Source organism: Melopsittacus undulatus, chromosome 4 (genome assembly GCF_012275295.1).
Source record: "Melopsittacus undulatus isolate bMelUnd1 chromosome 4, bMelUnd1.mat.Z, whole genome shotgun sequence".
Taxonomy (NCBI): domain Eukaryota; kingdom Metazoa; phylum Chordata; class Aves; order Psittaciformes; family Psittaculidae; genus Melopsittacus; species Melopsittacus undulatus.
In genome coordinates this window covers 66,747,505-66,872,888 of record NC_047530.1, presented here as the reverse complement: position 1 = coordinate 66,872,888, position 125,384 = coordinate 66,747,505, and the positions used below count along the sequence as shown (strand labels likewise).

The following is a 125,384-nucleotide window of genomic DNA, read 5'->3' as shown; positions in this document are numbered from 1 at the left end:
CTGCTGCATACAAGAGAGCAGCACTGTCCACATCCACTCTATGAAGATGTTTTAAATGCCAGTGTTTTGATATTTTAATTAACATGAGGGAAAGGAGAAGCAGTGGCACAGAGCTGCAGAGTTTGTTACTGTTACAGCTCAGTGCCAGTGGGGAGGTAGTCCATCACCAACCTGTATGTCCTCCATCCTCTTCTCCCCTTTATTTCCTTTCAGTGAAAAAGGAATACACTCCAAGAGATCTTAGTCAAGCTCATAGACACTTTAGATGCAACAAGGTGAAACCAACAACTCATACATCTTAATTTTGAACATTGGCCTGCTCAGCTCTCAGTGCCAGGTAATTTTAGCAATGTACGAGTTCTCATTGCTGAGTGTAACCATACCATCTTCTCCTCAGTCTGACACTTCGCTGAAAAAACTGCTTCTCTAGGGGGCTAGTGATCAACACTTCTGTCATTCCAAAGCCCTGCCCCGCTAAAAGTAACACAAGCTATTTTTATAAGATAAAGCAATAGATTATTTGAGAAGTAAAAGAACAGTTGCTCTCAAAGTGCTGCAAACAGCAAAATTGAGTAGTAGATGGTAATAATTTAAGAGTTGTGGACTTGAACCAAATGCAGAGTGAGAAATCAGTAACTTGAAGGAAAACAACAAGAAAGGAGGGCTAGGCCTTGATGAGAATAAGCAGCTTAACTGGAGCAGCCAAACACAAACGTGCAATCACAGCTCCCTTAAAAACATGCTAAAAGCTAGGAAACAAACAAGAACTAACAATTGTTCATTTTCACAGCCACAGACATATAAGCTCATGGTCTTTTTCAACATTAAAATACCCTAGCAAGCGAGTAAGCACCAGGTGAGTCTTTCCTGGCAACACTAAGACACTCAGCCTACCAACACAAGGTGATGCTAAAGGCTTGGAGAAAGATCCCACAGTAATGACTAGCTGGGCAACAAAATGGTGGGTTAAATCCTTTCAAAGTGAGGTACATAGTGGGAGAAACATGGAAATCACAGGCTTTGAATTAGCCACTACCATTCAAAATAGAGATCCTAGTACTGTGACAGATAGCTTCTGTGAAACTGTTCTGCATGCTTGAGTGTTTGGAAACATTACAAAAGAAGGGGAGAACAGAACAGGAAACATCACTATATCATCGTTATTTAGTCCAGCTCTATTATCTGCTTGCATCTTGATTATAACATGCAGTTCTGGTAAGCTTAAAAGCTGGAACTTAAAAAAGCACAGAGAAATGTGGCAAGGGTGGCCGAAAGCACAAGGAACAGCTAAATACACCAGTATTTTTCACCAGAAAGAAGGCAATCTGGGCAAAATGCCAACTATATATTATAAAAGCAAGAGCAGCCTGGAAAGCCTTATCAGAGAGTGAACAGTCACTGTTTTTCTGAAGTAGAGGGTAACAAACCAATTTAGGAAATAGATGCATTGTAACAGAAGACAGCTACTTCTTCATGAAGAGTGTTGTCAAACCATGGAAGTCACTGCTACAGCACATTGTAGATTTTTTTAATCTTTACAGGTTAGATTTTTTAAAAGCAAAATTAATAGAAGTTTAATCAAAAGCTATTTAAGACAAATATTATTTTAGCTGTATATCATACTTGAAGATGGAAGAGTAGAAACAGCCCTGTAAACTACTCAAGCCTTCTTTCTTGTGTATGTACTACCAGTTACTGTCAGAGATAAAGTTTGAAACTAGTGGAACTTCAGTCCAACACAGTGCTACCATCCCTGGGTTCTTATCCAGAAGAGTATGCAAATTGGTACATACCTGCAAAATTAATAAAACCAGACAACACAGTACCAAGGAATACAGTGAAATACCCCATAAAGTTGTTCTGCACTGCAGGCAGGTTTGGCAAAATTTGAGTCTGTGGTATCAGAGAGCTGTGAGGGGTAGCTGCTCTCTGAGAGACAGGGAGCCCTACATAACAACCAACAGGGCAAAGACCTCACTAGCCACACAAGGCAAACAGGACAGGCCTACGGTGGTATTCACATGAGGCAAGGAGTCCAGACAATAAATCAGCTTCCAGAAAATGAAGCCAGTCTGAGGCTGAACTAAGTCAACCTGCAGGTTCAAAGCAGATCTAGTGACCCAGTGGGTAAACAAAATTAGACACAATACAAGAAGCTACCAAGCAGGGTGTATAGTGACAAAAGAGAACCAAAACTAGGCTCTAACTCATCAGGAAATTTACCTTACTCAGGGCTGGGCTTAAATAAAGCTCCTGGACCTATGGGTAGAGGATGTAGGCAGAAGCCTCAAGTGCAGCTGGTCAGGTCCACTAAGACCTATTAGTGCCCTCAGAACCCTGACCCTGGAAACAGAACTATTCAGGTACACTGTCATGAAATCAATCCGGCAGAGTCATCTGGATCAGACCTCTGCAACAGGTGTGGCATCAGTTCAGGCTAGGGAAGGTTAGACATGTCACTGATGATGAACCTAAGTAAAGCTCTTCACAAACCAAAAGCTCCAGGAATTACACTGCAAAGACACTTACGCTGCTTTATAAGGGAAAGATTGGATCTAACCAGGCCTATCTTGGCTAGCCCTGCCTTCTTCATAGTGGAAATGTGATGCTGAGACATTAAAGTTCACTCCTTGTGTGATTATACATCATGGATTAAAGCATCTACCTTGCAAAGCCTCCTTCATATTTATTAGCTCAGACTCCAGTGTGACAAAGTGACCAGCCTGCTCCCAGACCAGATATGACCTAGGAACCTATATGTTGCACTGATGTGGTGCTATGCCTGTGAACCCAGCTGAACACAGTCCAACCACTGTCAGTGCCTCTGTGTTTGTAATGCAGATGATCAGATAAATCATTCACAACATTGTTAGCTGGCAGTATCTCAAAGAGAAAAGTCTTGAATGCCATGAGTTTAATGCAGAAACTCTTGAATTCTAATTGTACTTTTGACAATTACTTCCTCATTTAGTCTTTCCTGGCCTTGGTTCTGTAGATAGTATCTACATGCCTGATTGGCAGTGAAAACAAGTTAACATTTGTAAGCATGCTTAACACAGATAGTTTAAGCATTAATACCATTTTACATGAAGTATGACCAAAAGCGACTATGACTTAATCTTATGATGCCCATTATATAAGTCCATTTAATTTATTCTAAACATTTCTTATCAGATATACCTGAGCTGTGGTCAGCAGCATTTTGCCCCCAGTTTCTTCCTATTGGAAATCTTGGCCCTTACTTCACTGCATTATTGTGGGTAAGCAACATAAAGCATGAGTACAGAATGACTGTGTTGTGCCTGGGTAGTAAACACTACATCTGGGAAGACATGGCTAATTCTGAATGCACCAACCTGGCATTTTTGGGTGCTTCAAATCTACTGCACTTTTTCAGCAAGCCATGTGATACCTGAGGGTATGAAACGCACACCTCTTCCCTGCACCTGAAAGAAAGGAAGAGAATTGGTTATCTAAAGAAATTTGACATCACTGCATTTGCAGACCAAATGACTTGAGAGTGATGTATTTCTGTTTCTCAAAGACCTTAGTGATATACTGTGGGTAAGGACTGCTGGGATCCTGAGGGTGCCAATAGGTGTTAGTGGCCCTGGCCAGCCTCACCTGGGGCCTCCAGCCACACATGTGGTCCATGGGCCCAGGAGCTCCATTTAAGCTCAGACCTGGGCAGGCAATTATTCCTTGGCTCAGCTATAAGTGTGCTGTTTTGGGTTCTGTTGCTGACCTTGTTTCTTGTCTGGACCTGGCTACTAGATGACCTTCAGACTTGTCGCCAGTATTGTTTTGGGCTTTATCTGCTGCTATTCCTATGGACATACTTTAGACCTGCTTTGTGCCCTTGCTGTGACTGTTGATGGAGCCTCTTCCCTGCACCTGGTTCTGCCTGCTACAGGATTATGCTGGTTAGTAAACACACTACCTGTGCTGTGGTCATCCTTGGCTCCTAGCTCACGTCACTGCAGGAAGCAGTGCTGTTTTGTCTGCTTGGTGGCGGAGATAAAGAGAGCTTGAGATGCAGCATTAGTAAGGAATTGAGATTTGTTTGAGTGTTTCCAATCTTCAAGCCTGTTGCAGAAGAAGGAAAGAATTTCTCAAAGAAGAAATCCTCAAATACCTGAGTTTCATGTAGGAAAAGTTCTGTACTCCTAGTGGGTTTGGATAAGGTTTGGGGCAAAAGAACAGACAACTAAGCAGATATCACTTCAAATTGCAAACTAGTAAAGACCAGAAGCAAGTATAAAGTGGGGGAAAAATTATTTCTGATGCCTATAGAACAGAGGCATAATTCTTGAAGATAATTTGTACAACTGCCACAAAACAGAGCTTGATATAAATCAGCATTGTTAAAAGCACTGAAAATAATCTTGTTGGCAACAACTGTCATGTAAATAGCTTATCTAACTTGATAATTTATTTAAATTGATAAATATTTGAAATATCTTTATGAAAATAAGCCTCTTCAACAACAAAAAATTCAGACACAAATTACAGCTATTTATAAAACTATCTACCTGCTTGAATTATTCCTTGAGTTAGCAGCTCTGCTCTTGAGCATCTTGACTTTAATGTCTTTCCCTGTTTACCATCACTCTGCTAGGGAAGGATGATGTAGTGTCAGGCATAAGTGTAACCTGAGTGGCATTAAAAACACTGATGACTTCTAAGAATGGATCATAAAAAAGAAGTCACCAGAGAAATCCTGCAAAGGGCAGAAATGTTTCAAGGTAAAAAGATGAAGTAATAGCAGCAAGAATGCATAAAGCTCACTGCTGAATTCTTTTATGTGTTAGTATATTTCTATGAAATGTTCTAATTTTGCAATACAGGTTTCTTATTGCTTTCCTAAGCAGTATGCATTCACACCACATACTTCCCTAAATTACAAGAGTTGACATAGAACCCTCCTGAAATACCTTGCCTGTATCCAAAGCAAGTAATAGCCCATTTATGCAGTTACCGGATTTTTCCAGTCATTGGTGAAACTCTAGAAACCAGATGACTTTCAGCTGTTAGTGTAGTTGCAACACTTTTCTGTGGGAAAGCAGTAAATAAATTAAGTTTCTATAGCTGGAGCTGCTAAAGCAGTATGATTGCTGTGGTGGTGGTATGCTTTTCCTGAGCAGAATCCCAAAAGAACACAAACTGGTTGGGGAAAACCATATCAACAGTGACTACAAAGCTTGCTTCCATCACACACAGAACAATTGCTTTTCTATTAAAGACTTAACTATCAGAGTGGCTTCAACAAAAATTACGAATTTCCTGGGTATATTAAAAATGTAAAAGGCTTGAGAGTTTTCTGCCATAAAGGACTAAATCCATATGTTCTCAAAGAAATCTGTCCATCTTTGCTGTGCATTTTTTTATTATTATTATTATTGGAAAAAATGTATACTGTAACAGTCATTTCCCAAATATCTAAATGACATAATGATCAAACAGCAAAATAAAGTTTTGCCAATGCAGAAATACATTAATTTTAGAGAATGTAACCTATTAAGGGAAAAAAATAGTATTTCCTCTTGAAGGCAGTTTGACACAAGCAGGAAGAAAAACGTTCCAACAAAATTGTTTGGAAATGGGTCCATTTTACTTCTGCAAGCATTGAGAACCGACTTTTCACGTTAAAAGACTGACTTTTAAAGGGGAGATTTTGGTATCTGAAATACTGGAAACTCTGGTCAAGATGATGGGGCAAAATACACCCGAAAAATAGATGAGTAACACCGGAAAGCTGAAAGATAACAGCACTGACTTTCCCACCAGTATCTGGCATCAGGTATGCTTACCTTCCTTATACCATGCACCAGCACTCAGACCATCTGAGGGTGTTTTCCAAGAGTTAAGGATAAAAGTTTGACTAAATGCCTCCTGGAAAGCCCCATGTACTGTATTCATAAGAGACCTTGAACAAAACCTAAACAATTGCAAAAAATGTTGGCAGTTGCAGAGACGGCCCTGGCCTTGACCCTTCTGATTCTAGAAACGCTGTTTGTTGGTTGTTTTTTTCAGTATTTACTTCCTTTTCCAATGCAGTTTGAAACTTGAATAGGAATAAAAACTTGGTATTTTTTTGCTATAAACCATAATTGTAGACAAAATGCCTATGTTCTAGTATGAGGTTTAAGTAACCATTTAAACGCTTAATAAAATTTATGTATTTTACTGGATAGCCTAATTAACACTATTTATGCTTTGGCTGCACGCACATACAGGTCTACAAATACGTATGCGCTGCAACAGTAGGGCATGGATGACGTTTTTCAACCAGCAACACGCGGCTCCCGTGGTTACTGCTAATCCACACAGCTGGCTGAGGATGAGGAGCTAGCTCCCCGTTCCGCCATCCTCCGCGCTGCACCGGACCGAGTACGCGATGAGCAGCGGCCACAGCGGCGGCTCCGAGCGCTGCGGCTCCAGCCGGTCACCCAAGGCCTCCCCAAGCCCGCCTCCCCGCGTCTGACGCCATAAACAGGCGCCTCGGCGCGGCCTGCCGGCCCCGGCCATGGCTCATCGCGGGCCGCCCCGAGCTCCGCCCCTGCGCAGCGGCAGGGGCGCCGCTGCCCCATGCGCTGCCCGCTCGCCGCCTGAGGGTGCCGCCGCCGCCCGCGCCCGCGCCCGCGCCTGGCCTGGCCCTGCCCCATGGCTTCCCCTGCGGCGGCGGGGCCTGGTGCCGCGCTGCCCCCGGGCGCGGCACACCGCGACTTCTACTGGCTGCGCTCCTTCATCGCTGGAGGTGGGTGTCCCGGGTGGGCCCTTGCCCGGCGGCGTGCGGTGCCTGGGCTGTGGTGGCCTTCCACGGGCTGCCAGGAGTGGGATAGCCGGCTTCGGCGGAGGAGAGCAGGGCGGGCGGGCCGGGGTGCGGAGCTGGGGGAGAGCAGAGGTCACTTCCGTGTCAATATCCCCTGTAAAGCTGCTGTCGAGAGGATTGTCACTAGGGGAAGTGGGGGTTTCCTCCCCCGTCACGATCTGCTAATGCGCGGTGGCTCGCGTCTCGCATGTGTATCAGCATCAGTGAGGAGTCCCGGGCAGTCGCAACTAGAGTCCGAGAGCTCTAGCCCTAGCCAGGGTACGGGGAAAGGTTGGTTGTCCCCCTCCGGAAGCAGTTGCGGCTGCGGCTGAGAAGATTCAGAGATTGTGAAGCTGACGGAAAAAGCCTCTTTGTTCTTCCCACGGGGTGTCGTCGCATATGCGTGGTTTGCAAGGGGACAGAAAGACGTTTCGTTTATTTAAATCTTTCATGTCAGTGTGTGCTCGCTGTTGCATCTCTGGCTCTGAAGCAGCGCAGGATACACGGTGGACACGTACCTCACTCCTCTGGGAGAACAGCCAGGGCAGTTTTCCGCCGAAGGGGAGGAGGGAACCAGGTGGGAAAGTGCGTAACTTTCTCTGAAAGGTTCTGCTGTGACTTCGGCAGCTGAGAGCAGTGGAGTCCTGGGTTTTTGTAATCTGGAAAAGTAGTTCATATGTTTCATTAAGGTCTTAATAGTTTTGTAGCTTATTTCTAATAGAGGCTGTTTATTCATCATAAGGGCTTTTTTCAGTCCATGAGTTTCTCCTCCCTTATTCCATTTATTTTTTTTTTAAAGAAATACCTGATTTGTCTCTGATGTAAAGAACTTTTACAACCCATCACTTTTCTGTTTTCCCTCTTGGAAAGGTGTTGCAGGATGTTGTGCCAAAACAACTACTGCACCACTGGATCGAGTAAAGATTTTGCTGCAAGCTCATAACCACCATTACAAACACCTAGGTAAGATGGTTGCTGTCTCATTTTTTGTTTTAAATTCAATGTGTATGGCTTGGGCATGCTGATGTATATGATGTGGCTGATAAAAAAGAAGGCATTGACTGGACAGAAGGTTGCATCAGTCTGGTCAGTTTCTGTGCCATGTTTTGTTAGTGCTTAAGAAGAAAAGCAAAGCTCTGTGCAAGTAAGTTGTGGCATTGGTTGGTGTGTTACAGATTGAGATGTCAGAATAATCCTCAATAAGGCATGTAAGAGCTCAGCTTGATCTTCCCCTCACTGAAGCCTGCAGGAGATTGGTAATCACAGGTTCAAAGCTTGGATCATTTATGTAAGAAACGTCACTGCTGCTGGTAGCAGTCTGGTACAGTGATTGCCAGTTCTCAGGGCTCAGCAGCCCTTGTTAATGGGTGCTGGTAATTACAAGATAGTGATTACTGAATCCTGCAAAATTCATACGTGCTTGCTTACAGACAGCAGCATGGTGGTTGTGAATTGAAGGTAAAAGTGGATTTGTGCAGCCGATCTGTCTTCTGCATCTGTGTTGCATCATGGTGAGAAAAGAAACCTAGTTAGCATGTTCAAAACCATTCTCTGTGGGGCTGTAACAGTGCCCTCTTGTGCATAGCATTTGAGGTATTTTATGTCATACGTTTTTGAAGTATGTCATAATTTAGGTTCTGAATACAAGTGTGTTACATTGTCAAGAAAACAAATGGAATAGGTTAATTTTACATGTAACAACACTTTGGAATTTTTCCCCTCAGACACTAAACAGAAACAGTGGAGTTTTTGTGAAGATATTCACTTGACTGTCCCAAAAAGGGAAACACAAATAGGGTAGTGTTTTGGTAACGTAAGTAGACACTCAGATCTGCAGTCTAAGAATTGAAGTCTGAAATAATTGGTTTGACTGATATATTCAATTTTTATTTTCTGTTTGCTTTGTACTGTGCCATAATTAGCAAAATCTTCTTCCCTATTTAGGGTGTTAGATATGATGCTGATTATTTGAAATGTGTCTGACTTGACTGCATATCCTTGTTACATGCAGGCAAAGAAGAAAATTATGTGGGTGAGATACCTATAAGTGCAGAGACATGATAGATTGATTAGTTAACCAAAGCCCTCACTAAATGTTTTTGCTGCCCTTGGTCTGGCATTGGTGCCACACGGCTCTTGGAGCATGTGTTTTAAGAAATAAGAACAGTAACTCCTCATGACAGAATAGAGAGAAATTTTAATCATGGCATAAGTATTTGCATGACCTTAGAAATACATTTAATATTGTATTCTTGGAATTCCAGAAACTAAATAATATTTGTTTTGGTGAAACTTCCATTTGAAGTTTTTCAACTACGCTTTTTTTTTTTTTAACTGGCTGAAAGTAAGATAAATGTGTGAGCCTTTTTCTTGTTCAGCTCTTATATAATTAAATAGTTGCATATGAATGAAAACTGTTTAATTGTTAGTTTGTTCCTTTAAAAATAATTTGAAACTCTATTTGATAGCAATTGTGCACAACTGATAATATGTTTATAATAAAACTGTAGGTTTTTCTCAGACTTTGTGTGATCTTGTGTTGTTTCTTATCTATTAAGGGAATAGGGTTGCTTCACATTGCAACAATTCTGGGACAGGAAGTGTGAAATGTTTAAGGTGGAAGTAGTGACAGTCTTAAACTCGTTTACTTCCTGTCCTTCATGATGGCATGTAGCAATATCAGATTGTTTTCCCATGGTTTTAGATTTTTAAGTATTTTAAATTGGCTGAATTGCAAGTCAACCAGTTTCTTTCCTTCTGTTGCTAGTATTAGCTTCTGTGGGTGGATAGCATCATCTGCAGTAGGATTACTTGCAGTCCAGGAAGTCATGGGGCCTGAATGTGTGATTTGGAAAGAGGTTCATTGAGTCTGGGAGGTGAGAAAACTGATAAGACTTAACCTTAAATCTCCTGCTTCTGGCAGTGTTTGGGCACTGAAGTGGATTTTCCACTCTCACAGTTAATAGGCAACACTATCCAGCCTCAATTCTATGCATACTTTCTTACTGTTGTTAATATTTGCTTGATTTATTTTTTCCCCTCCCCACAAAAAATATTTTTTTTTGTATTGCTGGCAGGAGTGTTTTCTGCATTGTGTGCTGTCCCCAGAAAGGAAGGTTACCTTGGGCTGTATAAAGGAAACGGGGCAATGATGATTAGAATCTTTCCATATGGCGCAATTCAGTTTATGGCATTTGACCAATATAAAAAGGTAGTTGTATTTATTTTGCTTTCTTTTTCATTTTCTTTGTTCCCTGCCTACAATGAATACATATTCTTTAAGTGGTCAAAACTAACACTGACACTTTTACAATATTAATTAGCTGCATGTCTTTTCTAAGTTTGCTTATTAAGTTTATCTGAATCTACCTGTTAAAAATGTCAGGACACCAGTGAAACTTTTTGTAGTATTGCTTAAGGAGAAAAAAAACCCCACTGATTCTTGTACCTTTGTATTGTGAGAATACTTTTTCTCTTTTTAATGAAAAAAAAAGTCTCAAGTCTGCTGCTGTTTATATTGCTATAAAGTAGCCCTTTGTGAACAATGTAGCAACAAAATGTGAAATGGAACCTATTGTGTTGGGATTCTTAGTACTTGATGGATGGAATAACTTAAATTTGAAAATTTGTCTGGATATGACTGTTATATTTGACCTGACAAATGGCTATGTTAGGATCTAGATAGAAATGACCTGGAAGAGAAAATGCTTATTTCAGGGTTGTACAAAAGTGGTGGAATCCTTTCTGCTCTTGTGTATTTAATACATTAATACATAATAAATCCATGTAACTCCTTTTGGAGGTCAGGTGTTAACATGAACATGTTTTAAATGTTCCTTATATGTGGCGAAGAATACCATTTTACTGTTAGGGATAAGGAATTCTGTGTTGGGAAGGTCAGACTGAATACCCAGTGAAGTAAATCGCATGATCTTGACTGAAGACAGTGAGACTGAAATTGTGGTTCCCTTCTCTAAAGAGCAAATTCCAGAAGGCTGATACAAAGAAGTAATTGTTACAAGTTTTAGAGTTTCTTTTTTTGTGGTACAATCATAAATGCTATAGATTTGGTTTTGTTTTATGTTGTGTTGAATGAAAGACTGCATGCCATGCTTTATAATGATTTACAAATTTGCAAATTTTGAGAAACCTTTTGGCATCAGAGCAGTCTTATTTATTAATTGAAAACAACATTTAAGATGTTTTGCAGAAATGTGTAGAATGGGAAAAATATAAAGGAAGATACAAAATTATTTTCTTGATAGCAGAAATTGCTTTTAAAGTAGTCTGATAAAAGCTTGATTTTTTAAAAAATCCATTTAAAGTCTTAAAAACAGCCTTATAGGAGTATGTTTCATATGCTGTGTGTAGAAGAAAAATTTACTCGTCTCAAATGTCCCACTTTTCAGCTTTTCTCAGTATCCTTTTCATTCTCTCACGCAAGGATAGTATTCAGTTTACCTTGTATAACATATTAAAGATAACTAATCAGTCTAGTTTCTGAAGTAAAAAGTACAAATACTTTCAACTAATTCTGCCTTGTTAGTAGAATTTTGGCACTTTCATGTTTTTAATAAGAACTTGGTAATGGCAACAATGCTCAGAAAATTCCTTTAACAGTAATTAAGTGATTTGGTTTGCATTTGTAGTGTTGTAAACTTTTTGGAAACAGCTGCAGAGGTTACATGAATGTGCCAATAAACTGTGTGCTGTACTTCCCTGTGTTTTCTGATGTACGATTATTGTAAATGTGCTGTATTTTGTAGGTAATAAAGAAGCAACTTGGGATTTCAGGGCATGTGCATCGATTAATGGCTGGATCCATGGCAGGTATAGTTCTGTACTTGTATTTCAGACATCCCTTTTGCTGGAAAGTTAATATTTGTTTAGAGGATGATTTGATGTGTTCTCAGGTCAAACTGTTGCAGATTTGTATTAAGCAAAAGTACTAGTAAATGGTTAATGGAACAAATAGTTGCCCAATTGAAAACTGTTTGTCTGAGTTTTCTTTAAAATATATTTGTTCAAGCATTGAATTCTGTGCTGTGTTGTAAAGCACATTTTTACTGTGTTCATTATGGCTTAAAAAAAAGAAAAATCCAGCCTCATCAAGATCAAGTATAAAGATGCAGGTTTCAATAGAATTGGCTCATCAGCCTGACTGCTGTTTCTGCTATGTGGAAAGTAAGTCCATAGACTTAGAGAGAATGGTAAGAATCTGCCCTTAAACACGTCGATTTTTTGGATTTGCCAGGAATGTCTGTACTTTTCAGCATGCAATGGAGGATTTTCATGATACTTTTCAGATCATACATGTGAATGTTAAAAAGCATAATTTATCAGTTAGTGCAGTATCAGTAGAAAAATCCCATTTTAAACTGCCAGTATATAGTATGATTATACATTTCTGTTTTCCTTTTGCTAGTCATTCAGCCATAATTGGCTAAGAAAAAACAGAGAAAGCTAAGTGATAGTGGACTGTTTTTCAGTTGAGGTGGTTCTTTGTGTGCTTTTAGCTTGTAGTTTTTAGGCTTAATACTGTTTTATAAGTAGTTATGACATGAATATTAATATTTAGCTTCTTTTTGGAATAAAAATAATGGGATTTGTTAGCACTAGCTTTAGTTAAACTAGAAAGATCTTATTAAAGTATTTTGTTTTGCATGCCATCAGAACAAAACGAAAGAGATGAAATAAAAAAATCAAAGATCCTAAAACTCAGCAAAACACATTTGGCAAGATATGTTCCAGAACTTGGTTGGCTTTGTATCTGAAAGAAGTGGAAAAAATACCTAGGTGGTTTTTTGTTGACTGTGTTTTTTGTTGTTGTTCTGTTTGGGGTTTTTTTTCTTCTTAAAAAATTTCATTCTTTCCCTCCAGTTTTAATTGTATTAAAGAACACACTCTTCCTCTCCTCTTCCGCCTTCCCCAAAGAAAAAGCTTATTAGCTATTTTGGGACCCTTCTCAGAGACCTGGAATCTGACTTGAGGCACTGTGAAAACATAGACTAATCAGCGTAACTCTGGCAGTGTTGGACATGCTGGAATTCTTTGTGTAGATAAATTAATAGCATCTGGCATTGTTTGAGGCATCTTACTGGTTAAATGTGGTTTGTGTGCTTAAGTAATAGAATTAAAATTAATATACAGTACTACCTGGAAACCATGATCAAATGAAATGTTTCATGGGGTGCATTTAAGTACAATATACTCAACGATATGGTATGGAGAACACCAAAGCTGCATACATGAGTTAGACTTGGGCATGTAGTGAAATCAATACAGCAGCCAGGTAATACTAACACGTATCAGTGTCCTACTTTCTATATTGAGTATGCCAAGAAAATATGAGGAGAAAGGAGACACTAAGAAGAGCTTAGAGTTTGAAATCTGATACAGAAGTTATCTAGGTTTGCAAACAAAATAAGAACAAACTTTTAAAAGCAACTGTTAATATTTCTTGCTTTAAATCCTGTGGCTTAGTTTCTTGCTATCTCCAATAAGGGATAGTACTCTGTTTCTTCCAAGTTTAACTGACTAAAGGAGATAGCACACAGCATGCACCTCAGCATTGGTAGAGAGGGGTCTTCACAGTTTCCTGGAGCCTAACATTACAGTTGAAAATGGATAACCCTTGTTTCTCTTTCCTTTTTGTCCTCTTTACACCAAGTACCCACACAGCTGTCTGCTTTCACTTCCGTCTACACTACTGATACTTAAGTGTTGCTTATGTCAGTGTTTCCAACATTACTAGCAGTCAACAGAAATCGTTTCAAAGGGGTGGGAAACTTCTGAGTATCTTTTGTAACTGATAGGATCAAAAGCATATTCACAGGGAAAACAGGGCAATGAGAATGGAGGCAGTGGGGTAAGACAAAAGAAAAACCTATTGTAATGCATATATTTAAGGAGGCCAAGTTAAAGTTACTGTGGAAACTTTAACTCTGGATTTCCTGAGTCTTGTGTGATTCAAATTTCAGTTGTAACACCTCATTAGCAAATAGATGGTGTATAGCTTCTAAAGAAAGACAGTTGGAGAGAAGATAGAGAAATCATAGAGGTCAGTGGGGTTTAGGAAACAAAATGATGAAATAACACCTATATCACAGGGTGATATTGCAAATCTAAGTATTTCTGTATTTTCTAATTGAAAAATCTGAACTAAAGCACAGACATGTGTATTTCCTACCCTGCACTTGATGAAGTTAAAGATCAAAAAAGCTAAAAAATACCAGATGTTATCTAGAATCAACTCAAATTACATGAAACCTTTACAGAAAACATGTTTTTAGTTTTTTACTTTTAGTAAATGCGATTAGGAAATGGTATGGATCTGGGAGGATACTGACTGTCTCAATCCAGACACTGGGAGTTGCAGTATGTATCTCTTAAGTGTTGAGATACTTCCAATTCTGTCCTGTTTAACTGAACATGGGAGACATTTTTATCTCAACTCTCATTATCTGGGATAGACTTTGCTTCCTCAGGACAGGGAATCAGCCTTGAGATGCTGTGATTTGATTTCTGACAACTCATAATTAGGGAATAGAGATGAGTAATTTTGTTGATTTCATCAGAATATCTTTGTGTCCCAAAACTGATCACCATTCTTCTCAGAAAGGATAGTGTCTCTTCTGAGTCCTAAAGGAAACCTTGATCCCTTGTATATATATTTTGCTTATATGAACAGTAAGCAGTAACATGCCTCTCGCAGTTGCTTCCAGAAAGCATATTTTGTGGCTGATATTAAAAATCCCATTTTTCTTCCCAGAATATATGGCTAGAGGATTTTAACAGAAAAAAAAAAAGGAATGACTTTCTGTGAAGAGTTTGTTTGCTGGTAGAGTTGTGTTTGAGTTATGATGGTTTTATTTTTTTATCCCTTCCCTGTTACGGTTTTCTTTTGACCTTGTGGAAAGGAGGAGAAATTACACACCTACGAAAAGAAGTCTTAATCAGACACTATTAAAACTTAAAGAGGAGGTGGTAATTTCTTGCCAGCATAAAAAGTGTGCTTATCTTCTAGGACTAATTTTTAAAGGTAATGTTTAACTAATTCAGAGTCTGCTAGGAAACACGAAGGTTTTTACTTTCTTTTTCTCCTTCTCCTATTTTTTTTTGTTTGCTTTTTTTTGTTTGGTTCCTTGGTTGGGTTTTTTTTAAGTGCTGGTGCTATGACATCAGAAATGACCTCTGTTTTTAGTAAACAGTTTTAAATGTTCCTGTCAAATCATTTGTCAGCAGTTGAGTGGTTTATCTCAAAACCTAGTAGTAGGAAGTAATTTATTACTCAGGTAACCGTTGGAGGAGTTGTTCTATGTACTGAAGTTCTGTTTCCAAAAGTACAAGGTGGTCAGCATTAATCAATTTTGAAGCAGTTCATAGCTGGATAAATATCAAGATTTGGTTGGGTTTTTTTTTTTTTTTTGCATCTTAAGTTCAGAACTAGGTTGTTTTGGTCAGAGTTTTAAAGCAGGTGTTAACATGAACTATTAAAATGCAGTAATGCAATGCAGTGAAGTACTTTTCATCACTACCACTCTGACTTTCCTTTAAATGCCATTAGAATATATTTAGTATTTTCAGAGGCAGTAGATACATGTGTCTATATCCAGTAATCTATATATCTATATCCAGTACTCACATCAAATTCTGACACAACCTTTTTGAAATTAAACATGTAAATTTGGTGGTTTGCTTTTTTATTTATTTATTGTTTTTTCCCCAAGCTGTGGTTGGATTAAGTTTCATGGTTGCAATCCAGAAAAGCTGATGCAGTTGGCTAGCCTGATGCTTATGAACCATGGACTTAAGTAAGATTGTTCATTTGAATACAGTTAGGCCTGTAAGTCTTTGGAAAATCAAAGCCTAGGTGTGCCGCTCCAGTGAACACAAAGTATAAACATAAATCTTTCATGTGTTCCTGAAGTTAGTGTTCCTATTTGCTGATTATAAGTGACTTTAAGTGTTTTGTTAACCAAATAATTTGTATATGCTATTATATTCACTGCCACAAAAGGAAATTTGAGTTTTCATTATAATCCTAGAATTAGATAAGGTGTAGGTGAGTTTTTTTCGCTTGTTTTGTTTTTGTTTTTAATAAAGGTATTACAGCAGTGATTTGTACTTACCCTCTTGATATGGTTAGAGTTCGTCTGGCATTCCAAGTAAAAGGGGAACACAAGTACATGGGAATTATCCATGCATTCAAGATGATTTACACAAAGGTATTTTTTCTTTTAATCTTCAGTCCTGTCCAAAGCCAAGTATGCTCTTTAAAGAATGTTGCGCTGCATTGAAAATAGTGGCTTGGTGGAAAATAACATGACTTCATTGCGTGCATATTGAATCATTTTAATGTAAAAAATTATCTAGATGCTTCTACTTAGGCTGCTAAGACTACATAAGTAGGAGTTCAAAAACAGCAGAGAGGAGTTGCTTTTCAAGAGCTAGTAGTAATGATACAGAAAAAAAAACTGGGGAGAAGGGGTATGTATAATACACAGATGTCTCTATTGGATGTAGATTTTTCTCCTTCATTTTCACTTCTGTATATCCTGTGGCAGCAGTTCCCTCAATTCTTCAGGCTGAAGAAATGGAACTTGATTTTAGCTCCTTTGTGCTAGATGATGCAAATCAGATTGCTGTCATGTGAATTTGTATGAACAGTCATACAACTTCTTAAGATATCTATTGTATTTCTTGCCAAAAATTTACCTGTATTTTTCTTTCAAAGGAAGGTGGTTTTAGTGGATTCTACAAAGGGCTGATGCCAACTATTGTAGGAATGGCACCATACGCGGGTAAGTCAAAAACAGAACATGGCAATCCTTCAGCAGTTATGTGCACTACTAAATTTACATAATGCATTTGTACACCTAGTTACTTAGCTTCTGTTAAAATAGAAAGATTCTGGTTTTTACTGGATGGAGAGGGGAGGCCAGTAGAAGCACTTGCAACTCTTCAGTCTTAATCTAGAATTGATCAATGTGTCATAAATCAACCTCAATAGGCAAAGCTTACCTTTTCTGAAATTTGGAGGTGAGAGGGAGAGAGGTAAAGTAGTGGTTCTTTCTCTTCTGCTTCCCAGTTTTCCCACAAGAAAGCACTTGAGATATTTTTTCTCAAACAAGTAGATCCCCGAGAGCAGAGAGCTTTATGGATTGAGATCCACAGCCTCTGTATTGGCTCCATCTCCTGGTGACTTTCATATAACTACTTAGACAACTTAAAGCCATGTGGAATGGGGGAACCCCAGAAGTGCACAGCTAAAATATACCCATAATTAAAAGATGAGATTTTCTTCAGCTAAAAAAGATCTTAGGAGTTACTCTTAACTCCTGAGCAATCCAATAATTTAAAACCCTCAGTCTGTCTTATTTAAAGAATTCTTTCAATGTTAATTATAAACACTGATTCATTTGGACAGAAGTTAGCGTAGAAGTTCAAAATATTAGTCTTATTTCTTTCTGCTGAAGAAAAACTTCTAAAAGAACTGGAAAATAGTTTAATTTTTTAAGTGCAGCTTTTTGTTTATTATGATGATGCATTGACAAAGTTTGTTTTTTTATGAAAGTACATTAAATTTTCTTTTAGGTTTTTCATTTTTTACTTTTGGTACCTTAAAGAGCATTGGACTTTCTCAAGCACCTAACTTGCTTGGACGGCCTTCATTAGATAATCCTGATGTCTTAGTTTTGAAAACACACATAAATCTGCTGTGTGGTGGCATAGCTGGAGCAATAGCTCAGACGATATCGTAAGTGTGGGTATTGTTTGTGGGGTTGTTTGTTTGCCTATACAGCCATTTATTCTAAAGCAACTTGTATCTGCGAATATGATTTTACATAAGTCTCATTGTTATTAGTGAAATTTTTAAATCAGGTCAGTCAGACACGGGAATTCATTTATTTCCTTCTGTTTAATTTACTAAACATCTGTTTAATCTTCAGGGTCTTTAAAGATACATGCATTGAGTCAATTAAATTCAGACAGATCTCCTAAAATCAGTTGGAATCTTGTTTGGTAAGCTATGGAATTCTGACCATAAATATAACTTGCAGATATTCATTACTGGAATTTATTTTCAAAACAATGCAACTTGGGAAGCCATAGAACAAACAAAACAAAATAACAATAAACAAAAAAAAGCAAAAAAAAAAAAAAGAAGACCCAAGTCTTAGATATTGTATTTGGCATTTTTTAAATTACTTTGCTTGCTTTCTCCATTTTCATGCTGTCCTGGTCATGTTTTATTTTGTCCATAAAATTAATTTAATAGGCTTTTATGGCATCAACTTTTCACTAAAGCACTACATTACAAATTAATTTTCTGTTAATTCTTAAACTGTTAATTTTGTTTTTGATTCACTCTCCAGTGTTTTACAGACTGTTTTACAGTCTCATCTGATCTTCGTGTATCTTCCTTACTCATGCCAAATGGAATATATTAAGAGATCTGATTTGCTCATTTTGATTGTATAGGGGAAGTCTTCCTTTTTAGGAGAACTTTCAGCTGTGTTGAGAATCTGAGCCACATTCCTGACTCCCTGAAAAGGGAGCTTGGGGGTTGTTCGTGAACTTCTTTATTCTTTTTTTTAAACAATATTCATATAGTCATCACACATCTGGTTGAACTGCTGTTCAAATATCTTTTCTATAGATATCCCCTTGATGTAACTCGTAGGCGGATGCAGTTAGGAGCAGTTCTCCCAGACTCTGAAAAGTGCCTGTAAGTATCTTCTTTTCATCCATAATAATGGAATTTTTAGATGTCTGAGCAAAGTTAAATTCTTAGTTTTAAAAGTAACAAAATAAACCCCCCAAACTATTGTGTTGTTGATTTCTTAATTTTTTTTAATGAGTAAGTTTCCACACAGGCAAAAGTTGCCATTATCATTCTGGGGTTAGGAAAAAAAACCTGAAATCTCAACAACACTTTTGTTAATAATACTGCGTTTGTATTAGTAACACTTCTTTTGCATTAACTCAACTTGCAATGTCTTCCTTTAATAATGGCAGGATTGCTGAGACTGCATGCTTTTACTGAAACAATGTTTCAAAGTGATTTTTAACGGTGCAGAGTCTGTTCGATAAGATGATTTTACACAATATTTGACTTTTCTTGCACTGGTGGTAATATCCCACACGCCACACATTGGGGTTTTCCAACAGAAGTATAAGTACCATATCCGTAAAATCATATTATTAAATCAGTTTTCATCTTGAAAAACTTCCTACATTTTAAATTGCCTCAATAAAATGAAATTGCAGGGCAGTTTTATCTTTGTTACTTTCAATTTTGTGGAACTGCATGTCTAAATCCAGCATGATTAACTGTTAATCTCCTCTATGATGAGTTGGATCTTAGTAACAGTAGTCTCTCTTGGTGACCTTTCATAAGCAAATGTGTATATGTTGCTTACTGTGAAAGCTGACATTCTGTTTTCCTTAGCAGCCTTAAATCCCTTCCCCCCCTTGCCTGTTTTCCACTCCAGATACTTTAAAAATATATGTTAATTTTTATTGGGGGCCTACTTTCTACATTTGCGTCGCCTGCTTCTACAGACACTAGCCTTCCCAGTTTAACAGTATTGTTGCAACTGTGTTTGGAGAGAGCTGTGCCTTGAAGGAGAGTAAGCATATATACCTTCAGAGAAGGAGATCATAAAACAACTAGGAAACCTTAAAGCTTTGAGGCATATGGAAGCTGTTCTTAAACAGCAGCGTCTTTAATAGCTTGGAAATATTGAGCACCTTGCAGATTTTCACATAATTTTGCATTCAACACTCATTTGCTCAGTTTCAGTGTAAGCATGTGAGAAAAACTGTTCTTCTTGCATATATAAAGCAAATTCTGCTTCCAATAAGGTTGAATATATCCATAACAAATTTTAGCACTTCTCTTCTGAGAGAAAATACTAGCTTTTTGTCATTGTGGACAAAGCTACACAGAGAGCTAAACAGAAACTTTCTATGCAGAACTTTAGAAGGATGGGTAGTATGATCAAGTGCTCAAAGAAAGAATAGGATGCAAGCCTACATACTGATCTGTAATGCAAGAAGTGTGTGCTACATTGAGCAAATTATGTTTCTGTTACTCTGTATTATATTTGTACGAGAATTGGTGCTTCTCAACTTCCTGTCAGACAGAGAATAGAAGTATAGCCATTCTGATGTAACATGTCTTAGTGTATCTATTAGGGCATGTGTTTTCTGACTTAAACTTCTTTAGATGGGATTGCACTGTCCTCTTTCCAATTCCCAGCTCTTATGGCCCAGTTTCTTCCAGAAGCTCAGGCTGTGTTCTAAGTCCTGGGCAGTCTATAATGCTTTACAAAGTCCCATAGGTTTTTCTCCATAGATCTCTTAAGAACCAAGTGTAACAAGTGTTTTGCAGTGATTTTGACTACTGAATATGTGTATCCAATAATGATTTGAGTTCTTTGTTTTCCAGTACAATGGTGCAGACACTGAAATATGTGTATCAACAACATGGAATACGAAGAGGATTATACCGTGGCTTATCTCTAAATTACATTCGTTGCATTCCTTCCCAGGCTGTGGCTTTTACCACATATGAACTTATGAAACAATTCTTGCATCTCAACTAATTTTTATTTTAGAAGACTTTACCATAAAACTACATTATCAGTCCTTAAAATATATTGGTGAGCAAGTTGCTTGAAGATTAAAAAAAAAAAAAAGTTACTTGTTGCTGTGGAACTGCTGTTGTCTGACATTTTTATTTGCCAAAATGTGGTTAATTTCATGGAGTCAAACCAGGGGACAGATCAAAATAAACATTAGTTATCTATAAACACTTTTATGCACTTGATCTTCTAGGCTTCATTAGATCAATGTTAAGAATTGCACAGCTTTAATATTACACCCACATTTTATACAGGTTTCAAGCTGTTAGTTATTTAGCTTCATCACCATTCCAGGAGTTACACAGTTATATTGCTTTTTAAGATAGTAGACATCTGTTCTTCTTTAATAATTAAATAAACTGATTTGAAGAAAATGAATGGTTTTCATGTTCAAATATGTGCCAGCTCTGTAAAAGCTGAACTTAAGCGTCTTTTCATTACTTTTTTGCACAAGTTTCTGTATGCAAGAACAATGCATCTGTCTTTAGACTGGTCCATATGACAGTCTCTTCACACATATCAAGAAAAAATGCTCAGTTGTATTTAACATTATTAGAGATCTTGTAATTTGGAAGCTGGTCACTTGGTGTATGTTCTGTTCTGAAAAATGCTACACAAATAAAAGCAGGGGGAACTTTTACAGTGACAAGTGCTAGAAAAGATCTCCTTAAGGCAGGTAGTATGGGCCTACTCTTAAAAGGCATTTCTGTACCTCTTCAGTGGAGTTGAATGTTCTTGATTCAGCTTATTGATGGCTGAGTATTTTACATACTTTCCTGTCCTAGCTTGTGTAAACAGGTTTGTCCCTACCTTAAAACATGGTGACAAACATGACTGCATGCTGCTGCTTTTACTTATTTAAGCATATGGACCACATTCAACCTCTTGTGCAAGAAAAGAAAATGAAGATTGTATTGAAGGCTGTAGATGTGTATATGTACCGTTTCTAAAGTATGGTATGCAATAGACTGTTTTATGTTTTCCTTCTTCTACAGTTCCTTTTGTAGAGGGAATTATTTTACAGACTTGTTTATACATGATTTGTATTGGTACTTTTGATTTTACTCACTTGATTCAGGAAACTGTAAAGCATTTACTTTAAGTGATTTTAAGTTATTTATTGTAAATATTTTAGCAGTGTCTTTCAAGAATTGGCTAAGTGGTGGGTGGCTTAAGATCAATTTGCTTCATCTGGACAAATTTGACAGACTGTATTTTGAGTTATATATTGAATACCAACTTTGTGGCTCATTTTTTTTTTCCCCAGTTTTTCAGAATTATGTATTTCTTTGATACTTAACAATGGAGCTGTGGACAGAAAAAGAAATGTATTTTAATTTATTTTATTAAAAATTTTGAACTAATGTGTGTGATTTGTTTGTATTACAATAAGAAAGAATGCATGTAGGTAAATCTCTGTAACATTGTCATTCTTAATTAAGAGACAACAAATAAGAATTTTCATCTCATCATTTAGTTTCATTTAAATGAACACTAAACAATATCAGTGATTTTTTTTCTTGTCTTGTAGTCCTTGCAGTAGAGCTAAATTAACTGTATTAAAAAAGGACTGATATATTAGCTTTTTTCCCCCATCTCTCTCTTCAGTATTTTCAATGTACTGAACAAGCAAATATCTAATTTTAGACCACAAGAAGTAAAAGATTAGGGTCCAGCAAAGCTCATTTCTATACCATAATCACATACTTTCAAATTATTTTTCCTGTTTACTTTTTCAGCACATGTAAGGAGCCTAAATATCTGACTTTGTCCATATCATAATAATTAGATAGAACTAATAGTTCTATCCAGTAATTTTTTTATTTTTTTTAATCAATTAGCCTTGGTGAATATTTTTAAACCCACTCATTTCCAATACTCTTCGACATAATAGAAAAGAAATCCTCACCATTTTAGCATTCCCTTAATTGGGACAGTCTTACAGAGGCTTATCCATGATATGTGTTGACAATCTCAGTGTGGGGGGAGTTTGTGTGCAGTGATTAAACATTGTGTCTTTATAATAAACTCCATACTTCATCTCCACATTCTTAGAACTGAAAATTTTCCCTACTGATGTTCTCCAGATGTTTTTTTGTTGCTCATTTAAATGATCTGAGACCTCAAAGTTGACAAATTCTAACTCTTCAAATTCCTTCCCTCTTTTCTTAAATAAAGGAGTGCTGAAGGTTATAAGACTTCTTTTACATTTGCACCTCAAAACGACTATGTTTGTTCAAGAGAAACAGGTATAAACCAAAAGATCTCTGTCCTGTCTGCTTGGTCCTTAACTGTGTTTTTATTCTGTGCAATTAGTGTGAGTATGTTCAATTGAGATCTCTGCTTCAGTGATATGAGTGAGGGACTGCCCCTCCGCGCATCCTTGGAGTGGATCTTGGGATGCTTCAGACTGGTCTGAGTTAGGATTCCTGTGCTCTACTCATTTCCACTCCTATTGGCAGAATCTGACATGTTCTCTTACCATATTGCTAGCACAGCTGCATAGTAAAACAGTTCAGGAAGTTGATGGCGTTACTTGCCATTTATACTGTTTTGTTCTGCTATTTAACCTTTGGGTGCTGTTTGACATTTTGCCTCCTCCAGAGCAGATTGACAACATAGTACCTTTACTGTTCTGATGAGACATTAACCCACAAAAAGAAAATAATGGATTTTATTGGTGTTGCCTTACTGAACCAGGTCACACTGTGACTACATACTTGCTAAATCTGCTGCATGGTAAATTTAATCTCAGTTTACCTTTTAAGAATAAACTTGCTACTTAGGGTGGCAGCAGGCAAATATATATTGAATAAGGTGCTGGGGAAGACACAGCTTTAGGTTCCCCTCATAGATTTCCATGATTCAATGTATGGCCTAAAAAACAAAGGCATATAAAGCATGCTAACTGTTCATAAGTATAGATAGCTCACTCTGTCATAGGATTGGAAGGAAAAAAATAATTGTGATAACGCTTCTTTTTTTTTTTACAATAAATTTCATAATTTATACAGTTCAGGCTTGGAGAATGCTTCTGCATCTTCAAATTGTAGGCATATTTTTCTCAACTAGTGATGCCAGAAAGAATTTAAAAAGTCATAGCCTGAACACTTCAGAGCAACTTTTGGTACTAAAGTATCATTTGGTATTTTTCTGGATTTCAGACTCTTTGTACAAATTCCCCAGACTGCCTGGAATGTACCTAACTTAAAATATATATATATTTAAAGCATATTTTAAACTTCTATAACCATACTCTGTTTAAAAAATTCTTTTTTAGTGTATAAGAAGCAAAATTTCTTTTTTAGTATATAAGAGCAGCATAGGCAACAAAGAGACTGCAGAACACAAGGTTGTCGAGTGATCTAAGTATTTATGTAATCTCTTAATACCATACCAAATGATCTAACTGTGCATTTGATAGTATTACTGAATAATATGCCAGGCATGCTCCACGCGTATTAAGTAAGTAAGCTCGTATTAGAGGTTCTGCAATGAAAAGCAACATGAGCATAAATTACTACATGTAATTTACATGTAATTTACAGCACTATCCCAAAGAAAACTAAAGGGGGTAATTTAAGTATATTCTCACCTTTTAAAATCCATGCTTGCTCTTTCTGTTGGGATGTCCAGCCACTGTCCAAAACTGTTGTCTTTGCAGGACTGGAGCCTCCACGCTGTTCCCCAGTGTTTGGCCGCATTAAATAGATACAAGACCAAATTCTTCATATATAATTTTCATTTGAACTACAGAAAAGAAATACTGCTCTACTAAAAAGATATATAATACTAGAGTCCTTCAATCTTTGCTAAAAGTGATGGTCTCAGATCCACAATCCTTTGCTGAAGAAGTGGAAAAAATAAAAAAATCCGTGTATCTGAAGCTTCTGTATGGCCTCAGAAAGCCTCTGTCTGTCAGGGAGTACCAGAACATAACGATTTCTTATCAGAGGAAAAATTTGCTCCCATAAGCATTTGGGAGCAAAAAGCGTATGTAATTTTACATCATACTACTGCAATGGGATCAGAAGAGGGGCCCCAGCTGTTAACAGGAATTGACGCTATGGAAATAACGACAGGTAGGGCTGAGATCTACCCTGTTCCGCGCAGCCGTACCCGCCGCGGGCCGAAGGGCACCCTCGAGCTCCCTCACGGCGCCGGCCCCACCCCTGCAGCAACGGCTCTGGGAGCCACGCGTCACTTCGCGCCTTCAACCCCGCTTGCCACCCCGGCGAAGCCCCGCCCTCCAGGCAGCCTCCCCATTGGCTGCGCTTGCGCGTCCCTGGCCAGTGGCCGAGCTGGGACGGGCGAGGGGTGTGGCTTCCCCAGAGGCGGGCGGGAATGTGGCTGTACTGCGCCTGCGCTCTGGTGGGGTGTGGGGTTTTGTGAGGGGTTTAGGGGGTCGTACGTTTACCTTCCTCTTCGTGTCGGGGCTGGATTGCGCTGCGCGCCCCGAGCTGGGCTGTGGAGCTGAGGCAGGACTCGCGGTGCTTGTCTGAGGACCCGCTCATGGCACAGAGGTAACAGCCGAGTGGCACTGCGGGAGCGCGGGAGCTTTGAAATGTAAAGCGTGGCTCGCGGAGCGTGCCTGGCAGCCTTCTCTGCCGTTCCGGGCGCTGGAGGGTCTGAGGGCCCCGGGGCGGCGTGGGCTTTAGTTAGGAAGAGGTCGGGAATGCCCGGAGTAGTCGGTGAGAGGAACCTGCTGCTCTCAGAGCTGCATTCAGGGCTCTGGCAGACAGCGGTTTGTGGTGGGAGACTGTCTTGTCTCTCTCTCTGAGATTTTGGCTATTGGCCAGAGGGGAGCTAAACCTTGAATACTAATTTTCTAATTAACTTCAGGTTAAGGAGAGAAAAAGCTGGTTGGCTCTGTTTGAGGTACTTGGATGTCTGTGAAAATTCTCATGTGCTTTACAGTGTTCAGGGATATAAAAGCTTTCTTGCAAGAACTGGGTTTGCAGTATGGTTATAATTGATCTATAAATGAATATGGGTATATGGGCACGAAAAGGAAGCACTAGCTGCAGTAAATAGCAACTTTATGTTTATGTCTCCTTCCTTGTTTTTCTTATGCTCAAATGCTTGTTTTTCATTCCTCTCATCGAAGAGACAATGTGATGCTTTACCCGTTTAGAACTAAAAAGCCACACTAAATAGATATAAAAATTGCAGAGGGTTAAAGTTGAGTTTATGCTTGAAGCTTTCCCATTTCTTGTGTATAGGTTGCCTGTTTTCAGATCATGTTATGTTGTTGTAATGAATTGTTATTTCAGTTTTCAGAAGAAAGCAACCAGCCTCCCTGACACAATACTTAAGAATGGGTTGAACAACAGATACTGTGTGTTGGAAGTCAGCATACTACAGAGAAATGGAAGTGATGCTGAGAAGCACTTGACAGTTACGGCATCTCAGTCGCTGCAAGATACAGAACTGTGCATTCTTAGGAATGGCTGGTAATCCATACAGGAATATAAATGTCTGAAAAGAAGAAGAAATATTGGGTTATTAAGTCAATTTTCTTTGTGTTAGCTTTGAGATGAGTCCTGAAAGTGATATGAAATCTTAAAGTAACCTTTATTTAATGCACTGTTACCAGTATATTAGTGTAATAGATATTCACCTTGAGAAAACTAATGTCATGTATCTTGTGTTGAGTGGGTTTTGCTACCTTGAAGATTTAATGTGTCTTTGTACTAACAAACAAGACAATAAACATGAAGGAGGCTATCTAAGTGTTGCCTTGCAACAATTAAAGTAATCTGCTAAATGATGTACCCTTATCATATGTATAAAGGTACAAAGCTATGCTTGTAAAACATGAGGTTTTATACAGTTTGTTAAAATAGTCTTAGCTTGAGCTCTTCTGCAGAAGTTTTTTCAAGCAAGAATAGGATTTTGATTTGGGTGTTTGTGAAGTGATTGCATGGTGTGTTACAGAAGAAAAGACTAGCTTAGTCTTCTGAAACACATAGGTGTGCATGTGTTACTTAGCGACATAATGACACTGAAATGGCTTTATACATAGATCTGGAATGACCTGAAGTCAATAGGATTTCCATGCATTCTGGTTTTCCTGATGTATGATCTGGTATTCAAAATGATTGAAGTTTTGTCAATAAAAATTCCTTTATTCACTTTCAGAATTGATTTAGGTCAACTTCTTAAAAAAGAATTGCAGTAACCTTCTGTTTCTAAGTATGTTGAATCTGCTTTATTAACACATAATTCCTAATACATTGTGTCCATAGCTTGCAAATGATTGTTCAAATGTATTCATTATAGGGAGTCTGTTCCAGTTGTTCCAGGAGACATAATTCATTTAGAAGGCGAGTGTAGCTCTGGTACCTGGATCATCGATGAACAGTCTGGATACCTCATTCTTTACCCAGATTTGCTACTTTCTGGTACTACAATATCAAAGAGTATTCGATGTATGAGAAGAGCAGTGCTAAGTGAAAGGTTTAAGGTAAGCGTTAATTCTAACGCATCAAGTGTATTAATAGGTTATTGTTCCACTGAGACTGGTGGTTTAGGCCAGTATTAAAATGACCAAGATGCTGTATTGCAAAATGTTATTAATAGCTTTTTTTAATATTTGCAGTGCAGTAACTTGGAATGGAAGCTGTTTTTCATTGAACTTCTGTTTTTTTCAAGAATTGTGGCAGAAATAATCCTATATTCTTAATATAGCTAATAGAACAAAGAAAAAAAATGTGTTTCCACTTAAAATTCTGGCAACTTTTTGATAATTTCTTGCCACATTTTGGATGGATGTGAATCCCTTGTGAGTGATCTGCCTCTTGTTAACCATATGAATACATAGTCATGCTTGGCCAAGTTAGAAGCATCTGAAAAAATCAGCCAATTCATTAAGAATTGGTGTGGCTGATTTGGTAATCTGAATCCAGCTGCTAGAACTTAGAAACAGGAGAAGTTTCCTGTGGTAGTATCAGCACTGATATGTGGCCCAGAAGCCACAGCTGCCAGTTTCAGCTGAGGAAGACTTCCAGATGTGGTGGGGATATAAATCCAAATGGGCCAGGAATCGTAATGGTGAGTACATGGGCTGGCTGGGAGCCTGTGACTAAAACAAGAAGATTAATAAAGCACAGGAGAAGACTGAAATGGTGTCAGTCCTTCATTAGAGGAGTAATAGGAACAAGCTAATCATTTGGAAGGTTCAATGCGGAAAGTTCTGACTCTGGGATAACACCATCCACCAATTATGAATGCAACCCACAAGTGCCAGCTCTGTGAAAGATACCAGTAAGTACTTAAACTGCAGTAATTAGATTTCCAGTTGTTTGGTTGTGGCTTGTGCAGAGGTCATAACTGATTACCACTTTCAATTCTTATGAGTCTACAAAGCCAAATCCTTGTGATGCTTACATGGGTTTCTTAGCCATTTTGGTGATATTTGGAATAATTCTGTGCATGTTGCTAACACACAGGAAACTGCTGCATACAAAAAGATAGTATCTGTAAAGTTGTAAAGGATTTGCATTAGAAAATACTAATATTAACACTACCCACAGGCAGAACTGCTCAAAACAGATTTTAATGTGTGCTTCTCACCTTTCAGTCACATAGTGACTAGCATATCCTAGCATTATCAGGGTTTGGATAAAAATGAGAGAGGAAGAGGGAAAGACCCATTTCAAACTGTTTTCACAGTCAGGTTTGAATAGATATTAGTGAAGTGAAAGCCCTAATGGTCTTAGAATTAAATAAGTGAGGGCATTGTGCAGCAAATAAAACCAAGAAATTTTATAGATATGTTGGCACGAAGTGGGTGTGAGTCTTCACATGCATACATGTGTTATGTAACATCTGTTGCAGGGCTCAGAGTCTGGTTCACGCCAAACACTTGTTGGTACAATTCTTCATGAAATATTCCAGCAATCAGTAACAAATAACTTGGCACAAGAAAAATTAGAAGAACTTGCAAATAAAATTGTGTATGGACAGAAGTATCTCAAAGAAATGTAAGTAGCATTGCGGGTGACTTTTATGTTTGGAAGACAGGGTAGGAGTGCTTGAACTCGCACGCAGACTTATCTTAGAACCTTATTAGCAGATGTATCTTAGTTTTAATTTAAAACACATAGTGCTAATAGTCTGAAAATGTTCTGCCAAATGACCTTGCTTAATGAAACTTCTTAGTAAGATAATGTTCTGTAGTGTAATTTGTCTTCCCTGCTGAGCAACTTCTACAGATCTGAGCTATGCTTCTGGAGTAACTGTGTGGCATGTTTTTTCTTTCAGGCCAAGCAGGTTGGAGTGTTTGTGCCTGTAACATTAAATTTCCAGGCATCTCCCAAAGTTGAGTTAAATGTGATAACTAATTTTGATCCTCAGGAGATTAACTTGAAACTTGTGAATGACCAAGCACTGTCTGATATTTTCATGTTCTTTGTCAGATTACTTAATGGCTCAGTTGTTAGAGGACCTTTAACCTGTTTTCTCTGCAAAGATGGTAGAAATGTGGAGTTGATGAAAATGTAATTTAAGTAATGTAAAAAAAAAAACCAACCATATATATATATATACATATATTGTTAATAATTGTATATTGGGCAATGTCAGTATCTGTTAGTCCCAGATGAGTTGGAAGTTAAAATTAATTAAAATATTTATTACACTAGTTCTGTTATGAAGGTAGACATTTTGAATTGTGACTTCTAAGGTGACTTAAAATCTTTTGTATCACTCTGTGCGTCTCTGGAACTGATGATGTGCAATTACTCTTTTTGTGTCTAGGCTATTAATTGTTAGGATTGAAAAGTAAGTTACATATGTCTGCTGGCTCTGCTCATTTGCACTTGTATAAACATTTTTGTGCAAAACTCACTTGTATTTCCCTGTTGCTGTAGAAAAATGGCATTATATCTACTGAATTGTAGAATGCCAGCACTGAATTATCTAATGCTACTCGAGTAGGTTCAGTTTAATGAGACTTATTCTTTCATGTGTATTCCTAACTGTAGCAACTGCAGATGATCATGATTCCTTTCCAATTAAAGTTTAAGATGGTGTAAGGCCTGTCAAAATGTATGTAAAGAACAAGAAGCACATCACTATTCAGGCAAAAAGCAAATGGCTGGTTTTCAATTTTTATTTTTTTAGTGGTTTCAATTTTACGTAAAACATAGGATTAGCTATTTGAAAATGCATGAGTCTGGTACCCCCCCTTTTTTTTTTTTTTTCTCACAGTCTAGCTTTCATTTCATCACATCTACCATGCTGATGCTTTCATTGAGTTACACCTGACATTTCGAAGGCTACATCAGAAATGAACATGATGTGTTCTTTTATAGTTGTTGTTCAGTTATAGTTTTATGAACAAATCATCCAGTTGAACCTTAATGAATCTGCCATTATCTACAATTTATAGACGCTTATTAAACGTGATAGTTATTTCCATTAATTTTGTTGCTATTTCAAGAAAAATCTTTTTTGTATCAGCAGCAAATCTAATATTTCTGCCTTATCTGCATGGCTTTATTTTTAGGTATCATTTAAATCTGAGACAAACAGAAATACTGAGGGAAGTGGAAGAGTATTTGCCATCATTTTTGAAATGGGCAGAAGACTTTATGCACAATCCAGCTAACCAGAATAAAATGCAACTAAAACTGTAAGAAGCCAGAATTAAAAGTTAAAACTATTTTACGTTATATATCTTGTTTGGTTCACCTTTCATGTTTGGATCAACACTTTTTATGCAGATCTGTTTTGCATATGGAGCTAGTTTATGGCCTTACTTCCAGAATGGCTAATCTTGAGCACTGCATGTTTAGCTGCCAATATGAGCACTAGGGAAGACGTTAAACATTTTGTCAGTTCAAGGTGAACGGATTCAAAAATCATACTGGTCTTAAAATCTTTGTAAACTAGGTAGTACAAAGTAGAAATTTTAGTAATTAGAAAAGCAAACATATTTGATCTACTATATTAGAAGTTACAGGCCAGGCTTGATGGGACTTTGAGCAACCTGGCCTAGTGGAAGGCATCCTTCCCCATGGCAGGGATCTTTAAGGTGTCTTCCAACCCAAAACCAACTCATAGTAGTCTATGATCCTATTATTACTGTAGGCATGTGCAAGACTACAAATCCAAATATGAAATTATTAATGAAATGCTGTTCTTCACTAGGGTAACATTTTATCATTTAAATGTTTATTTTACTCAGCTGCTGCTAAGCTCTTTACTATGGCTTTCTGCTGTTCATAGCCATGTGTGAAAGTTCTGCTGATATGGTAGATCTGAGTAAAAGCTGTGTATGTATAAAGTCAGTGTATATCCTTAAACTGTAAGAAGCTGTGTGGTTAGCTTGATAATGCTGGAGGGAAGGAATGCCATTCAGAGGGATCTTGACACGCTTGTGAGGTGGGCTGATGCCAACCTCATGAAGTTTTAACCATGCCAAGTGTAAGGTCCTACACCTGGGTCAGAGCAATCCCAGGCATAGCTACAGACTGGGCAAAAAGGAAATTCAGTACAGCCCTGCAGATAAAATGAACATGAGTCAGCAGTGTGCGCTTACAGCCCAGAAAGCCAACCGTATTCTGGGCCGCATCAAAAGAAGTGTGACTAGCAGGTCAAAGGAGGTGATCCTGCCCCTCTTCTCTGCTCTCATGAGATCTCACTGGGAGTATTGTGTGCAGTTCTGGTGTCCTCAACATAAAAAGGACATGGAACTGTTAGAACAAGTCCAGAGGAGGGCCACAAGGATGATCATGGGACTGGAGCACCTTCTGTATGAAGACAGGTTGAGAAAGTTGGGGTTGTTCAGCCTGGAGAAGAGAAGGCTGCGTGAAGACCTCATAGCAGCCTTCCAGTATCTGAAGGGGGCCTACAGGGATGCTGGGGATGGACTCTTCATTAGGGACTGTAGTGACAGGACAAGGGGTAATGGGTTGAAACTTAAACAGCAGAGGTTTAGACTGGATCTAAGGAAGAAATTTTTTACTGTGAGGGTGGTGAGGTACTGGAATGGGTTTGCCCAGGGAGGGTGTGAATGCTCCATCCCTGGCAGTGTTCAAGACCAGGTTGGATGAAGCCTTGGGTGATATGGTCTAGTGTGAGGTGTCCCTGCCCATGGCAGGGGGGTTGTAACTGGATGATCTGAAGTTCCTTTCCAACCCTAACTATTCTATGATGTTAAGAACAAAGTATTTTAGAGTGTGGTTATTCAGAAGAGACCAAAACCTATTAAAACCAGTTAATGTGCAGTTTAAAGTAGCTTTTTGATATGATGGCTCCTCTATAAGGGGAAGAGTGTTTGAGTGAGACTCAATGCACTTAAGATAAAAAGTTAGTGCTTAAAGAGTACCTATATTGCAAAGCCATAAATATTAAATTACAGCACATTTTAATATTTCAGTAGTAAGAAATAAAGGAAACTTAACTTCCAACTTCATTTTTTTTCCTAGGTCCAATGATGGAAAAACAGAAGATTTCTCTTGTAAAGTAGAGATTGCAGATATCTTAGACATTGAAGAGAATATATGGTCTCCCAGATTTGGATTGAAGGGGAAGATTGATGTTACAGCCAGAGTGAAAATCCATCGCCAGCCTGGAGTACAGTGTAGGGTAATGCCATTAGAGGTCAAGTCTGGCAAGGAATCTAATTCCATAGAGCACAGAAGTCAGGTACAAAAAGCACGTGTCTAATTCCACTGTCAATGGCTATGTTTTTTTTTTTTTATTTTATTAGCTGATTATTTTGTCTTATGAATATGAAACATTTCGTATGTGGTATCATCTAGATTTATGGATGGCTGATCCTAGCATGCCTGAAGCTGCTGGTACAAAATGAAAATGAACTGAGCAGTGAGAAGTATATATGTTTGCCACTTTCAAATGCATTTGTAGGGTGTTGCTTGTTTGGGGCTATTTTTAATCTTGGTGTGTCTGTTCTTCAGTCTCTTCTTACTGTATGCAAGTATTAGGTTCAGGCAGACTGCTTGAAGAATTAGTGTTATACATCTTTCTGGTTAACTGGCCTGATCTAGAGGTAGTAGCCTTATGTACAAGCTTCTGTTAAGGAAGACGCCTTTTGATTGAAATCCTTGGCTAGGTGCTTACTACTTACAGCTTCTAGATTAGTTGTCATGATAGTGGCTGCTTAACCATACCAATAATGGAAAATTTAAGTATGCTGTATAAAGTATTTTGGTTTTAATACCTTGTAATAAGTTTTATATATAATGTTTGCAGGTTATTCTGTATACGATGTTGAATTTGGAACGGAGGGTAGATCCCGAAGCTGGATTTCTTCTTTATCTTAAAACTGGTACTATGTACCCTGTTTCTGGAGGTCGCATGGACCGAAGAGGTAAGGTTGTTCCCTTTTCCCACGAATCTTAATTATCTTAATTAAAATGAAACATTTCAGTAATAGTTATAAGGTTTACTCTTATAAAATTATCTGTGCTTAGGGATGTGTTGCTTGTTACAATGTTACCAATTCCAATAAGTTTATGCTAAGAACTTAATTGTTCCATTAGTATTCCTCTTAGGCTTTGCTATAGGTTTCTTAGCTGACTAAAAAGTTGATAGCTAGTTACTTTGACTTAGTATTACAGACAAACACAAAACCATACCCTTCAGCTTAGTCTGTTTTTAATTCTTTGACAGAATTAATGAAGTTAAGAAACCATGTGGCCTTCTACTTAATGCACAGTACACATGAATCTGCCATGGGAAGACAAAATTCACAGCTTGCTGCTTTGCCTCCTGTAGTAGATGACAGTCAAGCCTGTAAATATTGCTCCCAAGTCCACAATTGCTTTCTATACGGCAGGTAAAAAGAGAAAAAGTTTTGACTCATATTTTTAAATAAACTTGAATAATTGTAGATTTTGATATTGTGGTTTCATTTTTGTGGTTGACAGCCTGTTATTTCTTTGAGGATCCTTGCTCTCCAAAAGAATGCTCCACAGACCCCACTGCAGCTTTTATAGTGCAGGTCCCTACTCTCACACACACAATGTGTTTGCTCAGGTACACTTTCTGCAAGGCAAAGTCTGAGATAAGCCTCAACAAAATACTTGATGATAATAACTGATTTCTGTTGCATGTAAGTAAATAATAATAATTTTAAAAGGTATATTCTTTCACCTCTCTGAAATAGCAGTCTTTTAAGGCTGAATTATGGCTGGACAGTAGCTCTTTCACTTTGACTCTGTAGGAAACTGCTTTCCTATAGGGTATCACACAAGTGCTGATACTGTTATTTACTCAGGACAGATGCATTGATATTACTCTGCTAAAGTGTTGCATCTCCTGTTGAAGAGAAGTAATGAGCAAATACTTGACAAATTTTCACGTAAAGTTATTGAATTGTTTTAAAAACAATTAAGTTTTACTCTTGTTTATATGCTGCGCCAAAAAAAAACCAGAACCAAAAATGTATATTGAAGAGATCGAATGAGGTATGTTAAAACAGGAGAGCTTTTGGGATAATATTGTGTAAATATAATGCATGATTGTTTTTCACCTTGTAGGGGTGAAAGTGTAGGTTGAAGGAGCTAGATTAATGGCCATACATGATAGGTTTTTGTAAACTAGTTTTTTGTGAAATATTACTTCTAATATTCAGTTGTTAGAGCAAGAGGATTATTGCTAACTGGGTAGCTGTTCTGCAACAACTTTTTTTTGTTGCATTTTGTATCTCTGTTCACCTATAATGTCTATTGATACTTAGTTTCGAGATAAATTGAATTTAAGCCTGCTTGTGTATTAACTATTAAATTCCCTTTCCTTAGCTAAATCTCAATATAGTATTCATACATTACAGAAGAGGAATAAAAGATCAACTGTCTGAATGTATAAAGTACTATCTTTGAAATGTCTTTAACTGTTCCTTGATTAACTTATTGTTCTCCCTAATTCAAAATCATAGAGATGATGTAAAGTTAGTAACATGAGATTGTTCACATGAATAAAGGATATAGATTAATCTATCATCACTGAAATGAAGTTGAATCTATCTGGTATGTTATGGTATATATTTAGATCAGCATTACTTACATATAGACTTACAAGAAAAAGAAGATACAAGTTTATTCTTTCCTGTGTTTGGCTCTACTTCTAGAGCTGTAGAACAAAAGATGGACAGTGTGTCTTTTCCTCCTGCTATGGTACCCATTATTGAAAGAGAGACCCAGCACCTGAAACCCTCCCACTTAGAGTATTTCAGCCTGTGGTACCTAATGTTAACCTTGGAACTGCAAAGTGGAGAGGGTAAAAAGGGATATAAAAATATATGGATGATGCCATCTTTGGAAAGGTAAGATGTAAATTCCAACTTGGTGCAAATAATGTTCCATTCAGTAACAGGAAATGAAGCATTGTAACTCGTCTTCTCACTACAAGGAACACGAGATGTTTTCTAGTGTAGAATAGTGCTTGTAGAAATGGTCACTTGTGCTGCTTGCACAGACAGAGTTTTGGTGAGATTTTATTGGTTTTATATTTGTTCTATTTTTCTTTATTTTATTTTTTTTAAGTGACACATAGGAAGCAGCAAATGGCAGCCTCAGTCTTCAGAAGCCTAGCTCGTTGTGCCTTTTTCCTGAGGGCATACTTGGCAAACAGTGATGCATTTTGGACTGTACTCCTAGGTGTGGCTGTGAATGTGGGTAAAAGCAGACTAAAGGCTCTTGTTGGCTGAAGTAGCATGTTGTTATGCATTATCTAGTCCAGCAGCTGGGAAAAAATAATTGGCAGTTAGTAGGCCCATTTCAAGGCATCTCTAAAAGTGAAATATAGCTGAGTTGTTTTAGGTGAAACAAGCAACTCCATAAGCAAATATGGAACATTTTAGTGAAGTGGATCTGTATGTTTTGCTATTTGCTTTTTAACAGGAGATTATAGGTATATTTAGGCTAAATATTAGTCTGTTCTTGGAGCAAGTATAAGGGTTGACTACTTAATCGTCCTGGTTCTTGGTGTGCGTGGTTTGTGGGGTTTTTTTGTTTGTTTTTTTGTTTTGTAGCTTTAGGGATTTTTGTTTGTGGGGTGTTTTTGTTTGCTGGTGTTTTGGTTTTGGGGTTTATTTTTGAGGGGGAGTGTCTGTTGGGTTTGGTTGGTTTATAGGTTTTTACTTTTTTTATTTAATATTTCTCTCACTAAGAATGTCTTAATATTAAAGCATATATATTTTTCCATTATTTTCAGAGAGAAGGCTGGAGATTGTGTTGGGAACATGATCAGAGTTGAAGAAGTACAGGAAATTTCAGAGGGAGAGTACCTACATATCTTCCAACGTGGAAATGGTACCATCCCTGGAACAAACCTATTGGTTGGTGATCGAGTGGTTGTGAGTGGAGAGGAAAATGATTTACTTGGTTTGGCTACTGGCTATGTTAATGAAGTCAGTGTGACAAAGATCTCCTGTTTATTGGACAGGTAATAGAATGCAAGGCAAAATATCTGTTTGAAGACACTATGATACTGGCTTCAGGAAGGGTGCTTTTGGGTGTCCTAAAAGGTCTGATATGTTCTGACTTCTCTGGCTGGGCCTGGGGAGATAACCTTCAGAAATTCTCATACCTTGACTGAGAAGTTCAATACTTGGTCAGTGTCTATGCCTGCCTATTTAACTACGTCGTTTGAATAAAAGCATGCTTGCAAATGTCCATTTACTTGTGACTCCAATATGAGACTGTACGGATACAGCGATTACTGTACTAATAGTAATTTTTGCTATCTGGACGATACTGTCTTTGAATTGGGCTCCAATAGTGTTTTATTTAGGTCAGTTAAGTGTGTTTCTTCTAGTCATTGCTTCATCCTAGGACCCCTGGCAGATAACATTTAACACTTACTAACAAGTCTTTAATCATCAACATACTGCTTGTAAACAGAATTATTTTGTCCATCTTACTGTCACCCTTCAGGAATTTGTCAAAGCTCCCCAAGAACGTCATATTTAGGTTGGATCATGAAGAAGGCAATTTTGGCATAGGAGTCACTTTTGAAAACCTTTCTAAATTGATGAAAGATTCTCCAGTCAGGTACAAGAAATCAGATTAATTTCACACTTTGAGTATTTTCAAGTGAAGTTTCTCAACTGATTACTCTTCTTGGCTGGTTTCTTTTATCCACAGTGAAAGGCTCCGCAACTTGATAATTGACTTCCACAAACCACGTTTTATTCAGCATTTGAGCTCTGTCCTTCCTCCAGAAGCAAAGGAAACTGTTGCAAATATTTTAAAAGGTACAAAGTGACTTTCTCCAAAATCCTGTTAGGTAGTGCATCTCTATAGCCAAAATATTTATCACACTAAATATAAGGGTGTTTTCCTACTTTTGGTTCCAGTGGTAGTTTTCTGCCTAAAAGTTAAAAACAAGTTCGTACCTTGCATGTTTTCCTTTGATTAAATAAGTCTTAAACTAGTTGGAACACCTGACCAGATATTTGTGTACAGCTTTATTTTACTCCTGTTGCTGCAGCTTGTAATTTCAAACAGTGTACTGTATAATTACCTTCCTAACCTTTACGAAAGGAAGGAACAGGGAAGGATCCTGGGATAGAGGAAGCAGACAGAGGGTGGAATGAGTTAAGCTTTGGTGTAAGCATTTACTTGCATAATCACTCTTGTTGACTTGTTGGCTGTTCTGTAGTGTGTGATAATTTGTGGTGCTTTTTAGTATCTTTTTTAAAAACAAAACTTATTTAGGTATGTGGCAGTGTTTGGTATTTGGTGGTAATATTGCATTGTTTTCTGACAGAGTGTTCTGTGAAAGCAGAAATTTAACTGAATTCTCTTAGAGTAAACAGAACTTTTCACTAAAACTCAGTTTGAAGACTATTTTTTTTTAATTGAGCTTTGCCTAGCTCAAATAGCTGGAATGTACTGCTTATTTACATCAGGCTGGGGAAGCATAGCTGTGACATAATGCTGCTTCTAAGCAAAATGATGCTGTATGTGCAACTCATTTCCCTTTTCTTTGAGCTGTATGCTTGAATGTGATAGTGGGTGTGATAAAATAGAAATGCCGGTACACGATATCATATGGAAGTGCAGAAGAGAGGCACAAAAGGTCTAAGAATAAAAATATCTTCAGTGTTTTATTTCCAGTAGTACAAATGCTGTATTATGTGTTTTGTGTATTATGTTTAATATCATCATTTCACTAGAACATACAGACTTATGCTGCTCAATTTTTTTTCTTTAAGGGGTCTAGTTGAGGAGGAAACTATAGTTTTGTTTTAGTAACTTTAGCAATTATTGTAGTGTTTATGAAGTATAGGCATTTCATTTTGTTTTTTCTTCTTAAAGGTCTAAATAAGCCTCAGAAACAAGCAATGAAAAAAGTGCTCCTTTCAAAAGACTACACACTTATTGTGGGCATGCCTGGAACAGGAAAAACTACTACAATATGCGCTTTAGTAAGATTGTGTACCTTGATGTTTAAATTGTTTTATGAGATTTAGAGGGTAGCATTAGACAAATTGTGTCCAAAGCATAGTGCCCAAAATTGTTGTGACTTAGTCTACTAGTATCTGCGTAATTTCACAGAAAATGCATTTCCTTCTACTTAAGAACTTACATTTAGTATAACTAAAAATGTGTTTTGTGGAGTAGGAGTCTTTTGTGTAGGAATGTATTTGGGAGGGAGGAGATTCGAAGTGTGATACTTAATCACTTCTGTGACACTTTAATATTAAAGTGCTTTGGCCCCAGGTGTCCTCAAATCCTGAGTTACAGTTTGGAAAAGGAATTCAGTAACTTCACTGTAAATTTTATAAATCCATGGTGCTGCAGCTATGTACAGCCTGTTAGCCATCTCCTCTAGTTAGTGGTTCTCTTTCCCTAGGAGTGGACTATAGGAGCATACTGGATTCAGACTGTGGGCTGAGCAAGTTTTTCTTGAAATTGCAGTGTCATCTCATTTCCAGTTGTCATCAACTCATGGGGAAAGAGGAGGCTGGGAAGCAAGCAGCTGCTGCTATCATCAAATCAGCCTGTTCTGCTGAATCTATTGTGGATAAATTGTCATGGAGAACAGTGCTTGTGGGAACTGGCTGCATGACTTCTTCTGGCAGTGAGGATCTTTAGAGTGCAGTTCCTTTTCAGTGCAGTTTGAGTGCCTGTGGATTTTCTTAGCTCTCACTGTTTGTGACATATATAGTAGGCCTGCTGTTTATGAGAACTATCAGGTCTATTGCCCATATTGCTTTGATGATAGCTAAATGGCAGGTCTGGTGAGAAAGTGATATAAATGAAGTCACGCTGGTTATTTGCTCCTTCTAAAACTTTGTGGTTTTTACCTAGTCAAACATGGGATTGCTGATTCTTCTTTATGAACTAATACCTTTTCCTTCCCTTTGCAACTCATTAGGTGAGAATTCTTTCTGCTTGTGGCTTCAGTGTTCTTCTGACTAGTTTTACACACACTGCTGTGGACAATATCTTGCTAAAGTTAGCCAAATTCAAAGTGGGTTTCCTGCGCTTGGGACGAGCTCAGAAGGTTCATCCAGATATACGGAAATTTACAGAAGAAGAAATTTTCAGGTCTAAATCAATTAAATCTGTAGCAGATCTGGAAAAGGTCTACAACAGTCAGGTGAGTAGAGTTTTTACACTAGCCCTGACAACTATTAAGGGATAACTACATTAGTATTATGGTTCGTTGGATGCCACAGGGAAGGCACTCATCCCAAAGGTGTGTTATTGCTATATGAAATCTGAGCTGAAAAAGATTACTCCATCTCTTCAATTTCTTTATAGCAGTAATGACCAATGTTAACTATCTGAAAGTTGAAAATAATTGTTTATGTCTACTAAAGGTAACTTAGCTTTGTAATAAGTTCCAAAGAGTCCAGTGCCTTTATCTGAGATTTTCTAGGGGGGTGGGAGTAGTGAACTGCTGCAACCATCTCTATCATTATGCACCTGTTGCTGTTGTGCCTCTCTTTTTTTTTTCTCCCACTTGTGCTTGCTGGGCCATTAATACAGTGAGCAGATGGGGAAGAGGAAATGGTGTATTGTAGAGCTGACCTGGCCAAACACTAATTTTTGATTGAAAGATAAGTGCTGCCTGTGTGAATATCAATGCAAACCATAATGGGAGCTGGGTAAACAGAATCAGTGGCAGCTTTCAATTAAATTTCTTGATAAGAATGAAGCTTTGTGATAGTTCGAATAAATGCCAGCTTTGCAAAAGATGCCATTTACTTGTTGTGTTGATAGGCATTGCAGGGGAATGATTAAAGTCATAAGGAAAGTGACTTAATGTTTCATGTTCTAGTCATTTTGTATTGCAATGGAAGCACAGCACTGTAAAAAATTGTGCTGCAGTTTTATCTTTGGGATTAAAAAAAACCCAACGGAACACGTAATTTTCCACAGTACTCATTTCAGCACACTCCATAGATTGTATATGCGTAGAACCTGATATATTGAATGCATGGCAGGAATAAGTTATTTACTACAGTCTGCTATAAGGTGGTTTTGGTTTGTCCCTTGAAATCAATACAAGCATATGAGACCAGTAGGTAACTAAGGTGTACTGGTCTGATTTTGAAGATCAATAATTTGTTTTGATTTACATTTTAGTTTAGTGGAATTTTTTTATTCTTTTAATCTGGAAAATGTAGTACTAAAGGGTATAAGATGTGTCTTATCCTTAAAATGTGTCTCAATTTTCAGGCAGTGGTAGCAACATCTTGCATGGGAGTAAATCACCCTGTCTTTGTTCAGAGGCAGTTTGATTTCTGTATTGTTGATGAAGCTTCCCAGATAAGCCAGCTCATCTGTCTGGGCCCGCTGTTCTGCTCCAAGAGGTTTGTGCTGGTAGGAGACCACCAGCAGCTGCCTCCACTTGTACTGAATGCAGAAGCAAAGTAAGAGAAAATGCTACTGGACAATTATTAATAACATGAATTTTTGGAAAAGTTTTGCAGTGTTTCAAGTGACACATCTTTGGGTTTATTTTTTTGTTTTTTGACAGAGAGCTTGGCATGAGTGAAAGCTTATTTAAAAGGCTGGAACAAAACCAAAATGCTGTTGTCCAATTGACTGTGCAATACAGAATGAATAGGTATTTTAAACTTTTATCTGCTATATTGGGGTTTTTAATGTTGTGGGATTGAAAATGCAAGATTTAATACCTGTTCTTGTTTGTTTAATCGTTAGCAAAATTATGTCACTGAGTAACATGTTAATGTACGAAGGCAAACTGGAATGTGGCTCAGAGAAGGTATCAAATGCCACTGTTAACTTGCCCAACCTAATAAAATTGGAACTGGACCTTGCAGATGCCTCAAAAACATGGTTGAAAAATGTACTTGATCCAGGCACACCTGTGTGTTTTCTGAACACAGAGAAGGTAATGTTCTCTTTTCATTATATTCTCCCTTCAAAATTGTGGTTTTGATGCAAGTTCTCAATACAGTGAACATGTAAAACATGTTCCAGCAGTACCTGTATTACAATTACATCTAAGAGCAGCAGAGAAGTTTAACTTGGATATTGTAGACAAATTGAATGTGCTATAAATTTTCTTCTCGTGTACAGAGTATAACTCAAAGTGTGTGGCCATATTGGATGCCCTTGCAAGCTTAGAATGACCTCATTTCCAGTGTCCATGGTGTCTAGGACGTGTACCAATGGCAGGAATAATTGCAATTCTCCATTGAGTTTCACAGATGTTGTATACACTGAAGTGTGAGGGAGGAGTAAGTTGCTTTAGGTGTGTCCTTTAATAGATACTCAAATGTTTGCCAGAAAAATGAAACCCTATAGGGTGGTTAAGAATCGTGTAAAGAAACTGAATTCTAGATAAAATGAGCATGAGTTTAAATGCATGTGGAAAAAGACTAATAAATTAGTATATATTTTCAGTTTTTGATCTAAAAGGAAACACAGTGTTTAATTAGTGACTTAGAGACTTCTAAAAATGCTTAAACTAAACAGGGGGACCTTTTCTAGTAATGCCTCAGTAGCTGCTGTCCCATTCATAGAAAAGCAGCTGGTTGATCCTTGGGAAGAGGTTTATTCCAGCAGAGAACTGGCTGATACTGTTCATCTGTTAATCATACCAAAATTGGTAATCTGAAAGCTAGACTTCCTATTCCTTTTTTGTTTTTCCTCTTCCCTACAAAGCCCATTCTCAGTACGAGACAGCTGCTGTTTGTAGAACCAGCATGCAAGCTTCACTTTCCAAAATGCTCCTGGTTTTAAGATGTTAGGCTATAATGTCATCTGTCTCTTTTTGGGCTTCCTGTCAAAATTCCATGTGTTGTTGTAGTCGTGGGGTGGGGGAAGGAGGGAACCACCCCCTTTCCTCAAAACACAATAATAAATAAAACCAGCCTTTATTTTGTTTTCTTTGAGCTGCTTTTTGGCCCTGTCCCCTCCTCCCTCCCATATTCTGTTGTTCTTAGTGTAACCAGGAAAAAATACTAAATGACACTGAGCAAGGTAGCTTAGATTTATTCTGCTTATTTTTTGGGAAAAGACTCTTGGTTTCTGATTATTAATGTGACATGTTTGTTACAGTAAGCAAATGTGTTGGTTGCTTTTCTGCCCAATCCCATGTCAGTCTGCCCATCCTCTGACAGGTTGGGTCAGAATGTTTGAAAATTATATCCTTGACTTATTATCAGTCTTCTGAATAATTCTAGACCAAAGTTGTTTTAGTTAGGTTTTTTTGGTGTCTTATGTGAATATACTATCATAAGCATTACCTGGCTTTTAGAACTCTTGTCCCCTGAACTAGTTCTGTAGTCTTTGCTATGTCAATGCTAGTATGGATAGTAATAAGCAGTTCATTAAAACTGCTTTTCTGCTTGAAGTAAAATTAATCACATGCAAATTTGGAGGCTTCTCAAGTGTGATGTTTTCAGAATAGTGAATTTAAAAACAAAACAAAGCCTGAAGGAGCAAACAAACCCATAACAACAAAAAAACCCCAACCACCAAACTCCCAGAAAACAGCATAGCTGTAACAGTGTAGCTTAGCTCTTAATTCAGCTGTGGTGTGACAGGTCATTACAGTTGAACTGAGTGCATAATGGCAGTGTAAGAAAAGTTAACTTACAGGAAGTATTAAGCTATGTAGCTGTTGAGACACAAGCTATGGTGAAGCTGCTGTTTTGGAAAAGGCAATGGAATTTTCTAATATGAAGGAAAATATATTCTGCTTCTGTATCCAATGTAATGAAAATTAACTATGTCATGTAAAAAGCTTTGACATGTATAAGAATAGGATTCTTGCTGAAGTGTGTAGTACCCTACTTAACACAATACAGACTTTTTTTTGTATGTGGCTGTAATCCTAAAATAAATGGTGCAGTAGCCTACTATTAATATATGTATATGTGCTGCCTCAAAGACCACTATTTAGAGTTGCAGGTGTGTTGCACATGGGTTTGTCAAGCTCTATTACATTAATTTTCTGTTCAAGTGCAGTGCTTTAGCATGCTGGGTAATGAACATAGATTACACTTAGCGAGCTTCCCAGTCAGTTAAATTCCTGGATTTGTGATGTTCTTGATGCATATTGTACAGTGTAAGATTTTATACATGGTGGCAAGGAGATGCCACTTACCTTCAATGCTCTTACGAATATTAACGATGTATTACTTTACTTACATGTTAAACATTATAGTGATCTCCAAATTCAGCCATTTGGATTATATTGGGGTGGATGTTTGGAGAACTAAAACTAGTTGTAATAGGATTCTGAGAGTGTTTCTTTATGTCAGGCTATACCACATTCCACTTTAAGTGTCAAAATAATTTGGAAGGAAAACTGAACAAAGTAGCATCTAAGAAAGCAAAGTTGACCTATGTCACTAGTATCAGAGGCAAGTAGTGGAACTGGTGAAGTAGTAAATGACAGTAAATGGGAATGGTAGTAAATGGAATTTGGAGCCAAAAAGTAGTTTAGCTGCAGTTATGCTCAGTTTTGGACTGTTTGTAAAGAGGTTTGTTGCTTGACCCCAGATGTTTAGCTGTGCCTCAGTTTACTAGAAGGACAATATCAGGGACACATTTACTACTAATAATACTAGTTGAACTTTAGAGAAGGCGAGAGCTAAGCAAAGAGAATAAATTGTAAAACTGACACTGATATAACAAGAGTTTACATTGTAAGCTTGGTCCTGCCTTTATGGTCTCATTTATACATGATGCAGGGATTCAGTACTACCATTTTGGATAGTTCTTCCTGTAGTTTTAAATGTAGGCTTTGAAATGGTAAAAAAGAAAAAACTGCCATTGGAATGGGAAAAATTCACTGTAAACATTCTTGAGTGGAAAGCTTTAAAACAGAAGTCCTGTGTGAAATGCAGTTTGTTCTGTTACTTTGTCAGGCTGGGAAATGTCTGTGTTTTTTCAAATGATGCATATTGTGTGAACTGTAAAGTCTAAAGATCAAGATTTGCAGTTTATTAAAGTCACTTGCTAATACTAGGAAGTCATTTTAGTAAATTGTTTTAACTAGTGTTGTGTTGGCGCAGGAGTCACGGACAGTGCTGAGATGATCAATGTGATCAAGCGATTGCCAAACTTTATTCAGATACAGTGCTCTTCTTATACCCTTACACCCTTATGTACCTTGGATACTGAGCTCTAATTGGTTAGTCTAGAGGTTACTACCATTTACAAAGCTAATGTTTATAACTTGTTATACTTGCGATTAAATACCTTACTCTAAAAATACAGTGGGAAACTACAACCTTGGCAGAGATCCTTCTCTGCACGTTTTCAGTGGAAAATTACAGAGGCCTAACAAGACAATTGACCTTGCTTATGCCTGCCAAGAATCTTCTTACTTTACAGTAATAAGGCTCAGGGTATTGGGATCGCTCACTACGTGGCCTTGGCTCTTAAAGAATTCCCACAGTTCTGCAAATGTATTCTGAAGTTATTTTACAGTATAGGCTCTTATACTCTGTAAAATTTAACATTTAGTTGTATTTTTTAATTAAAACTGTTACTATAACCATATATGATATGGAGATCAGAACATAGTATGTCACTGTAGGTTAGCAAAAGTCATTATTTTCTGGTTTGTTTTTATAGGTTCCAGCACCAGAACATGCAGAAAAAGGTGGTGTAAGTAACATGACAGAAGCTAAACTAGTACTCTTCCTCACATCCTTATTTATTAAGGTATCTTTAATTTTATCACATTGTACAGAGGGTCAGCTTTATAATTAATCACTTTTATGCTGCTGTAGTAGTGGACACTATATGTATATATGTATATATATTTGGGGGGGGGAGGGTTGTTGGGTGGTTTTGTTTGGTTTTTGTTTGTTGGTTATTTTTTTTGTTTTCCTTCTGTTTCTTCTTTCAGGCTGGCTGTAACCCTTCAGACATTGGCATTATATCACCATACAGACATCAATTAAAAACGATCACTGATTTGATGGCAAAACTGAAGGAGAATAGAGTGGAAGTCAACACAGTAGACAAATACCAAGGAAGAGACAAAAGTATCATAATTGTATCTTTTGTTAGAAACAGCAATGAGGAAAATGTAAGTTGGTCATATTAACTTTCAGTTGGTTTTAACAGATAAACCACTAATTTTCATAATGCATCTACCTACATTAAATTCTGAAATATAAGAATAATATATAAATTTATTTAACAGCTTGGCGCTCTCCTGAAGGACTGGCGACGTCTTAATGTTGCTATCACAAGAGCCAAGCACAAACTAATCATGGTGGGCTGTGTTCCATCCCTGTCCCATTATCCGCCTTTAGAGAAACTGCTCTGCCATTTGCAGTCTGAGGCAATGATATCCTTTTTCTCTGTGCTGTTCTGTGAAAGGGGATAGGTAAGATTGGCTTATTGAAATAAGAATGGAAAGATCTTTGATTAGTTAGGTTATACTTTTAACACTTATTGGCAACACAGTCCAAAATGTGATAATCAAATATGCCAAAAATATACTTGAGATGGAGCTAATAAATGGATTTAGAACCTTCAATAGCTTCAAAAGCAGAAGCAGTTCATGCTGATTTGCAAGTCAAATGGACATTTTCTAGTTCTGAGGCCTGAATTTTTAACACTTCATGCTTTTGTGGGTGTTTTTGGTGATCTAGGCATCTAATGTCAGTGTGATTTGTTTTCCACCTAAATACCATGCATTTAAACACATAAGGTGAGAAAACTGTTCACAAGTAATGCTGCTAGAATGGAAAACAGTGTAACTTTCAGGTGACTTGCTTAATTCTTTCTTTCTCTGGCATTGTACTGAATTTGCTTTACCTACGGCTATTTCCATGGCTTGTTTAAAAAGGAAAGACCTTGTTAGCTACTTTCTTTGCAGACACCAGTACATACTCAAACAGGTTTTGTGGGTTTTTTCTCGAAGTGACGATGTCAAAGTGCTTCCTTAACTTCCTACATCTTCAATCTTCCAGCAGGGGCTCATGAAAATCTGCACATGTGTAACATTCTATGATTGTGAAGATGAAGAGTTTTACAAGTGTTTGTATATTTCCTTCTGGTGCTGCTTAATTTAAATGATTGCTTAGTGGAGTGTGAGTGCTGATGTGAGTTGTTTACTCTGAATGAAGCAAAACCAGAAACAAGATTCAGTTATTTTAAAGGTTTCCTGTTGGAAAAAGAACAACACATATTTCTGTCTTTAAGATGATCAGTTTGGTACCGATGTACTTCAGACAAATCAGAAATATGAAGTACTCTTCCTTCAGATTCTGGATAGCTACTTTTATTTTCACTTTTATCTTGATAAGCAGTTACTTGCATAAGGAAATGAGGGAACTCCAGTGCTGCATTGTGTTATAGTTTTCTGAGCTGAGTTTGGTTTTAAAGACTTTAAAATGTAGTCTACATACAGTAATTCCATCTATTAGAATTCCTAAGTAAGATGCTGTGTTGTGCTATTTGGGGAAAAAACGAAAAAATAGGAAAATTTCTCTTCCTCAAAGACTCATGATGTTTCTTAAAGGGTGCTTCTGATTTTTTAAATACCGAAGTATTTATTATATATAAATATATTTTTATATTTATATAAATAATGCAATTAATCTATTATAAGGATCCCGTGACTTTTCTAATCTCTTGATTTTTGCATACATCTGGAAGAAATGTGATGTTGATTCACTTTTATGAACTAACGTATTTAGCAGGTAAATCTAGAGCAAAATAATGCCCAGAGAAGCATCTTATGCCCATATGAAGATCATAGTAAAACGCTAGTTTCAGTTTATCTGATCTGTATTTTTTTCTTAAACAGAAAACCCCACAAACAACCAACCTCCTCAGAACCTCAGAATTAGAGATGCAGCTTTATGAATAAGTTTACATGCTCAGGTTGTATGTTTTGTGAAGATGAATGTACAATGCAAAATATTGTTTACTTAACAGATCTGTTTTTGTTTTTTTTATACTACCTCACACTCTAGATTATTACTGAGAAACTTCTTTCCAAGGTTGCTGGTGGAAACCTGAAAATGGATTTTTTTTTTTAATTTTATTTTTTTTTAATCAGTAGTATGTGCTTTCTTTTGCATCAGTGTCAAGTATTTGTGTGCATAGATAGTTGCAGACAAGCTTGTAGATTTTTTTTTAACTGCTCCCTAACTTCTGTTATGTTTGAAATAAAAGTTTGATGTTGCTTTTATTATAGTCCTTTATACTTTTCTAATACTTTGCTTCATATAATCAATATTTTGAACAGTACAAAACCAGTTTGAATAATTAACAGGATATCCTCCATTTTCAGGTGAAAATGCGCACTTTTTCAACAGTGTATGTGCTCTGGGTCTTTCAAAAGGTAGGAATAGGGTAAAATATACTCTTATTACAGAATTTATTTCAGAATAACATGCCCTTATATAAAAAGCTTTTCTTTCTGTGTGTAGGATCTATGTGTATAAAACTCCTAAGGCTTAACTTTTTTCTTAGACTAGGTTATGCTTATCCAGAAAATTATGTATGTGCTATTCAAACATTAATAAATAAAGCTGAGGTATTGCCCTCCCCCTACATATTTGCATCAGACACAGGCACAAACCAGTCCCATATTTCCTTATCTCCTTCTACAATGCATATTTTCTTCTTGTTGCATGGTAAAATTTAGACTGAGCAGAGATCTACAGTTTCAATATTTTGATCTAGTACCCTCAAACAAAATTGAGATGTGATTTGCTAAAACACTCTTACTCCTTTGATATATGTGCATTAGAATGCATCTTGTAAAAAGCATCACTTTTCCTGTTTGCCTTGGAAGGCTGCTATGAGGTCTCCATGCAGCCTTCTCTTCTCCAGGCTGAACAGCCCCAACTTTCTCAGCCTGTCTTCAGATGGGAGATGCTCCAGTCCCCTGATCATCCTTGTGGCCCTCCTCTGGACTTGTTCTAACAGTTCCATGTCCTTTTTATGTTGAGGACACCAGAACTGCACAGAATACTCCCACTGAGGTTCCATGAGAGTAGAGTAGAGGGGCAGGATCACCTCCTTTTGACCTGTTAGTCACGCTTCTTTTGATGCAGCCCAGGATACAGTTGGCTTTCTGGGCTGTGAGCGCACACTGAAGCTGGCTCATGTTCATTTTCTGATTGACCAGCACCCCCAAGTCCTTCTCCGCAGGGGTGCTCTGAATCTCTTCTCTGCCCAGTCTGTAGCTGTGCCTGGGATTGCTCCGACCCAGGCGTAGGACCTTGCACTTGTCATGGTTAAACTTCTTAAGTTGGCATCAGCCCACCTCACAAGCGTGTTGAGGTCCCTCTGGATGGCATTCCTTCCCTCCAGCATTATCAAGCGAACCACACAGCTTGGTGTCATCGGCAAACTTGCTGAGGGCTCACTCGATTAACTTTTATTCCCACCATGCTACTTGAGATTCTGAACACAAGCATTTGTCTGGAGTAATAGTATTAGTTTTCTAGCACTGGAAAATATGTGCCAAAATTATTATCTGCAATAGATGTTACAGGTTGAAACTTAGTCATAAGAGAGGTAGCAAGGAGTTAAGGTTGTGCTTTTCTTGCGTGAAAGGCTTCATGTGCCTAGGCTGGGCACCCTGGCCCTCTTTCTGAAAGTACAGCTCTCCAGGGTCTCCGCTCGCTGCCACCATGCTCAGGCTGTAAGACTGCAGTGTCTGCAGCCCTCCTCGCTAAACCCCAGCTGCTGAGGGACCGCGGCCGCCGGGCGGGTCCTCCCGCCGCTGGGGGCGCCGGTGGGCGAGGGCGGAGGGGCTGGGCCGGGCTCACGCAACGGCGGGACGGGAGCGGCTGAGGTGGTGGCTCCTCCTCTCCAGCCATGGGTGAGTGGGGCCAGGCGGGGCTGGGGATGCCGCGGCCAGCGGAGGGGGAGAAAGGGACCTGCAGCGGCAGCCGTCCCTTACTCGTTGGAGGTAGCGGCTGTGAGCTGCTCTGCGACGGTGCCCGCAGAGCTGTAAAATGTCCTCTGCAGCGGGAACCGGGGCTGGGGACGGCCCGCGGCCTCAGGGATGGGCGGCGGGGCTGGTCTCCAGCCCTCCAGTCCGTCAGCCGGTACGGGCCCGAGTGTGGGGGATCTCCCTCCCTCCTCCTGTCACTGGCAGGTGTGGCGGGCGCTCATGCGAACCGGGTGATGTGCCGGGGGCAGGCTGTAAGGGGACTATGCCCGTGGGGACGCGTTAGTGGAGGAAATTGTTTTCTGCTAGCTGTTGAGTGACACGGAGACCTGTAGCTGTAGCGACTGCAGGTTTGGGTTGGTTTTTCTGCTTGTATTTTTTTGCACAAATACTGTTCGCAGCAAGGGTTTGGCTGCTCATCAAGACTGGAAAAGGAATATTGCCTCTTCAAGCCTTGCTAGTCGGTCTCCGGTGAGACAGGTGATATCAAACCACCTGCACATAGTCCCTTTCATGGGCTGGTGCTTTGGGGTGAGAAGGGCCCTTCAGAGCCTTTAAGGAGCTTATTTTGCTCCATGTATGTTTACCCTGTACAGTGCTTGAGAAGCAGTTACTAGAAAATATGTCATTTGAATTTTTAAATCTTAATATTTTTTAAGAAGCAGGTGAAAAAAAACAGACCTAAAACAGACCTAAAAGGTGTTTCTGCTTCAGATCAGGCAAAAGGGCTGGTATTTAAAAGGATAGTAGGCATGGGAGTGTGTCAGCTCCAAAAGTCAAAATGAGGTCATCTGAAAAAGGAATTTGTAAGATGGCTTCGGGGAAACAGACTGAATTATGAAAACAGACTGAGGGAGAGCTACCTACCTGAAGTCTGTTTTGAGCAAGACTTTTCCTGTAATAACACTTGTATTTAGTACTGCCAATAGCAGACCAAATAAAAAGGCAGGAAGGCTGACATCAGCTTTACCAACAGAAATGCTCCAGTTGTTGCAAGCTTCTGTCTATTCCAGACAGGGGTAACTGGGGCTGCCCTTGGTAGGGTTGGTTCAGTTCCTGGCGGCTGAGTGAGCAGGAAGTCAAGAGGCTAACTAGTGAGCTGTGACTGCTGGCTGGGTACATATTTTTGCCAGAGCATGGTTGCTAATTGTCTGCTATGTCTTCTAATATCTTCTAGTGGTTTGTTTGGGGTTTTTTTTGGTTGAAGTACTGGTAAATTGAGAGACTATAATCGTAGTTTTTAAGGTGTCATGGTTTAAGTGCAGCCAGCAACTCAACCACGCAGTTGCTCTGTCACTTCTTCCCCTTTCTGCCTCCCCCAGCTCCTGGAGGGGTGGGGAGGAGAATCAAAAGAATGTAAATCCCACGGGTTGAGATAAGAACAGTCCAGTAACTAAGGTATAACACAAACCACTACTGCTACCACCACCAATAATAATGATAAGGGAAATAACAAGGGAAGAAAATACAACTGCTTACAACCCAACAACTGATACCCAGCCTGACCCAAGCAGTGGTCAGCTTATCTTGCATACATTATCTCAGTCATTATGGTTTTTCCCAGAAAATTGTGATAGGCTATGTTATGTGGTAATAGGGTGACTTGACAGTACAGAAAATCAGAAAGTAATTTTCTAAGATTCTGATATTTAATACCTAATTGCGTGAAGCTGTGGTATGCAAGAAATGAGACAAGTAATTTAGCTGCTGTTTGAGGAACTGAGAAAGTATGTCGATTATAATGATAAGGGTTTTTAGTCTTTATGGTCTCTGATGTGCAAAGGTAAGATCATACATTAATACTCAAATTTGTAGTGGAACAGGCTCACATCTTTTCTCGGACACAAATATGTGTAGATATTTTTACATATGTGTCTTAATGTCTTAATGATTATGTGTAGCTATATGAGAAACTCAGATTTCAGCATGTAATATGTAATGCTTTCCTGAACCTGCTCCTGGTTTACTGGCTGAGACTATGTACAGCCTCAGAAGGAAAACTTGTTCATGTCACTGTGAAATTAAGATTACAGTGGAAAGTGATTATATAGAAAAAGTATGTCTGTTTCTGTAGGTAGACTATAATAGACTAAATAGATACTTAATATGATACCTTAATAACAATAACCTTAATAGCAATAATAATAATAATAATACTTAATAGATACCTTAATAGGAATGTTGCTTTGATATCATGGTAAGGGCACTGATTGCTGTTAGGCAGCAGAGCTTCTGAGAGCAACACTGATGCCTGTTTTGCAGTTACTGGCTGCTTCTGAGTTGTACTGAGATACATATGAGAACTGACGTTTCTGGCCTTGTTTCTTTCGTTCATCTATTAAAACTATGTAAGATCTGTAAAGGTGTTTTTTGGAGTGGATGCTCTTCTGTAACGTGGTTTATAACGCTTATTAAATATTCATTTGTCTACATTAAGGTAAGTTTATCTTTGAACAAGGTGACCATGAACCATTTTATTACTTTATGTCTCTTCTGAAATTTAAACCATAACCTTTTTTTTTTTCTTTTATTGTCTTAGCTGTAAAGGATCCTACAGCTGTAGAAAGAGCAAATTTATTGAACATGGCTAAATTGAGTATCAAAGGACTCATTGAATCAGCTTTGAGCTTTGGCCGAACTCTGGATTCTGACTACCCACCTTTGCAGCAGTTCTTTGTTGTCATGGAGCACTGCCTGAAGCATGGTCTTAAAGGTGTGGTAATTGCTCTAGCTGCATATTTCTCATACTAGCTATGCCATTTTTCTTCCTTTCTTTTGTGAATAAGATAAAATCCAAGTGTGTTTTGCTGCTTTAAGAAGTGGAGAAATTGCTACCTTTTATAATTGATGGTGTCATTATTAATACTTCCCAACATACATTTCCATATTTACCAATTTCTCTTTTGTATGCTATTTGTTGCAAGTGGTTCTGGAATTTCCACAACTACGTGCATCTGTGTATGTAGGTTGTATTTTTAGCTAGTCATCCCTTTTATACTATTTTGTTCTAGAACAGCAATTTTATGTTCACAGGGTTGTAATTCAGAATATGGCTTTGAATACCAGTGAATTGACCACTCTCACAGTTATCAGTTATGTGGAACTTTAGGCTCAGCAGTTAACCCTTCTGTCACACCAGCTATTGTGAAGGACCTACTCCAGTAATTTTAATTAATTCAGTTACTTAATTTTTCTTTTCCTAGTAAGAAAATCCTTTCTAAGTTACAATAAAACCATCTGGGGTCCTCTGGAACTTGTGGAGAAATTATATCCAGAAGCTGAGGAAATAGCAGCAAGTGTCAGAGATTTGCCTGGCCTTAAGTAAGTAGTATTGGTAAAATACAGCAAGAAAATAAAAGACCTGATTGAGAGTCTGCAGATGTCTCATATTTCCATTTGGTATTAATAAAGCTTTTGAACAAGCATTTTGAAATGATACTGAGGGAGAGAACAGATTAATCCTGTTAGCTTTTCATGTTCTGCACAAAACAGCTAGACAAGGTAGTATTTTTATGTTCTTTCTTCATGTTCTCTGAATGGTCAACAAAAACAGTGCAAAAAGGAACAGGTTACGTATTGAACAGCCTATAACTGTTGTATGTATCGAACAGTCTATAACTGCGCCAAGCTAGTGAGTCTAGTCAGCAAAGGCTGTATAAAAACAAAAGGTAACACATGGAAGAAGAAAATCATCTTTTCAGATTCTGGTGTGTACGGTTCTTCTCAAATCTAAATTTATGTTGTGAAGTACAGTCTCCTCCCATTCTACTGCACTCTGCTCTTGTATTTAGCTTTATACATTGAATTCCAAAACGGTTTGGTTACATTGCCATTGGTACATGGCAGTATAAGGGTTTTGTTGGTTTTGTTATTTGTTGTGTTGTTATGTCATTTACATGCTTTCCACTTTGAAACATGTAAGCACTAGAAAAGAAGGGTCTAAAGGTCCAGGTATAAATTGTTGGATATTGTTTGCCGTTTTCATACATTTTTGCCTTTTTTGAATTGTCTGAGATACCTTGAATTTGTAAAGAACTATGAGTTAAGGCTAAAGTTCAGTACATGTTGTGTAGATCCAGAGAATAGAATTAGGAAGGCTTATGTGACAGGATGTAATGGACATTTGATTACTTTTCTCACAAGTCCTCTGAAAACTATAAGGAAGTTCCAGAAGGGAATCTGAACTGTTGCAGATGTTTTACTTCAGCTAGAAACAGGACTTCCAAGATTATCATTGCAGCACTGTCAGGTTAAGAAGGTCATTAGCAACAATGCTAGCCATGTACTGTGTGAGAGCAAAGCACATTGAAATACAGCAGTGTGTAGAAAGTTGCACGTTTTCACTCTCTGAGCAGAGCAGTTAATTTTACTGTCAGGCTCTTGTGCTTTCTCTCTTGTTTTCTTTCCAGCATCTTCTCCCAAGCCCAGCTCAGTTGATGAAAATTTTTCTGGTGTAATCCCAAAGCTTGGAGTCGAAGCCTAAACATTATGGCTTCCCAGACTGCATTTCTCAACTAATAGTTTAAAGTACCCTTTCAGAAATACTAATAACTCTACCACTGGACATGTTTAAGACAGTGAATTAATTGATACATTGTTGATTTATGACTGTTTGTCTTCATGCCCTTTTTTCCAGAACACCACTGGGCCGTGCCCGGGCCTGGTTACGGTTAGCACTAATGCAGAAGAAAATGGCTGACTATCTTCGCTGTTTGATCATTCAGAGAGATCTTCTCAGGTAAACAGTCAAGTGGATTTTGTTTGTAATTTATTTTTAATCGTTTCTGGAAAAAAATTAAATTCTGTTTACTACTTTTTAATGTATCCTTAGTGTAGCAAGGTGTAACATCTGGCCTATGGGCTGATTTCTTCCAGTCCTCAGGGCAGAGGTACCACACAACACTGCCTCATCAAGATTGAAGACCAGCTGATGGTTGAAGGGATATTTCCTTCCCTTCCTGTAGGTGGGGTAATGGGGAGGGGCTCCTGCTGCATTACTCTGCCATGCAGGATATGGGTTAGAAGCCTCTGGAGAGGAGATGAATTGCATGGTTTGCTACTGAGCTACCATTGCATGGAGGACTATTGCCTTGAAATTTTATTTCACAGTTCTAAAACTGGCATTGCTCTCTTCTAGTATAACTTCTGTTTGATTGTGTAGTTGAAGCACAAAGGGAAAAAACTTTGTCATCTTAATTTCAGTCCTGTAGTCTAAATGTATTTTTAAGACTTTCTTTGCATGCGTAGATGGTGTTGGTACATCAAGATGACATTGGTGTTCAGCAGCTATGGACTTTTCCATTGAGAGCACAGTTTGGTTCACAGAGTCTAAAATGTTATTTAAAAAAGGCAAGGAGGAGGAAGTAAATGTTGGTATTATGTTCTCAAGGAAGTGTTTTTCTTATAGAAACGTTTTTAGTATTTCAGCCCTTTCTGTTCTCTTACCCATTTTACCTCTTATTTGGCTTATTTAATTTCAATCATGTGTTCATTCAAGTCCAAATCTTTTTTCACACATGGTACATTTTTTACCATTCTCTAGTATTTTTGCATTGTCTAGTATTTGTTAACAATATAAGAATTGTCTTAGTGTGGCCAAACTTCCATCTGTTGCAGTATCCTATTGAAAAGTGGCTAATAGCAAGTATATAAGGAAAAGCCTTTTTTTGTTTTGTTTTGTTCTGGGGTTTTTATGGCAAAATAAGTCCTGCCCCCAAGTTTCCCAGGCCTCCAGCAGCTTGTGGCTAACATCTCTGGAAAGTAGTATCTACACATTTCAGGTGTACTGTCTTTGTTTTTAATAGCTTCTGAGACAAACCATGCACTTGCAATTTTTAAATGTTTAGCAGGTGAAAGTGTGGGCAGACCCAGTCCATCTTTAAGGATGTTGCAGTAAGGCTTAAGTAAGAGGAACAATTCAGTTGTAGATGATGTACTTATTAATGTATTTTAATTAAATATACTGAATGTCCGATTAGATGCATTTTTCTTCATTAACAGTGAATTTTATGAGTATCATGCACTAATGATGGAGGAAGAAGGAGCAGTTATTGTTGGGCTGTTAGTTGGGTTGAATGTAATAGATGCTAACCTGTGTGTGAAAGGAGAAGACCTAGATTCACAAGTAAGTCAATACAGGTAAAGTAATAAACATGCAATCCATAAGATTATGTACAGTAAATTTTGTTACTATGGAGTTGTGACTTGCTAGAAATCTTATTAGAGACTGTTTGGGGTCTGATCCAGCTCCTGTAACTCTGCAGGCTGTTGTATTCACTTCAGTTGAGTCAGATTTTTAGATGGTGATAATTATCAGAGTGCAAGGCTTATGTTTTGTGCTCTGTTGTCAAATGGGTGCAATAGTAGCAGTGCAGAGTGCTTTCCATTTTTGTTGTGTAACTCATGCTTTTCCTTTATGGGAGAAGTATAGTTCCATGATCAGTTTATCTGTCCCATGTGGTTCATTTGTTCCTGTTCTGGAACGTAAGAAGTATGGATATTTAATCAGATGATAAAGGGGGTGTAATAAGAATGTTTCAGGGACCTGAAACAAAAACTTATTTTGTGTAGTGTAGCAGAAGACCTTGTAAGAGGGTGAGTGCTTTCAATCTGGAAAACAAGACTTAGAATTCTTCTTCATTTGTAAAGTGCTTTGACTTTGAACTCTGATCTTTTCCATGAAAAACCTGACAGATTATTTTTAAAGGCAGATACACAGGCATTTGTAAATAAGTGTAGGCTGTGTTCAGTCCTGATTGGGTTTTTTTCCAGCTTTGTGGAAAAAATGTAATAGTTTAAGTGATTATTATTGTATTTCAGCATGTATTTGCTGAAAAAACAATTTCTGTGGCAAAAGAAAAGTTATAGCTAATTTAGTATATGTGCTCTTGAATCATAGGGTTAACTTGTTTTTAACTATTCATTCTAGTTACTATCTAAAGTTTTAGGCACTAATCTTGCATACCAGAAGATGTAAAACTGAAAGGCCTGTAATTATAGGAAACTTATCAATGTGCTTTTCTTAGTTTTGAGAGTTATATGTGTGTATTAAAAATAATCATAACAAAGGGGTAGCCAGCAATATTTTTTTATCTAGGTCACTTGGTTTTGATGAATGAAGGAAGATAAAGGCTGGTTTGAGAAGGTGGTGGTGGCTGTCCAAATTGGACTTTAAGAGTAATTCTGTTTGAAGAGTAATATAAATAAGGCACTCAGTGAAGCCAGAAGCAGCAAGTTGTATTGGGCAGAACGATAAACTTCTGAAGGATGATGGAAGTCACATCCAGGAGCATAGTTTTGGTGTGCTGGAAGAATGCTATTCAGTGGTGAAACATATGAAATGGTGTAAATGCACTCATGGAGAATTGAAACAAAGTAACTTCTACAGAGATAATGCTCTCTCTATTGAAATATTTTGCTTATTAAATTGATTTTTAAAAAGCTCTTGGAGAAGACACTTTTTAGAAAAGGTAGGGAAAGAACAAGTAGAAGATTATCATAGGAAGCTGACGAGAGCAGCAGAGCATCGTATAAACAAAGGAAATGTTAGACTGAGCAAGTTACTTGTATTCAGAAGTGAAAGGAAGTTCAAGAAGGAAGCAGTAAATTGGAGAAATTGAAATACTTTTGTTAAGAGGCAGCTAGAGACCAAAAAGGAAGGATTTTGGTAAAGCAGACGTTTTTAAATACTTTTGTGAATAGAATTGGAAGCAGAACTTGTGGTAATTTTTTTTACATTATTAAATTACAGTTGAACAGAAAAGAAATTAATTTGATTCAGGTTTAGCAAGGGTTAAAAAAAATGAAAGCAGTTGGGTTGGTATACCTGGGAATCAGCAAGTTGGAGAGGTAGTATTATTTGACAAGGGAAATTATAAAAAATAAACACGGAAAAGACATCGGTTTAGGAGATGTTCTGTGGTAGGAAATCGTGTGAAACGCTAGAGATGATTTATAACAACTCTATTCAGTCACTGAGGGGGTTCAGTAGTTTCTGAAATAAAAGTAGTTTCTGAAATAAAAGGTCTTCTGGAATAAAAGTATTTCTGAAATAAAAGTCTTCCTGTGGATTCTTGGCTAAGCTCAGTCAGAGGTAAGAAATTATCTTTTCTTTGGGATTTGGTATAGAGCACATTGTTAATTTTGCTCAAAGGGAACATAGTTCTTAACAACTATGTGAGCCTATACTTAAAAAAAAGATGTTTAAAATATTACAGTTCAGTTTTTTGAGCTTCTAGCTGAAACTGGACCAATCTTTAAAAAGTTGATTTAACTCAGGTTTTATTAATTATGTAGATAGAAGACCATGAGTATCAACAGCAGTTAATTGTATTGTGTAAAACTGTATGTTTGCTTTACCCTAGGTTGGGGTGATTGATTTTTCTGTGTATTTAAAGAGTGATGATGACATTGGAGGTAAGGAAAGGTATGTGCTCACTAAATACCTCAGATTTTGCATGTTAACAAGTGATTTCTTGACTGGTGCCCTGTTCTTTGTAGAAATAAGTCAGGTTCCCAAAGATGAAGTGTTCTGATCTCACTGTCCTGAGAAAAATGGCATGGTACATGGTTCTGTATTACTAGTTAGCTGGAAAAATACTTGTACTCTGAAGCAGCATCACCTGCTTCCTTTACCTCATGGACAGTGTTGGAGGATTGCAAGATGTCAGTGAAAAGGAACCTGCTAATCTTTAGGCCCTCACCTTGGGATTTAGTCAGCGTTTAAAAAAAACTGCAGAATAATGGCTGAGTAAATGAACATCCCTTTTCTTTTGAGACTGTGTGTTCTTATGTTTCATGTAGAGAAATCGTTTGTAGTTAAAACATTGGGGTGTTTTTGTCTCTCAGTAATGTCACGATGTGTCAGTTGCTGACTTCATGATTGTGAGATGAAGTTTTTTCCTTTCTTTTTAAAAAGCACAATTAAGATGGACGTTTGCATGAGATGTATTTTCAGTACATACGTGCACATTATATTATAGTTCATGATATCATTTTGCTAGAGCTAATTTTATTATGTGCTTGCTTTAGGAATGTACAGATTGCTGCAATTTTGGACCAAAAGAATTACGTTGAAGAACTAAACAGACAACTGAAGTAAGTATTACTTTGAAGTATGCATGTCAGGCCAGGCTTAGAGGTAAAACACCTCTAATTCTTTTCATCCCACGGCTTTGTGGGAGAACTTCAGGGAAAGGTGCAAATTTTTCATATTTAAACTGTGGATGTAATGGAGTTGGAAAGGATACACTCTTCTGGAGAGACTCATAAATGCTGTTTTTATGCTTTTGCTTTATACAGTCAGATTCTTAGTTCTTTAAGGAAACAAAAATCAGCAGGTCTAACTCATCAAGGTCCTTATGATTCATATCTTAACAGGAATTAAAAGCTTCATCTGGATTTTAACTGCATTCTATTTAACAGTTTTCAAAAAGTGTTATTGGGTGTTCTGGATGAAAACATGTTTTTGTTTCTTTGACCTGTATTTTTGCCTCTCATTTTTGTTTGTAGCTTTAATGCCTAGGACCAAAACTGAGTAAGTTCATTGCTTGCTGGAAACTACGTACACACTGTAGGTTCTGGTTCCTGTAGAAAATTTTCAAGAAAGCAGCCTTTTCCCCTTACTTTGCTGGATGGATCAAACCTAGTTCACCACTGTTTATGTTACTGTACAAATAGAGGAACAGTGGTTGTACTTCTCTGAGGAGTATTGTACAAAATTAAACGGTAGTAGGAGCAAAAAAAGCAAAAATAAACAGAAAGCCCCAACTGAAATGAAATGCCACATCCACAAAGAATTTCTGTAGATCCTGTAGTATAGCTGATCTTCTTGATCTCTTTTTGAGATGTAATAATATTTTTAATTTTTAATGTTCCTAATCGTGATCATTAGTGGCTGCATGTCTGCTGCTGTGGTAAAGATATTCTGATTTGAAATTGTGTCAGTCACTGAGCAGAATAACTGTGTTCAATACAAGAAAAATGAAAGTTAAGGAGGAGAAAGGAACTATCACAATGAAGAACAGTGGTGTTTGTGTGGTGATAGCTGTTACTCACATGAGCCCCTGTGTGCTGAATATGTCTTGTACACTAGTTTATGCATTAATTTATTTGCAAACCAGGTCAGCTGTTTCTTTCCACACATCCTAAAATGCATTAATCTCCTCTACCTTGCCATTCTTAATTAACTGGTAACTCTTAATAATACCACAGTAGAAATGCATAGAATAGTAAACAGTGTTAGAGAATAGGTTTTTTTTTTTGCTTGTGAAATACAGCCTAGAAAGATATGGTTACAGCAGGAACAGGCAATCAGGAAGGGAATAAAATTCTGATGAGATTTCTAAATTAAGTCAAGAAGCATCAAGAAAGAGATAGCCTGAGGATAGATCTCAAAAAAATATGGAGAAGCAAATGATTTTATAAAAGAAGTAGGGTTTGGAGGAAGAGAACCCGGAGAATAGGTTTGTTAAATGGTGGGAAGAAGATTGTAAACTCTTTATTCCAAGACTGGAAACTCTTTTAAGGCAACTCATTAAATGTTTGGATACAATGTGGTTGTGAGGATAAAGAAAGGGAGAATACATGGAAAGCCACACCCAACCAGGAGTTTAGGTGACGGGTGATTTCAGAAGTTGGAAAGAAATGTATAAATGTTCTAGAAAGGAGACTCATTTTCTTATATTTAGGAAAACTTCAAAAATGGGAGCAGACCTTATAGCACTTAACCATTAACCATTTTACCTTGCATTAAAGCTTTTGAGCTTGGTTGGGTGAATTTTGATGTAATTCTGAATAATGTTTTTCTTTTTCTCTTTTAGTAGCACAGTTAGCAGCCTACATGCGAGAGTTGACTCACTAGAGAAATCAAACACTAAACTGATTGAAGAGGTATTATTTTCTTTTAGTATTGTGTGATACTATTTATTCTCAAAAGCTTTTTTCAAAATATGTTTACGGAACTTATGTAGATGAAAATAATGTATGATTTGTTCAGCTACCTTGAGTTTGGCTTGAATAAAAGGTGTGGTAGCTGCAGGGAACTGGAGTCAGCTTGCTTAGGTAGCCTCCAACATCAGGAAATTTATTCTGCAGAATGTTGCCGTTTCCCACTTCGGACAAAGCTAGAAGTGAAGCCTTTCTTAATGCCAGCTGTCAGTCTGATTTTGTGCAGATGACTAGTCCATAATGGATGACACCAGATGCTACAAAGAGACAAAAAGTAGTTCACCAAGCAATTTCTATTTACGTTCTCAGCTTTAGGCAAAGGATTTTCTTACTTTTTTACCATATACATATATACAAGTTTTTAGACTTCTCTAACTCTGGTTTTGTACTTATATCCTATATTTCTGGTTATCTTTGATGCTTGACTATAAAATTCCAATATTTTTAGATTTATAGAGAGAGCACAATATTTTTTTAATCCAAGCTGTTTGAGAAATAGTTAGTGAGGAATCAAAATGTCTAAATTCAGCTGTTGAAGGTTGTAGCTAGCTTGCTCTGAGTATTAATGTATCCAGAGAGAGGGAAAACGTTTTTACTGAGTGTTAATTCTCAGGGTATTCTGGTTCCTTTACAAGCCCTCAGCCCTACTATCCACCTATTTTGATCAGCTGGCTTATAATTCTGACATTAAGGTATATCCTATAGGGCCCAGTTATAATGTTTTCTCTTGTGTAAATGTTTTCATTTAGAAGAGCCTTTCTTATGTAAATTGCTCCATCTGATATATTAAGATGTCAAAAAACCTTGAACCAAACAACAAAACAGGATATTTTTCAATCCAAATGGAAAAAAAAAAAGGAAAACCCAATAAATAGGATGAGGAAGGAGGAATTGAGGGTCTTTAAGTCATAATGATGCAATTCTTTACCAGATGTAAAATAATGAAGTATCTTGAATACACTGTTGTTCTGTAATGAAAGTGAGTATTACTAAACCCAGGAGCTGTATGTTTTCTTTAAAAACAATTAAACCTCAGTTTGGTAGACTGTGAGAATAGAGCAGAGAATGTCTTGGTCTTGCATTCATCAGAACATTTTTTTATTTCCATTCACAAAAGTGGTCACCCTGCTTTTCCTTTTTTTTTTTTTTCTCTTTTCAGTTAGCGATAGCCAAAAACAATATAATTAAACTCCAGGAAGAAAACCATCAGTTAAGGAGTGAAAATACTCTTATTTTAATGAAAACACAGCATCATCTAGAGGTATGGTAGCTTTACCACATTTAATGTAGTAATGTGTGGTTCGTAGTCATTCAGATGTTCCTACATAGTAACTTGAAGTAAGCTGGAAAGCTTTGTAATGCCATAAATATATCAAAATTATAGGACATGAGATTGTTTTATAACCATATGCAATTTTTGTAGTGTTTTTTCTTGTATTGTTTCTAATTTTCTTCCCTTCCTCCTTTTTTCATTAGACTGTAAGCTATATCTAAGCGTTTAAGGCAGTATTATCTGATAACCTTGTATGTGTTTTAGTTGGCAAATGTCTATTCTGACTTGTCTCATTATATGAAATGTCATTTGGAGTAGTTGTGTCTACAATTACTGAACTGTTTTTTTAAAGCTGTTATTTGTACTTGTGTAACTTCTTGTATGTGTTTCACAGGATAATTGGTAAAAGCACAGGTTAAGCAGATGTTTCGATTGCTTAGTGCTGAAACAGTTGTGTTAGAGTGACTTACTGAAGGAGGATAGTACTGTAGTACAGATGTTTATTTTGGTTAATATACTCAAATTTTACTGTAAAACTGATGATCACATAGCAGAAACATCTTCTTCCATGTTGGTACTGTGCTTGGAGAATGTATTTTGAAGTTCCATCTTCCCCTCCCCCAAGTGTTAAATTCATGCTATTAATTGCTAAACTTGTGAAGAAGAAAGGTAGATTCTCTGTATCTTTGTAGGCAACTAAAGTGGATGTTGAAGCAGAACTTCAGACATACAAACACTCCAGGCAGGGTTTAGATGAAATGTACAGTGAAGCACGTAGACAGCTTCGAGAAGAATCACAACTTCGACAAGTAAGTGTTCTTTTCTAGGATCACACAGCACTTCTAGAAAAGATTGTGTCTGAGAAGAGTCTGTCTATAAATATTTCTAGTTTTGCTTTTGCTGAGCTTAGATGCTGTCTTTAAACAACTTCAATTGCTATTGCCTGTAATAAGAAGGGGTTTGTAACAGGGTTTTTTAAATTGCGTCCCTTTTTAAAGTGGGACAGAATTTCTGAAGGTGAAATAGGTGATGCTGCAGCACTGTTAGAGTTAGCTTTTGTCTTTTTCAAAACAGAGATAAAATGTTACATAGTTATTTAAATATTCTGTGTGGCATTGTGTTTGTGTTTTATAGGATATGGAGAATGAGCTAGTGGTTCAAGTTAGTATGAAACATGAGATAGAACTTGCCATGAAGTTGCTGGAGAAGGACATCCATGAAAAGCAGGATACCCTCATAGGCCTTCGGCAACAGCTTGATGAAGTTAAAGCAATTAACATGGAAATGTATCAAAAGCTGCAGGTAGTGAAACAATCTGCTGTTAAACTGATGGAATTACTTCGGACTGAGAGATATGCATTACAGTTTTGTTTAGTTAAATACTGCTGTTTCCTTAATTTTTCATTTCTTTCCACTTCTTACATTGGCTTGTCATTTTTGAGCATTATTGATGCAAGCTTGATTTCACCCAAAGAAGCTTTTAAGACAGTTACTTAACATTAGTGGGTTTATAGAAGAAAAGAGCATGAGAATAAATTCATGGCCTAATTACATGCAATGTGGAATAGAGGGAGTAACAGTGTATCTAGTGATAATAACACTTTTTGGCCAGTGTTGTATAAAAAACCAGGAGAGTGTAGGCAGACAGCGATGAGTTAAAGAGGACGTCTGAACTTTGAGAGTAAGGAAAGGCATTTGGAAAATAAGTTGTGTTAAATGGAAAATGCTAATTACAGTTTGGTTTCATTTTCATTTGTTAACCTGTTAACAAATAAAGAAAATATGTACCAAGACAATGCTTTTTTTTTTGGAAAATATGGATCTTAGAGACCAAATATGCAGCTAACAGATGTCCAAACACCAGGGAATCATAGAATCATAGAATATTTGGGGTCACAAACAGCTTATTTATGCAGAATATGGATTTTATTTGTGGAATAAATTATCACAAAACAGCACAAGAAACCAATCAAATCTATGGCAGAATGAGGAAGAAAACTTAGGATGCTGTAGAGAGATAATCGAGGTGACGAACAAATGATGCTAACTTTTGCATCTGCAGCTGTGACGAAACTGGACCAGATGAAATATAAATAGAACTGGAAAAACAAACAAATAATGGTTTTCAGTGTGTTTAGATCTGAAGGGTTTTGTTTTTCTTTTAAAACTACTTCTGGGGACTGGAGGTAACACTGATTTCACTTAATGACATTCAGATTCACTTCCTGGGTAGAGTGAAACAGTTTAATCATGCTCACTCTGCTGCTTAGGGACCAGATGATAAGTATTGATCTGTGCAGCAAGTATAATGCTCTACCTTTTATTTAGATCTTCAGGCCACAGTTGTAACTGCTCTGCAAGCAATCAAAATTGTGAAACATGCTAGTAAAATTCTGAAAAGATTTTTGGGTGTATATGGTAGTTTGATAAGAGTCGGAGAACTGTACTGATTTCCAGGACTACACTTCTTATTTCTTTATTGGTACAGTTCTAATGGATTTCTTTAAAAGATAAGTAGTGAATTTAGGCATAATATTTTAAGTACTGTCAACTCTGTGTTTTGGATAGGAATGTATAAAAATTCTCAAAATCTGAAGCTATATTAACATTTTCCCCTGTCAATACTGAAAAAAAAACCAAACTCTGTTAGGTAAAAGTGTAATACATACCTACTTCAGTTTTAACTTTTTTTGTAACACAGGTTTCTGAAGATGCTATGAAGGAAAAGAATGAAATAATTGGTCGATTAGAGGATAAGACTAATGAAATTAATGCAACTATGAAACAACTAGAACAAAGGTACAGGCTCATCTTTGTTTTTCTTCATTCATGTCTTCATCCCCTTATGTTTTACTGCATTCCTACACAGTTGCCACTGAAATGTAACTTTCAACCAGAATATTTAACAAGAACATTTCTGAAACTTTACCTAGTGCTTTAGTTTTTGATTTTTTTTTCTTTTTAGAAAATACACACTTATTTTTAAATAGAAACTTAATCTTTCAGTTTTCTTCCTATGCCATCTTTCTTCTTGTCCTAGGTTTTTGTGCTGATATCAAAAATTGTTCTTTCAGCTGTTTTCGAAAGTCTGTGTTGTTATTACCTCTTTCCCCTCATCCCCACCTGAATGAAATGCAATAGAAACCAAAGCATTAATCTTGCTTATACTTAAGCATGTGCTTAATATAAACATTTAATGCCTTCGTGGATCAGTGCTGTATTTGCTGAAGGTATTAAAATTGTTCTCCATTGCTTTGGAAGTACCATTATTTTCAATGGCATAATGACTTCTTTACACTGAAAGGCTGAAAAGTGAAAGACTAATATTCCAGTATATGAATTTACATTATGGTTAGACTGCATGTATTACATAATATTAAAATGTGATTCATATATTTTAATTTATAGTGGTCTATAGTCAACATTGAACTTTTTAACTGTAAAATATAACATATCCATAAGCCCTGTCATATGTTGGTGTTTGACATGTCCTTTTTTTTGTTTAAATCTGATTATGAAAAACATGGCTATGTATTAAAAAATTAGTGACATGAATATTCTTTTATTGACATCCTTTTTCCTCTTTTTTCTTTTTCTTTTTATCCTTTATCCCAATTTTTGTTTTTAATATTTTGCTGTCTTCATCTGTCTTTGATTTTTGTCCACTGCATTCATGAAGTGACAAAGATCTGTTAACTCAAACTAGGACTATTGCAATGTCATTCGTCAAATGTGCCAGCAATGAAGCTCAGCACCAGTATAAACTTGTCAAAGACATATCATTCTGAAAGCTCCTCCAGATCTGTTGTGTTTAAATAATCACTGATATAACTTAAGAATTTTAAAATTACAACTTTAAATATAAAGTGGTATTAGAAATCCTGCACTGTAACTGATCGTAGCTGGGGTCTATTTTGTTTTCTGAAAGAACATCATCTCTGATCTCACTTTACCCCTCTTAACAAAAAACAACAAAAAAAAGTAACCTACTGTACTGTTATTGAGCAAATGTAAGCTAGTTTTCTAATGCTATTTAATCACTTCTTAATTGTCAAACAAAGTTTATTTTAAAAGGTTAGCTATCTTTGACTGTACGCTTTTATGACGTTTGTTTCTGATTACTGGGTTTTCCTATTCTTTATGGTACTAATAGATTTTAAAATTAGCCATTCTGACTAATACATCCCTTCCCCCCTGCTTATTTCTTTCACAGCAAGGCTGTATTTATCCCAAAAGTATGCTCCTTGTTTTGTTTTTTTTCTTTTTTTTGCTTATGCCTAGCACTGTTTTCTTAAACAGAGTGACAGGAGTTTGGGGGAAGGGGGTTGAGCGCTATATCAGAACAATATATTTAGAAAAAGAGGGTGGTGTCAACATATATATTCATTATATACAGTGGAGAGATTACAGGATCTGGGGATAAAACAGCTAAAGATGTGGGTAAAATATTTTCATGGACTTAAAATGTGTTTGGAACCTGGACTTGGCTCCAGGCAGGAAGGGCAGTGTGCTCTAGTTCTGATTCCTGCCTCGAACAGCTGCAGCATGATAGCTACAGTAGAAGTTGTAGTAATAAATAGGGTTTACATTTAGGGCCCAGATCCTCAACTTGTCTAACTTGCTTGTCAGCTAAGGATTTTGCCCATCTGTGGCTATATTTACACTGTAATCATAGCCTGTGGTTTTGCCCAACCCCTTTTCCTTCCCTCCACCCATCATTAGGCAGTCTTCACGCTCATTTCTGCTTTGAGATGCTACCTGCCTGCACTGCAGCAATACAGTTATAGCTGCTGACTGCCTTTGATGCGCTTCCCGGTGTTTGCTCTGAAGTGTGGAAGGGAAGATGACTGGGAAAAGAGTCCTAGGGTCTTTCAGAAAGAAGGGGGTGTGTTTGCAAAAGCTGGGGCAGGGCACAGTAGTTCAGAAAGGGTTTCTACTCCATGATTATATACTGCCTCCTTCCTTGGTTTGGTAGCAGAAGGAGCCTTTAACATGGGCTGGCTACTAAAATGTAAGTATCTTCCATCCTCAAGAAAACCCAAACCAGAAACACTGAATAGAACAACAGGTAGACCACAGCAGAACTAGCAGTGCTAACCATCTCATGGTCATCTATGCAAACAATTATCTGCCTCAATATCATCTGATTCTCAAATCCTGCTGCAAGCTAGGTTCAGCTGAGCATTTGTCTGGAGTACAGTGTTGCAGTTAGCCTTGGTGCTAAGTCTAGAGGTTGGTGCTGTAGCTTGTTTTGGCTGGCATGTTTCTTGGGTAGCAAGTTCCCTTTGTACCTTTGTCATGGAAATGACACTGCAGTTTGGTTTGTGATTAAGGGACAGTTTTAAGTTACTTTTGCTTTTACAGTCTTTTATAGCTTAATTCAGCTGCTTTTGCCCAGTGAATTGACCCTGCATTTTCCCAGTAGTTTCCTTTCCATACATTTTTTGGCCTTCTGTGCACTACCATTGCAAATGTGACTGGGAACATTCCTAAAACAACTGGTACAGTTGAATGAGATAGTAGAGGCTTTATATGATAGTTTAATTCCAGCCTTTTTACACTTGTGTACTGGCATCTTTATAAACTCCTACTGGTGCAGCTTCATCTGTAGAAGCACAAATGTAGACATACTGCTGACTTAATTTCTTTTTAGCTGGCACTGGAGTTGTGAGTTACTCTACATTCAGCTAGCTGCCAGGAAGTGAGAAATCAAGCACAGAAAGAGAGTATCACAGATTTCTCCCACCACTTACCTAAGAGGCCCTTGAAACAGTTTTGTTAAACACAATGCAGTAGGTGGGGACATTAAGTGGTATTTTACACGCTCTTTCACTTTCCTGCCTTTTCATCAAGACAAGTGTAGTCATGATATAGCACAAGTTCTGTTTTAGTGCTTTTACTCTGTTACGTTACATCTGTCTTTTTTTGGACTGAAGAGTTGACCAAGCAGCGAGGAACCATGTTGAACTAATGGATTCCAAGGGAATGCTAGCTGAAGCAGAAGCAAAACCCTGGAATTCAGAAGCGAAAGATAAAAAAAAACCCAAACAATCCCCAATTTCTTGATTAATCAGTTTTATTTATTTTGTCTATAATATGGAGCTATTTTAACCAGTGTAAGAACATGTTATTTTTAATACAGATTATTTAAATTAATTGAATAGTATGATGTAGTAGAGGTAGAGGTAGTTCTATTAATGTAGTGTGACCTGTCAGCGTGTGTCTTGTTGTATTAGGCTAGTTAAGTTTTTTTGCTGTCTGATTGCAGTGCTCTGTATTCAATCTTAGCTTGAATTGTTTTGAGCTGCTATTGCACAACACATGCTCTGCCCTGTCTTAATGGGTGATTAGTACAAATCAAGCACTTTTACAGGATCTATTTGGAGGGAAGAAAAAAGCTTCCAAAAAAAAAAAAGCATCAAAGAAGGTATATGCATCAGTTCTAAAATATGTATCATCATGTTTTGGCATCTGTTATTCATGAGCATAAAATAAAACAGTGATTACTTACACTGATTTCTCTCTTAGTGTATGAAAAAACAGTAGGCATTGTATGGATTTCTCGTTTGAGTTTGTGAGTTTCCCCCAAACTTTGTTTTTATTTAGAAATATTCCTATTTCCCCATTTTTTCTTTTATTTGTCTTCTTCACCCTCTACACCCTAGTTCTAGCTTCAGTTTTACCCAAAGTTGATTTGAATTACACCAGATTGCAGCAAGCAGAGAAGGCTCAAATGGATGCTGAGGCTGAGGATGAGAAACTTAAACAGGAATATGTGAATAAATCTGAAAGTCTGCAGAAAGAATTCTCCCAGAAGGAGAAACAGCTGTAAGTACATCTTTTCCGTTTGTAAAAATATACAGCAGTAAACGTTCTACTTTTCAGTATGTCCTGAGTATATCAACTGGTTGTTGATAAATGGTTTTGAGCAGAATATAAATACTAACATTCTTCATGTTTGGTATTGGCAAGGTGAAAGAAGGTATGCCACTCCAAGGAAGTCAATCTACCTTTGGGTGCCTATAAAATGATGGGCAGCTTGAAAGGAGAGGGAAGAACAGCATTTTCTGTCTTGAAGTGCCAGCTTAATACATGAAAAAATTGTCTTAAGTGGGGCAAAATATGTAGTGTAGGAGTAATACACACTGACTAACAAAACCCACAAGTATATGGTAGTACAAACTTAAAACAGAAATAGCGTAAGAATAACTTAATTAATTAGGCTTATGCATAAGGTGGAAGTGGTTTAGCTCACCACTGTGTAGGAGTTAAAAATTCACTGGAGTCATAAACATTAAAAAGTAATACAAAAGCCAGCCCTCTAGTCTTTCTAATAGTAAATCCTTCAGTACTGATTAAAATAAATACATAGTGTAAAAAAGCTCCCTGTAAGGGCAGGTGTTGTTCGTGTTTGGAAAGGTAACAAATAAATTATTTAAGACAGTGCAAATCTGTGGTCCATCAAGGATTTGGGATCAAAAATTAGTGATTTAAAATCCAATTACTAGCCCACCCTGCCTCTCTTACAATTCTGGATGTTAATAAACTTGTTTAATTGTCGTGACAAATGTTCACTTTACTACACAGTCATCTTTGCAGATTTTGGCAAAAGAACAGTTCAGCCCCCTGCCTTAGAATTCTGCAATTCTGAAACTTCAAGGTCATGTTCACTTCTGATCTTTTCCAGCCAGATGCTGAGGTAGTGTCCCAAAATGTAAGTCTTGCCTTTAAAAATGGTTTTGGTTTTAAAACAGGAAAATTAATAAAAGTACAGGTTTTTCATCAAAAAACCCTTGCATATCTACTCTCAGATTCTTTCCTCTTTTATTCTGTTGGCACAATTTAGACCTAGAAGGCTGAGCAGTGTACTTCCATGTTTTGACTTCTCTGTAACATTGTGAACACCAACACTCCCATGAAAATGGTAGTGAAATTCTAGCTAGAGTGGATCTTTTGATAGAGTAGCCCTAATTCTTTTAACTGAACTCCAGTTAACATAATAGAAACCTCGTTGTGTTGAACTTCAGCTATGTAAAATGCTCATTAAAAATAGTCATTTAAAGTTCCTACTTTATTTTAAATTCTGTTCAAAATGCCTTAAGCCTTAGTCTAAAATAGATGATTCACATCTAAGGGTATAATATTAAATAGCTTTTATGAGCCCTAGAGATACATGCAATTGTTGTCTGCAGCACCAGTGGCAGTGTGTTGGCTTTACTTTAGAAACAAATTATGTAAAGTTAAGGGGGCTTTTCCTTATGCATGTTTCAAAAATACTTCTGAATATTGTGGTTAATCTCTTGCTGTTTTATTACAAAGATCAGCTCTTCAAAATTATGCCATATTCTTGGTCCTTTAAATACACCTCTTTTTGAAAGCGTGTTCTAAATGTCAGTTTTGGTTTGTTTATCACATCACTGTCTAAAATATGTTACTGTTACATTGTTTATGTTTTAGATGAAGTAAGAATTGATAATTTGCTTATTATCATAAAAATATATTGCACCCAGAAAAGTAAATTTTGTTTTTAAAAAATTATACTCTTGTGCACAGTGATGTTTTTGGTTGTTTTGCATATTCTAGACTTCAGCTGGAAACAGATTTGAAGATAGAAAAAGAGTGGCGGCAAACCCTAGAGGATGATCTTCAGAAGGAAAAGGAAACTGTATCTCATCTGAAAACAAAGACCCAAGAAATAATTAATCTTAAAAAAGTAAATTCTGTGGTGAAACTTGACTAGTAATTTAGAATTTGACTGCAAAGTTAATTATGGACTTAGACGTGGTACTTTTTTTAAGACTTTCTGATAGTAGATAAGACAGATTAGATTAATGCATTTTCAGAAATAGACTAAGAAAAAAGATACGTTTTTTTGCTCTCCATTTAGTCCTTAGATTAGGACTTGGTACTTGGAATAAGAAAAAATTAAATCCTCATTTTCCTTTCTCAGTTGTATTGAAGTTTCTGTCTTCTCATCATAGGCCAGAAAGTGCTTCAGCTTCTCTCTGACTTCATGTACACATACATGGCTATGTAGTGTTATTGGTCTCTGCCATCAGTCATTTTTATTTTCTTCTTGTAGAGGACTGCAGAAGCACAAAAGCTTTATTTCTTGGGGTCTAAGAGAGTTTAATCTTAACTTGTTGCTGTTTGAGTTGGATTTGGGAATCTTAATAGGGAGTGTGATAGATCATTCATTCACTTGGCTTTCTCAGTAAGATCAGTTTTGTGTAATATCAGTTTTCTTAGCAGTAGGCAAATACAGTTTTGAGAATAATTGGTATTTGTTTTGTCTGTTCTGTTTTTTGTTTTAAGGAGTTCCTTAAGCTTCAGGAAAAGAATAAGCAACTGCGAAGGATATGTCAAGACCAAGAAGCTGCTCTCCAAGAACTGGCATCCAAGCTGAGCGAGTAATTTCCTTATTCATGATGATTATTATTTTTGTCATATAAATTTGAATTAAGAAAAATAAAGGATGGTGGTCATGTGAATTAGACTGTATATGACCATATTGCCACTTTATCAAAAAGAACTGTGTCTAATTAGTTCAGGTCTGTTAATTTTTACTTTTGGCTGGTGAGCTAGCTGTGAATGTATGGGAAATTATAGCACTCAGAACAGAAGATAATAGTTTAAAAGGGCCAGGGGGCATTAGGAGTTGTTTTGCATTGAAAACAGTTGGCTAGTTTGCATGTTGTGGCATTCCAAAGAAGAAACCCAGTAGATGTTCACAGCTCTGGCTCCAGCAGGACAGTGCTTTTATCTCTTTGTGAGAATGAATGCATGTTCATGAATTGCCTTCTTTGAAGAGATGAAGATTCTCTGTGTGATAGTCATAGGGCATTGTTGACAGGTCTGTAGAGGATGTAGGTGATTGCTTTATCAAAATCCCTTCAGACTATAGTGAACAATAAGCTGTGAGCACAGGTTTTGTTATTGTTGTGTGTTGTTAAAGTTTCATTTAATGACCTCTGTCTTTTAAGTAGTTTTGCCATGACTAGTGTGGACTTCCATGCCCTAGAATAACTTAGTGTATGAACTATGAATCAAGTCAGTTCTGAGCGGGTTGGCACTGGGTGGCTGTGGTGAGGCTGGTTTCTCTATGACATAATGTGGTCTCGTACATGTCAAGAAACTCGAATTGTGGTTTTGTACCAATGCTCTGTGCTACTTTTAGGTACTTGCACAGAGCTCTGCCACTGCAAATTTCTGTCCTCCACATAACCCCAAGCAAATTTACAGCCATTCAAAAGATTCTAAACAGCCATTCAAGCTCTTTAGAGAGAGCTTGTCTTTGTGTAGTGCTTAGTAGAGCAGGGCATGATACTGATTGCATCTCCTGGATGCTGTTGTAATATAAAATGCTAACTAAAAGTCCAAAATACTTTGCTTATAAATTTTTAAGTACCTACAACTTTTGAAGTTGTCAGGCTGTAACTGACAGTCCAGAAGTTTGAAAGAGCATTATGTTGTTCTTCAGATCAAAGCTGAAAATAGAAGATATAAAAGAAGCGAATAAAGCGTTACAGGTGAGGAGTTTTGGGAGGGGGGAAAGAATTTTTTTACTGTTCCCTTCAAAATCTTTCATAAGCATGAGCAGACTTCTCTTCAACAGCAGCTATATGGGGAGACTCATTCTCTGACTTCCTCCAGCAGGAGGAAACTGCAGGTTCCCTGTAACCTCACAGGGAAAAAGAAGCTCAGTTGCTTTTGACTTCTCTTGTTTGAAGTACAGCTATGCATTTTTACACTTCTGATGGTGCACCATCTGGTATTTTACAAAGTGTATCTGGGACAGAATGTAGCCAGCTGAGCTTAAATTATGTATTACTTCTCAATGATCAATAAATATTTGATCATCTGAGGAATTAAGTAAACTTGTAGCACCGAAGCTGATAAAATATGATCTGAAATGTTAAGAGCTTTGTAACTTTTTTAAAGATAGGCAGGGAGCACCGAGAGCAGAGATTTTGTCTGCACATGTTTGATCACGTGGCATGTCAACTTGCATATTACTTCAGCCCAAGTGAAGATGTCCGAAATGGTTTTGTTGAGCAGATTCCTGGTTTTGTTGATTGGTTTAGACAGAAGGAAATTAACAGCTCTTGATACTGACCTGTTTTGTTTAGTTTTTAATTCTCTGCAACCTGGGACTGTTCCTGCATGCTGGGCAGGGAAATAGACTTTAGCTCTGAGACTTAAGATACTTTTCTGCTTTTTCCTGCTCAGCCCTTGACCAGCTTTACTACCTCAAGCACATTCACCTAGCACCTCCTTCTCTGTCTTGTCTCACGAAGTTTTGTGTTGTTTTAGAGTGGCCTTGTACTTCTTTAGAGTCTCTGTGACATTATACTAACCTAAGGGCACGAAATAATTCAGGCAGTAGATACTGCTGTTGATTTGTCTCGTCCTCTGGAACCCAAAGTTTAACTTCATCAGATACATACAGTTACGATATTTTTTCTCCAGGGCCAGGTTTGGTTGAAGGACAAAGAGGCTACACATTGCAAGTTATGTGAAAAGGAATTTTCTCTTTCCAAAAGGAAGGTAAAACTTCAATGATTTTTCTTACAACTTGTTTACATGTATTGTCAGAAAAACATTAAATGTATTAGAGATGTAGCATGAAATGTCAATGCTCAGATGAACGCATGGTTATTTCTGAGATGCCTTTCCAGTTCCTTGGTGTTAACAATGCACCTGAGCCCAGGTTTCATGAGAAACACTGCCTTTTGGTGAAGTGCCACTGTGGAACGTAAAAATCGTTCAACCTATTTTGTGGAATCATCATCTCAAATGCTTGTCAGCTCTGGAACTGTCACAGTTTGACACATGTGGAATTCTTTTTGTGGCATTTTTTATACAATAGGCTAAGAAAGTACAATGTCATTTTAAAATAAAATGTGATGTTAATTTCTATGCTTTATTAATGCAGGCAGGAATTTTTATTTTACCTTTTTATGTTAAATCTCAGTTAGGTGCCTGACAGAATCCTGCAGTCTGGAATATCATTGCTTATACTACATTTTTTATATAGCAGAGTGTGTTCTTAATCCAGGGATTAAATTAAATCTGCAGCTGGTGGTTCAATCCTAGACAGACCATGGTCTGTCTAGAGGGATTTACATGAATTGTCTTCTGAAAACCAATTCCATGCTCAAACCAAAGAAGTGGAAGGAATCACATTTCAGATTGCTCTGTGTTTATTGTTTGTTGGTATCCAATTACCAAGTATATTTCTAGTGTAAATTTTAATTTTTAATCTTCTCTCCATTATTTAGCATCATTGTAGAAACTGTGGCGAGATTTTCTGTAATGCCTGTTCGGACAATGAACTGCCTCTGCCTTCTTCACCAAAGCCTGTGCGGGTCTGTGATTCCTGCCATGCAATACTTATACAGAGGTGCTCTTCTAATGTGCCGTAAGAGTATGCTACACGATACTTACTACTTTTTGGTATTTGGCTAATCCTGTAAAAAGAGAATGTGAACTAAAGAACATAGAGCAGCATTGCCAGAATTTCAGGTAAGCAGTTCAAAGTTGTATTTTCAAGGTACCGTGGAGGAGTTACATGCCTGCTTCGTTTTGTAACAGAGAAAATGGGACCTAAGTGTAGAAAATGGACATGTTAAAAATACAGGTGACGTTAGTCTTATGAATGGCTTGGAAGTTCTTTTGGAGGAAGCAGGGCTGGTTATAGAGGAGACTTGGTGTTAAACATGTATTTGATGAGTATCTCTGTCATTATGATGAACTTGAAAAAGATGATGTACTTACCTGCTTTTATAGGCTAGTCTGCAACAAGGCCAACCTAATACTGCTGCAGAATGTGCCTGTGATACGTTGCTGTGAAGCAAAACCATGCAGTAGGTAGTTTTAAATTGTATTAAAAAAAGCAATGCAATTAATGCAGTGGTCCAATAACTTATTGCCAAATAACTGTATTTGTTTACTTCTCCTCTGATCAAGGTTGGATATATCCAGGAATACTGCACTGACAGCTCTGTTCTTTGTAGTCACAGGTGTAAGGAGAGATTTTGCCAAGCAGGAAACAAGCAGTGCCTCTAGGCACTTGGTCATGGGAGGTGCATTTTGATGAATTATTTTTTAAAATTAACTATTAATTTGATGTATCTGTGTTTCCAGTTAAAAGGGAGATGTCTATCCCAAATCCTTTGCCTGACATTGTAAAATTATCTTTACATTGTTTTCATGTAAGCCATGGTTACACATAATTACTGTGTGGCTCCGGAAGCAGGGTGAGTCTGCCAGTTGGAAAGACTAGGGTTAACTACTGGAGACCGCATCCTTTTGGTGTTGGACAGGAAAGTTCTTCCTTGTCATCATCTTTCTCAAACTTTTAGAATTTGCCCCTAAACAGCATTTTTTTTTCCAGCGCATTTTTCAGTATACCCAAGTCTGACCACTGTTCACACCAATGGTAACTTCTGCTTCAGTGTAAATCCTCATTCTTCCTATAGGCAAATACACCCCTTGGTAAATTGTCCCTGCTTCACCATCACTGCACTAGAACCAATGTACCCTCTGCCCTTTAGCTGCTTGTGTGATGGGGTCCAGATGTGGAATCTCTACGCTCTGGACAGTACTGACAAGCCATCAGCAGAATTACCAGCCTGGTAGTTCTTTCAGCCACGGGCTTGGAATATGCTTATTGACAGGAAAACTTCTCTCCTGAAACAGGTCTTCTAATTATTCTTGCACTTTGTTTAGTGTTGTCTCTTGAGGATAGGTATTAATATTTTAAAAGCCAATAGGCCTGTTGTTTTTAACACCCCAGTGTAGTCGCTTATGTAGCTTTTGTAAAGAAAAATGTTTTTAAAATTACCTGATGTAACTTTTTTGTGAATACAAAACAAATACTTGTAAATCTGTAAATAGCTTTTGGAAAAAATAAATTTAATTGATCTGCCACTTAACTATGTGAATAATGTCGCTAAATTTGTAATTCAGAGTATTAGGTAGGACTTGTTCAAGTTGCTTAGAAGTCTTTGCATATATAGAGGAGTGGCAACCTACCCCCTACTAATGACATAACAAAGTGTGCTGCTTGTGCTCCTGAAAGTATTCCACGTGTTTTCCTCTAGGCTTTATGTGGGTAAGTATGGAGACAGCAGGGTTCAAACTAGGATACAGAGGATGCTCACTGGTACTGCTTTCCTAAGCAACTTTGCAGTGTATGCAACTAAACAAAATTAATTTTAAAATAGGCAGTCTTTTAAAGTAAGAAGACAGAGCATTTCTGTAACATGCAATAAACTAAATTTGTATTACTTAACTGCAATCTTTCCCTCTCCTCTGTACTTGCCTATTTGCAAAACTGCCTTGAACAAAGTGGTGAGTACTCTATGTTCTAGGTGCTTTTATTTCCCCTTTCTGTCAAACAAACACTGTTCTTTGACAGACTGCAGTTCTAAATTATCCTCACACCCAGCATAGGAACATCTGTGTTCATCAAGAGAAACTTGAACTGTGCAGAGTATCAGAGCATAGTTTGTTCTTCTTGGGAAATGATTTCTGAGTTCACGAATTTAGGGCTTGAGCAAGTAAACAGAGAAAAATATGCTCCTCCTCCTCCCCACACTGGTTAACACACACTGAACCCTTTCTCACAAAGGTAGGTCAACCTACTGTGTTTGCACCTGCCTCTCTTAAAGGGAAACCCCAGCTGACTGCTGGCATTCCTCACACAGCTGCTTGCACTAGAGCCCTTGCTAGGCAAATGGCACTTCCACTCCTCCTTTTCACAGCAAAGGTTAAAATGTAACTGTGTATGCAGTGATCAACCTGGAGCTTCCTGGAAGACCTAGCAATCTTTTTTTGTAGTTTTCTCAAAACCAATTTTAAACACTGCTTAAGTGAGTCAAGATTCAATGACAAAGGCTGCTCTAATTACAGGGTGAAGTCCCATGGACTTCCCTTTCCCATACAAGGGAATTTTGTCAGATGTTCAGTTTGGAGATTACTTGGTTATACAAAGTAGCTGAAGTCTAACTCAAACCTTGCTCTCAAAAGGTAAATCTAAAAAGCTATTGGTGTTCCTTCTCATAAAACAGAACACAAAATATACCCGAGTGAGGAAATGGACCAGAACTGACAGTATTTTGCAGATACCTGCTATGCTGCTAGAAAAAACCCTGCTTCTATTACATGTACATGTCCTTCACCTTGCTCTAAGATACTTTTTCCTGCACCTGGATTAACTCCTTGGCCTAACCTTTGCCATCTTAAGTTTTCTGAAACACAGCAGCTTTTTCAGGAGCAGACTAAAAACCCACAAGAGCAGCATTAAAACACAGCCCTGCACAATCACTGGTGTTGAGGTCTCATCTTCCCTCCTGCCTAGCCAAAAAATATTCCAGAACTTGTAAAGTTTCTGTGCCAATTACCCTTTCACAGCTTTTATTTCCAGTCACTATGCGACAAAAACACAATCTCTAGTGAAATAAACTTCATTCTCCTCTCTCCCACAAGAAGACATTTATTACATATATAACACAGTACTAGCAAAACAGGTGACAGACTTTCAATACCCAAGATCACATTTGACATTTTAAGGGAGGCATTGAGAACAAAGCAATTAATTTGGGAGATCACACTGGCTCAGAAGAATAAATACCTTTTTTCATTATACATCAGGTATGTTAAGTGTCTTCAAACAATAGTTAGTTGCTTACATATCTTACATGTCACAAATGCACAGAAAGTTTTATCAATGTGTTCAGGTTGTGTGGAATTTACCAGGTAGTGGGCTTATTATTTTAGAGATGTTCTGCTTCTAATAAGCTCATCTAGAGGATGGCTTGTTTTGAACAAACACAAACAAGTCAGCTTTGTGCAGGAAGAAAAGCAAAAAGTCAAACTGTGTTTAAATACAGTAATTTCATTAAAGAAAAAGTATCTAACTTGCTCCCAGAGCCCCTGCTCTTCCCAAAAGGAGTTTTTAAGGGAAAGATTAAGTAGAGAGCTCCAAATTAACTAGTATGTGACCCATTCCATGTTAACAAAACACTGTGCTAGTATTACAGTTTGGTTTGCACGTTACGTGTGTGGAAATAAACATCACTGCTTGGTTTTGTGCAGGCACAAAACCTGGGCACTACTCGTTTCATGTAGCCATGCGCTTGAAGGTGATGGTAGATTGTGGTAGTACAAAAAAGCCAGCACACTGACTTGGCTTCTAGAGCTTTATGCTGGGTTGAGATTATTACACAACTTATGAAAAGGGTTTAGGAAATACTGTTACCAAATCAACTAAACTAGTAATCTACCTTTTATCCCCTTAAACAAGTGGATTTTTCAAATTCAGTTACTACACCAAGATTACATAGAACTGAATCAGTGTTCAGAGGAGTCACAGTACAACCACCTTTATTGAACCACAGTACAACATCTTAAACCGACTGTAGTCTTGAATATGTAATACATCCTTAGGAGTAACTAGTATAAAAAGTATCAACATCAGTGGTTTGAATATAAAAATTTATTTAAAGTCAGAGTATGCAACAAATAAAACCTACAGAAAACAGATTTTCCCATCACAATCTGTTGCTTACCAAATAATATTGTGAAAACACATTCCTTCAGTCATTATAAAGTTCTTAAAATACAAAAGAAATTAAATCTTGTAAGAAAGTCTAGTAGACCAGAGACTGTTTCTTCCAGGATGTTTTGTAGAAGCAAGGCTACCCTTCAATACATTCCACGCCATCCTCCTCCACCTTGCCCATAGTATCCTCCATTATTTCCAATGCCACGACCTGCAAACAATTGACACAAGGTCACGCATACATACCTTAAAAAAAGAAAAAATGTGATGGGTAATACAGAACAATTGGTTGAAATGACTTAACTTCTACTAAAACAAAAATACATCAGCACTGTTTTTTTTAACAAGCATTTGCTGTAGTAGCAAAATAATAAGCCCCCCAAGTGATTTACAGTTTAAACTGCTACCCCCCTCCCTCTCCTCCCAGCTCCCCCCAGCCCTCGACACCCACCACCCTGCCCCATTGTCCATTACTAGATTGACATTAACAGCATTTCCAACAAATATATGAAAAGCAAAATTTATACTTACTATATCCACCCAGGCCATCAGGTGTTCCATATCCACTGTAATTGGTACCCATTCCCATTCTACCCACAGGGCCATAACCTTGATCTGAAAAACAGGAAGTGCATCATTACAAACTTTGAACTCTTTACACTGGACAAAATATTGTCTAAGGTTGGAATGGATACATACCCATTCCATCTCTGCCATAACCTCCCATGCCAGCACCACCTCCAGCAGTTGAATTCAGGAATAGTTCAATATATCGATGCTCTGTAGGAAACAAAAAAGCCTTACTTTGTATTTTGTTTCAGAAACCAGAAACACAAAGAAAAAAAAAAACCCACAAAAAACCCCACGAAACAAAAACCCACCACCTTAACAAGTAATAGGTGCCCACAAAAAGCAAGTCTGAAAGATTAACAGCAGAGCAAGCTTAAGTTAAATGACATTTAAACCATAATATTAATTTTACCCTTATATACCTTGCTAAAGCCTAGTCAAAGAAAGCTTCAAGTAAATACAATACTCACGCATGTGATTTTTATCCTTAGACATGGCAGCTACTGCATCCTCATGTGTTACAAATTCCACATCTGCCTCTCCAGTGGCTCTTCCATCTGCTCCAATATCAATGTGAACTCTTATAGGGTTCAATGGTGAGAAAAACTAAGAAAATAAAACAACAGTAAAATCAGATTAATACAGAATTCAAGCCAAGTACTTCTCCCACCCCAGTGGTTAGTGGAGCACTGCATCAATTTAATCTCATTCTATTGTATAAATTTAATAATTAAGTTCCAAAGTATTACTCAGCAATAGTGGACCTTCAATATTAGGTCAGTCTACTCTTACAATTATTATACAGCTCAAAGAGCTCCAGCTACAGAGCTTGAAGGGCTTTCTTTAAAAGCAAAGATAGGAACAAGAATTCCTGCCCACACACACTGCTTTAAGCAACAAGTTCTAATATGATGCCATGCTGGAAAAGGAAGATAATTACTTTGGTTTTGAAGCAGGAGAGCCAAATACATTTCTCAAGGACATACTAAAGCTGTCAATCAGACCAGTCTTCCTTGCTACAGAACTCAGAAGAGATACAGTGGTACTTCTGACTAACAGCCTTTTTACCAAACAGTATATGCAAACGAGCCTTTGATGCAGTACAGAAGTACTACTCATCAACTTGCAAGAACATGCTCTGATTCAAAGCCAAGTTTAGCCCTTATTCTCTTGACTCTTAAAGAAAATTATCAAACTGACTGAAGAGAATGTAGCTCAATTAACTTCCCCCCCCCCCCCCCCCCCGGAAAAACCACACACAGCCCATAGCAGCCCCAAGTAACAAGAATCAAGATTTCCATAGGGGCAACTAATAAAAACAGAGCTCCACCCTGGAAGGAGGCTCTGCTTAAACCAGGCCCTAGGGCCTTATATCTCAAGAAAACTTTTCCCCCTAGAAACAGCACATCTATTCTGACACAAGAATGTACTCCCAAAATCTTACAGAGGTGCTTTTATCCACCACCCTGCTCTCTTATGAAAGAATCTGCACACCTATTAGAACTATCAATCACTTGTTTGGGAACTTCAACCAAGTTCCTAGTAAGACAGACAGGAACATGCAAACTTGGCATTAAAAAGCCCCTTTTCCCATTGTACTTACATTAGCAATATCATTTTCTGTTGCTCGAAAAGGCAGTCCTCTCATGTGAACAAAATGACCACCACCGTGGAAACCTGAGCCTGCTTCTCCAGTTCCACCATAGCCATGTCCCCCCATGCCTATTAAAAAACCCAAACCACACAAGACCACACACTTGTAAGATCATCCTAAAAAGCCAGGAAAGTCATTACTACTGGTTTTCTGAAAGCACTCATGTTATACCACTGAATGCAAGTTGTTTATACTTCCCATCTATCAACCCAAACACTTAACCAGAAGACACCCTAAGCAATGCATTTACCTATTCCTAAGATGCCCCAGTTCCACCCCTCCCCCCCTTTGGAACAACCTTATTTCTGTACAAAATAATCTAATGAAGTTTCTGACTTGGATGTTCTACAACTCAATATTTTTTTAAATATATTTAAATGTTTTAAAAAAAATATAAAAAATTTTACCTCTCCCATCCCTCATTCTATCATCATAGCCATCGTTTCCATAGCCATAGTTATTATAGCCACTATAATCATCAAAGCCACCATATCCTGGGCAGAGGACAGAAAGAAATTAATAATTATATTAATACTCAAAATTCACAGAGCAATGCACAAGAGTCAGCTTTTCAGTCTTTGTACAACCAGCAGTTTGCAAACAGCCTCTAAGACTGTTAAACCTGAATTCCTGTACAGAGTGCAGATACACATTTCCTTTTACATAGTAAAAGGACTGAAACATGCAAGTGAGATCCAATTTTGCTGAAAGCAGTTTCCTTATTATTTCCATTAATTTTAAATACTAAATCACGTTTCTTGATACATCACAAGTAAAAAATTTCTTGGGAAGCACATCAAACCTAATGGGAACTGCAGCTACTGCCATTTTTTTATTTCTCGACAAAGATATCAGAAACACAAGACTGTCAACAGAACCTCCATTCATTAGATAAACATACCACCATCATATCCACCACCTCCTCGACGCATTCTGTCATACATATTTCCACGCCCAGCTCCGTAATAACCCCCTCTTCCTCCTAATGGTCTATCATATGGTCCAGGCCGTTGTTGTCCCATCATTCTTCTTGGCATGTCACTGAATCCTCTGATTTCGCTCTTACTACTTTTGAAGATTTCAATATATCTAATAAAAGAGGATTTTCAAGGTACCAATAAGCATACATGCAAAAGCTGTCTGAATATTAACAAAGGCCATACTATGTTTTCTATAACTAGATATACAATCCAATAAGTGACTAGATACCATACAACTTAAGTTTCTCCTCAAAACCGTAAGAATCTTAAGTGTATAAAAAACCCCAAAACACTTTACAGTGGCAAAAATTACTGTTTGAAAATTCTAGCTGTACAAATTAAGCATACATCATGTCTTTCCAGTATGAGAAACATACTGCTGAAAAACAGTGTCTAAGCTATAATAGCATTAAACACAAATTACCCTGCACAAGAGCGACTGATACAATTTTCTGAGTTTAGCAAGCTACCCAGGCAATACTGTCTCCCCCACCCCCCAAGTCTATTGTATTTCCCAAGTTAACTTAGGATCAGTTACAGAAATTCTTAAAAACAGCCAGTTCCATATAATGGTCCCCACCCACCCAAAAGCATTACTGACCCACAACCCCCAAAAATAAAGATGTAACACCATCCCAAACTCTCCATCCCCACCTGTGCCCTATTCTTTCCTTGTGTTTCCCCAGAGCATTTTCTGCTATCTCCTTTGAAGCAAACTGCACGAAGGCCTCCCCTGTGCTTCTCCCCTGGTAGTCCAGCGTCAATGTTATCCCATTTGGCACGATTTCCAACCCTTTAACCCAAGGACAAATAACCCCATCAAGGGGAACAGTGTTAAAGGCTGAAACATTCCCATCTGTAGCAAATACTTAAAGCATATCTAAACAACAAGAACGAAAAAGAAAACCACCTCATTTCCCCCATCACCCAACATTACAAGCCAGTCATCTTTGATTAAACATTTACAGATTTAGCCATACTTCTTTTCTGTTTAAGCTATGCAAAAATACAACCACCTAAGTTACACGAAGAAAATACAGCTACCAGTCAAACAATTTAACTGATCCACTTGGATCATCAGCTAACATTCAGTTATCCCAATATGCATAATGTGTTTACCACCTTGACAAAGTTAGAAATATATTGTGTATTTTACCACATCTATTATTATTTCTACTTCATTTACAGGGCATAATTCTTATTTAAGATAAACTAATTTAACACAGTCCCTCCCAATCCACCCCATTAATGGCTATAGCAAATTAAAATGTACAACACATTGTGTAAAAGAAGTAAGAAAATCCAGTCACTAGACTTCGACTATACTAAAGGTACCTTGGAAAAACTGAACAATCTCTTCTTTGCTGCAACCAAATGGCAGGCCTCGAAGTCGTACCACTGTTCCATCATTAGTTGTATCATTTGGCCCATTATGTTTTCCACTCCAGTCCATCTTTTATTTAAACCAAACCCTTCAAAAAAAAAAAAAGCAAAGAAAAATGTTGAAATATTCAACAACAAAAATACATCAGGTAGTTTGTCTTTGGATATTTAGTATTGTGAATAATAAGCTCTATTTCTATTAGAAATTTAAAACTGTATTTTACCACATCTACAGCACATACACATCTAAACCTACCCAGAACTCCTGACAGGGAACAACAGTGTGGAGGAAGGGAAGCACGTGGGGAGGCACAGCACATAAAGCGCATTATTTACTCAAGGGTACATTCAACATCCAGCCTTTAAGGTTTGGTGTTCAGCGTTTTTTATTATTTATTTTCTTTTAAAGCATGTCATTTGAAGAAGGGGTAGGAACCACGCAACGATTCCTGCGTGGAAACCCAAGACCTTCCTTTGTCTGCAAACAAAGCGCCCAGTTCAGGGGGGTTTTTGGTTTTGTTGGCCTGTTTGGTGCCTTTTGTTTTTTTTTTCCGTCTTCCCTACCGGAAGTACCGGCGATGCATTAACTCGAGTTACACTGCTCGGGACAAGCCAGAGAGCTGCGGGATCACCTTCAGCGGCAGCGGAGTTTTGGCGCACCGAGACCCCGGCGGGAAGGGGAAATCGAACTCGAGCCGCCGCCTCGGCTCCCTCGCACCGCCCTGGACCCGGGACTGTGTTGGGAGGGGGTAGAAGGATCAGACCAGCGGCGGAAGCGCGCCTGGGAAGGCTTCACAATGGGCAGCGCGGCAGTCAAGCCTCAACAGCCCGAGAACCTCAATTACCACCCTCGTTGTGCGCTGATCGACGCGCTTCCGTACACTTCCCCTCCGCGCCACAGTCCATCCAACCCGCGGCACCGACCACCGCCGAAACCGCGGCCCTGACCCACCGCTCACTTCCCGGCGCCATTTACCGCGCCTCCTGGGTACCGCCCCCTCCCAACCCCCTCGTTTCAGCCCAGCTCCCCGCCGCGCCCCGCTGCCACCTCCACCTCGAAGGAGCTGCACGGTCTTCCCCCGTTCAACCTCAGGCCCACAGGAGTCCTTCACAGCCGCCCACCGCTCTCCTGGGGCCACCACCACCTTCGACTCCACCACTCAAAATGGCGGCCGCGCTCAGGAACGAGGCTCCGCGGAGAGGCGCCGCACCGCCCCGCCCCCACGCCCTCCTTCAGGTCCGCCACCGCCCACGGCTCCCTCAGGCGGGCGCCGGCCCCGACGCCGCACCGAGAAGCAGGAAGGCCAGTGCGCTTCAGAACCCGAGTCCCTGCTGCTATTGCCACCCGGCCTGTCCAACTAGGGCACATTATGCCCATTCCCCCTCCCCACTTACCGGAGACCTTCGCGCACTCCTCGACGTGCTCCGGCAGGAGCTTCTGCCGAGAAAGAACCACCTCACTGCTAACGAGCCAGCAAGCTCAAAACCTACGCAAGGGGCGCGGGCTGAAAAGCGTCCCGATTACACAAATATCGCGATAGCCACGCCGCGCTTCTTAGCCCCGGCTAGGCGCGCTACGCACATGCGCGCCTCCGCGCAGAAGCAATGGCGCATGCGCACGGAGGCTAGTAAGTTCCCGCCTATTCCTGTCACGGCTGCTGCTGAAGGGCGCTGAGGCGCATGCGCACTAGCTCCGCAATTATGCCGTCTTTCTGTTCGCTTTGGCGCCAAGCGAGTGTGCGGCTGGGGGCGCGCGGAGTTCCAGCACAAAGTGGCCATTGCGCATGCCCATAATGGCCGCCCGGGGGTCTCCTCACGCAGGTGGCGGTTGGGTGGTTGTCACCTCAGGTGTGTCGCGCAGGGTGGCCGGCTTCCCCCCACGGCAGGCCATACCCAGGGGGAGCCTCTCATAAATGGCGTTGTTGAGGGTTCTCTGGTGGGAGTGTTCTGGAGCTTGCCAGAAATCGATACAAAAGAGGAAGTTAAAAGCTTTTCTAGAGAATTGGAAAATTGGCTCTGAGCGCTGGGGGTGTGAAAGGAGTATTCTTGTATTCACTGGGACGTGAAGTTCCAGGCGTTTAGGGAAACATTAACTTGAGTTCTGGTATCAGCTGGGGCTAAAAGGTTAGAAAGCACTTTGGAGAAAACAGTATAAATAGGCGTAAACAGCAATGCAAATTCCTGTTTTTACGGTTGATGCTTTTACAAATCGTCCGTTTTCTGGAAATCCTGCTGCAGTTTGTCTGCTTGAAAATGTAAGTTAAAAACCCCCAGCTACTTAGGAGTGACTGTACTGGCATTTATCGTTCTCTACTTGACCTAAGCACTTAGCACTACATTTAGGTTCTGGTTTCTTTACTCAGGAGTTTCGCTTCAAAGTGTTCATTTTTGCTCCAGAATACAAAGATATTAGCACAGGGGTGCTTTTTTTCCATCAGAACGATTTCATACAAGACATGCTTTGTATTTTTTTGTGGGCTTTTAGATTTATTTTTATTAGGACACATTCTGGTTTTATTCTGACTGAATTAAGAGAAATCTCTGAAAAGAAACGCATTAAATCTATAGTTTTTGAACTATTAAAGAGTGTGGGGTTTGATTTTGTGATTTTTGTTGTGGGGGTTTTGTGGTTATGCGTTCTCTCCCCCCCTTTTTTTTTTCTTTTTATGGAAAGAAAGAGGGGGAGTATAGACCTGGATCTGAGTCTCGTACCATTAGTATGTCAAGTTCAACTTTAACCAAGTTTCCACAGTCAGTTTTAGTGCTTTGAATTTGCGTGGTGGTTTTGGTGCAATTTACAGTAGACTTCCTCCTCAAGTTGATTCTAACTGGTACACTGTTGTCAATTTCTACCAATAGGTCTTATACTGTTTGTATAGTGGCAGTTCATGAAAATGGTAAGAAAATGTATCTAGAACAGTCAATGGCAGTAGCGTGAACTGACTATATGAATCATTTCTAGATGTTTCTAAGCCTAGATCTTGTACAATATATCCTACTTATCAGATCAGCTAAAGTTATAGCTGAGAACATCTCACTTCAGAGGTATTTTTGGCCACCTGAAATCTAAATACTTCCTCTCAGAATGAACTTACTTTGAAACTATGAGCTTCTATTTGCATTTTTATGTTAATTTTACTTTATTACATTAATATATTGTGGGGGCAAGTTACTTGCATGTTGTCTTTGGAATGTGGAGATTTTTAATTATTTGTTTTCAGTACCTGTGGTTACAGGCTTTAGTGTCATAGTTGAAGCTGATATTCTCATTCATAAGTTTGTTCTAAGCTCCAAGAAAGCAAGGTGCAGCTAGTGGCAATATTTCTGTTCCATTCAGAGTCTTAGCAGATGTTTTACAAAATCATGTCAGAGTAATGCAAGGATGGCAAAACGAGCCCTTTCTGTGTTTCAGAAATGCCACAGGATGGCAGTAGTTCAGTAAAGTTCTATTATTTTTAATAACATTATGGTTGGTCTTTGTTCTGGTTTAGTATCTTTAGAATAACTGACAGAACTGTTGTTCTGGATTAAAGGAAAAGTGCTTGTTACTATAAAAAGTTAGAATGTTTTTTCACTGCATAGAATTCACTCTGCAAATACAGGTCTATAGTATAGATTAGTATTTGTGTAATTTCTGTAATACGGGATCTTTGGCTGGAAAGTATTAACATTATTAAGGGAAATAAAAATTTGCTCTGCTGACTTATCTCCTAGAGGTTGAACCTACCTAAGTCCACACAGTACTTTATTTCGTTTGTGTTTTCATATTTATAGCCCAGATTCTTAGTCACCATAATTGTGGGGAAAAAAAGCAGTGGATCGAGGGTGAAGTGGAATTTTATACAGTCATTGCAACTCGTGTGTCCTGGGATCAATATTCACTTTTGAACCCTTCTCAGGATTTAAAGCTGAGGCAGTTAAAGCAGAATGTAGTGAGCTCCAGCCTTTTTTTTTTTTTTTTTTTTTGTCAGTTTATCTCCCCTCAGCTTCTTCTGACTTAACGTATTGTTCCCATTGTCTAAAGAAGAGTATGGAGGCCATAAGCACTGATCAGCCACCTTGGTCGTTGTCGCAGCAATTGCTACATACCTCTTGCTGGCATGCATTGTTCAGAGTTAAGTGAGTTGTAGCTATTTTTAGATTATGATAATAATGTCTTCTCAGTGTGACTTATAACTAAAAAAAAAAGTATCATGTTCATGGAAAGACTGAGTTTAGGATTTTTGGTGATTCTATTTTCCATGTATTCAAAGAATCTGTAAACTAATAAGACAGATATTAGAAATGCCTTTTTATCACAATGATTGAGCTAGTTGTTCCATTTTATGTTTAATTTGGTTTTTTTTTTGTTTTTTTCCTCTCAGTATTTTGAACTAAAAATGAATCTGTCTTATAATAGAAAATGAAATTACTGTGTTTATTTGACAGAAAATTCGATTTTGCATTTTTTGGCCCGCTTTTAGTTGGATTTATTGTTTCATCATTAGGACTTGGATGAAGATTTGCACCAAAAAATTGCAATGGAAATGAACCTTTCAGAAACTGCTTTCGTCAGAAAATTGCACCCCGGAGATGACTTAACCAGAAGTGAGTGGTTTTGTTTACCCACCACAATCTCTCACAAGGGAATAGGAAACACTGGGTGCATTTATAAGGAATGGTGGTAACTTTTAAGACAGCCAAAGCAAAATCTTGGAGTTGTGATGTATCTTCTTAAGAATATAATAAGCCTTTTGCACATGGATTCTGTAAGTGTTTGTGCTCTACATGGAATTCATTTTACAATATATGAACATTTATTATTCATAAATTAAACCATTTGTCTTGGTGTCTTTTACTAAATAAGCAAGTTGTATATAGAAAATCTCCTGAAAATGCTATGCAAAGATCCTTACTATTAGGGTGGTGAGATACTGGAATGGGTTGCCCAGGGAGGTTGTGAATGCTCCATCCCTGGCAGTGTTTAAGGCCAGGCTGGATGAAGCCTTGGGTGATATGGTTTAGTGTGAGGTGTCCCTGCTCATGACAGGGGGGGTTGAAACTAGATGGTCCTTTCCAACCCTAACTATTCTATGATTCTATTAACAATCTCCTGAGAGAATTTCTTCAGAAGAGTAGAGATGGAACGTGTTTATTCCACATCCACAAGACTGAAGAGTGAGTAGACTCTGGCTTGGCTGTTCAGGAAGTCATCACTGGGGTAACCATAAGCTATTATTTGAGTTTGTCACTGAATCTTGTAAGTGATCTGTGGAGCCAATACCGGAAAAGACAGGTTTCCAACAAAACTGGGAAATCAGAAGTTGCCCAAAGGAAGCACATTAGGCTACTCTTTTGATTGGCTTGAAAGGAGAGACTTCACTGGTGTTCTTTGTGAGGATATATATATATATTATGGGAGATGAAATGGAGGGACACTAGACAAGATAGAAAACAGACATACAGAATCCACTCTAAATAGCTTTGTGGGTTAGTTTTCAGCTGAATCAGTTTGCTGAATCTGCTCACTTTTCAGTTGTGTGGCAGCAAGAGCCAAGGGGCTGGAAGCTGCTAGCCTGGAGTTTGATTCTAGGTTAAAGTAAATGTGTTGGCACACCCTTGCTTTGATACGACATAGTGGAAGAGAGGTATGAACAGCTTTGGAGTTACTGGATATATGAAAGAGGCCTTAGAAGAGTATGCAAAGAAACTTCTTTATTGTTTGATTGTTCAGAGAGTGGGATTTTGTACATTTTCTGTTATTAAAGAGGATTTTCTTAAAGTTATAACCATCCTCATTTACTCCTATTGTTAATAAATAGGAATTTATTTTAGAGTTAGACTAATTGCTTGAATCAAGAAGTGATAACACTTTTCATTTTTCATATTAATATTTTTTCATATTAACACCTTGCCAATACATTTAATACATTTAATTATTTTATCAAAGTGCTTTTGATGTTAATGGGACTTGAATTTGTGATACCAGACCCATGCAACTGCTAAAGAGTAGCACAATTTTTTCAAAGAAATATAGCAACTGAGCTACACCTGGGAATGTGTATTGAGGGGTGGTAGGAGCAAGAGTAAACCAAACATATCAGAATGTCATTCATGAGACTATCATCTTCTCTGGAACATAATTGATGTCTTAAGGGCTCCTGGACAAAGTATGTTTTTGCCAGGAGTATGAGTTTGTGATCAGTGCATTTAATTAAATTTTAATTTTAAAAATATCTACATTATTTTAGGGTTATATTAATTTATGAGGATACATAATGTCTTCTTAGTCTGTGTATGACTGTGTATCTCAACATACAGGCAAGTGTTCTGGATCACACAGCTTGTCTGTCTCTGGTTGGGCATGGCTGACTCCCTTTCCTGCTGCTTTCAGCAACAATTTCCACTTGGGGGAGTGTATTAACTCTAGGGCAGGCTTCTGGGTTCTGTGGTTCTGTGTCTGCAGTTCTCTGCCGTGCTTGTTAGTTCCATCCACTAGGTTTTGTTGGGATTCGTTTTCATTGGAGAAGGGACTGATTTTAATGCAGTTTTTTTGCAGGAGTGATGACTTGTTTGGGGTTTCTTTTTAGATATCATTTGTTCCTCTTGCACCTTTTAGTTGTGTTTGGTAATCATTCACTTGAAATACATTTTTGTAAGCATTATCTTAAATGCTGTGGTGTAAGTCTGCAAAAGCTACAGGAAACCAGCTATAGTGCACTTGGGTTCCAATTTTTTTAAACAACAAATAGAAATACGATTTATACATTAGAGGTTTTTACCAGACTTGACTGGTGGTTTAAGCAAAATAATTCATAACTGATGTAGCTCTGATAAAATTTCATTTATACCAGTAAAACTATCTAACCCCTGAAGGATATATGCAGCACAGAAAGTTGTCAAAGAGAGAAATTCCATTTTGGGTAAGAATTAATTAGTTTTTTTTATCATAGAGACATAAGAGAACATAGGGCATCACCACTTCAAGAAGCCAGTAAATGCTGTAAATTCCTGGTTTTTACCTGGAACAGCCGAAAGATGATGATGTTTTCTATTCCCTCGAACCAGTTTTTATTTTTCCAGGTTGTTCTCCTGTTCTTTCAGTTAGAACACCCAGTGGCAGTTACCTATTTTGCTTTCTGAGAATGTTTTTCCCTTTTTCCGGATTATTTTTCACCTTTGCAGGTGATAAGTTGCTGTTGCAGTTTGTTGTGTGCTAACCTACTGTATTCCGTATGTCTCCAGTTTCCAGCTACTCAGTAGCACTTTAAAGGTGCCAGCTGCACTTCTCAAAATGCCTCTGATTCACAGGTTTAGTTCTCAGGCAGACAGTAATTTCTGCTCTGCAGCTCCTTTGCTTTTGTAACCAAGTAGTTTTCCTCTGTTAGCAGTAGTCTCCTGTTGCTGACCTGACTGAAAAGCAATAGCTCTTTCAAAAGTCAGTACAAAATAGGTTCCTAAAAGTGTAATTCCTAAATTACTTAGTGTGTTTAAGACCAAGACAGATTATAACATGCGTTCTGATTAACTGAAATGTCATCATTCTACATAAAATTTTGAGACTTACTCAATAACACTAAATTTTATTTCCAAGGTTCCTGCTTTGGACTCAGATGGTTCACCCCAGCCAGTGAAGTTCCTCTCTGTGGTCATGCTACACTTTCAGCAGCTGCTGTGTTGTTTCACATACAAAGTATGATTACAAGCTATTTGTTACTATAACGTTTTAGAAAATTTAATTTAAAAAAAATCTCTATTTTCTACAACAAAGGCAATTAAATATTTAGAACATTTAGAGAGCACACATAGGGATACCTCAGGTATTGTCTTTTGCAACTGCTCTGTAATTACAAGGTTGTAGTCTGATGCCTCGGATTCTGATGCCCTGCTATTATTGTTTAAGAAAAGTACTAAATATGCAGCTGTGAATGGGAGAGTTACAGTAGAATTTGATAAATATGTAATATTGCTCTTAATATTTAAAGGAAATTTCCATTCATTCTAGAAACACAGAGAAGAGAGTCCCTGCAGTTGCTGCTTTTGTTAGCCTCAGCAGTTTATTTATTTAGTTGGGAATTTTGTCTATAGTTTTTTACTGTAGGTTTATTGTAGTTACTGTATTTTAGCTGCGTAACTAACTTCTTCTGACTGTACTGAGCTACTCTAAGAACTATAATATAGATTCCAATTCTTACATTTCATAATGTTGCAATGTTTTTTCCTTTCTAGAAAACAAAAATTCAGTTCTCACATTTGTGACGCTGAGTGGAGAATTAAGAGCCAGACAAGTGGAAGATCATATTGTCCTAGACTTACCACTTTACTTAACCTACCCACAGGTCAGTCAAAGTTTTAGTCATTAAATACTTTCAAAGAAATCATGTGTTTATGTTTACATTTGTATATATCTATATGTATATATGTATCTCTAGATGCATATATACATATAGATACACATATGTATGTATGTATATATCTATAGTGTATATATCTGTAGTTGAATAGGTACATACATATATATGTTCTATTTTTTACAGTGGATTTTTTTTGTTTTTTCTTCAGGTACTTCAGGAAGTAGAAGAGTTAGTAAAGGTAAAAAAAAGAATATATGTTTTAGAAACACATTTATAATAACTATACTTATATGCTAAAATGGTTGAAAAGTGTTAAGATGCCATTGCTTAATGTACTCTTGAAACACTAAGCTTTGAAGGTCTGAGTCATGCAGCCTGGGAAATTGAATTCTCAAAAATGTTGCAGTTGAACATTTGTTTCCGACTACCATTGTTTAGTGTCAGTATTTCTCTCTGTGGCATTTTCAGCCTATTGTATGCATGTGAGGGCAATCTAGTGTCCTTGGGCTCTTTTGAATCCCTGAATTTCTTTCTGAGTTGACATCCACAGGGATCGTAGCACCTACATATATCCATTCATGCACTTCGTGCATTTTTTTTTTTCTTGCTTGCATGTACTTAGTGGCTGCATGAGAGACCTTTCATAAGCTCTGTTCTGGCAGGGAATGTGTTCTATGAAAATGTTGAGAAAATAATATTTTGTATTCAAATTATGAACTTTTCTTGGTCTCCTTTAATTTTTACACAGGTAGCCATTGGTGACATGATTGTTCAAGATCTTCGTTACTCTCCTGACACAAAGAAACTCTTAGTCCGCCTCAGTGATGCTTATGAAAGGTGTCTTATATATATATTTTTTTTTAAATCAAGTTTACAGAAATTGAGTCTGCTTGCTTAGCCTTCATTCCTTACATACTAGGCTGGTTTGTCTAGTTTTAAAACAGATAAAGATCAAAGACTCTTATTTAAACTTCTGTGTTAAATAGTTATCCTCTAATGTGAACTTATTGAACTTGCAGAGGTGTAGGAAACAGTTTTAACAATCGTGTGTTTTCCCATCTGTCTGAGTAAAAAAAATGATCCAGTAACGTAGCAGGAAATTAGGAGTCTTGTTTCTCATATGAAGAAGTAATAGTTGCATTGCTTAGAGGTCTGCTTTGCGAAACAGTGCCACGGATTCTTGCTTATATTTGACTGTAATCTACTTACATGTACTTAACAGCATCATAAGTAGCTTTATAGCTTTGTACTCCAATTCAATTTCCAGTTCAGATTCCAAAGCATTTGTTAATTTCAGAAAACTGAATTTCATTGTTAAGTATCATTTGAATATATATTGCCAAAACACAACCTCATTAATCAGTCCAAGTTACCATTTTCACTTAAAGTTTGGCCTAACTAATGTTTAGAGATTTGGCTAGGTGGGGGATAGTAATACCCTCAGCTAAGTACTTTTATTGTTACTCTTTCAGACTTTATTTTGTTGTGAGCAATCTGCAACATCATGGACTTGAGACTGTTGTAGAGTGCTTTCGAATTCTATGAAGATCTGAATGGTGTTAGTTATTTGCTTTCTCTGAAAGGAGTTAGAGTGCTTACTATTTGCGTTCTGTAATGGTGAAATATTCCTTTCAATTGTTAAACATTGAAACAAAGTGTGCCCTTCTGTAGCTAATATTCTAGCACACTCTAATAAATAGAAAATGTGTGGCTTCAACTTCTTTCTGTGCCCACTCAGGGCATATTATATTCAGGGTGGTCTTCTGTCAAATTACGTTGGGAGGGCAATACTAGGAATCTTGTTCTTCTAACGTTTTGCTCTGGTTGTTTAGGGATTGTAGAGAAGATGACTTTGTAGTTCCTTTTCAATACTTAAATTCATGTAAAGTGAAGAATATGGGCTAATAAAATTCTACAATTATATTCAAGGTCTGTGTTGGAAGAGCTACAAGTGAGTGCACAGCACTTTTTGTCAGCTGAAAAGACGGGAAAGGTGAAAGGACTCATAATCACTCTTAAGGGAAATTCCAGTGGAAAACATGAAGGCCATGATTTTTACTCCAGATATTTTGCACCTTGGTATGGAGTTTTGGAAGACCCTGTTACAGGTATGTGTTTGGGTGATAAGCAACTCTTACTCTTGGTTCATTTAAATTTTATTAAACTTCATTAATCTGATTTTGTACTTAGGAGTCTCTCTTATAAATGGCTGTTTTATATGGAAAGCAAGAGTGTACTCATTAAACTGAAAACTTTCATGATTGATGCCAGATCTTGCAGAAAAAGTCAGCTTCTTATTACCATCAGGCCAGATAATCCTGTATTTTTTTTCAGATCTTTTCCCTGAAGTATTCCAATTAAAGTGAAAGGCTAGTTTAGTATTGAAGGAGTATTGCAATAGAAGTTCATATCCACTTCTTTTGGTGTCTGTATTTATTTTTTTTACTTCAGCTGAGCTAGTTTCTTGACACTTGTTATGGATATTCATACCTATGAATAATAATAACTCAGCCAGTTGTGTCTGGGGACAGGAAGACTTGTTCTCTGCATATTCCTTTGATATTCCACTCAATAGGTGTGATGATGATTGCTACAGAATTATGCTATTTGCTTAGGTACCAGTTAATCACAGGTTAATTATTATTCCTGGGTTGGAGCAATCCCAGGCACAACTACAGAATGGGCAAGGAAGAGATCCCGAGTAGCCCTTTAGAGAAGGACTTGGGGGTGTTGGTCGATGAGGAAATGAACATGAGTGATAGTGTGTGCTTGCACCCCAGAAAACCAACCAGATCCTGGGCTGCATCCAAAGGAGCGTGACCAGCAGGTCAAAGGAGGTGATACTTCCTCTCTACTCTGCTCTTGTCAGACCTCACCTGGAGTATTGTGTGCAGTTCTGGTGTCCTCAACATAAAAAGGACATGGAACTGTTAGAACAAGTCCAGAGGAGGGCCACGAGGATGATCAGGGGACTGGGGCACCTCCTGTATGAAGACATGCTGAGAAAGTTGGAGGTGTTCAGCCTGGAGAAGAGAAGGCTGCATGGAGACCTCATAGCAGCCTTCCAGTAGCTGAAGGGGGCCTATAGGGATGCTGGGGATGGACTCTTCATTAGAGACTGTAGTGATAGGACAAGGGGTAATGGATTTAAACTTAAACATGGGAAGTTTAGATTGGATATAAGGAAGAAATTCTTTACTGTTAGGGTGATGAGGCACTGGAATGGGTTACCCAGTTAAGTTGTGAATGCTCCATCCCTGGCAGTGTTCAAGCCTTGGTTGGACAGAGCCTTGGGTAACATGGTCTAGTGTGAGGTGTCCCTGCCCATGGCAGTGGGGTTGGATGTAGATGATCTGAAGGTCCTTTCCAACCTTAACTATTTTAAGATTCTGATTCATCTGAGAACTTGATCAAAAATGTTCATTAAATAAAGAGAAAATTTCTTTGTTGGAATAATGTTAATTATTCAACACTCCTAGCAGAAATAAAGGTTTACAAAGAAATAAAAGCTATGAATTTCAGTTATTTCTTATTCTCAGTCTTACATTCTTGATAAAGCTGGGAACAGAGTCTGACAGATGTATCTAATCCCAGAGCTTATTCCTAAGAATTTCTGGGATGATTAGTATTGATATTTTCCCTGCCTGTGGCAGGGGGTTTGGGATTATATGATCTTAAGTTGCTTTCCATCCCTAACTATTCTACAATTCTTTGATATATAGGAAAAGCTAGAAGTTTCCGGAATCTCTGAGATTCTTCTCGGCTTACTGTTGCTTGTCTCCCATCTTGAAGTGTCCTTTCTTTTATAGAAACCAAACTTCTTATTGTATTGCTGAAGTATACTTTTAACAGTGGTATGGCTTTGTATGATACTTCTTTTGTAATGATTTCTTAATAATGCTACATGTCCCGGTGTCCTTGAGCCTCAATAGTTACTTTGCAGTCTGGTTTCCAGCAGAGTATCTTTGCTCCTAGTTGCTAAGGCAGACTGAAACAGCATTTCTAGCTGTGAATCTGAGAAGTCATCTTAAGTTTTTAACCCATCTGCTGGCCAGGAATTAAAAAATTGGTCTTTTAGTTTTCAGAAGCTGTTGTGAGACCTTACATTTTTCCTCGAGTTACATCGTGATACTTACCATCATTCAAGACTGAAAAAAACTTCTGAGGTTTTGTTGTGAAAACTGTTAGAAGAGCAAATACTTAGGCTTTATACAATGACTTCTATTCACCTGTTCTATTTTTAAAAAATATCCAAAAGTCTGTATACATTTTTGATGGAGAGCTGTTTGTTTTCCATTGAATAACAGTATGTTTATATTAATAATATTTCAAATTTAATATTTTGAGATTCTGTTATTAGGCAACTTCACTTCCGGTAAACAAGTAAGTACTTTGGATCAAGTATTTTAATTGGTACTATCTGTGTATTTGAATCCCTTGCCTAGGCAGAATCTCCATTGAAGCCAGGGGATGATGAAGTAGTACTGCTTTATCATAAATAAATTAAATGATAAAGCCTTAAGTTCTGTTTGCTGTGCAGACTCTCAGGTGTTTTGTCATAAACACACATGTGGCGCTTGATTTGTTAATGGTGTTTAGTTTTTGAATGTGCTTGCTCTACAAAGTAGTGATTCCAATTTAATTCTGTACTTTATTTTCCAATTTCTTTTAAGGATCCGCCCATGCTGTCTTAAGTAGCTACTGGTCAGAGCAGCTCGGGAAGAAAGAAATGCTTGGTAAGAGAAACTGTTTTCTTGCAAAGCTGTCCATTTACGTGAAAGCTACACACTAGAAAAGGAAAAACTTACATTATTACTGGAATACAAACTGTAACAATAATAGCCTATCCATTTTCTCAGTATAAGTAGAATATTAGACATAAGGAAAAAGTTCTTTTCTGTGAAGGTGGTGAGACACAGGAACAGGCTTCCCAGAGAAGTTGTGGATGTTCCTTTTGTTCAAGGCCAGGTTGGCTGGGGCTTGGAGTAACTTGGTCTAGTGGAAAGTGTCTCTGCCATGGCAGGGGGACTGGAATGAAATGATTTTAAGGTCCCTTCCAACCCAAACTATTCTGATTCTAGTATGTAATATCTTGTGTGAAATAATTAAGAAATCGCTTTTTTGTCAGTTTCTGGATTGTAATTCTCTGTAGTTAGTTTTTGATCTCTGATTTTGGAGTTTAGTTCTTTGGACCTTTCATCATAATTGAAGCTTGGAGAATTTCAGATTATGTTGTTTATGTGTGTCCTGGGTTCAGCAGTAGCAGTCATTTTTTTCCTTCTTAGTAGCTAGTGCAGTGCTGTGTTTTTGACTTTCAGTCTGGGAACAATGCTGGTAACACTGACGTTTTTAGTTGTTGCTAAGTAATGTTTCTGTGATCAATGACTTTTCAGTCTCATGCTCTGCCATTGAGGAGAGGCACAGGAAGTCAGGAGGGAGCAGAGACAGGACACTGATACAAACTAGCCAAAGAGGTATTCCATGCCACAGCAGGTCATGCCAATATATAAACTGTGGGGAGTTACCCAGAAGGCCCACTTTGCTGCTCAGGTTTGGCTGGGTATGTTTTGGCAGTGGTGAGCAATTGTATTCTCTCCCCTTCTTATTTCCCTAATCATTATTATTATTGGTGGTAGCAGTAGTAGTCTTGTGTTATACCTTAGTTACTGGGCTGTTCTTATCTCAGCCCATGGGATTTACATTCTTTGATTCTCCTCCCCATCCCTCCAGGAGGCAGGGCAGGAAGAAAAGGGGGGAGTGAGAGAGCAGCTGCATGGTTCTGAGTTACTGTCTGGGTTTAAACCATGACAATGTGTTTTGATGGAATTTTACCTCTTAGTCATTATGGATTGCGTTTGGGTATGTGGGACAGGTATCTAAAGGGGTGCCTACAGGAAAGCTGGAGAGGAGCTTTCACAAGGGCAAGTTGCGATAAGACAAGGGAATGGTTTTAAGCTAGAAGAGGGTGGACTTAGGTTAGATACAAGGAAGTTCTTCACTGTGAGGGTGGTGAGACACTGGCATAGGTTGGCCAGAGAAGTGGAGGCTGCCCCATTCCTGTAAGTGTTCAAGGCCAGGCTGGATGGTGCTTTGAGCAACCTGGTCTAGTGGAAGGTGTCCCTGCGCATGCCAGTGGGGCTGGAACTGGATGATCTTTAAGGTCCCTTCCAACCCAAACCATTTTATGACTTCATGAAATCTGCGATAGTTGCCGTAACTTGTGGGGTGGGCAGAAAGGGGAGGAGAGAGATCTCAGCATATTTTCTGAAGAGGAGAAACTGTCTTTTGTAATGCATCCTTATGGACTGTCTGTTTCTCAGAAGTGTTCAACATTTTCAGTTGTTAATATGGATTTTGAAACTCTTCCTTGCCATCTTACAGACACTGCTTCTTTAAGTAATCAGATGGGAATTCTGTCTGTGTTTTTAAATTATGCTTTCTACCTGTTTTTCATTTTCATGTATTTTGTATGTCCTGTGCCATTTGCTATTTCAGAGAAACTATCAAGCAGCAAGGCAGTTGGTACTGTAATCAGCTTCTCTGATGTGTTAGTGAAAAAAATGCCCTATCTTCCCATTTTTTCTATCTATTTTCTCATTTTTCCTCCCAACTCACATATTTCATGCGTTTATGTTCTCAAACAACTTTTGTGGTAGAAATCACACAAAACAGATTTAAAGAGAAAAAGACATTTGATCAACATGTGGTCTCTGTGTGTTTGTGAGAAATAACTTTTCTTTACATGCATGTGACTGAGGAGTATCATGTGGTAGTGGGCCGAATTCTGTTACTAATGAGATTATTTGGAAAAGATGGCTGCCAGTCAAGAAGATTTCATATCACCAAAGATGAATAAATAAGAGTATCTTTTGACTTTTTAGAAACCTCTCTGGTAGCTTCTGTAATAACTGATATGTCTTATTACAAGTATAAAGGAATATTTTCTTCCATAAAATGAAAGATCTGTTAGTTACAAGATAGATTCCACATGAAATAATAGGTAATGAAATCATATAAAAATAAGGAATGCTATTGTTACATCTCTCTGGGTATTGTGACCTCTAGGAGGAGGTCAGTTGCATCTGTGCTGAAGTATCAGACTGAAGTATCCTGTGTTTGGGTTCTTTTCCTACTTTTAATAGACAAAATCTGCAAACAACATCTAGCCCCATCAACAACAAAGAATTTTCCAGTCTTTTTACAAGGTGAAATACCTTATGCTCTTTGTTGAAACAATGTACTTATCCTTGAATTTAAGCTCAGTGTTAAATCAGAGCTCGGTATCAATCCTTGCCTTCTTTCATTTGAAGAGCATGATTTTTAAAGGAAAAATAATCTCTCAGATGTATAGACTTTCATAATTGCTAATGAATGTAATATTTAGCAACTGTTTCTGCATCCAGCTCTTCACATAGTTTTCACATTTCTAAGATAACATTTATAAAGATGCATAAAGAATTTAATAGAACCAAGCAGATTATGGAGGCCTTTCCAGGTTATTGTGAAGAAAAGGGACTTTATACAGGACAATTTTTAATCAACGCAGTCTATCTTATAACTTTTCAATCTCCTCACTTTTTTTAATAATATGTGAAGAAGCTGCTTTAGTAAATGTACCTGTATTTAAATTATTGCTAGTCCTAATTCTTATGAAGTGAAGAATTTTGCGGAGTTGTAATCGCAACTTTCCTCTTTCCCAGGTAATCTCAGCATATAGATTGACCACGTCACATTTATACACAAGTGTAACATTTCTATTTACTTCCAGACACAGGATGACATATCAGTATTTCTTTGTGAGAGAAAAATAGGTCAAATACAATTTTCATATAAATTTTTGTGGGTTATTTTTTTCTCTTTTTTTATTACCATGAAACAGGCAGCATTGGCTCCGCATTTAAAGAAGGGAAAAACCCCAAAACCAGCCAACCAGCCTCTGAAGATTCAAAATAATTGATCTCTTTTATTTACATCTGCCATCATGAGGGAGAATTTAGCTGTGTATCCACACTTGGCAATAGTAATTGATAAAATTTAGCATGGTCTGGATCTTTATAAGAGTTCAAAATACTGGATTGAAGGCGTTAATCTGTACATAGATGTGCTGACAAGTTAAACTGTAACCAGTGGTTCTATAAATGGAAAAGATCTGTTTCAATCTGTTTCCACCTTTTTTGAGTGTTTGCTTTGTCTAGGAATCTAATATCCTGTTAAAAGGAAGAGCATTCTTGTCAGCTGTGGCTGGCAAGTTGTTTTAAAGCTCATAATATATATACACCATTTGTTAAATGGTGAGATCCTGTGCTCTGTTGGAATCTGAATATAATCACTACCTCATATACAAATTGGGGGTTTGTGGAGGAAAAACCTGCACATTAGCTTTGAACAAATTTTGTAGTTGTTAAAAGTCCATTGAGTAAGGAGACTGCAGAAGTTCCTGCCTCTTCATCCATTTACAGTCTTTTACAGAAACAACACTATATGAATCTCAAGCCTTTGTTTAATGCCATCTAACAAGATAATTTTCTGATCAAGTAGTTGTGCATCTAAAATTGGACTACTGAAACAAGTCTATAGACTCAACCTGCTAAATGAGCATTATTGTCCCACCTGTCATATGACTTAACAGTTCAGGCAAAAGTTTAGTTCTGTAATTATTTACAAGTGGAAGGTTTTTTCCACTTAAACTTTATCCAGCTGCATTAAATTCTATATTCAGGATTATATAAATCAATAGCTGTTCTTGCCTGTGTAAGAATTTGGTCTTAGTTTGTGAAAACTGAAGCAGCATCTGTTTCTTTGTAGACTTTTTCCACTGTCTGCTTGACCTTTATTTACCTAGTAGCCAAATGCTTCCTTTGAATCTAGTCTCTACTTCAGATCTTCAGCACTAGTAAAGTGATTCTTCATTCTTATGCAGATAATACTCAGTGTTCTTCCTTCTTACCTACAGAAACTGTCTATCCTACGAATGGAGAATTATCAAAATCTTTATAGTAGGTCTAAAGGCTTCTTTAGATATACAAAGGAAACTTTGGCTACATTAGAGCAAAGCATCCTTTGCTACTTGTATTAACTAGCATTTTTGTCAGACTTTATAAACAAGTTGTAGTCTGAGATAGACTCTCAGCTAATCTTCATCCATAAAGACAATCCATCCAGGGTGTCCTAGAACAGCTCTTGCCCTGGTGCTGCTTGGTTTCTGGACATAGACGCCTCATTTCCATGAGTGTTTCTGTATTTTTAAATAATTTGTGGTAGATACTAGTTTTTTAACCATAGATTCTTGTTTCCATGTAGCTTTTCAATGTTCCCGCCGTGGAGGAGAGTTGAAGATTTCACTGCGTAACGATGGAAGAGTTGACATTGCAGGGCGAGTTGCTATTATTTTAAAAGGAAACCTGACTTTTTGAAAAAAAAAAAACAAACCAAAAAACCCTCAACTGCCCCCCAAAAACCCAACCAAACAAACCCCCTCCCAAAACCCCCCAAAACAAAACAAACTAAACAAAAAAAAAGCCCCAACATCCCACCATGAAAAAATTGACACAAATCTCCCACACCTTCAGATAATTCATATTACACTGATTATGTCTTAGTTTTAAGCAGTGAATTACCACTGTCCTCAAAAGTCTTTGATTACTTGTTGTTCATTTAAAAAAAATTATCAACAGTGTTCCTGATCTTCAAGATTCTTAGTATTTTTCTTTCACTTTCATCTTGCCATTTCATATGTACACTGACTTAAGAAAATGTCCACTGACAACAGTCTTGGTTTTCTGCTTTTAAATAATTCTTTGTTTCAAGATTCTGTGTTAGAAGCCGTACCTGCTTCTTGGCTTGAATTTAAACTTCTCTGATAAAATAATCAGACTTCTTCCATTCATTTTTCCATTTCATTTTCCATGGAATCTGAATACGGTCTTTAAAAAAGAAATTTTCTCTACCATATGTTGAAATGATGCTCATATGTTTCTTAATTTACTTGAATTAAAATATAAAAAAGTATAAATGGTTTTAAAATGTGCTTTTATGAATAGTAGTTTTCAAACATGAATGGTATTGCAGTGGCTCATAGTACTGCTGCTTAGCCTATTTTTAATTAAGTTTTAGCAGAAGGATTTAAGAGATTGACATACTGATGCACATAAAACTGGTTAAAAATTGCAATAAAACTTAATTGATCACAGCAATGTAATCTGTGTTTCAAAGACTGAAGATCTGCTATAATTTTCTTCATGAAGTTTACTGTTTCAGATTTATCTCTTTTTCCTTTAGTGTGCTGTTCTTTCTATGGATTTATTGGTGATATTGAATTGTTCCAGTTACTCTAGCTAAAATTCTGTTTTCCTATTCAGTTTGCTTTTCGCCTAAGCTTTGCATTAGTTCTTTTTCTTTGCAATATTTCAGCATGAAGTGTCTTAAACTCAAAGGCATTTTCATACTGTGGGAACAGCTGGATGTCTATAAATGATGAGACTCTTAGTTGTACCTATTTCCAGTTACTTTGATTTTTATCATAACTTGTTACTTACATCTTACTTAAGCCTAAGTATCTGGAGGCAAGTAACAGTGAGAAAATCCTATGGTTCATTTGAAATAAAAGTTTCTAGCTCATACTGCTACACAGAATATATTAAAAATGTGATTTAAATGCACTACAAAGCTCAAGAGCTAGGTGGCAAGGCAAAGGAGTTTCAGAATGAAAATGCATGTTCTTTCCTATTGAATCTTTCTGAAGTTCATGGACCTGAAATGGGTTTGTAAACATGGACTCATTATCAAATGCAAGACATGGCTCTGGAGACAGCTTAACAGCAGTGTTGCAATGTCATTTAGCAGCCACCTTGACTTTGCTGTTTTACAAAGCAAACTGGTCACTTTCTGGCTAGTACTTGGATTTTCTCAAGGAGCAATACAGCATGTTCTGCAGCATTTGCTGTTTCTGCTGGTTTATGCAAAGAGTCAATCAAAGATTCTTTGCTGGAAAAAAAAAAAAACCCGAAAAAAGCTTCTTTAAGAATATAAATGAACTAAAGAAGCAAAATTCATCCACATTTAGCAAATAGTAAAGTTTTTTTTTTTTAATTCTAGAGAAATAATAATGAACAAAGTCCAGTAAATTTTAAATATGCTTGCTATCTAAATATCCTGACCCAACCAATATCTCTGCTGCTTAGTGTGTTTTTTTTATAATTTACTCATACTTTGTCTCTATTTCTGTTCAGAATAGAAAAATCACCAGAGCTCAGGTGGGAGATTATGCAGTAATGTGTTTGTAATCAACAGATTAGTTAATCAGCCATGATTTATTAATGATGAATTAATTATACCTGATTGTGCAGTTCTGCTGCCTAAATGGAGCTTTAAAGGAGTTATTTTATTAATCATCATTGTGCTAATTGCAGACACTTACAGAAGGATTGCTAATTAAACATGCAACCATATGCAAAATAAGCAAGGCTGCTGAGAGTGGCAAGAAAAAGATTACGCATTTTCTGAGTAGCAACTTTCCTTTGATGAAATATTGTGTAGTTGACCTGATGATTGTAATTACCTAGACATGCTTTAATACACTGCAAAATTTCAGTCAACAGTAAAGGAAATGGATTGTGACAAATTCTGTTAATTTTTCCTAGTGCAGAAAATAGGTTGCACAAACTTCAAATGAAATTATTTGGAATTTGTATGGCCTTGTTTTATGTTTTCGTGTGAAGGATTTACTTGGTATTTGTATTAGCTGTATATTGTTAATCTAATTTAACTATCTTAGCATCCAGGATCATGCTCAAATTTAAGCTACCTTAGCACCAAATGAAATGTCTGATTATCACTTGAAATGAGAATTCAGACTCAAAATCACGAGTCACATCAATAAAAACGGGAGCACAGGGATGTTTATTTCCAAAAACCAAAGTCTGCACAGAAAATGCAGAAAGTAAGCAATACTTAAAGGTAGTTTTCTGTGAAGATACTACTATAATTTAAATAAATATTAGTATCATGTGATCTTCAATCTAAGTAGCGCAATTTTAGGTCCTTATAATGCTAAATACAATCTTTGAGTGCTGTGGGCTTCATCATAGTGGACTTTCCATGGGCTCTTCTTAATGCAGGTTGCTAGACCTTCCTCATTAATTAAATAAAGCTTTTTTAAATAGAGAATTTTCTGGAACTGCCTGTATAATATTACAGTTAGTAACACAGAAGTTTGGCATTTAATTTTTTTTTTCTAAGAAAACAGTTAACTTGCATTGTTTTGATTAAATTAAAATGTTGAATCCCAAGTTAATAAGTAAAGATACTAAGGGGAAAGCTCCAAAATGCAGTGTCTCTTTGGTTAGTGTTTCTGGTGCAGAGGATTTGCAGAACTTTTTGTGCTGCTGTCTTAATAAGAAGAGCAAATTATGGGAAGGGAGAATACAATTCCAAAAATTCCTGTGTGCCTGGGAGTTATTTATCATGTATCCAGTGACCATCAGGTCATTAAGCTACAGGTCACTGTTAGTTTTGAGTTAACCTGTGGCTAGATCCGATAGCTGAAACATTAATATTTGAATGCATGTTTTCTCATTTTACTTCTTTGGTATATGCCTTTGCAGAGCCATATCTCATGTGTAGGGGTCACGAAGAAAGTACATAACCTAAACACTTAGGTTATGAGGAAGTAAGCAATAAAAGAAAAAAAAATTGAGCAACATAAACCATATAAGTTTTTTGCTGTGGAATGAATGTACAGATTAGAGGGATGAAAATAAACTGGGAAGCCATGTCTTAATTTAATAAGCCACTTAACAGATCTACTTAAAGTATTCATGAAAATACTTTGCATTTCTTTTGTATTATCTAGACAAGTGTAGACAGCAAGTTGTTATCAAAGTTGGAAAATTTTGCAAAAGGTGGAAATAAAAGATTTCATGACAGCAAGAGGTCACAGAAAGGAGCCATGTGGTCCATAAGGGATAGGAAGGGAAATTAGCAACAGATGAGGCAGTTATTTCTGGGAAAGGGAAAATTTCTTTGTCTCAGTATTTATCAGAGTGACAGAGAAACATGCCAGAAACAGAGAGAACCTTCCCAGAAGTAAAAAAAAAAAAAGGAAACTAAATGAAAATGAGGGTGATGCCAGATCAGGCAAACATTAATCAATTTCAATTAAAAGTCAGAAAAATCTGTCAATTAAGCAGTTTGATTCTGACTTCTATTCCCCCCTCCTCCTGAGGAGTAGATTTGTCTTTAACTGCCAGACTTAAACAAAAAGACAGAACAAAGGAGAACCGAAGTATTTTTCTCAATTGCTAGGTCACTGTCCTTCTTTTAGTTCCTAAAATTTACTGCAGAATGTAATTGTAATTTTTCAAAGAAATGAAAAAGTGGAATAATAAAACCCAATGTCTTAGCAGGCAGTAGAAAAGTGTGATTTATTTATTTATTTTTACTAGAGGTCAGTTTTAGTCTAAGACCTTTAGTTTAGACTGGTGATTTCTTTAGTGAGAGGTTCACTTGTGTTTTTGCCTTACTGAATAGCGAAAGAGGATAATCCCAAATTTTTAATGTCATGAATCACATAAGCCTAAGTTTTATTGATTTTTCAGTGTTCTGTGACTCTTTTGGTGATACACCCAAACCAAGAAACCACTTTCCCATATGTAATTTTTGTCCTGTTAGGAAATCACAGGATAGATAAAATACATTAAGCAAACCCCAGAAAATTTATCAAGAATGTTTCTAGAATTGTATAGAGGAAGGAGTTTGATGGAGATGAATTATGTTTGTGAGGAGCAGGAGAAGGAAGTGTTATTCCTGTGTAGAGTCTGAAATATGAAATATGTCACCATAGTTAAAATACTTAAGGGCATGCCCTCAGGTTTTGCCACTAGTTGGAGTTAATGACGCAAAGACAGTTTGTTTGATCTGGGAGTCAGGTTGGGAGATGTTAGGCTAGAGAAGATATTATGTAGATTATTGTAGACCTGGAGCAGGGTATGAAGTGTAGCAAAGCCAGGAACCTGATTTTGAATTGAGATATATTCTCTACTGATCTTTTGCTATGCTTTGAATCCAGACCAAAGGGGACCTACCAGAGTTCCTATCCCACCAAGCTCAATTCAGATGGGAAATTCCATCTGGAATTCTTGAAATTTTCTTTTGTTTCAGAAAGCATCTTTTCTCTATAAATATTTATGGCTGTAAACAGAAATAAATTATTGATTATGATAATTTTAGTCACCCATATTCAGACAGAAATGGCTCCTTTCAAAAGAAAATAACTGGCTTTAAAACAGTCTTTTGTACTTTAATCTGTTTATGCATAGCAACTTTCTGAAGATGTGTCTTATTGACTTACATATTTAACATCACAGTCTGTATTCTTACTAATGTTAGGAGTGTGGTTACTACAACTTTCAGAAACCTTTCAGCAGTTAATAGTTAATAGCAATAAACAAAGTACCCTCTTAATAACAAACTACAGGCACTTTCTCAATAAAGTTACAATTTCAGCAGAAAAATAAGGTAGATTAAAAGGAAACACCTGCTCCTGTAAATTACTATGCTGCAGGTACCAACCCAGGAGACTCTGCAGATGGTTCTGTATTTCCAGACCTGACCTCACCACCCCTTCATCAATCTCTGACTGACTGATTCTCTCCAAAGTAGAATGCATCATATCCCAAGGTACTAGGAGACACCTTTGAATTAGTCCCAGTCAGAATACCAATTAATTGGTACTTCTCTTTCATTTTGGGACTTCTTGACGAAGGATTCAGTTGTCTCATCAAGGACTAGCACTGATTAAAAGGTGGTACAGTCAGACAGTTCTAGGAAGAGCTATAAATGGTATTGTACTTCAGGAGATGTGATTTCTGCTAGATTTCCCTGCTGAATGGGATTGGGTTGTGCTATGCCCTAGGATTTTGAGATGAACAAAAAGAACGTGGAATCTTGATCCTTAAAAGGTTAAAATATGAATTCACCACATCTGTTAGAGTTCCCTGTCAGCCAAGAAAAAGTAGAAGAGACATTCTAAGGTCTCTATGTTTGTTTTCCCTCCTCAACTGTTTTGAGGCATTTTACTTCTATTGAGACTCAAGACTGATTATGCTGGTCTTTTCTTCACTAGGACAATTTTTTTCAATTGCTTCTTCCAATATGTACCTATGCAAAGGCCTTGTACAATGTGTTGAGACCAGTTTGATCAATAGATACTTTTTCTTTGTTGAAGAATACATTATCACCCTTCCTAGGAAACAGCCCTTCTGGAAAAAATGCATACAAGTTTGTGTTCCATGTCCAGTCATAAATGTGCCTATTTCACATTCATACTCAAGATCCAGAAGAAGACAGAGTGATACGGTGATGTGTTTTGGCCTTCAGTGATACCTGTAAAATATTTTAAGGTTGTTTCCTCTTCATTGAACACTTTGAGTTTCCCAGCTTTGTTCTCTGAATACCAGAGATACATTAAATGACTGCTACTTATCTTGAAGAAGATACATGCTATCCCTAAACAAAAAGATTTAGAGAATAAGGAAAATGAATCTCTATGCAGTTTGACAGTGTTCTGTGTAGTTTCAGGCTCTTACTAAGTCACTATCTGGGATTATTAGGTAACTTTGATGGCATTTTCTGCATTTCATAGATGCAAGCATGTAAGGCCTGTAAGGCCTCATCTGCTCTGATGACCTGAATGCGTATCACAGACTAATACTCCCAAAAGGAATCAGTGTACTGAAGCCAGTAATTTGCTATTTAAGTATAGTGGAAAGATATCAAAATTAAATATAAAATATAAGTTTCTGAAGAGCCCCTATTACATTCATTAGCAAAATAACTAGGAATTTGCTCTTGAAAATATTTTCTGTGTTTCCAGTTCATGGTTTTGGAACTTTGTCCTCCAGCTATTGGATCTTTTTATGGGTTTGTCTGTTAGATTAAATAGCTGTTGCTGTAAAGCTCGCAATCTTGACTTTCTGGTGGAAAACTTGAGTGGGAAGTTCTTCTGGTGTTTTGCTCTAAAACCATCCCTAATTCTTTAAACTGATAGCACTTTTATTCAGAGCACTTTTCAGTGAGTGTGAATTACAAAAATGTAGTTATTACTATGATCAGGCACTACTTCTAAAGCTGTAAATAAAAACAAGTAATACATACCTTTTTACTGCATAGTCATTTATGAAGAAGACCAGCTGCAACAGAAATACAACTGCCTTACTGCAACTTTTGCACTGTGAGTTAAGGTCCATGAGTAGTTGATGACAAAAGAAACAATGTATGCAATTATATAAGGAAGATTGTGTCATTTATTTTGAATATCTAGAAGGAACTAGCTTAACGTAAGTGGATGAATATATTGCTGTAAAAAGCTTATAGTTTGAAATTTCTACTGTGATATTCATTAAGTCTTGGAAAACTTCATTCTGAAATCTGGATAATTCAAGAGAAAACTTTAAGTGTGATAGAATGCTGTCATTTCAGATTCTTGAAATCTCTGAAATAAGGGATGAAAAACGCAACTAGGTTTATGGGAGAAAAACAAACAAGCTTTTTGGTAGCAAACATTTAGTCCTTTTTCTACATATTGCGTGAATTGATTTTTTTTCTCTTCTAGTCATGGTTTATCACTTTTTATTCTCTACTATTCCCATATACCTAATGGGAAACATTGTCCTTGTGCATTCTAAATCCAGCATTATATATTTGCAGTCACCACATTAAGTGTTTTTTCATTCAAAACCACTTTACTTGTGGCTTTTAGAATATAGGTGTCATATCTAATTCATTATAACTTGGAAATGTGACATTTAGGAGACCTGAAAATCTGAAACATCAAATGTTACCGTGTGCCTAACTAGAACAATTTAATCTTTTAGAATTGCATTTCTTTTGATGGAAAAACCTCTGTGGCGTCCTGCTGTCTGTTTGGACAAAAGAGCAGATGTGTTATATGCATGTGTGCATGTGCACTCATCTGTCTGGCAGGATACAAACCAATACAGCTACAAAAGTTCCTGGGTAATTTGGAAAGCAATAATTACAACATCAGCCCTTACATTTAATAGTGTAATTTTTAACTTACAACTGGATGTGAATTACTTAATTTGCATAACAGTTTAAATATAGAGCAAGAATCTAATGACAAAGTACTATAAAAAACAAAGTGAGATGTATGTTTTCTATGTATGTAGGTATATACATGTATCTGTCAATTTCTTCTGAGGTTTCATATTCTTTTACCCGTATGTTTGATCCGTGCCATTTTTCAGTAATTTTTGAATTTCAGCAAGTAAAGATAACCTTATTGTAATTTTATTTAAAAATAAAGTAAGTAAAAATGTGTTTATGAAACACATGAGGATTTAACACACGCCCTCCCAGAAAAAGTGAATACTGTGTTTTTGTTAAACAAGTCACTTTCTAGTTCACACTGACAGCATTGTGAACTGAGATCTTGGACAAGCAAAACTTGCAGCTGTTTTTACCTTTGGACACTTGATTAGTCTCATTAACTGCAGTAGGATTGCATAAACATGAGAATTTAAACATGCATGTGAAATTAGTATGTAGACTATCTAATTGAAATTCTAATTTTCTTTACTAATTTTTTTTTGTAGAACGTTTGTTCACATTTTGAAACTTATCCATTGAATATTTATATGTTAACTGTTATACATTACTAAAAGAAAAGTCTGCAGTAGTGTATTTTAAAATATAGCATACCCTTATGGACATACAATATTTAAAATGCCATGAGGAGGATTTTTAATTTACAGAACTGAATGCATTAAATCTGAATTACATATATCAAAATCACTAGATCAATTATTTAAATAATTCTTCTGATTAAATATGTGTTATTCCTAATTTAAATAATTTAACTGATTTTTAATACATATTCTGTATGTATTCTATATGTCTTTGAATAGATAAACCTTGAAAAAGGCACTTAGCTAACAATTTTATTAAAAAATGTTACTAAATATATTATTGAATTAGAGAATTCTTCTGTCTTATTTTTATAAAGCACCATTTGTCAATTCAGATCCTTGAAAATGTTACTGCAAATACTGTCGCTTTTTATTTGTACGTATTTCTTTAGGTGGACACAGTTATTTTCTATATATTTTCAGTGCAGAAGTGAAAGCTAAGAATGATTCCAAAGAAATATCTAGACTGCGTGGCTCTTACCACAGAAATGCTGTTGTGAAATATTTTGAAAACAGATAGTAAGTACATTTATATAACCATTTTGCAAGTATACAAAATGAAGGATAATTGACAAAAGTCTCATTTGTGTAACAGCTTTGACCCATTAGAGGCTTTTACATCATGCATCGCTGACTTCAGGGTTGCTGTTGTCAAGCTACTTACAGATCCTAGTTAAATCAGGCATTTCATATTTTTGCCCTCATTCGCTTTTGTTTACCAGCAGGAGACAAAATATTTAATTAGTTTTGGGGCATTTATAATCTCCCCTGGGCCAGCTACAGCCACAATGCTGGACGCCACTTCTGAGTTAATTCCAGTCAGGCTGGCCCCTCCAGTACAACATATGGGGAACCTATAAGCCTTTAGCAAAACTTGCAACTGAACTATTAGAGGGGTGGGACCTCCCTGCTGGGAAAATACTGCACAACAAAGCCAAAAGGGGCCAGCGTCACTAGTGGAGGTCAAGGCAACACTTAGACCAAACAGCATCTGGCAAACTGTGCCAAGTAAAAATCAATGAGAAGCAGAGCAGTGGGTAGTAATTTTATGCCTGTTTGCACAAGAAAATAACTCCTCCTGAACTGAAAAATTATTTTATAGAAATATTACAGCATTTTTTAAATCACTCTCACCATTGTTGCTTCATGTATTTTTATTTCAGTCAATATACTGTATGGCACACCCTGTACATGATTTTGGCTTGTGCAAGCAGCATTCATTGTAGCATTAATTATGTTTTGGGAAGTGAGGAGTTTTGAGAGTCTTCTTCCTAATTGGTTAGGAACCAGATGTATAACTAATTCATTTAGAAAGTGCATTACGTTCTCTTTGTGTTACAACAAAGTGTTTAAGAAGGAAAAAAAAAGACACTACGTAATATTATATAGATTCCAGCCAGTGTAAACTGATGCAGCTCAGCCCACTTGAAATTTTTCCTTGTTTTTCATCTTCCTTTTATTCTCACTTTCTGTTACTTCTTCTGTCTCTGCTTATATCACATCTTGTGGTCCTTGTTTTTCCCCATTGTTTTTCTGTGCTTTTCCCAAAAATTCCAAGTGCTGGTGCTTAACTTAAAAACTGTAAGCAGTCTGCCACTGAATTCGGTGGGATTACTTAGGGATTAATATTAAACATACTTAAGTCATTACATGTTCACGGCATTAAACACCGTATTTTACCCCTTACAGAGCTGCTTTCTGTTCACCTTCCTGCTTTGCAAAGCGGGGACCATTCTCTATGGTTTTTGGTTATTGTCCACTTGTCAAGAAGTATTTCTGTTTTCAACAATTTCGACACTCATTTTCATACTTAAGCTACCTCGTATTTTAAACTACTTTAATTCCTTTTGTGCTTTGAGTGAAGCAGGTTGCAGGTAAAAGTCTTTATAGTATAGATATACACTATAGTGTGTTCCATAGATTGACTAACTTGCAGTACTAGCTTATGTGTCTTCTTAGTTTTCTGTGGTTATAGGTGCTGGGAAGGTGTCAGCTTCAGACTGAGGGTCTTCATGCGTTTTGACAGAGAAAAGAATTTTTTGGTTTTGTTTTGTTTGTAGTGCTGGTGTTGCTTCTGCTTCTGTGTCAGGGACTTACTACATTTTGTTACATTTATAAAGTTTTAAAAATAGACACATGAATCCTGGTTCACATGTGCTGTACTTTGGCTGTTATGTCTCCAGTCTTGGGAACAAATGTCTTGTTCATAGTTAGTGTATTTGGAGGACAGTGGCACAGGAGATGAAGCATGAGAGTTTATCTCCCTGTAATCTCAGATATCCCCTTATTTTACAGAGGTGATTGTGATGCACAGGAGTGTGGAACAGCAGGATGAAAATTAGATGTGAGACATGAAAAGGGTAGAGGGAGTGTAGGGGCTATAACAGAGGAAAGTCAGGACCAAGACTGAGTAACCACTGAAGTACTGCTTATTCCAGAATCTGGAGCTGAATGCAAGAGTCCCAAGTTTATACTTCCTTCGGTCAAATCAGCTGATGAAATATGTCTTAACCACCTACTTAATCTTTCTAATCCTGAGGTGCCTGGTATAGTAAAAGATAAATTTATCCCTTGTGTTGCTAGTTACCCTGTTAGAGGTTTTTCATAACAAGATAGAAAAACATCTGTCAGAGACTGTAAAAATAGTAATTCTTGTCTGGAGTCTGCAGGGTAAACTAAATCCCCTCCTCTCATCTGTTTATCCATGCATAGCATAGGTAGTGTTTTTAATAAGTCTGAAGCTATACTGAAACTGAGTATATAGGAAAATAAAATATGGTTAGAAAAACTGAATTACATCCAGATGGAGGGTTTCTGTTCTTGCCTGTGCCAAAATGCCTTTGTAATGCCTAACAAGTAATTTTTTTTTTTAAGTGGTTGCTGTGGACAAATTTGTACTGTCCAGTGCTACTGAAGCTAGTGCCAAACATGTTAATTCATGTTTGAAAGATGAACAGAGGATTAGTGTTTTGCACAAGGTAGCTAGGGCAGCTGTAAAGCAAACCTTAAATTTAAGCTGTACTATTTCAGTATCGAAGCTTCCTTGCACAACGCTAGTTGAATGGTGAACAGTGAATATTGTGCCAGGTTTGTGTGTCCCCTACTGTGTGTTGCCTATAGGTCTCTGTGAAAAATTTTAGGCCAGCTTTTGCAGATCACTGAACATGCACAGGTGGAATTGCCCTCGGTAGAGAACTTTGTTGGCACATGAGAACCTTTGTGGTGTGAAGTGCTCAGAAAATTTGCTGGCTTAGTAATAATATGTCAAAGGTTTTTTTTTTTTTGCTGTCTTAGTGGTGCAATGGTTTCCAGTACCATTCTAAGTGGAAGTTTCTTTCTTTTTCATGAGCTGTCTCATGTATATTTTTGTATTATGTATATTTACAATTACATATGCATATATGTAATAGTAATCATATTCAATATGTAATACAGGTGGGAAACATTTGAAGACAGTTGAATGTTCAAAGCATGTTTCTCTATTACCATGATAAAATTAAGGCTTTCTGTTTTACTTTTCTTTTTTTTTAAAGGGGTTTCAGACCTCTTGTAAAATCACACTTTAAAACAAAGTTATGTTGAAAGGCTGTTCCAGTCAGGATCACTGAGGAAGGCTGTGCGTTTTGAGCCTCACCTGAGGGAAAACTACTTAAGAAAGGTAACATGGAATAGAAAAGGATGACTGTCAAGGAGAAATGGATAAATTGAGAAAAAGTGATAGTTTGAGAGTAATATGGCAAGTAGAGCTTTAAGTGTGGTTGGGAGACTTACTTGTTGAACGGTTAGAAAGAAAAGTTCACCCTGGATGGACTTAAGAGGAAAACGAAATGTTCTAAGCACTCTGTATGAAAGGATGTCCAATATGAAGTTGGGAAGCCCTAAGTGAAATGACTGTAAATTCATCTTACTGCTGTAGTTTGCTATTCAGCTTATCTATGAGTTTGCTACATCAACTTAACAGTATCGGTTAGTGTCTACATTTCCTGTCTGTTGAAGATACAACGTTCACTTGTGAATTATTTTGTTTGCTAATTGTCCTGTAGCAGTGATAGGGAAAACAGTGTAAATAACCAAGGAAGGAAAATCCATTATTCTGCACACCATGGATTTTTAACCTGTCTTGTGAGCTGAGTCAAATATTACTAGAAATTGGGCCCTTAAGGATGGTCATAGTTTGCTAGTTACCCACCTGCTCTTAATTAAGCAGCATACAGCATGCCAGTCTTTCACGTTTGCTCAGTATAAACTATGGTGGTAAGAAATCTTGGTGAGACTTCCAGAAAGGATTAAATAGTGGATGCTGGCTGGAAGGAAGAGGTAAGAGTCTTGCTTTGATATAATGCTTGTATATGTTATTTATGGAAGAAATAGAGAAGGTACTGACAAATTAGACTATAACCAGAAATGCTACTTTCACTTCCTCTTGAAATTATTATTTGGCCAACAGAAGTAATTAGATTTTGCTTTCCATATTAGTATAGATGGAAGAAATCCAGCTCTTCATAGTGAGTACTGTGATATATCACATCTGAGTTATTAACTGTCCTAGCAGGCAATTTTTAATGTATGTATTTATGTAGTCATAAATCCTGAAACTAGTTTGTTTCTTTAATGGACTGAAACTACTCTTTATTTTCTGAGTATTAGTGATGACTTAGCGATGCTAAAATAATTTGGCTTATGACTGAAAGAGCATTCTTGCCTTTCAAGCTTGTTTTTTTCTGAGAAAAACATTGTATTTTATTAAAGGTACTGCTTTAGATTTAAAATGTGAATCAAGAATAATGCTGCAAGGGTCATGGTGTAATACTAAATTTGTACCTGCATAATCAGAGATTTAAAGATTGAAATCTGAGTAATCGAGTAGACACAAGTAGACTCTTTCTGGTGATTCTAATGTTCTGGCTTGAGATTCTGTTATGACATAAGAGTAAAGGTAAATTATTGAGAAATTATTAATGTACAATAAAGATGAGAAAATATAAGGTGGGAACTAGAAAGGTTTTTAGCTCCACAGCAGTATATCACATCAGAATGTATTAATAGCTTTTTGAAAACTTCCAGCTATTTTGAGAAAAAATTGAAAAATAGTTCAAAGAATAAAACCTCTGAGAAATTATTAGAAATAAATGAAGAAGGGAATAGAATTACAAAGCCAATAACAGAGACAAGCTGAAATATAGAGGAAATCAAACCTGGTGGAGTAAACCTGGGAAAATTTCACTGATAGCATTTCTATTATTGACTGAGCATTAAAGTAGTTTATTTTATAAAAGCTTGAGCTAATGTGTTTTCATATGGCTGGTGGGCTATGCAGATGAACTAAATTAATTGGTGACCATGAGACCTTAACATTTACTTTTCTTATTTCTCTTTCATAAAGCAGAAGCTTAAGATGATTGTAAGTAATGAAAACCAGGCATTTGATCTGTCATGGAATAATTTTTGGCTTTGCCTATAAGCTGTAAAATCCTGTTAGAGGTCTGTTGTTATTCCAGATGGATTTTGGCCCTTGTCCTGTGATTTGGTAGTAAATCATTTGAAGTAAAGTTACAATTTGTTTGGTAAGAGCGATAAATCACAGCTTCTCTCTTGAGATTGTATCAGTGTGTTAGTCAAAGCATGATAAAGATGGTGAATCAATTAGGAAGGGGAAGATTAACAGCATTGTGTATTACATTACTATGCATTAGTGGAGTAAAATACAAAGTTTTAAAGAACTGATTTTTGGTATGTTTGAAGTCTTCATTGTAATTCATACTGACATGAGATATTAAGTTAAAAATGGGAAAACTGCTGACAAGTGAAAACATACGGTATTATACCGTATGATATTTTAAAGGGGTGCATTTCATATTTCTGGTATGAAATTAACACCACTCTTAACTTAAGAGTGGTTAATTCTCTGAAAAGAGTAATAGCTATCTCATGAAAACACAATAGTTATTAATTTACAAAATCCCTTCATTTTATTGTGTTTATTTTTATTAAAAATCCTTTGAGATTTTCTTTAAGAAACAAAGGATTTAATTAACAGACTTATTTGGGCATACAAGGCTGTAGCACTAAAATATGTTATAGGAATCACATGAAGATCAGAGGTGTATTTTTTTCATACTGCACATGCAATATCTCCCATGAAACGTTTTCAGAAAAGAAATATCTCACGTGTTCTAATTGCTGATCCTTCTGTAAAAGACATATGGTTATGTGGGTTTTTTTTCTGAATGGTACTGTTCTCAACTCTCACACAAAAATAATCAGAAATAGTCATTCAGAAAGTAGCATCTTAAGGCATGGTAGTAGTTCTTTATGTTTAGGAGAATAGGTCAATCCACACAGCAAAGAATATTGAACATTTATAATGAAACATGATGCAGTTATAGTTCTTTAAAAATTGAAAACGTGGCATACATTTTGATAATGGAATAATGGAGACTCCCCATCCCAACTATCCTGTCTGTTCAAGACCATTAGGATTCAGAATATTAAAAGCAGAGCAACTGGGCGTAACAGGCTACATTCAACATCTGTTGTGCTGGAGTCCATTAGTGTTCAATTGCATCCTATTGTTTTTGGATTATTCAACCTCATTTCATCGTCATTGCTTCTGCTAGGGATTAATCAGCTGTTTACAACTACACCAAGTTCTGGGGTCATAAGGAAAACAATTGAGCTATAGTTCTAAATAAATATACAGTATTCAGTCTCTAATGAAAAAAGTTACTAATTTATGAATGCTGGTAACAGTTTAATTAAGTTTGAAATCAATACAGATAATAAATCATTGTGTGGCAGGGTTGGTTTTTTTTTTTTAGCTTTTGTGTATATAAGAAAATGGTGCTTCCTTGTAAGTTTATGTAGATAATGGTTTTCATAATACAAGTACTGTCAAAGAAATATGTTTTGATTATGGGTTGTGAGTGTATGTATGATTGCTTCTCTATCATTACAACTGGTAGCAGAAATGATCCCTTACTACTAGCAAACTGTTTTCTTCACATGCTCTTTTATTCCATTTACGTATTTAGGGATATTATTAAAAAGACACTTTCCCCTCCACATAAAATACATGTACTTACTTTAATAAGGTGTATTAACCAGGACAGTTTTCATATAATTTGTATAATTACATGTTTTTGTGTACATCTGTATCATGACCTATCTAAAAATTTTTACAGTCATTATTATATAAATTCGTAACTACATCTTAACTGTTTAAATATATTTAAATTATTTTAATGACATTAGATTTGCTGGTAGGCAAATACATAATGCCCATTTTCCTCAAGATACTAGTCTCTCTGCAGTGTTGCATACTTTATACAATATTAAAATTCTGAAGGGTTCTGAAGTGTTTCTGATAAAGAGAGTCTACTTACTTTGGTACTATATAATGCAAGCCAGTAGTATTCTTGGCCATATACCATTAAGCTGATTCTCTTCTGTTAAATTAGAGTAGCTATTTCTTCTACCCTTAATACTGTCTAAGTAGAATTTTCACATTTTGAAATATAAATACTACAATGCACAGAGATTTTTCTTTTTTTCCCTGTGTTGCAACAGATTATCCATTGAAAGGATCTTTTGCTTAACTGCCCAGGGTCTTGTGGGGCCAGGCAGACACTACTCCAGATGGCAAGTTGTTAGGGCTGGACAGACTGGCTTTGGAAGACTTCTCAACAGCTGAAGGCTGTGATGTTCAGATTTTACTGGTTTGGGTTTTTTTTTCACTCTGTAGTTCCCAGGGTGGGAAGGTACTGGGATGGAAGCAGAGTGCCGCCCGCCCACCTGCTACCACCTGTTTAGCTTTTGCAGTTTCTATAAAGCCTCATCTTGTCTGTAAGACACAATCATTGCTTGCCAGCAGGAGTCAAGAAGGGAGAGATTTCTGTTACGAAGTTACATCTTCAGATTGCAACAGTTAATTATTTCAAAATACTCTTAAAAACTGAATCAGAACTTCTTTCATTTGAAATGGTCATTTGGAATTGAAATGTCTTTAATCTGTTAAGATCCTTTTTGGATTAAATGGACCATTTTCTTCAGTAACATACATTTTGAGAATGGAGATTTCATTGTTTTCTATCTCTGAGTTTAAAGAAATTAAAAGAATGAAAGTGTAAGACATTAAAAACTCTTTATTCTTTATTTAAACAATAAGAAGATTTTTTCAGAAGAATCAGAAGACCTTTTATTTGTATTTTTTATTACTAGATGCTAAGAAAAATATCATATCATTGACATCTGGAAACTGATTCAAGAGGTACGCAGGCCACTCACATGAGTGCTTTCCTGACCACTTTTTAGATACCCAGTTTTTAAAAAGTAGTCTTTGTGTCTGTGAAACTGAAGCTGCATCGAATATGAAAACCTGTAAATCCAGTAATTTGGATTCAGGCATGGAGTCAGACATCCAGTGCGGAAGTGGACCGGGCTGTGTTGTGAAGTGCAGTTCAGAAAGAATGGAAAGTGCTGCAAAGAGAAGACTGGCTGCCAATGCCAGGGAGAGAAGACGGATGCAAGGGTTGAACACAGCCTTTGATCGTTTGAGAAAGGTGGTTCCACAGTGGGGTCAAGATAAGAAGCTGTCCAAGTATGAGACCCTTCAGATGGCTTTGAGTTATATTATGGCTCTCACTAGAATCCTTGCTGAAGCAGAACGATACAGTACTGAAAGAGAATGGATTAGCCTTCACTGTGAACACTTTCATCCAGAAAGCTACCACCATTACTCGGGACCAAAAATGGCAACGGACAGTGATCCATATGCACAGCGAATATTCAGTTATCACCCTTAACATTTTCAAATATGACTTTTTTTTAACTAAGAATATACAGCAGGCCAGATGTGTAATTTAATAATTAGCAAGAGTTAATCTGCTTGAATAAGGTAATATTGGCATTATAATGGCTTATTCTTGTTTGTGTCTTACGCTAATTTGACAATAAATTTGCTTTGAGAGCTTTAAATCAAATGCATTTAAGAAGATTGAATTTATTTAATCTTGGTGGAAAGCATGCTTTTAATTTGAAATCTTTTTGATGGTTGTTTTATAGTTCATCTAGTTCATTTAATTCTTTTATTTAGTAAGTTTTTGGTGGATTTTTTTTTTTTTTTACTGTGGTAAATCATGACAGTATTTTCTACAAATCATGGGCTGGATTGGCCCATTGTGTAACGGAATGGAATAACATCAGAAATTAACTTCATTACTTTTTTTTTGATTTTCCCATCAGCTTTAAAGTTATTCATTGGTTTGTTTTCACATAAAAGGCTCCCATGGGAAAAGTTTGATAATGTATTGGGGTTCTAGTCCTCAGAGAACTAACCTTAAACTTTGTAAGTTTGACATATGTGTTCCAAGTTTGTGTAGATTTGCTTTAATCCAATTAATGGTGTTTCTTGTATGCTCAAAAAAGAGCTATTTGCAAGTCATAGAAAGGATGTTTTTGTAAAAGCCCATGTTATTATATACCCTAAATGAGAATGCTCATGTGAAAATAACCTAAACCTCTAGATTTTTGCAGACTTTAAATGTTTGGATTTTGTTTTCTAATTTTATGTTATTTAGTAATGGTAACAGAGTTTGTAAATCATAAATAAAGTGTTTTCTATGCTATGTCCTCATCAACTGCCTGAAATACCTGCTCTAAGGAATTACTAGTGGTTTTCCTAACACAAATGTTTTACTACTTCTGTCACAGTCCTTGTAGTTTATTAAAGGATTGACTAGGTAGTGCAGAAGGATCAACTAGGAAATGATGCTTGCTTCCCAATTAAGTGTCTTTTATGTACCCTCTGATAAACAGTCTTTAAAGATAAAAGTTTGGTAAAATGTTATAGAGCATTCTTGCAAAGCAGTTGAGTACATTTCAGCACTGGTGATGTCCTGAATAGCCTTTTGTTTGTTTGCTTCTTTCACTTGTAGAGTATAGAGGGATCTGGGTAGAAAAGGCAGAAGAGGAAAGGGGGCTGGGAAGATCAAAAACTGAATTAGATGCAAGGTAGCTGGAGAAGCAGATGTGTTTGCAGCATGATGTAGAGTCTGCAAAAGTTCAGCTGCCACTGGCTGGTTTGATGGTGGCAAACCATGAGGCTGAAAGGTATTTTTGCAGGTGTTGCTGTGGGGAGTTCCCAGAAACAAGCCCTTGCTAGTGTTAGCCATGAGAGAGAAGGAGAAAAAGAGCTGCTGTCCCAGAACAGCTGTCCGTTGGGTTTCCAGCAGGGAAGCCTGGCAGGTTCCCTGCTGGCTGCTGCCATGTCTCATGTTTTTAGAATTCTTTCAAATGACAAACGAATAACTTTTGATATGAGTTACTTTCAACAACTAAACAGCTAGCAAAAAAACAAAAGCATTTATAGGAACAAAGCCCTGTTTGGGGGGAGAGGGACTCTGCTGAAGGAACAGTTGCATGCAAAGATCTGACTTTCCTGTCTGTCTTCTCTCAGAACCCTTATTGACGTTTTGTGCTTGGTCACTGTATTGCAGACTTGTGCTTTTCCTGAGGAGGGAGTTCTGCTGTTCCTGGAGTGAAAGCTGCTGGGACAGCATTTAGGCTAGATTAAACACATATAGAAGAGGCACTATATGTTCTGAGCGACTCTCTCCTTTAAACACTGGCATTCAGGAATGTTTTTAACATATACTTTAGCCTCTCTAAAGGTAATGGATAGTGCTGATTATTTAAGTGTGTGCTTTTTTCTTCTTAGGAATTACACTAGATCTTTACCAGCTGACAGAAAGTAGATTTAACCTTCTGGGAGTATGAAGTTAGGTTACTCACTGATTTCTTTGCTTAAGTTTATATATATGGAGAATAAAATTGATTGCTGTCCATCATGTAGCCAATTTGATACTGTTTGAATTTTCCTCATCACTAAAGGGCGGGTTTATATCTGTAATAATGATTAATGCAATCCTTAAATAGTTTGATGATGTGCCATATTACAGTAGCTTATTAGCTGTAAACATTATTAGCTGCGAGACAATCTCACCTGCACTGCTAGCATAGTATTGGCTTTTCTGTCCTGAAGCGGGAATATGATGCAAATAAATTGTGCAATTATATGACATGGATGATTTAGCTTAGTCAGATAGCCTTCTAAACCTTAGGTGGGAAGGATAATACGATACAAAGCTATAAATACCAGAATAGTGTGCAAGAATGATGCTGGTGCATTTCTGCACTACTAGCATATAATTTGATTCTATGGGACATGACAATGCAGTTTATATGTAATTTACGTAGAAGTACTTAATATAAACTTCTTTTCAGATTGTTTCTTCCATGCAGTGTTGTAATTTACTGTCTACTGCATATGATGATAGATATAATTATAAAAATAATGGTTTAGTATGCAGTGAATGGTTAGATAAACGATAGTAAGTTCATGTAAAAAGGAACCAACCAACACAAACCATAAAGTATTTGCAGTCATATTACCAAAAATTATTAAGAATTGAAGCCAAAGTCCTAAGAAGCACTTCATTGCAGTACATAGCTTGTAAACACAAATCAGGTCATTGCATCAATTTCTGGTGTTTAATAATACGGTAAGATTATAATGCCTTTCTCTTAGATTTGGTTGTGCTAATGGAATGTGAATGTTTTATTTATTGATAATAATTAGTAATATTACTAGTGGAAAAATTGTGCTTTTATATAATGCTGTAGTATTTTTTGTTTCTTGGGAGGGTGCAGTGTTGAGCTAGATGTTGGGATTTCCAATTTGCTATAGTACTGAAGGCAGCAGAGTAGTTCTTTGTAGTGTATAGACAGCTGTCTGTATTGATGACTTGTCGAAGCTTTTTGGGGAGTGAATTGGGGTGAGGATGAAGTTTAAACATCAAAAACTCTTTCTGAAGGCAGTCTGAGAAGCAGAAACTATCCACACTGTTTTGGACTTTTAAAACACAGCTGTTCAGGAAATCATAGGTTCATTTTCATAGCTTTCCTTTGCAAATTCCTTAATGACACTTTGTAAATGTAAATTTGACTGTTTAACTTGGGTTTGATTATTGCGCTCAAATATGTTCCCCACTGGCTGTTTGATGCTTGTCAGATAAGGGCTGTGACTGTTTGTCTGTACTGGACTTTACTGTGTTTGAAGCCCCCTCCCCTTAAATAATTATTGCTGCCAGTGACCCTTCAAATGAAGAAAAAGCTTAGATGCTCAGAGCTGGGTGTGTTCTTAGTGACAGAGTTTGTCTGCTTGTGACTTTTGTCCCACTGAACAGCAGTGCAAACCCGAAATACTTGTATTTGTAGTATCAGTACATTGTAATTCTAAACCCACATTATTGTAAAAATAGTGGGGATGTGAAGTGCTTGCTTTATTAAATATTTGTTGCATACTGCACACATACATGTTTTACTATTGAAATCCAGTGTGAAATTCTAATGGGCTATTTGTGGGAAATTAACCTTTATTCTTCTAAAAGGTTCAGACTGCAGGGGTTTCTATTTGAAGCAGCTGTGGATACTCTGCTTCTGTGATTCTTTGAATTATATCACCCTATTCTGACAATGTGACCAGAGTTATTTTTGAACTTGAAACTGGAGTGGCATTTTTAACTGCAGTGACTTTTCAGTGGCTGAGAGCAGAACTAGGGTAGCACATTCCTTAAATGTATTTTAGTAATGAAAAGACAGTGGTTTCATCCCAAGTATTGAAGTCATCAGTGAGTATGTATTAGCAGCATATCTTACAACTTCAATTCATTCCAATTTCAGGCTTCTGTTTTCCATTTCACCATTTATAAGGTATTTAGGGCACAGACCATCTTGTACTATACTCACATACAGGGCAAAGCTCAGTTTTGGACTGGAATTGTTAAGTAGTGCTGTAGTACAAATTCTGAAAAGTAAAAATGTTGCTAACCCTGGTTATACTCTTGTAAAGTCAATGACATTGCAACTGCTTCATGTAGGCAAGCATGAGTATTATTAGATTTTTTTAATGAAGTTTTCTATACCTTCTTAAGTAGAACTTCTCTGGTGAAATCTCTGAGGAACTCCTGTAGTGTGATGTGATTCACTAGGCACAAAGAATAATACGATTTTCAGTCAAATTTTTGATTTTCCAAAATAAGCTTTTTCTTTAAGATAGGCAATCTTACACTTAGGCTAGGTTTCCAGATACCTGAGCTAAGCGACATGGATGCAATTTGCTGTAATTTAGGAGTGAAATTTATCAAGGTTTGCTTTTTTTTTTTTTTAATTCAGTAAGAATTTACAGAACAGCATCTGTTTGCTCTAATTATGTTCAGCTGTTCTGTCTCTACAGAATATCCAGGTAAAAACAAATGTACAGAGAATGAAGACATGTTTATTCATTGAAGAAGCAGTCCAGTGTTTCCTCTACACAGGTATCTTGTAAGAAATATTGATTTCACCTGGACACTTAAAAACATGCCTTATATTTGTAACTTTAACTACATATCAAGAAAACATGGATTTAAGAAAACCCATGTGTAATATTTAAATATATTTTCTACCAGAGAGTACATTTTAATATTGTCTACTGTTTTTTTTCCTGGTTTGTACTTCAGTTTTCATTTGTACAGAAACTAGCATACAAAATATATCTTACACAGAGTTTGTGTAAAATATCTGGATATGTAACTCAAAGGAGTAAGTAGTTAATTTTTTAAGGGCTTCCTGCCATTTTTTCCAAGATTTCAGAATGTCTTCAATATTTTTCCATTTCTTTACAAAGCTGTGTTTCCTGCTGCTAATGGATTGTGTGATTCTAAAAGATGGTCAGTTTCTGAACAGAATTTCCCACTGGTGTAAGTGGAGAACTCCCCTTAAATTCACAGAACATACAGCCCATGATTTCTTTGTATTATGTAATAAGTAGTTCTTTATAGTGGACTTGAAGTATAAAGGCGTTACTAAAAGCAGCTTGTGTTGCTTAGAGGAAATCATAAAATGTGTAGTAGCTGTTTTAACCCCTGGAGGTATAGCTGAGGTTATCAGAAAAAGAAATCATAATTTAAAACCAAAGTGAATTGATATAAAGAATTGATCAAAACCCCAACAACTACATTTCATAACTACCTTCTGGAAGCATGGCTTTTGTATAACTTGTCAGTATTTTATTTTTTTCTGTTAAATATTGTAAGACCTGTTTACATTAATCAGCTGTCACAGAAAAGTTCTGAGGATACCTCTGATCTTATTGCACACTGTCAAAATTATTTGAGCACGTGAAGAACACAGTCTTGTATGCAACTCTGAAGCATTTATTGAAGTCTAGGTGAGACAAAGAGAAATACATTACTGAACAGGCAAGTGTTTGGTTTTTTTCCTTTCATATGCACTTAAAATATACTTTAAAACTGACATTAACATTTTCCTTCCCAGTGAGAATGAAGTTGGACCAAAAAAAAAAAAAGCCACTTTAGTAAAGAAGAAAATATAAAATAGAATTTTAAGGCTCAAAGTGAACATCTTTGTATTGTAAATAGTAAAGTAATTTAAATGAATCACTTACCAAATATTTTACAGTTAAAATGTAGGTCTTGCTAATAAAGGCGTATGAAGGCATTTTCCAGAAATGCTTTTAAACCTGGTAGCATTAAGAACACAGTTCTTAAAGGAATTCGTATTCCAGATCTGTTGCTTTGAAGTAACTCTGATTACTGTAAACAGTTGGGATTGGCAATTGTTTACGTAGTAAGATAAAAACTGGAGACTTGGCTTTTCATATTTGAAGTGTGTGCTCTCATCTTCTCAGGTTAGTACCTGTGAGGCATTCAGAATGTATGCTCTACCTTTCATATGGAAGCAAAGGAACTCAATCCTGCTATTTTAAGGCAAGAAGTCCAACATCAGTGCAAACTGCTATGTGGTGCTGCTGAGCACTGGGTCTGCACCAAGCTGGACCAGAATTTTAAAGCAAAGATAATACTTCTGCTTTCTAGAACTAAAATGCAAAAGTAATTTCTGCTCTTCTTTGAAATATACTGTGTCTTTCTATGTAAAACCAGGACTAGAAGGAAACAGGAAACTAAGGCCACTGATCCAGAAAACACTGAGAGGTTACAAACCTGAGCATTTCTGTATCTTACTGATAGAACGTTATGCTCCACATTGTGGTGATTTAATGGACTTTTGGAAGAATATAGCTAACACTGACTTCAGTGGAAGTTCTAACATTAATTTTTCTTGTTGCAGTAGCAAACCCTGAATAAGAGAATGAAATACCATGCAAGTGTGAAGTCAAATCAGTTATTCAGTTAAACAAAAACAATGAATAGCCAAGTTGCTCAGGAAGGGAGCACAGTTAAAAGTCTCAAGTGATAAGACCGTGCCATCCTCCACAGGACATGATCTCAGAAAGCATAGCATGTTTTGTGACAGCTCAGTGTTGTCTCTGCTGCTTACACAAGCCTTTTTCCCATGGCTTTTTTGTCAGTTAGCAGCATCACCATAATTTTTTTTTGTCCTTTTCTAGCAAGTTGTCTTTTAATGAGGACATCAATACTACTAATTAACAGTATTTACGCCCATCCACATCAGCTTCCTTTACATACTCCTTTTACGGGCTCAGTATACGCAGAGGAGAAATGTCCTGTAGCAGTTACATGCAAAATGACTACAGAACATTTGGAGTCAGCCTTTAATTTTGTTTGCATCAGTCATGCTGAAAGTAATTGAGACTACTGACTTCTGTATTATGTAGGGAGGTGTGATGGGTAAAGTTTTGATCCTTTGCTAGTAAATACTGTCAAGGAGATAATGTTACAGTTCAGCTGACAAATTTTGGTGATCTGCTCTCTGCAGCCTACCTCTCAGGGAAACTTCTGGGGCCTCTTCCTGAATGACCAAGGATTAATCCTTGTTACACAGGTGTTTTTGAAAAACCTTTCAACACTGGACTTTGTCCTCCAGCTTCCAAAGAACTGAATATATATTTTAAAAAAGCACTGTACCACTTCATCCTCATCTTGTCAGTTCAGGTTATAATGATGTAAGTTTGGGAACATTCCACCGAAATCACAGAGAAAAGGTTGAAGAGATGTGGTTTACATATTTTCTCTATGCACTTTATCTTTTAATTTGTACTGAGTTTTTGGGGGTGTTGCTTGGTGTTGTAAAATTGGAGAACCACTACTACTGTCACTAATATTAAAACATATGATTCCAGCACTGGTAACCAGTTATTTGCTAATAATATTTATTTTTTCTAAACTATGTAAAGAACTCTGATTAAAGTGATCACTCCTGTAGCTAGAATTGCCTCACAGGATATATCCCAGTTAAAAAGGAAAAGATTGTACTTACTTGAATTCTTAGTTTCTACTCAGTCAGTAGGTAATTTAATCCACACAGGGTATTCAGAGAGGCAGTGGAAAGTAAAATAAATTAGAAAGTACAGAGTGATTTAGGTCTGAAGGAATCTCTGGAGGTCATCTTGTCCAACCTCTCACTCAAAGCCAGGCAAGGGAGCCACAAGGGAGTTCTAAGCAGACGATCCTTTGACGAAGCCTGTGCTAGGTATAAAGCCTGATGGCTGACACACAGCCTGGAATACATTGGATCAAAATCTACTTTTCAGTTCTGGCATGAAATAAGGGGAAGACCAGGGCTGTACCTGGGAGCAGAATTTGATCTTCTACTTTCTACTTCCCAATAGCACTGGATTACACAAGCAAAACTCAATGACTTACCTTGGATTATTTTCACAGGAGTAGTTACTAATATGGGACAGTTTAAATTTTGGGTTGTCCAACTCTGACTCAGTCTAGGTTTGGTTTTGGAATCCCTAAGTCATCCTAAAAACAACTGAAGGTAGAGGAGCAGTAGGTTCTTTAGCCTAGAAAATTAGACCCACAATGTGTCTTAAATTTGGCACCATGTAACTGAAGTCACTTGAATCAATGCAGAACTTTTAATTGCTGTTAGTTTTATTTTGTTTGCCAGGGAGGAGGTATAACACAGGCAACAGTGGGTGTTTCTGCTTTCCTGCTGAAATAGCTGCACATTATTTTATCTCCCAGGATAAGAATGGATTTGAGTTTCCTGGTCTGTTTGGTCTGGGGTAACTTGTCTGTGATTTGTAACAAAAGCATGAATGTTATAATGGCGGTTTTGTTTTATGGTCTTCACTCAGGTAGGAAGTGGAGCAATATGAGAAATTAACTTCCTCCAACCCC

The 125,384-nt window shown here is 37.2% G+C and overlaps 6 protein-coding genes across 15 annotated transcripts; 5 read left to right on the top strand and 1 right to left on the bottom strand.

The window, feature by feature from the left end:
- The first annotated feature begins 6,572 nt into the window (after nt 1-6,572).
- SLC25A16 (solute carrier family 25 member 16) lies at nt 6,573-20,841 on the top strand. Of its 4 annotated transcripts, none has more exons than XM_034062101.1 (9): nt 6,573-6,757; nt 7,682-7,774; nt 9,889-10,022; nt 11,578-11,641; nt 15,917-16,038; nt 16,548-16,614; nt 17,408-17,570; nt 18,474-18,542; nt 20,268-20,841. In XM_034062101.1, the coding sequence occupies exons 1-9, from the start codon at nt 6,664-6,666 to the stop codon at nt 20,422-20,424; spliced, it is 963 nt and encodes a 320-aa protein (XP_033917992.1). In that variant the 5' UTR covers nt 6,573-6,663; the 3' UTR covers nt 20,425-20,841. The 4 variants fall into 4 exon arrangements, with proteins under 4 accessions (XP_033917992.1, XP_033917993.1, XP_030909126.1 ...); XM_031053266.2 differs by lacking the exon at nt 6,573-6,757 and adding an exon at nt 7,378-7,396; XM_034062102.1 differs by lacking the exon at nt 15,917-16,038 and having other exon boundaries at nt 6,637-6,757; nt 16,552-16,614.
- Nucleotides 20,842-24,886: 4,045 nt separating this feature from the next.
- DNA2 (DNA replication helicase/nuclease 2) lies at nt 24,887-46,982 on the top strand. Its single transcript, XM_005153681.3, has 21 exons — nt 24,887-24,986; nt 25,737-25,916; nt 26,746-26,929; nt 28,303-28,448; nt 29,975-30,100; nt 31,899-32,118; nt 32,686-32,803; nt 33,106-33,271; nt 34,565-34,759; nt 35,650-35,880; nt 36,372-36,488; nt 36,582-36,691; nt 37,758-37,867; nt 38,821-39,045; nt 40,131-40,324; nt 40,432-40,521; nt 40,617-40,809; nt 44,511-44,600; nt 44,788-44,970; nt 45,088-45,234; nt 45,847-46,982. Exons 1-21 carry the CDS (start codon nt 24,976-24,978, stop codon nt 45,901-45,903), a joined length of 3,093 nt encoding a protein of 1,030 aa, XP_005153738.2. The 5' UTR covers nt 24,887-24,975; the 3' UTR covers nt 45,904-46,982.
- A 1,696-nt stretch (nt 46,983-48,678) lies between these two features.
- On the top strand, nt 48,679-74,961 carry RUFY2 (RUN and FYVE domain containing 2). 3 transcript variants are annotated; one of them, XM_034061939.1, is made up of 18 exons: nt 48,679-48,732; nt 51,344-51,517; nt 52,008-52,125; nt 53,441-53,542; nt 54,805-54,928; nt 57,168-57,229; nt 57,835-57,900; nt 59,628-59,694; nt 60,911-61,012; nt 61,717-61,833; nt 62,159-62,326; nt 63,726-63,823; nt 67,733-67,852; nt 69,608-69,737; nt 70,340-70,434; nt 71,505-71,553; nt 72,494-72,571; nt 73,306-74,961. In XM_034061939.1, the coding sequence occupies exons 1-18, from the start codon at nt 48,729-48,731 to the stop codon at nt 73,447-73,449; spliced, it is 1,818 nt and encodes a 605-aa protein (XP_033917830.1). In that variant the 5' UTR covers nt 48,679-48,728; the 3' UTR covers nt 73,450-74,961. The 3 variants fall into 3 exon arrangements, with proteins under 3 accessions (XP_033917830.1, XP_033917829.1, XP_033917831.1); XM_034061938.1 differs by having other exon boundaries at nt 59,625-59,694; XM_034061940.1 differs by lacking the exons at nt 67,733-67,852; nt 69,608-69,737; nt 70,340-70,434; ... (1 more) ...; nt 72,494-72,571; nt 73,306-74,961 and adding an exon at nt 64,704-65,008 and having other exon boundaries at nt 59,625-59,694.
- A 1,546-nt stretch (nt 74,962-76,507) lies between these two features.
- HNRNPH3 (heterogeneous nuclear ribonucleoprotein H3) lies at nt 76,508-83,770 on the bottom strand. 5 transcript variants are annotated; one of them, XM_005153678.4, is made up of 10 exons: nt 83,574-83,769; nt 82,131-82,267; nt 81,450-81,588; nt 80,717-80,904; nt 80,223-80,309; nt 79,765-79,883; nt 78,632-78,767; nt 78,291-78,371; nt 78,123-78,206; nt 76,508-77,802 (listed from the first exon to the last, which is right to left on the bottom strand). In XM_005153678.4, the coding sequence occupies exons 2-10, from the start codon at nt 82,246-82,248 to the stop codon at nt 77,735-77,737; spliced, it is 1,020 nt and encodes a 339-aa protein (XP_005153735.1). In that variant the 5' UTR covers nt 82,249-82,267; nt 83,574-83,769; the 3' UTR covers nt 76,508-77,734. The 5 variants fall into 5 exon arrangements, with proteins under 5 accessions (XP_005153735.1, XP_030909372.1, XP_030909370.1 ...); XM_031053512.2 differs by having other exon boundaries at nt 77,397-77,837; nt 83,574-83,770; XM_031053510.1 differs by lacking the exon at nt 83,574-83,769 and adding an exon at nt 83,233-83,384 and having other exon boundaries at nt 77,717-77,802.
- Nucleotides 83,771-83,798: 28 nt separating this feature from the next.
- Nucleotides 83,799-99,949, top strand: PBLD (phenazine biosynthesis like protein domain containing). The gene is made up of 9 exons (XM_005153677.3): nt 83,799-84,433; nt 86,666-86,765; nt 89,752-89,850; nt 90,387-90,496; nt 90,720-90,749; nt 91,260-91,348; nt 92,441-92,619; nt 95,185-95,247; nt 99,812-99,949. Exons 1-9 carry the CDS (start codon nt 84,350-84,352, stop codon nt 99,922-99,924), a joined length of 867 nt encoding a protein of 288 aa, XP_005153734.1. The 5' UTR covers nt 83,799-84,349; the 3' UTR covers nt 99,925-99,949.
- Nucleotides 99,950-116,582: 16,633 nt separating this feature from the next.
- Nucleotides 116,583-117,017, top strand: ATOH7 (atonal bHLH transcription factor 7). Its single transcript, XM_005155155.3, has one exon. It carries the CDS (start codon nt 116,583-116,585, stop codon nt 117,015-117,017), a length of 435 nt encoding a protein of 144 aa, XP_005155212.2.
- The last annotated feature ends 8,367 nt before the right edge of the window (nt 117,018-125,384 follow it).

Coding starts and splice junctions, on each gene's coding strand:
- SLC25A16 (XM_034062101.1), top strand. CDS start 6,664: ATGGCTTCCCCTGCGGCGGCGGGGCCTGGTGCCGCGCTGCCCCCGGGC. Junction 6,758..7,681: donor GCGCTCCTTCATCGCTGGAG/GTGGGTGTCCCG, acceptor CCTCTTGGAAAG/GTGTTGCAGGATGTTGTGCC. Junction 16,039..16,547: donor TCAAGATGATTTACACAAAG/GTATTTTTTCTT, acceptor TTTCTTTCAAAG/GAAGGTGGTTTTAGTGGATT.
- DNA2 (XM_005153681.3), top strand. Junction 30,101..31,898: donor AATAAAATGCAACTAAAACT/GTAAGAAGCCAG, acceptor TTTTTTTCCTAG/GTCCAATGATGGAAAAACAG. Junction 36,692..37,757: donor TGTTGCAAATATTTTAAAAG/GTACAAAGTGAC, acceptor TTCTTCTTAAAG/GTCTAAATAAGCCTCAGAAA.
- RUFY2 (XM_034061938.1), top strand. Junction 57,901..59,624: donor GAACTAAACAGACAACTGAA/GTAAGTATTACT, acceptor TTTCTCTTTTAG/TAGCACAGTTAGCAGCCTAC. Junction 70,435..71,504: donor CTGGCATCCAAGCTGAGCGA/GTAATTTCCTTA, acceptor GTTGTTCTTCAG/ATCAAAGCTGAAAATAGAAG.
- HNRNPH3 (XM_005153678.4), bottom strand. CDS start 82,248: ATGGACTGGAGTGGAAAACATAATGGGCCAAATGATACAACTAATGAT. Junction 80,310..80,716: donor AGGTGGTGGATATGATGGTG/GTATGTTTATCT, acceptor TCCTCTGCCCAG/GATATGGTGGCTTTGATGAT. Junction 78,768..79,764: donor CAGAAAATGATATTGCTAAT/GTAAGTACAATG, acceptor TTATTTTCTTAG/TTTTTCTCACCATTGAACCC.
- PBLD (XM_005153677.3), top strand. CDS start 84,350: ATGCAAATTCCTGTTTTTACGGTTGATGCTTTTACAAATCGTCCGTTT. Junction 90,750..91,259: donor AAGTAGAAGAGTTAGTAAAG/GTAAAAAAAAGA, acceptor ATTTTTACACAG/GTAGCCATTGGTGACATGAT. Junction 95,248..99,811: donor CGGGAAGAAAGAAATGCTTG/GTAAGAGAAACT, acceptor GTTTCCATGTAG/CTTTTCAATGTTCCCGCCGT.
- ATOH7 (XM_005155155.3), top strand. CDS start 116,583: ATGAAAACCTGTAAATCCAGTAATTTGGATTCAGGCATGGAGTCAGAC.